We start from the raw sequence: 108084 nt of genomic DNA, 5'->3' as shown, positions 1-108084 counted from the left end.
TACCCAAGTTAACTATATTTTCACAAAGTGCAATACTTAATCTTTCACTGTAAGTAAGAAAATGGATTATTTTTATACTCTTGGCTAATCTTTCACAAGACCAGTGAGTGGGCTCGTCACCGTGTAGCTAACTCTCACCTGCCTACTCTCTTTGTGGGACCTCAATGTTCAGACCTCCCCCTAGAAATCAGGGCAGCCAGTTTTACTTTATCTGCTGTTGTACTGGAATCTTGGCATTGCTACTAACTGCCTTTCTATCCCTGGGCTGACATCTCTACAGCATGGACCACTGGCAATGGCTCCAAATTCTAATTGTCTTTTAAACTCACTGTCAGTTCAGTGATGACCCTCAGACTTGTGCAGTGCCTTTCTGCACTATGTCACCACAGCCGGCTCCGCTGCCCCTACCTCTCACTTCCCCCCCCCCACCTCTGTCCCCCACCACTCTCCCCCCTCTGCTCATGTCCCCCTCTGCTCTCCACATGTCCCACCCACCAGCTACCTGAGCTGTTACAGGACTACAACTCCCATGTCCTTTCAGTGAGGACATGCTGGGATTTGTAGTTTCAATGGCTGCTAGTTGCGGACGGGTGGCATAGACACTGGGTCGGCTGGCTCTCAGGGATATGAAGCTACAGTGTCATTTCATATTTCTCGGCCTGGGCTGTGATTGGCCACCCGCAACTACCAGCTATTGCAACTACAACTCCCAGCATGTCCTCACTGACAGGACATGCTGGGAGTTGTAGTCGCAACGCTTAGCGCGCTGGTGGTAGTTGCAGGCAGGTGGCTGAGGAGCGGGGACGGCCGGCCCCCAGGGATATGAAACTACACTGTAATTTCATATTTCCCGGCTGATATTTCCCGAGACCGACCAGTCAATCACAGCCCAGGCAGTGAAATATGAAATTACACTGTAGTTCCATATTTCTGGAAGCCACCGTTGCCCCGGCCGCTCATCTTCCCCTGCCACCGCTCATCTCTTCCCCGCCGCCACTCATCTCCCCCCGCGGTGGCAAATTTTTGTACTCCAGGACAGACCTCGAGCAGACCTTTTTTTTTTCCTAAGTGCGACTTTCACACATCATAAATACCTGACCTTTGCAAAGTGAAAACTTAAATTTGCTTAGGTAAGGCTGTTTGTAACTTTTTGCTTACCTACAAAAGTCCCACAAAAAAGTGCTTTGGCGCATGTGCGACTTTTGTAAGCAAAAAAATAAACGCTGTAAATACCTTGATAAATGTCCCCCAATATGAACTAAACAACACCTCCCTGTCGACATAAACTTAACCATACTCCTTCTGCTGTATTTCTGCAACCTAGGCTCTGCTTACACCTAAGTTGGAGTCTCATTCAAAGCGAACACTATAAACAAGACCAGTGTATGGAGGGTACAATCAACTTATTTACTTACTATATAGACCATGAACTTAGTGTGGTCCAAAAAAAATAAACGATATTTGCCATATACTAAAAACTACTTAAATAACTTCATTGAATGGATCGTACCCAGAGAGTGGTGGTCAATGATTCGTACTCCGATTGGTCCCCGGTTATTAGTGGTGTACCCCAAGGTTCAGTACTGGGCCCGCTGCTGTTTAATTTATTTATCAAAGATATAGAGGATGGTATTAACAGCTCTATTTCTATCTTTGCAGATGACACAAAGCTTTGTAGCACGGTACAGTCTATAGAGGATGTGCATAAGTTACAAGATGACTTGGATAGACTAAGTGTCTGGGCATCCACTTGGCAAATGAGGTTCAATGTGGATAAATGTAAAGTTATGCATCTGGGTACTAATAACCTGCATGCATCGTATGTCTTAGGGGGGATTAAACTGGCAGAGTCACTGGTAGAGAAGGATCTGGGTGTACTTGTAGATCACAGACTACAAAATAGCATGCAATGTCAGGCTGCTGCTTCCAAAGCCGGCAGGATATTGTCATGTATCAAAAGAGGCATGGACTCAAGGGACAGGGACATAATACTCCCCCTTTATAAAGCATTGGTACGGCCTCACCTGGAATATGCTGTTCAGTTTTGGGCACCTGTCCATAAAAGGGACACTGCAGAGTTGGAAAGGGTGCAGAGACGCGCGACTAAACTAATATGGGGCATGGAACATCTTAGCTATGAGGAGCGATTAAAGGAGTTACAATTGTTTAGTCTTGAGAAGAGACGTTTAAGGGGGGATATGATAAACGTATATAAGTATATAAATGGCCCATACAAAAAATATGGAGAAAAACTGTTCCAGGTTAAACCCCCCCAAAGGACGAGGGGGCACTCCCTCCGTCTGGAGAAGAAAAAGTTTAGTCTCAAGCCTTCTTTACCGTGAGGACTGTGAATTTATGGAACGGTCTACCTCAGGAACTGGTCACAGCAGGAACAATTAACAGCTTTAAAACAGGATTAGATACATTCATGGAACAAAATAACATAAATGCTTATGAAGAAATATAAAATCCCATCCCTTCCCCAATATCGCGCCACACCCCTACCCCTTAATTCCCTGGTTGAACTTGATGGACATATGTCTTTTTTCGACCGTACTAACTATGTAACTATGTAACTATGAATTCTACACAAAGGGTTAAAAATCTGCGCTGACACACTTTTTGATGTCAGCACAGATCTTTAACCCCTTGTGTGGAATTTAAGTCATTTTTAGTATATGGGTATTATAGGGTCTTTTTGAACCACATTAAAGTGGTGGTCTATAAGTCATGTAAAACTAACAGCACCTTGCAGAACCCCATGGACCTCAATGTAAACCAATGGGGTCCTTTGGGCTCAGCTGGTATCCTTCTTGCATAGGATATGATACATAGCTATGGCTTCTCATATAAGCAGAAGCTGCAACACTAATGAGAACAGATAGTCACCTAAAACAGCCAAATTATGCAGTATTGGTCTGCTTTTAAAATGTTATGGTTAGTCTCTAGATAAATTATTACCAAAAGTGATTCAAAGAAGAATAATTGATGATCCATAGGAAAAGGTTATGAATGTCATTGATATATGTGAGAAGAGAAGGCTAGCCGTGTGGTCAGATTCCATAGAACAGGTACTGAAGCACCAACTGCTGAAAAAAAGTATAGATGCTGGTTATGATGAGTATGGGAATGTCCCGCCACAGCCCTAGTCCACTGCTGAAAGTAACTATAATGTGCATTGTGTATATGTGAGCACATTATTCCTCAATTATGTTTAAACATTACTTAATACATTTTATGATACATTAAATTGTGCCATTGAAAATGAATACTTGTCCTCCAAAAAAAAAAAAAACAATCCTTCCGTATGGCAACAGAAAACAAAAAAGTTGTGGTTCCTGGAAGGCAAGTATGAAAAGATGAAAAAAAAATAATAATAAAACTGGCTGCAGCACCAAGGGGTTAAACAGAATGACCAAACTATAACTGTAGACAACACTATCAAGATAAGATGGACGTGAAGCAGAAAGCAGTAATGAACAGATGTGATCAAATTTGCTGATCAGGCTACATTTATTATCTGAAACTTCATCCATTATTAAAGCTACATGTTTTTCTTGCTCTTTCAATCGATCAGTTTCTGAAACCATGAAATATATAAATGCACCTTCCCAGCACTATGCAAAGAAATTCAAGGGCAGTATTTGATAACAATTTGAAGTGACTGGAGTTATTCATGTGAATAAAGGTTCATTAACTGTTTATTTATAATCATATCTTATTAAGAGGCATCTGTCAGCAGACAACCCTGTTATGTTAGGATATCCATTTTTATTATAGTTACTAGCTGAATACCCGGCGTTGCCCGGTTTTTCCTTTCTAATCCTTGTTGGGGAGGAAAATAAACAAAGGAGGAAGCTTTTGACTTCACATCCCATCCTCATATATTGTTGTTATATCCCAACCCCATATCCCGTCCTCATATCCCGACCTCCTATCCCGTCATCATATCTCGACCTCATATGCCATCCTTACATCCCGTCCTCATATCCCAACCTCCTATCCCCTCCTCCTATCCCGACCTCCTATCTCGACCTCCTATCCCGACCTCCTATCCCGTCCTCCTATCTCATCCTCCTATCTCGACCTCCTATCCCGACCTCCTATCCCGACCTCCTATCTCAACCTCCTATCCTGTCCTCCTATCTCGTCCTTCTTTCCCGTCATCATATCTCTACCTCCTATCTCAACCTCCTATCTCGACCTCCTATTCCGTCCTCCTATCCAGTCCATCTATCCCAACCTCCTATCCTGTCCTCCTATCCCCGTCCTCCTATCCCGACCCGTAATATGTGTACTAGGTTTTGAAATATCTCCAGCCGTACGGAAGTTATGTGGGAACATATATTTCCCATTGATTTGCATGGGACTTTAAACAAAAACCCCGACCCTCACAAATGGGGGTAGTTAGGGGTTAAATTAACTATTCTATATTTTAAGTGGACATAGAAGTAACATGTGACCAAGTATTATCGAAATATCTCCAGCCGTTTGGAAGTTATGCAGTAACATATATTTCCCATTGACTTGTATGGGACTTTAAACATAAACCCCGCCCCTGGCAAAAGGGGGTGAGTAAGGGTTAAATCACCTATCCTATGTTTGTTGTTGACATAAAAGTAACATGTGTGCCAAGTTTCATGTTAATATCTTTAGCCGTTTGGAGGTGATGCATACACACATACATACATATATACACACGTTGAGTTTTATATATATACTAGCTGAGTACCCGGCGTTGCCCGGTTTTTCCCTCCTAATCCTTTTTGAGGAGGAAAATAAACAAAGGAGGACCCTTTTGACTTCATATGCAGTCCTCATATATTGTTGTCATATCCCGACCTCCTATCTCGATCTCCTGTCCCGAACTCCTATACCGTCCTCCTATCCCGTCCTGCTATCCCGTCCTTGACCTCCTATCCCGTCCTCCTATCTCGACCTTCTATCCGAACCTCCTATCCCGTCCTCCAATCTCGAGCTCCTATCCCGACCTCCTATCCTGACCTCCTATCCGACCTCCTATCCCGTCCTCCTATCCCGACCTCCTTTCCCGTCCTCATATCTCGACCTCCTATCTTGCACTCCTATCCCGTCCTCCTATCTCGACCTCCTATCCCAACTTCCTATCCAGACCTCCTATCCCGTCCTCCTATCTTGTCCTCCTATCCCGACATCCTATCCCGACCTCCTATCTCGACCTCCTATCCTGACCTCCTTTCCCGTCCTCATATCTCGACCTCCTATCCCAACCTCCTATCCAGACTCCTATCCCGTCCTCATATCCCGTCCTCCTATCTTGTCATCCTATCCTGACCTCCTATCTCGTCCTCATATCCCATCCTCCTATCCCAACCTCCCATCCCGTCCTCATACCCTGACTCGTAATATGTGTACCAGGTAATGAAATAGCTCCAGCCTAACGGAAATTAGATGGGAACATGCATTTCCCATTGATTTGCATGGGACTTAGAAAAAAAAAACCCTGACCCTCACAAATGGGGGTAGTTAAGGGTTAAATTAACTATCCTATATTTTAAGTGGACATATAAGTAACATGTGACCAAGTATTATCGAAATATCTCCAGCCGTTTGGAAGTTATGCAGTAACATATATTTCCCATTGACTTGCATGGGACTTTAAACATAAGCCCCGCCCCTGGCAAATGAGGGTGAGTAAGGGTTAAATCACCTATCCTATGTTTGTTGTTGACATATAAGTAACATGTGTGCCAAGTTTCATGTTAATATCTTTAGCCGTTTGAAAGTTTTTGTGGAACATACACACATACATACATACACACACACACGTTGAGTTTTATATATATATATATATATATATATAGATATATTGTAAAATCAACCTTCGAAACAGTGTCTGGTGCAACCAGTAGGAGCCGCATGAGGTCTGTCTCAAAGTCTTGTCTACAAACGCCGCTGCTGTGCTTATTCCATCTAGCATCAGCTCGCCCCACCTGCCTATATCCCTGGTACCTGGCACCAGGGCGTTCTGGCCTGCTTGGTCAACTGACACTTAACTGCGACCACTCTTGTGGTAGCTACCTGGTGTTTCCCTGCAGTTAAGACCAGCTTCTGCATCCTGGAGTGGGATTAAGTCTGAAAACCAGGGGAACTGTAACGCTGAGCGCTCCGGGTCCCGCTGCTTCCCAGGAGCGCTTGCGGCGTCTTCTCTCTGACAGTGCTCCGGTCACTGCTTCTGACCGAGAGCGCTGTTTCCCTATCAGCGGCGAGGATGCGACCCGTGTGGCGGGACGTCCCCGCTCACGGACCGCATCCCAACTCACTTACCATCCTCCTGCTGCCCCTTCCTCCCGGCGCGTGCGGCCCCGCTCCTTAGGGCGCGCGCGCGCCAACTTACTCAGATTTAAAGGGCCAATGCACCATTAATTGGTGCCTGGTCCAATCAGTGCTAATGTATAAAAACCCACTTCCCCGTCCTGTCCTTGCCGGATCTTGTTGCCCTAGTGCCCTGAGAAAGCGTTCTATGTGTATCCGAAGCCTGTGTATCCAGACCCTTGCCGTTGCCCCTGACTACGAACCTTTGCCCCTGCCTTGACCTCTTGCTACGTCCGACCTTGCCTTCGCCTTGTGTACTTCGCTTATCTCAGCTGTTAGTGAGGTCGAGTCGCTATAGGGGGATATGACCTGGGAGTTACCGCCGCAGCAAGTCCATCCTGCCTTGCGGCGGGCTCTGGTGAAAACCAGTAACTTCTTAGAACCGGTCCCCTGGTACGGTCCATGCCATCGCCTCACTAACACAGAGGATCCACTACCCGCTACCAGTTCGGTTCCTGACAGGAACACTTAGATTCCGCTCCCAAGTGTGGTGTCCCAGTACCGCATTTCACATGGTACTTAGTTATCTGTGGGTCCCCATAGCCAGAGTCCCTAGGACTTAGTAGTCTTTGTTAGTCAGTTCGCCCCTAGTCGCCTCCATGATAGTATATAGATTACTAATTTATCTATAAAATAATGTATATAGTGTTATTTCAGTATGTAAATGGTTAATTACTTGTTTCTACGGCATTGCAGGGCCTTCGGGTCATGTAATGCGTTCCAAGCCTCACTCTGGATCCAGGCCTCGTTCTGGTATCTGTAGCCTCGTTCTGGTTCTACAGTGTACATAGAGCCTGTGACATAAGCAATCCCATCTCACCATGTAAAGTGAGTGGCAGACGTTCGGACCAATCAAAATCGCCACGCCCCCTGCCCATATAAGGGAGCGGCGGCCATCTTATCGCTCTCTTGTTCCTGGGATAGCAAGCAAGCAAGACCTGTGTTGCAGTAATCGCAGTGAGTTAGGCCTGAGCCTTGCGGCAACGGCCGAACGATATAAATTATAGAGTGTGTCATCCCCTAGCACTCTGCAGCATCACCGGACTCAATATTTCCCCCAAATCCAGACTGATCTGCACATCATTCCCTAAATTCAGAGACTATAAGTCTTATGCAAGGTCCGCAACTTCTACCAGTCGCTAAGCAACCAAAGAACTATATTGAGAGACTGTTATTACGTATTGGATATTGCAAGCACTGCAGTAAAGTTATTGAAGTTCAAGTTAAATCTGCTTGTGGACCTTCAGTCATTTCATTGCACCTATCGCTTCAGGGAAGGGCGGCGATAGGCCGGAACATAGATTAAGCATACCAGCCCTCACCCTGGCGTCACGAGTGACTGGGTTAATATTAAACCCTCATATACCAACATCCTACCATCCCTACCATACACCCCCCAAGGGCTACCACACAAGTTTGGCCCAAAGCCAAACCGGTAAGTGTCACAGTGGGCCTACACCCGTTGGGGCATTACAGGTAGCAATGTTTTGTAGGAATCTTTACACAATATCAACTGAATGGGTCTAATCTGCAACGAAATGTGCAAGATTGAAGCTCAAAATATGTGGCAGAAACCTGAGGGTGCACTTTTGATTTCTTTGACATGGCCTTAAAGTAAGGATTCATAATTTGGATTTTTTTTAAATGTGATGTACAACCAGTGGAGGGAATGACAGAGGGGACACATTAAAGTAAAGGGAGGAGATAAAGATAGTTCATTCATAAAAGTTTGGGATAGATCCAATAAGGAGTTAGGGTCACATCTCGTCTCGTCGCCTCATATCGGTATATTTCCTAATAGGATTTCTTTTACAGTGTCTTTGCTGTAATGTTTTTGTTGGTCTAAATGTAGCTGCTTCCTATTTATTTTGCTGCTTTGTCGAGTTTATTCAAGGTACTGCTTGTAGCTAGTAGAGTATTCTCTACGCATACCACTGTATATAATAGTCATACAGCGGCACAATGTAAATAAAATTATATTATGTGGTATGCTCGGTTTTTGGCGGTCCACCCTATAAGAATGAGTAGTCTTCTGCATTTATCTATAGGTACTCTCAATATTAATGACATCAGATGAATGTAGGTTTCTAAATTCCTAACTACGAAACAAACTGAGAACGAGTATTGTTTTAAATTTGCTGGCTCTGCATGTAAATAAAAATGCTGATAAGGATATGAATTCTCCAACTAAATGTCCTCATAATATGTTCTAGCTACGGACATGTATCTCAGCAAAATATGCAGGTGACTTGTTCTAATTATAACAGAAAACAAAAGGTCTGTATAGATGCAGCACAAACCTCACACAGCTATATCATTAGCTTTAGTAAGAGGTTTGTATATTATTAAACTTATTAGAATTTACATTTTGATTTAAATGAGCCAGAGAGGTTAATCAGAACTGATTTATCATCTAACTTCTTAGGGCTTCATCATTAATTCCATGACCCAAGTGGAGCGCATCCGCACCATATTTCACGCCGCCAAAAGAGCCAGCTCCCTACTGCGGACGGGTAGCTTTATGTGTCCGCTTGTAGCGGCAAATTTCCCGCTGCACATCTGCTACGAGCAGGTGCTGTGGGAAATCCGCCACTACGAGCGGACACACAGATCTACCCCTCCGCAGCAGGGAGTTTGCTACTGTGACTGGCGTTGGTGCATCCGCAGCATGAAATACACTGCGGATGTGCTCCATGTGACCCTACCCTTAAAGAGACTAGCATTATCAACTGTAGTGTGCTGTACAACCAATGACTGTGCTGCAAAAAGTACACTTTTTCCAAAGTGGTATTTGCAGGTGCGTCTTTTGCAGGAGGACACAAGTGCTTTATGTGTTTTACCTGTAGAAGCCCTCTAGCTTCTACAACACATCAATGCCATTTCATGTGAGACTGCATCCTAAATGTATGCAATATTGTTTTTGCTACTAGATGGCTTTTTTTTTTTTTTTAACCCCCTTACTGACACTTTATAGACAATCAATGTCTGGTTGTTCAGCAAGTAACTCTGCATGGCCATTCTAAAATGTATGGCAGCGTCACAGAAATCGTGAGAGATGGCTGTCAATGACAGTAGAGTTTATTACTGTCCCTGCCTTCCAGGTCACTTTATACACAAAGGTCTAAGAAAGCTATAAAAAAAAAAGCAATAAAACAGTAAGATATTCATTTTGATTGTCAGTTTGTGCATTCCTGAAGACTTTACCATCCTTGTTCACATGGGAGTGCTTCAAAGTCAAAACCAGGAATAGGAAAGAAAAAGAAGAAAGGCTGGCAATTAAACACTCTTGCACACCACTAAACTATTCAAAGTCAATTAAACTTTATTGGTCACACTGAATGCACAGACTTTTAAAACCACTTAAAACCATAAACACATCATTCCTATGGGAATGCATAATAGCAACCGAAGGCCCCAAATCTCAAATATAACTAGTAAACTCCCACAATGCAAAAAAAACAAACAAATATACACCAAAATATCTATATTATGTGTGTATGGAAGTAAAATACTGAATCCTATAATTACAATAAAGTGCAACAAAACAATAAAGTGCCATTACATTGACAAAAAGTCAGTATACATGTAAGGCCAGAATTAATTAGCACTGTTGAGCAGTGCTAGTTAACTATATAGATGGTTGTATAATGTATATAGTGAAGAGTTCTACTTACCTCTTCTTGTGTAGCACCCATCTATCGATTATGTCTCTAGGCGCGGAGCTACACAATAAGAAGCTCACAGTTTATTGTTTTAAGCCTCTGTGCATCCTTCGTGACCAAAAAAGTTTGACTTTGAATAATTTGGTAGTCTGCAATGTTATATATATATATATATATATATATATATATATATATATATATATATATATATATTAATGCATTTTCAGGCAGTTCGTGACCCCAACTGTCAAAAGCAGTATTGGAACACAGAATAACTATTACAGAAAGATTTGAACCTTTTTCATCTGGGTTTTGGACTTTCATGGTTATGGATAATAAATTCTGATGCAAAGTGATAACCAAAATGCTGCCAAAAAGTAGCCTTGGGCTGTAAAACAAGAAGGTATTTGCTAAATGTAACTGCCTGGGCTTGAGTTTTTTTTTTTTTTTATATTATATATATAATGGAGATCCAGGCACCTGGCAAGAAGCCTATCACATGCCATTTGCTATAAACCTTTCTTCAGTTTTGGCAACAATAAGTTCCCAAACCTCTGTATGTTTCCAAGATTTATGAATGCTAAAAAAAACAAAAAAAAAAAACACCATCGATCCAAGTGGCAACTAAACCTTCAATACAAATATCTTTTGTACTCCAAACATAACTTAGTTTTGTTTTAAAAAGTTAGAGGGGCTGTCTCAAGAGGGACAATCCATCAGATTGGAGCATCTTTGCTGCTTGTATTCCCAACAAAATCTGCAGCTGCAGGAAGACATGGATTGTCCACTGCAGGGGTATTGGTGACCATTTAGATCAGCTGCAATTAATCTATTCAGGCTCACAGATGGGGTGACATAACAGAAGGGCCCCCACTCTAACCGTGCACAGATAGGTGTGGCCTTCATGAGAATCTCTTTAAAGGGTTATTCCCATCTTTAAAGGGTTATTCCCATCATCGACAGTTATGGCATTTTTCCTGTATTTGTTAGTAGAATATGGCACTCTTGATCAACGTAGGTGCACAAGTAGGATCCCACTCCTTAAATTCATAGAACAATTAGACTTGGCACTCAAATATTGCAATTAAGATGATTTATTTCATATGCAATCCATAAGGTAAATAGATAATGTTTCGGTCAAACACTGACCTTCATCAGAGCTAGAATCATACAACATAGATGTCATTAATTATACATATGTCCAGAATCGTATATAGTACAGATGTCATATAGTAACAATAAGTAGACAAATAAACAGTGCCAGGTTATGCATTGAGGGAAATCGAGTAATGGCATATGAAGCAATGTGACCAACGGTAACATCTGAAATAAGTTGTCAAGGAAAAATTATGGACATTCTGCCTGTAATTAGTTTTCATAAAAGAACTATTGCAAGACAATGTATCAAATCTGTGATGTATATATTATGGAAAAATAGCACATGGGAAGCAACCAGCAAAATTGCTGGGGACTTATAACAGTTGTGTCTTATTATAGTCTGAGTGCAGAATAATAGCATGTTAAATAATGCATTCAGTGAGATATATGTATCCAGGTAAGTAGTAATGCATCTAGTGAGATATATGTATCCAGGTAAGTAATGCATATAGGACATAGGATATACAAGTAACATATTATACAGTATTAATGTACCTAAGGTAATGAAATAATCAACAAACTGATGACAAAAATGATGAACAGAATAATGAACAGAATCATGAACGTCAAGGCTCACCCAGGATTGCTGCAGAGAATGGAGACATCGGCCTGTAGCCGTGAGGTTGGATGCGACAGCCGTCGCTGTACAGGTTGTGGCGGCATGTGTGGCGTGCGGCGTGAACCTGTGATACAGAAGACTACCTGAAGAACAAGGTATACAGATGGCAGGATACTTACTATAACCCAGTAAACTACTTCCCAACTCACACAGCATCACAAGACTCAGCTTCATCAAGCTCGGATGGTAGCCGCTACAATCAACACCGTGGCCGTTTCTCAGGCAGGCAAAGGAATCGGCGAAGACGAGGAGGTGGAGGAGGGGGGGGCAATGGCGCAGACTCCAGAAGGACAGCCACGACTACACGCTCCCAGGTAGGGCCACATCACTCTCTTGACTCTATCACCCCCTCTTCCCCATCCCCCACACCCCTAGTAATGAACATATCCTCTAAGAACCTTAGTCCTGCCCAGATAGGCATACTACAAAAAGGACTATCCTTTTGTCCATCTAATAGATACAACCTCTTTGAACTCGATCTGGATCTCCAGAGGTTCTTCCGTAATGTAAGACTCAAAGCCTTCTTTGATTCACATTCCTTTCCCAATACCTCTGATACATCTACACCTATCAACCTGAAAGACCTTGTTCTTCAGGTTCCCAGCAGATTCAGTCCCCCCAAAGGATCTCCACCTTTGGAAACGTTTATCAAATTGGTCGAAGATGACATAGTCAGACTAAGGTCTGACATTGAGAAGGGTCAGTTACATTTCCCACGGAACCTCAGTGGTTTTGAATTTCAAACCATTCAATCCCTACGCAATGACAAAGAGATTACTATTAAACCCGCCGACAAAGGGGGTGCAATAGTAATCCAGGATACAAAAGATTATATCACAGAGATTAAAAACCAACTCAGAGACCAGTCAGTCTATAGACAACTTCCTGGTGATCCCAGTGCTTCTATTAAACAGAAAATATCTGAGACTGTAGAGAGATTTCAACTTGCAGGTACCATCGATAGTAAGACCAGTGATTTTCTCATTAAAAACAATCCTGTTACACCCGTCATATACACACTGCCAAAGATCCACAAGAACCTTACAAAGCCTCCAGGCAGACCTATTGTAGCATCCACGGATTCCATCATATCACCACTATCTATATGCTTAGAAAAGATCCTCACTCCCTTGATTCGTAACACTACCTCCTTCCTTTTGGACACTAGCACATTTTTAGATCTCATCAAGAGTTTGGGTAGGATCCAACCTGGTACCCTATTGGTCACATTTGACGTGAACAGTCTTTACACTTCTATTAAACACGATAAGGGTATATCAGCTACAATACGTTTACTACATAAATCAAATGCACAACCGGAATACATTGATTTCTGTACCTCACTACTCGAACTGGTCCTACATAATAATTTCTTCTTGTTTCAGGATACATATTTCCTTCAAGTACAAGGCACAGCAATGGGATCCAAGGTGGCACCCCCTTACGCAAATGCATACATGGCGGACTTCGAGGATCGATTTGTGTACCCCAATGAAAATTTCAGCAGACATGCCACCATATGGAAACGCTACATAGATGATGTATTTTGCGTTTGGGAGGGTCCATTGGATTCCTTGCTCGAGTTCCACAACTACCTTAATAGCATATGTCCGGAACTCCAATTTACAATTCATCATAGTACACACTCCATCAGTTTTTTAGACACCACGGTCACAGTCCAGGAGGATGGCAAACTGGTCACGGATTTATACACCAAACCCACTGACAGGAACAATTTGTTACATTTTACTAGCTTTCACCCAAGAGCTACTATTAAATCACTTCCGATATCCCAATTCAATAGAGTACGACGCATAGTCTCTGACCAAACCCAACAACAACGACGTCTCAACGAGATGTCTGACAGATTTAAACACAGAGGTTACCCCACACAGATCCTTGCTGAGTGTCAGAATCCTACCAAGCATCAAATCCAACAACCAGAACAGGATTCCTTTTGTACACACATCATCCCTTTGCGTACAAAGTACATGGGATCATCAGGAAACATTGGCCCCTTCTCCAGCGGGCGCACCCAAATGTGAAAGAATTCAAAGAACCATTTTTACCCTGTTTTAAAAGGCCGAGGAATCTCAGGGACAATTTAGTTAGAGCAGACATTGGGTCCCTCAAACGTACACAACAAAGATTACTAACAACACCTAGAAAAGGCACCTTCCCATGTTTACACTGCATTCAATGCAACAGTATTATAAAAGGAGACAAATGCCACCACCCCCTCACCGGCAAATCTTATCCCATCAAGAACTTCTTTACATGTGATTCCTCCTATGTAGTCTACCTCATCAAATGTCCGTGTGGACTTGGGTATGTAGGCGAAACTACACAACACATCAGAGACCAAATATCTCAGCACAAATCCACTATATGAAGACTGAATACACTACTACCAATTCCCTTTCATTTCTCCCAAGCAAACCACAACATATCCCAATTACGGTTCCAGGTACTCGAACAAGTACCTGTACTTAGGAGGGGTGGCGATAGACGTAAATTACTTAAAAGAAGGGAGACCTATTGGATACACACGTTACAAACACTTGAACCACGTGGCCTAAACAGGGAATATGAAATCGCTCAGTTTTCATGACTTCTACAGTTGTACTGTATAACTAGATAATTTGAACATGATTTCCATCTAATATATACGTCTTTTCCTCTTTTTCAGGCCCTATGAGTTGCTGCGGAGAGACAATTTGACTTTTGTATTCCATTTGGATGTATCCTTTATTTGATTTTTACCCATCAGGCGGTTTCTGGTACTGTGGTTCTCCTGTAATTTCTTATTATTCCCCTCCTCCTTTGCTTCACCACCATTATCACCCATCCCATTTATTTCCCGGGTTTTATCATACATATTCACCACCTGCTTTCTACCTATTATCTACCATTTCCTATTCATACTCTCATAGTTTACCCTTCCTATTCCAGTTTGTTTACCATTTTTCCCCCCCTTTCTCCCCCCCCCCGTTTTTTATTCCATATCTCAAAATGTGTTAGTATACCATTATCTTATCTTGCATACATACATGACTCACTTCTCAGTGTCTTAATATACATATTTGCTCTACTATTCTCAGTATTTATTTTATGTCCAACTTTGTTTCCCACTTCTCTTTTCTGTATCTCCATTTTTCTTCCCTTTTTCTCCCCCTTTCTCTCTTCTGTTTTCAGATTTTATCTACATTTCCTCAATATTCACCATTCATTCATCTAATTGGCTAACGCTGTGCTCCACGTGACGTCATGGTGGAACGCAGCGTCCTCAATGCATTCACAGACCGATATTTCTTCCCTATATTCCATACTATTCCATTTGTACAGTTCACATATCCTAACACATCCCTTTGATAGTTTGTTCTCACCCATTATATGTCTTTTCTAAACTTTATGTACGGACCTACACAAGAAGTGACGACGCAGGACCTGCGTCGGGACTTCCAGTGACTCCGTATTTCACGCCCCACATGCCGCCACAACCTGTACAGCGACGGCTGTCGCATCCAACCTCACAGCTACAGGCCGATGTCTCCATTCTCCGCAGCAATCCTGGGTGAGCCTTGATGTTCATGATTCTGTTCATTATTCTGTTCATCATTTTTGTCATCAGTTTGTTGATTATTTCATTACCTTAGGTACATTAAGACTGTATAATATGTTACTTGTATATCCTATGTCCTATATGCATTACTTTCCTGGATACATATATCTCACTAGATGCATTACTACTTACCTGGATACATATATCTCACTGGATGCATTATTTAACATGCTATTATTCTGCACTCAGACTATAATAAGACACAACTGTTATAAGTCCCCAGCAATTTTGCTGGTTGCTTCCCATGTGCTATTTTTCCATAATATATACATCACAGATTTGATACATTGTCTTGCAATAGTTCTGTTATAAAACTAATTACAGACAGAATGTCCATAATTTTTCCTTGACAACTTATTTCAGATGTTACCGTTGGTCACATTGCTTCATATGCCATTACTCGATTTCCCTCAATGCATAACCTGGCACTGTTTATTTGTCTACTTATTACTATATGACATCTGTACTATATACGATTCTGGACATATGTATAATTAATGACATCTATGTTGTATGATTCTAGATCTGATGAAGGTCAGTGTTTGACCGAAACGTTATCTATTTACCTTATGGATTGCATATGAAATAAATCATCTTAATTGCAATATTTGAGTGCCAAGTCTCATTGTTCTATGTATTTTTCCTGTATTTGACAGAAAGTATTATCTTTCTACATTCTGACTCTCTTTTCACTATTATATCTTACAATTCTATTTAGACATAAGCCAGTATGGATAATGGAAATGTCAAAAATTACTACAATATACTTCATACAAGATTTTCTCCACTTTTTTATTTTCCCATTCAAGTTAGAAAAATAAAACAAAGCAAAATGTGACTTTAAAAAAAAAATACTAAACATTTGCATAGCATTTGTAATATCAATACCTCAGAATTGGTCAGTGTCAACTACAATTAGCTATACTTAAAATATACTACATTCATAAATATAATTTCTTGTCCTATTGAGAAAGATAAAATGAATATGCAAATGCTCAAATTATAGATTACCTAGTTATCTTCAAATTCATGTTCAAGGTAAAAACAAGAATTAACAGAAAAGAACACTGCCACCCAGTGGTATTACGGAGCAAAACATTCCAAACAAAAATTACAAAATCAGTGTGCGCAAAGGTCAACTTTTTTGACAACAACCTAAATGTTTAACAACACATTGTCCAAAGTATTATTTATCTATTCAAATTGAATTCATTGACTTCAGAATATGATCTGTAATTTATTCTCAGAGTTTTATTTAGTTAGAGGGGTTGTCTCAAGAGGGAAAATACATCAGATTGGAGCATCTTTGCTACTTGTATTCCCAACAAAATTCGAAGCTGTAGGAAGACATGGATTGTCCACTGCAGGGGTATAGGTGACCATTTAGATCAGCTACAATGATATACACTCTGGACTGGACTGAATAACTTAATATATAAATATTTTTATGTGATCACTAGCACACCTATAGGATAAGTGGAGGGAGTGGAATTATGTATATCCCAAATGTCAGGAAAAAGTGCCTATATTGCCGCCTGGTATCTTATGGGTCCTTGCTGCCCATACACTAATAGAACAATCTAAAAAATATATATATAATAAATACTGGCAAAAATTGATAGGACTTACTGTCTAGCACTTTTAATAAATAATAAAAGCAGTAAGTCCTATCAATTTTGTGCCAGTATATTATATATAAGTTAACCCTTTTAAGGACGCAGGGTTTTTCCATTTTTGCACTTTAATTTTTTCCTCATCACGTTCTAAAAATCATAACACTTTCAATTTTGCACCTACAGACTCATAGTGCTTTTTTCAGTTAAAATGAAACCATATATTTATTCTGTAGGTCCATACAGTTACAATGATACCCAATTTATATAGGTTTTCTTTATTTTACTACTTTAAAAAATTATAACTACATGCTCCAAAATTTGTATGTTTAAAATTGTCATCTTCTGACCTCTATTACTTTTTTATTTTTCGGTATACAGGGTGGTATGAGGGCTAATTTTTGCACCGTGATCTGCAAGTTTTTATCGGTACCATGATTGTTTTGATCAGACTTTTTGATCACTTTTTATAAATTTTTTTAGGGTATACAAAGTGACCAAAAATATGCAATTTTGGACTTTGGAATTTTTTACACCATTAAACATGCGGTTTAATTAACCTTATATTTTATAGTTATGTTTATATATTTTTATATGGAATTTGGGAAAGGGGAGTGATTTGAATGTTTAATAAGGAAGGGGTTAATGTGTGTTTTTATACATTTTTTAACTTTTATTTTTATTTTTTTACACTTTTAGACCCCTCAGGGGATTTTTAGGAGGAATCATTAGATTCCTCATACAGATCAATGTTGTTCCATAAAACCACATTGATCTGTGTGCTTTGCGCTCAATTGATAAAGGCTTTATCATTGTCAGAGCCGCAGCCAGCACAGGGCATGAGGTAAGCCTTCGAACTACCTCAGCAGTGGATCGCCAACCCGCGATCATGCTGCTGGGGGGGGGGGACCACCAGGGAGCAGTTAAAGGTACCTTTAGATGCCGCGGTCAGCTTTGAAAGGGTTAATAGCCGGCCGTGGCAATCGCCGCATGTTGGCTATTAACGCCGGCCCTCAGCTACAAGAATTAGCTGTGGGCTCGAGCCCGCGCCATAACTGCTTAACGGCACATGGACGTGTATACACGTCTATGGTTGTTAAAGGGTTAATGAATAAATCATTTAGGTCAGTAACTTTTGTTATCTTTACTAAGATCTAGAAGTGGTGCTACATATTTCCAAGCAACCAGTGATTTCCAAGCAACATGACTGGATTAAAGCATACATGCAGCACTTCTCAAATGTGACCTGTTAAGGCATAATTTGTTATAGTTGCCCATCTTTTCCACACATATACTATACTTAATTTTGAATATAAAAAGGGGCTAGTGTTAACTATGTTAAAGCTAAAGGCAATGGACATCTTTGAAATAAAATGTTCCTCCTTTGTATTTATAGTGCACAAGTTCTTTATTGATCTTTATATAAAAAAAAAATGCTTACTTTTGCTTTTACAGTGAGAGTTCTATTTTATACTATACCTGTACACAGCTTATATAATTCTCTCCTGCAGGCTGCCTTGTACCTGCTCCAGCATGTGTGAGCTATCCTCCAAGATAACTCTCTCCACTGTTCTGCAACCAATGTCTTTTTACATGAAAACTGTATATAATACACCTCCAAACCTCATTGTGCACACAAATGTGTTTGCTCATAGAAGAATACGTAGCGTACGTCCTGCTGCGCAGCGTATCTTGCGCAGCATGAAATATGCTGTGTATACAATGTGTAACCCTAACCTAAGGGTGTATTTCGACAACAGAATCTACTGATTTGAAGAAGGTGTGTCTGGTGGTCACATTGGTGGGTATTCAGCAGACTTCCATAAAAGTCTTAAGGCTGTGTTCACATGTTGCAGCTAATTAGCGGCACCACGACTAATTATGGCATACGTTTGTGGCATCTTACCACAAATGACTGAAACCACAGTAAAAATTATTTGTTTTATCATGATTGGCATCATTGCAGTAAGAAGTATCATTTTCACCACAATTTCAGACATTTGTGACAAAAACACATGCAGTAATTGATTGTGGTACCGCTAATTAGCTGCTACCTGTGAACACAGCCTAAAGGAGTAAGCTGCATTACATTACTGAAGTTAACTGCCATCCTATTGAAATCATGGAACCATTTTTCTTTTTTAAATGGGTTAAAGAGTCTTCCACTTTTAAAAATAAAATTATCCCACCAGACTACTCTTTTAAAAAGGTATGTATATCTTTGTGCTGTTTATTATACTTTATAAAGGTAAGGGGATTAGATTTTACTCAGCTTTAATGGAAGAAAAGTAATCCAAAAAATAAAAATAAAAATTTATTTTAAGAAAAATACAAGGAACTCTATAAAAAAAATAGACTTGGTTCTTATCAACATTACTATTCTAATTCATGATATATCTTGTTATATAGCTCAGTGCAGGCTAAATATAGTTTGCTTATTCCACGACTAGCCCATTCCAAACTAGAGAGATACAAAACCACTGGAACGTTATCAGAGCTTTAAAAATTTTTCACATTGCAGCCTTGTGCTAAAATGAAAAATAACCAGTTTTTCCATATCATTATGCACTCAATACCAAGTATCAAGTATTCAGATCCTTTACTATGGCACTTGAAATTTAGCTCTGGGGGCCTTCCATTTCTCTTTAGGCTATATTTAGACAGTGGAACTTTCGAGCAGAATTTCACAGTAATATTCTGCTTGGAAATTCTGCTGCTGCAGAGTCACATTAAATTCAATGGGATTCTGCTACACCCTGCACAGAAACATCTGCTGTGGAAATCCCCATTCCGATGAGACATTTATTGCCATCTGAGTGGTTCTAGTGTCTCTGAATCAGGAAAATGTGTAGAATGTCTGTGCGTATTTTCAGCTGTGTGAACATAGCCTTACTATCTTTGAGATGTTTCTACACCTTAAAGGGGTTATTCAGGAATAGAAAAACACAGCTAATTTTATTTAAAAAACAGCTCAACGTCTGTCTCCATGATGGGTGTGGTTTTACAACTTGGCCCCATTCACTTCAATGGAACTGAACTGCAGAACCACACCCAACCTGGAGACAGACAGGGAACTGTTTTTGAAAGAAAGTAGCTCTGTTTTTCTATTCCTGGATAACCCCTTTAATCAGAGTCACCTGTGGTAAATTCAGACAATTGGACATTATTTGGAAAGACAAAGCCCTGTCTATATAAATCTCACAGCCGGCAATGTATATCAGAGCAAAAGTTCCCAAGAGCACAGGGGCCTCCATAATTCTTAAATGGAAGAGGGTTGAAACAATCAGGACGCGTCCTAGTAATGTACGCCCCACCAAACTAAGAGATGACCAAGAACCCCACATTCACTCTCGCTGAGCTCCAAAGATGCTGTGTTCAGATAGGAAAACTTCAAGAAGGTCAACATCACTGCAGCACTCTACCAATCTGGGCTTTATGGCAGAGTCACCAGAAAGAAGCCTCTCCTCAGTAAAAGACACAAAAAGCCCACCTGGTGTTTGTAAATAAGCACTTAAATGATTCTGAAACTGTGAGACACAAGAATTTCAGGTCTGATGAAACCAAAATCGGGCCACTTCACAATGAAAATTTCTGCTTGAAACTCCAGGCAGAATCCACTTTACAGCAGCCTCCCATAGCGGTCAATGAATTTTTTCAGTGGAATTGTGCTGTGCATTATTCCTCTGCATAATTTAGTGTACACTGCATTGCAGTCAATAGAGAAAGTGAAGGTCTGAATGGTCTGTACTGGTGGCGCCTACTGCACTGAGGATCTCTTCCTGGAATTAGTCCTGCTGAAAATTCTCAGTGTGAATGTACCTGAAGTGTCATCTCCAGAGGAAACCAGTCACTGCTCATCACCTGCCCAATACCATCCCTACAGTGAAGTATTGTAGCGGCATCATGCGATGGGGGTGTTTTTCAAGGGCTGGGACAGAGATTGGTCAGGGTTGAGGTAAAGCTGAATAGAGCAGAGTACAGAGATATTATTCATGAAAACATTATCCATAGAAACATAGAATGTGTCGGCAGATAATAATCATTCAGCCCATCTAGTCTGCCCAATATCCTGAATACAATGAATAGTACCTGGCCCTATCTTATATTTAGTATAGTCTTATGCCTATCCCATGAATTCTCTGCACCTCATACTGGGCCAAATGTTTACATTCCAACAAGACAATGACCCTAAGCACACAGCCAAGACAACACAGAAGTGGCTTAGGGACAACTCTGTGAATGTCCTTGAGTGGCCCTGCCAGAACCCTAACTTAACCCGAATCAAACATCTCTGGAAAGACATGAAAATTACTTCCACCGATGGTCCCCATCCAACCTGACCTCAGGATCTGCAGACAACAATGGCAGAAACTCCCTAAATCCAGGTGTGCAAGCTTTGTAAAGGCTCTAAATGGTGTATTGAGGGCAGAATAATTGGAGGGTCTGAAAACTTTCCAAAGGCACTATATGGGTAAGATCTCCTTTTTTACTGGAAGCCTGTTGAAGGCTGGTGTTTTGTTAAAGCTTTTCATATAATTTGCATACATTTTTAATATGTTGTCCAGACATGTCAAAAGGTTAGACTTAGTTAGGTCCCAGTTCTAAGACCCACTGCGATCATGAGCAGGTGAAGTACACGTGCTTTACTCCCTGGCTTGCCAAACCCACTGATGCACTTTAATGTGCTGTCATGCGATACACCCAGTTATAACTTATGATCACAGCAGACCTCTGCACTGAGACCCAGTGCGATCTAAACTTTTGACATGTCTGGACACATTCAAATGAGAGTGAGGCTCTAAATTAAGTTTATATTGTCATACATGTGTTAATGTCTATTTGACATTTCATTTTCAGTGAGAATAAACTTTAAAATAATTTACTTAAGCAACTGTAGGAAAAATGGACCCAAGTACAAGCTCCCTCAAAGGGCTTTACTTACTGTGGTTCCCCAGAATATAATCATAGTTATGGGCAAAATTAGTTTCAAATAAAAACACAAAACTTTTGCTTTAGAACAGCCCATTCCACATAAACAAGAGACAAGTTACAGTCTAAGCTTCAATGGCCTATAATTTGGATCCCTGCTAAAATCAATCTAATATTTAGGGAAACCATAGAAAATAATAAAGGGTTATTCTGGGCATATTATTTATTTTTTATTTTTTACTTTATATTGAGTTTCAAAATTAAAAAAAGAAACCTGCCCTAATTCAGCTCTTGGTTACTGCTGCTGACTGCTTCCTGTAGGAAAAGCCTGCTGCACTTTTACAGCCACTGATTGGCTGAGCACGCACTTTCTTCGGGACACATCAGAGGAAGTAGGGAGCAGAATTGTCAAAATGGTAGCTGTGGGAAATTGGGGCAGGCTAGTATGGTTTATTTTCCATTTTGAAAGCACCCCAAGCCCAAAATAATTTTTTTGATATGTTTGGAACAATCCTTCAAATTACAAAAAGACCCACATTTATCAATCTGCTGAAACAAAAACGGTCTGTTTTTCCCATAGCAACCAATTACAGCTCAGCTTTCATTTTACCAGAGCTTATTAAAGGGGTACTCTGCCCCTAGACATCTTATCTTATATAGGGGATGTCTGATCACGGAGGGGGGGGGGGTGTTCATTTCGAACAACTGGAGTGGGCGGCAGGGGTGGTGAAGTTACAGCCACGCCCCTCGTGCCATCACGCCATGCCCCCTTAATGCAAGCCTATGAGAGGGGGCGTGGCCGTGATCTCACGACCCCTGCCGCCCACTTCAAGCGTTCAGCACAAAATATTCCGAACGCTGGGGCAGCGGAGTAATCCATATGAAAGCTGAGCTATGGTTGCTATGGCCAAAGCGAGCAACTGACATGATACAATTATATTACTGAATTGTAAATGAAAGAATATCTTTGACCACAAATCTCAGCCATCACCCTACACATAAAGTCACCACCTCTACTGATTTGGGTAGGGGTAAGGTCTCAGGCTCACAACACTCAGAGCAACGGACACAGTCCATAGACTGCAACAATGTCCATAGACTGTAAGAGGTCATCTGTGTTCAGTTGTCTAAGGGGTGTGATCCTAATGATTCTCCTTGTTGATAATGATTAGTGGCAAGCGCCCAGTTAAATGTCTAAAAAAAAAGGTAATAAAAAGCACCTGAATAATGGCTGACAATTTAGGTTGAGGCCACAGATTCTATTTATGAAGTTTCAAATATGTGTTTTCTTCACAGGGATAAGCTATACATTTGTTCTATATACTGACCTGGCTTAAAATACGCAATTCAAGGACACACGAGCATTTATAATATTTTAGTTAACACAGCTTTATAAAATAAACATATCTATTATTATACAGTACAGATTTATAAAAATGGAAATGTGTAAAATAACTTTGAAATAAGCTAATTTTTTTTTTAATTTATAAAAAAATAAACCCGTTTTCCAGCAAACAGTGTTATAGTGTTTTGGAAGTTTATTAATATAGATGTCCAACAGTATTTCACGTCATTGTTCTCCTTGTCATTCTTTTCGTCCTCGAATTAGAATCAGTGGTTGAAGCTTTGTGCCTACTCCTCAGATAGTTTATGGTGCTATGTACAAGACCCTCAGAGACTTTTCTACGGCTTCTTCTAACAATTTTGTCTTGGTATTTTATCTGAGTATTCTTTTTTGACACCGCTTTAGATATGTTTGCCTTTTTTTTTTCAGGCTTTTGTGGAACAAACTGTGATTTTACAAGAACTTTTTCATGTTTCCCAGCAGACTGCTGACTACTCCGGTCTCTAAGTTTCTTACTGGTCTCAAAAGTCTGAACAATTCCCCTGTTTGATTTTGCAACTTCTACAGAAGATTTTTTACGTGGCTGCTTATTGCTTGTAGCTTTTCCTTGTGCTAGTTTTTTAACCATTCTGTGGGGATTATCCTTGGCTTTTCTGACCACTCTCGGTTCTATTCTTGCCCTGGTTATCCTTGTTGAGGATTTAGAAGACTCTCTTAGTATAACCTTCTTTGGTTTTAATGATTTTGCAATAGATTTTGTAATCATGGAACTATGCTGAATATCCTCCGTCGCTTGAGAGAAACTGGTATTGAAGGGGGAAAGAGAAAAATTTGCATATGGCTTATCAGATTTCACACCAGCTGTACCAATAAGTTCTGTGCTGACTGATGATCCACAACCCTTAATGCTTGAATTTATACCTTTTCCTTTGCTTGATTCAAGTTGTAAAGAGCCAACAGAACAACTACTTAAAGACTTTTTAGAAATACTGGATTCTTTCTGCTCAAAATCTTGCTTATCAACATTCACATCACTACTTAGTGTACGAAACAGCTTGCGAACACAAGATTTCTTAATACCCATTCCTCGCATTAAGTTTCTTGGTGGTGTTTTAAGGATGCGATTAGTTAAAGGATCATAATACTTCAGAGTGGATTGCTTATATGTGTACAATACAGAGTCCCTACTATCAGTAGAGCATTTATTACGACCTCTACTATAGACAGAAGCTGCTTTACCAGTACTTGGTTTTACATCTGGGTGAGAAAGGACATAGACCATAGTCTTAGGTTGTAAAGGAGTTAATATTTTGGTGTAAGATTTTGGAAGTTTTAAAGCACACATTCGAGTTTTCATGTCCGGTGTCTTCTCTTCCACAAAATCAAAAACTCCTTGTTGTTCATTTTTCAGGACTTTCTTTTTCACTACAGGAAAATTTACCAAACTTGTCTGAGTGGCATGGCTCACTTTAACAACCTGGCATCTTGAAGCTTGTCTCCATGTTCGTTTACAGGGTGTAGGGAGCTTGGGTTGCAGTGGTTTTTCTGACTTAATACTGTCAATATCAGAATGATGATCTAATAATGGTAGCACATCAAAGCTTTCAGATTCCTTTAAGTCTTCAATCTTTAATTCACATTTGTTTTCTGTTTCTCTATTCTTACGATGCCTCTTGCAACCAGAATTTTTAAAAGGGGCATCTTCAAAGTAACAATGGAACTTTCCTTTTCTAAACTGCTTTACAAGAGCTTCTATCTTTAAATCATCTTCATGCATAACTTGTGACCAGGTTTTACCAACAAAAGATGGAGGCACATGAGGCAGTGCTAGAAGAATTTCTTCCTCAGGGTCAGACTTTATAACATTTTCTGTAAGTGGGCTTGTTCTTAGGACAGATTTTAATTTTGACTTGTAGTCTTCATCCACATTTACACTGGACTCCTTGAGAACATCTAAATCAATCTTTGAATGTTCTTCTTCAAATTTAAGTGGTAAATCAAAACTTAGACTCGATGCATCTGTGTAATTAATAATTGACTGAACATTTAAAGATAAAATACTTTCTTTATCTCCTTCTTGTAACATCCCTGATGAGGATTCATGGCAGTATTTCCATATGACTTGATCAATTATGTCATCCACGGTTGTTTTATTACCTCTTACTAAATTAATCTCTTTGTCTTTAAGGGATTTAAATCTACCACATTTACCAGTAGCATCTCTTTGCTTTTTGTCCACCAGATAATCCCTGAGAATATTGTCTTTCTCCTCCTGAGATGTGTTTTTGACTCCACATAATGTTCCTGAGGTCATGTCATAACAGCTGCCTTGGGAATGAAGTTGTTTGTTTTGTAAACCAGTTGTAGAACATGCGGTTACATTAAGCCCAGAATACCTCTTTCCCTTTCTATAATTTGTCTCTTTATTTTTACTTGATTCTCCACATAATAAAGAATGAGGTGTTACAAAATTATTGTTTTTTACAATCTCATGGCTAGCGGAATCCAAAGGTATAGTGTTAAATTGACAGAGGTGCGTCCCAACATATACTGCTTTACCTTCTGATTGTGAGCAACTAGTTAATTTACTGTTAAAATTTAGAATGCTTTGATGAGGTGCAGCACTTCTAGAACTGTGCCCCTGTTCAGGATTTCTGTCATGCGACTGTGTGAATGCCATTTTCCCGTAATTGTACTTTAGACCATCTCCACACGCATTGTTCATGCCCAGGCTTTGACTTAGTACCATGGAAGAAGGAGGTTCACTTGTTTGTGTTTGAAAAGATGCACTACAAAGCTGGTCTTCTTTAGTACAAGAAAGTAGTTTTGTTTCTGGTATATCATCATATGTTGGTCTGAAAAATAAGAGCGAAAAGAGTATTTTTAAAGGTGGTTATCTCATACAACGGGAAAAAGAAAATAAAGCCATGGAGTAATAGACACTACTATTCTAATATTATCCATCCATAAGGGCTGCTCTCAGTTTAATTCTCACTCTTTTTAGCCTCTTTCCTCTCCTTTTCGCAGCTCTTGCCCTTTGGTATCTCCACCACCCTAGTTACCAGAGCACATTTCTCCTGTCTTGCTTCACTGACCTATATAGGAAATAGTTCCTTTACACACTGCTCCAGAGTTCTTACTAATAAATAGTGCTATAAGATCTGATTTCCCAGAATTTTCTTTTCTGCTGACCTAACCATTTTATCCACCTTGATATACTTTCTCTATGTTATACTATATGTAAACCCATTCTCTCTTTCTTAACCCCTTAAGGACCCAGGACGTACTAGAACGTCCTGGCACCCTGGGCTTTAAGGACCCAGGACGTACTAGTACGTCCTGGTGTTTCTCCGGTGTCTGCCGTGCCCCGGGCAGAGATCGGAAGCGGATGCCTGCTGAAATGCTTCAGCAGGCATCCAGGGCAAACGCCGAGGGGGGCCATGTAGGCCCCCCATGTCGGCGATCGCCGCAAATCGCAAGGGAAATCGCCCTTGCGATCTGCGGCGATACCGGGCTGATCGGGTCTCTGGGACCCGACCGCCCGGTAATTTCGCATGATCCCGGCTGTCACAGACAGCCAGGATCATGCTGAAGACTATGAGCGAGGTGGCAAGCCTGCAACCTCCTCCGATCCCCTGCGATTCTTCGGTTAGTTAACCGACCAATCGCAGGGGGGGGGGGGGGGGGGGTTACTTCCTCCCGTCCTGCCCGGCCCCTGGAAGTCCGGAGAGGACGGGAGGAAGACCGGAGGATGCGGCGGGGGACAGGGGGAGTGCTGGGGACTGGCCCCGGTACTTACCTCGTCCCTGAAGACCCGGATCCCGGCGGCAGAGACGGCGGCGGCGACAGGTGAGTTCCTCTTCAGCCACGGTCGGGCCCTTTACAGCAATGCATGTTGCCGTAAAGCGACATGCATTGCTGAAATGGGACCCTGTAAACTACAACTCCCAGCATGCCCAGACAGCCCTTGGCGTCTGGGCATGCTGGGAGTTGTAGTTTTGCAACATCTGGAGGTCCACAGTTTGGAGACCACTGTGCCCTTCCAGATGTTGCAAAACTACACATCCTCAGCATGCCCTTACTGTCCAGGCATGCTGGGAGTTGTAGTTCTGTAACATCTGGCCCTTCAGATGTTGCAGAACTACAACTCCCAGCATGCCTGGACAGTTTTGGCATACTGGGAGTTGTAGTTTTGCAACATCTGGAGGGCTGCAGCTTGGACACCACTACACAGTGGTCCCCAAACTGTTCTCCTCCAGCTGTTACGTAACCTCTACTCCCAATATGCCCTTCGGCTGCCTGGGCATGCTGGGGGTTGTGGTTTTGCAACAACTGGAGGCACACGGGTTGGGAAACATTGTCTGTTTCCTAACTCAGTGTTTCCCAACCCGTGTGCCTCCAGCTGTTGCAAAACTATAACTGCCAGCATGCACTGATAGACTGTGCATGCTGGGAGTTGTAGTTTTGTAACAGCTGGAGGTCCCCCCCCTGTGAATGTACAGGGTACATTCACATGGGCAGGGGGCTTACAGTGAGTATCAGGCTGCAAGTTTGCGATGCAGCATATTTTGCACGGCAGCTCAAACTCGCAGCGGGAAACTCACTGTAATCCCCCACCCATGTGACTGTACCCTAAAAACACTACACTACACTAACACAAAATAAAATAAAAAGTAAAAAACACTACATATACACAGCCCCGCCCCTCCCCAATAAAAATCAAAAACCTCTGGTACGCCACTGTTTCCAAAATGGAGCCTCCAGCTGTTGCAAAACAACAACTCCCAGTACTGCCGGACAGCCGTTGACTGTCCAAGCATGCTGGGAGTTTTGCAACAGCTGGAGGCACCCTGTTTGGGAATCGCTGGCGTAGAATACCCCTATGTCCACCCCTATGCAAATCCCTAATTCAGGCCTCTAATGCACATGGCGCACTCACTTCGGAGCCCTGTCGTATTTCAAGGCAACAGTTTAGGGTCACATATGGGGTATCGCCGTACTCGGGAGAAATTGCCTAACAAATTTTGGGGGGCTTTTTCTCCTTTCACCCCTTATGAAAAGGGGAAGTTGGGGTCTACACCAGCATGTTGGTGTAAAAAAAAAAAATTTTTACACTAACATGCTGGTGTTGCCCTATACTTTTCATTTTGACAAGAGGTAAAAGGGAAAAAATCCCCCCAAAATTTGTAATGCAGTTTCTCCTGACTACGGAGATACCCCATATGTGGGCGCAAAGTGCTCTGGGGGCGCACAACAAGGCCCAGAAGGGAGTGTGCACCATGTACATTTGAGGTGATTTGCACAGGGGTGGCTGATTGTTACAGTGGTTTTGACAAACGCAAAAAAAACAAAACCCCACATGTGACCCCATTTCGGAAACTACACCCCTCACGGAATGTAATGAGGGGTGCAGTGAGAATTTACCCCCCCCCCCCCTGGTGTCTGACAGATGTTTGGAACAATGGGCTGTGCAAATAAAAAAAATTTGTACAGCCCACAGTTCCAAAGATCTGACAGACACCAGTGGGGGGGAAATGCTAAAATGGTATGCCATGTGTTTTTTTTTTGCTGTCCTGGCACCATAGGGGCTTCCTAAATGCGACATGCCCCCGAGCAAAATTTGCTCTCAAAAAGCCAAATATGACTCCTTCTCTTCTGAGCATTGTAGTTCGCCCATAGTGCACTTCAGGTCAACTTATGGGGTACCTCCATACTCAGAAGAGATGGGGTTACAAATTTTGGGGGGTATTTTCTGCTATTAACCCTTGCAAAAATTTGAAATTTGGGGGGAAACACACATTTTAGTGAAATTTTTATTTTTTTTTACATATGCAAAAGTCGTGAAACACCTGTGGGGTATTAAGGCTCACTTAATTCCTTGTTACGTTCCTCAAGGGGTCTAGTTTTCAAAATGGTATGGCATGTGTTTTTTTTTTTTTTGCTGTTCTGGCACCATAGGGGCTTCCTAAATGCAACATGCCCCCCAAAAACCATTTCTGAAAAACGTACTCTCCAAAATCCCCTTGTCGCTCCTTTGCTTCTGAGCCCTCTACTGCGCCCACCGAACACTTTACATAGACATATGAGGTATGTTCTTACTCGAGAGAAATTGGGCTACAAAAACAAGTATAAATTTTCTCCTTTTACCCCTTGTAAAAATAAAAAAATTGGGTCTACAAGAACATGCGAGTGTAAAAAATGAAGATTGTGAATTTTCTCCTTCACTTTGCTGCTATTCCTGTGAAAAGGGTTAAAACGCTGACTGAATGTCATTTTGAATACTTTGGGGGGTGCAGTTTTTATAATGGGGTAATTTGTGGGGTATTTCTAATATGAAGACCCTTCAAATCCACTTCAAACCTGAACTGGTCCCTGAAAAATAGTGAGTTTGAAAATTTTGTGAAAAATTGGAAAATTGCTGCTGAACTTTGAAGCCCTCTGGTGTCTTCCAAAAGCAAAAACTCGTCAGTTTTATGATGCAAACATAAAGTAGATATATTGTATATGTGAATAAAATAAAATAAATATTTGGAATATCCATTTTCCTTACAAGCAGAAAGCTTCAAAGTTAGAAAAATGCTAAATTTTCAAATTTTTCATCAAATGTTGGGATTTTTCACCAAGAAAGGATGCAAGATACCACAAAATTTTACCACTGTGTTAAAGTAGAATATGTCACGAAAAAACAATCTCGGAATCAGAATGATAACTAAAAGCATCCCAGAGTTATTAATGTTTAAAGTGACAGTGGTCAGATGTTCAAAAAATGGCCGGGTCCTAAGGTGTAAAATGGCTGGGTCCTTAAGGGGTTAAAGAGATTTCTATGACTTTCTGTGTAGTACTAGTCCTCTATCTTTCTCAATATATACTGGCTTATGGATGCAAATAAAGGAAGTATATGAGGAAAGAAAGCTGGTAAGCTGGTACAGAAAAGAAAAACAGGCGGAAATAGTTGTTTTTTATATATATATGTTTTTTTTATTAATTTTGAATTAACTTTTTAACAACATACAAGTAATAGTTCCGGCAGACCCTCCCAACCGCACCAAAACAACAATCATGCCACAGGACCAGTCATATAAAGAGTCAAAGGGGTAGTCCGTAGTCTAGACTCATATACTTCTACAAGTACTAGAGCGAAGGGTATCCCTACCTGGAACAACAACACATTAAAACCACACTACAGACAAACCATACAGACACAGTACAAAACCCATCCTGGGAGCTCCCCGGTTATCATCATAACCACCCTAAGTCAATTTTTTTCTGGCATTTCCTACTTACATACAAGGCATGATATTAGGGAACATTTTTGTTCACTAATGCTATCCACTGAGACAAAGGGGAGGATGGGACACATCCTTCCAGGCCATCACTATAACCTTGCGCATACAAAACAAGAGGAAACAGATCAGTATGTGCCTGTAAGAGCCCATCTCTAGCCCATTAATAACACCCAACAAACACACCTCTGGCATCAAAACAAAGGGGAATTCTAAATGATCCAACAAGAATGTCATCACCTCTCTCCAGAAGGGTACAACACAAGAGCAAATCCACACCGCATGCAGAAAGGAGCCTCTCTCCTGCCCACACCTAAAACAGACATTAGGTGCAGTATAGTTCCCCCACATTATGTGCAGTATAGTTTCCCCACATTAGGTGCAGTATATTCCCTCACATTAGGTGCAGTATAGTCCCCCACATTAGGTGCAGTATAGTTCCCAACATTAGGTGCAGTATAGTTTCCCCACATTGGGTGCAGTATAGTTCCCCCACATTAGGTGCAGTAGGGTTCCCCCACATTAGGTGCAGTATAGTTCCCCACATTAGCTGAAGTCACCGAGGACAAGCAGGGCTTTGTACAGTGAGGAAAAGCAGGGCTCTGTACACTGAGGACAATCAGGGCTCTGTGCAGTGAGGACAAGCAGGGCTCTGTGCAGTGAGGACAAGCAGGGCTCTGTGCAGTGAGGACAAGCAGGGCTCTGTGCAGTGAGGACAAGCAGGGCTCTGTGCAGTGAGGACAAGCAGGGCTCTGTGCAGTGAGGACAAGCAGGGCTCTGCACACTGAGGACAAGCAGGGCTCTGCACACTGAGGACAAGCAGGGCTCTGCACACTGAGGACAAGCAGGGCTCTGCACACTGAGGACAAGCAGGGCTCTGCACACTGAGGACAAGCAGGGCTCTGCACACTGAGGACAAGCAGGGCTCTGTACACTGAGGACAAGCAGGGCTCTGTACACTGAGGACAAGCAGGGCTCTGTACACTGAGGACAAGCAGGGCTCTGTACACTGAGGACAAGCAGGGCTCTGTACACTGAGGACAAGCAGGGCTCTTTACACTGAGGACAAGCAGGGCTCTGTACCTGAAGACAAGCAGGGCTATGTACACTGAGGACAAGCAGGGTTCTGTACCTGAGGACAAGCAGAGAGAGAGAGAGAGAGCAAGGCGGCGGGCGCACTGATCGGTAGCACAGTGAACTCGTACATGGCGCCGCTGCGCGTAGACGTGAGGTCACGTCACCCCCACGGTGACGTGACCTCGCGTCTAATCACAGCAGCGCGACATAACGGAGTTCAAAGTGCCTCTCCCAGGCAGCCACACTGACCACCCAGGGCCGCAAGTAAGAAGCAGGGCCGATCTGGGACAGTGCAGGGCCGGCCCTCTTTTTCTGTTAAGATATTTATCGTGGGTGCCGGGCGGCCTATGCGGGCCGCCTTTGCAGGCCGCTGGGCTTATTTTCATGTAGGGGCCTGGAGCCCCTACATTAATCCGGCCCTGCAAAGCGGCCCGGGGGCCGGCGGCCCACCGGGAAAATTCCCGGTATACCAGTAGGCCATCCGGGACTGTGTACAGATATCTACACAAGTATCAATGTGAACTGCCTGAAGAGAAGGACAGCAGGGAATTCTACAACTGATATCAATGTTAAATATCTAATAACAGAAACCATTTTTTTTTTTATCAATGGGACCAAATACTTTTTTTTTTTTTTTTTTTTTTTTACAAAAGCATACAATATTTCTTGTAGGATAACCCCTTGTAGGGTACATTCACACAAAGGATCTCCTACATATTTTTGCTGCAAATTTTCTGCAGCTTATTTTGATACCCATTAAAGTTAATAGGTAGCAAAATCAGCTGAACAAAATATGCAGCAAAAACATGCAGCAGATCCTGTACGTGTGAGCATACCCTTAAAGCGTACATGTCATTTTAGGTTACTTTTCAGGATAAGCTGCCGGAGTGCACATGAGGAGCAGCACAATTTCTGGTAATTATATAACTTGTATACGGTATTTTTCAGCAGATTTCTGCTCTGCAGGCTACATCTTCAACTCCCCACTCTCCCCTCTAGAGACTTGCTTCTCTTGCAGACATTGGACAAAGCGGAGCTGATTTTTTTCAGTCTTATAAGACGAAGGGGACACGTAAAATGACACGTCTAATAAGATATATTACCATGTTTCTTATATTTACTTGTGCTATTGATTTATGCAAATAATGTTCAAATGTGCATTTTAGTGTGTGTTCACACTGAGGAATTCAAGAGGAATTAATGAGGAATAATTTTGATCAGGAAATTGTTGCCTTCTGTCATTTTATCCATGAAGCGTAATTCAAGCGGAATTTCCATGCGGAAATGAAGAGGAATGAAGGAGGAGGCTATTTATTATACTTTTCTGAATTCCTCATGAAAACGATGTCGGGCAGAATTTTTTTTTACCCTTTCTTCTATTGGATTCTGCTCGCGGATTCCGCTTGAAGAATGAACATGTTTTTTCTTCAAGCAGAAAGGAATTCAGCGTCGGAATTCCACTAGCAGAATTTCCGCAGTGTGAACAGGGCAGCGGAAAAAACATTAATTTGGAGCTGAGAACTCAAGGGGAATTACTTGTTTAAATTCCTCTTGAATTACTCAGTGTGAACAGGCCCTTAAGCTGAAAAGACTAAAGAATATGATGTAGAAAATAAAAGCATGAAAAATCACATATACTCACAATGTTTACACTTTTCAACTTTAAAAACGCCTAGTTAATTCAGGGACAGAAACCATGAAGCACTGACCAAATTATCATAGAGTGTAAAAAATCCTTCCTGAAGTGCCATAGACACTCAACAGGTCTACATTCATTCCACCTCAATACCAGTGCCACGTTGTTCAAGAAGTATGAGTAACATTTGCACAGTTTCAACCATTACTATTGGCAGCATATTGCATAACAGTTTTTATTATTGAAATACTTCTGAATATTGAGATTAAATAAAAACTTCCCTGAACTGAAAGCATGCATTCTTTGAATGCTATTTGCTTTTAAAGGGGCTATATCTCTAGGGTAATTACATTTATATTTGACAAGTTTTCTAGTGACAACTTGTCAGCATATTGTAAATTGTAGATTGTGGGCAGTTTTGATCTCCTAAAAAGAATACATTTTTACAAGCAAGCCCCTAGGCAACTGGCGCATGCACAGTGAACAAGTGAAGAAGAGGCCAACACATTATTTCCCTCTGCATGCACCAGATGGCGCTGTGGCTTGCTTATAATGATGTATCCCATCAATGTGAGATGCCGATTAAGTCAGCACTCTCCTCTTGACCTCTTTGTCACCAATTCAGTTATTTATTTTTTTATTATGGTCTTTTGGTGAATGCTATCCAACAACATTTTGTGTTTGTTCAGCCCCACACCTTGGTGTTGACATATGTTATATGCCTTTATTTGTTTTGATAAATAATTTTATTGAAATATTTATACATAGAAATAACACATACGTCTTTCAGCATTACTAGATAATAAACTTCATGCCTTTCAGAAGATATGGAGGCTTTGGGAGGAGTATGATGATTCTCTGAATAACCACTGATGTGCCATGGCCATGCGAGATTCTCTATTTTATATTCTTTCTTTTATTTATTTTAATTTATTTCATCACTATTTCTTTTTTAATTTTACTTTCTTTCCCTTTCTCTCCTCCTACTTCATCTCTACAGTGTTTCTCCTTTATATACCGGTATATAAAGTTGCAAAATTTGCTTTATATATTGCAAAGTACTCATGCTCACTGTACACATGTTGTATTTTTCTTCTGTATTAAAATACAAAATTCTTTAAATAAACAGTTATACAAAAAAAAGAAATAACACATAAATACTAGTGCTGCAAATAAACCACTGAAATCACTTTCTGTCATCTTCCATAGCATGCCACAGGTACATATATATAATGCACAGATTTTACCTTGTATCATGATAATTCTGAGGGTGATACTGGTGTACATCCTGCAGGAAACGCTCCATTAACATGTTGGTTCCCAAACGGTTCCTGTTGCATATAGATAGCTGTCTGTGATTGTCACTTGCAAGATGCTAGGAAAACATGTAAATATTTACAATGAATGCATTTTTAAAATGACATCATCTGATTTTCTTTGACAAGAAAATGAAAAGGCAAAAATCAGTTAAATGTACTATCATGCCATTCTTTACTTGTTAACTGACATCCTAAAGGGATAGTCCAGGGAAATGATCTTTTTAGACACTTATTTCCTATCCAGGAGTTGGGGGATAAGTGTCTTATAAAAGGAAGGTCCCAGCGGTCAGACCCCCAGAGATCAGACAATAATCCTTTATCTCCTGCCCTGGATACATAAGCCTCCTTGGCACACTTCGGCCCCCCCATTTCGGAATCACTGGCTAAGGTGAGACATCGCTGTGGCCAGTGATTGGCTGAGCAGGCTGTCAATTGCATTCATCCAGAAAGGTGGGGGCCGCTCTGCTCCAGGAAGTAGCCGGGCCTGTACAAGAGATTGCGGGGGTGACCCAGAGGTTGGTCCCCCTGCAATCAGACACTAATCCCCTATCCTGTGGTTAGTGAATAAGTGTCTAAAAAGTTCAGTTCCCTGGCCTACCGCTGACCTGACACACTTTTGCTAATAAAGATAATTTTAGATAGACCAAATAAATCTAAACAGCAAAAGTGCACATCACCATTAATACAACACAACTAGAATAAGTGTGCTTCTAATAAGGAAGGCATCATTTATTAGGAAACCGGTGTAAAACCTGCAATGAACTTGTATCAAAATTGTATGAGCTTAAAGGCCTGAACAACGGCTTTACTGAAAAGCAACTCCAAATTTGGATTTCCAGCCTTTATAATCTCCAGAGAAAGATGCCATGTAAGCACACTAAGTACAAAGCTAAGGCAATTTTGTATGGTATAAATGTGTAGCAAACTACTTGGAACCAATGTGACTATAGTAAGTAAATATAGTTCAGCCAATTACTTACGGTAAATGTTACTTTACGAATGCATAGTATACGTATAATTTGGCTAAAATCTTGACATCCAATAACTTACAATCTGGAAAAGTTCACTAAAACAAGGTGGTCCTGTTTTGGCAGATATAGGTAATCAATTGATCCCAAGAAAAAGGTCACAACAGGTTTCATTGCACCTTGGGGGCTACTGTATAGGATGAATAGCTGCAGGTATTGTAGATGTGTGATGGCAGATGGTGTAAAAATCCATCTGCTTTAGGTAAGCCAACCTAAAGCATCTTATAACAAACAACAATAAATCACAGTAGCATGGACCATGTCTTAAAAACAGCAGACTTTATAATCTATAACAAAAGTTCAAGATATAGCTTTATTCTGCCTTCATTATAAATTGAAAATGTTGGAAAAAATGTTGGAATATCTTACCTCTACTAGGTTAATATAATGTACTTGGCAGCAACTGCAATATCCCTGTCTGTAGTGCCCAGGAGGTATACTGTTTCCCGACTGCTCTGCATTCTGAGCATTTTCACTTAAAAAATAAAATTGCACAAGTTGTATAAACGAAAGTAGATACAGTCACTTTTACATTCTTACCCCTATACTATTAATTGATTTGTCACATCTCTTTATTTTATTTATTGTATTACTGTAGTTAAAAAATTCTATATTTTTGGGTAAAAAAATCCTTGTGTGTCCTTGCAACTATTGCCTGTGTGTCTCTGTGCAGAGACAAAATACAGGAAGTGTGGGCAGACATGCGGGACTCTGTTCACTGAGACTCTGTGACATGCTCCTGACAAACCAGAAGCCTGAACAGAGCCCTGCTTGTCCCGTCCACACTTTCTGTATTTTATCTCTGCACAGAGACACAGAGGCAGGGACACACCAGGATTTTTTCACCCAAAAATACAGAATTTTTTTTAACCAAAATATATTACAAATACACATAAAATATTACTATCTACATTATATAAAAAGTATATATGTGTGTGTGTGTGTCTGTGTACCTTAAGAGGACCCAGTTACACTATGTTGTTGTCTCTGTATTACGGTATTTAAAATATCTGTTGTTAGGCATTACTTGTGCTTTTGGACCTGCAAGTTCAGAGTTAAGCTGGGTTGAAATATTAATGTAAACTGTGTTCAGTCTATATGCCAGTGTATTGACGTATATTGTTATTTTTCAGGACTGAACACTACAGGAGGCTATGTAATAAAAGTATATTTTTCGGAAATGGACAGATTCAAATCAAGTGTAGACTATGTTTGGTCCACTGAAGTCAATAGGTCTGGCATGGGTACACCAAGGTATGTGTAAGTATACTTTTCTGCCAGTAAGCTGCAGTATACCCTGAAATGAATTGTACCCACTGGAAAAGCTTCCCACCATATAGGCTGAATGTACTCATAGGGTCCCGCAGACTCGCTATATGACAAATGTGTCCTTCTAGCTTACACAAGGGTGGTACACATATGCACACTTTTTTTACTGTATGGAATAGTTGGTGATACTAATTTATACAGATGCATCCATCCAAAAAAAACAATATATGGTTTAGTGGACCCTATGGGCAATTATTTTCACCACTGTATAAACTAGCATGATGTGAAAGAGTCTAAGTTGAGGTAATTTAATCAAGTATCAAACTATCATTAGAGATTTTGTAAATTATTACACATAATTACCATACTCCAATCATAAGAACAGAAAAAAAACTTTAAAAACAACAACATTCTAACAAAAGGTAAACACAGAAAAAGCATACTCTCCTTTATAGGGATTGTAAACACCATAACTGATTTTAGTATCATATCATGCACCTTCTGTATACACAACTCAATGCTCGAGTGCAAAAATTACTGATTGACTCCTGAATTTGAAACAATTTCTTTAGGACAGTTAATGCACTAACTACAGTTAACTTGATTTATGTCATTTTTATTCCTCTAACAGGCATGATACTTCATCATTACATCTCCATATTGTAGAAAAGAATGCCAGGTGAGCAATCATTGAAAGTAGGATGAAAAGGGATTTCATAAAACATCTGGAAACCAACTTGTGTAGATAGTCTTCTAGTAAAAAGATATATATATATATATATATATATATATATATATATATATATTATCCGATGTAAAGAAGGATTGTCTATTATGAAGATATATTAAACCTTAAAACGGCTGATCAACATTTTATCAAATTGAATTACCATTAGCAATTTTTATTGAAGAAGTTAAAATTCAATTAAATTCAAAATGTAAAGGAAACACTTTAATATGGTAAGAAAGAACAGCTGTGAAATATGCCAGTTCTGGGTTTGAACAAGACGTCATAAAACCAAAATCAAAGCCTTCTTTCTATGAAAGTCTTGACTTGCAATCCTGTAAAAAATGAGAACAAAACTGGGCCATACTCAGCCAATGAGCTGGAAACATTTAGTGTAAGCTTATAGGAAAGACCTGAGAAAGTCTTAGAGGTGGAAGGTGGAGAGAGAGAGAAAGAACAGAAAAAAGGCTTGTAAGAGATTGAAAAGATATATGTGGGTGGATATAGTGAATAATACCTTGATTTCAAAGAAACAGGTCTCTTTATCATTACTATACTATTTAAATATAGTTGTATTTTTTGTTGTCTTTCATACTTTATCCATAATAAAAGTCATGATCATGAAATAGTGAAGACAAAAACTGAAATGGTAGCTGGCAGGAGAATGCTGCTTTTACAGTTGAACAATATGAATAGCAGAGCAAGCCAGGACTGAACAGAACTGTATCTGACAGGTCACAATGGCAAAACAAAATAAGAAAATATAAAATAAAACTGATCTAGTGACTGTGACTGTGCTTTTAGCAGCTATATCTGTTTCAGTTGTTATAGACTATTATGAATTCAATAGAGCAGATCACCATGCCACTTCCAAGTGTGTTAGTTAACTGTTATTTACCACTTCCATTGTGTTCATTACCTGCTATTTAGTTACCACTTCCAGTGTGTTAGTTACCTGCTATTTAGTTACCACTTCCAGTGTGTTAGTTACCTGCTATTTAGTTACCACTTCCAGTGTGTTAGTTACCTGTTATTTACCACTTCCAATGTGTTAGTTACCTGCTATTTACCACTTCCATTGTGTTCGTTACCTGCTATTTAGTTACCTCTTCCAGTGTGTTAGTTACCTGCTATTTAGTTACCACTTCCAGTGTGTTAGTTACCTGCTATTTAGTTACCACTTCCAGTGTGTTCATTACCTGCTATTTAGTTACCTCTTCCAGTGTGTTAGTTACCTGCTATTTAGTTACCACTTCCAGTGTGTTAGTTACCTGCTATTTAGTTACCACTTCCATTGTGTTCATTACCTGCTATTTAGTTACCACTTCCAGAGTGTTCATTACCTGCTATTTAGTTACCACTTCCAGTGTGTTCGTTACCTGCTATTTACCACTTCCAGTGTGTTCATTACCTGCTATTTAGTTACCACTTCCAGTGTGTTAGTTACCTGCTATTTACCACTTCCAGTGTGTTAGTTACCTGCTATTTACAACTTCCAGTGTGTTCATTACCTGCTATTTAGTTACCACTTCCAGTGTGTTCATTACCTGCTATTTAGTTACCACTTCCAGTGTGTTCGTTACCTGCTATTTACCACTTCCAGTGTGTTAGTTATCTGTTATTTACCACTTCCAGTGTATTAGTTACCTGTTATTTACCACTTCCAGTGTGTTAGTTATCTGTTATTTACCACTTCCAGTGTATTAGTTACCTGTTATTTACCACTTCCAGTGTGTTAGTTACCTGCTATTTACAACTTCCAGTGTGTTAGTTACCTGCTATTTACAACTTCCAGTGTGTTAGTTGCCTGCTATTTAGTTACCACTTCCAGTGTGTTCATTACCTGCTATTTAGTTACCACTTCCAGTGTGTTCATTACCTGCTATTTACCACTTCAAGTGTGTTAGTTACCTGCTATTTAGTTACCACTTCCAGTGTGTTAGTTGCCTGCTATTTAATTACCACTTCCAGTGTGTTAGTTACCTGCTATTTCATTACCACTTCCAGTGTGTTAGTTACCTGCTATTTACCACTTCAAGTGTGTTAGTTACCTGTTATTTACCACTTCCAGTCAGTGTGTTCGTTACCTGCTAGTTAGTTACCACTTCCAGTGTGGTAGTTACCTGCTATTTACCACTTCCAGTGTGTTAGTTACCTGCTATTTACCACTTCCAGTGTGTTAGTTACCTGCTATTTACCACTTCCAGTGTGTTAGTTACCTGCTATTTACCACTTCCAGTGTGTTAGTTACCTGCTATTTACCACTTCCAGTGTGTTAGTTACCTGCTATTTACCACTTCCAGTGTGTTAGTTACCTGCTATTTACCACTTCCAGTGTGTTAGTTACCTGCTATTTACCACTTCCAGTGTGTTAGTTACCTGCTATTTACCACTTCCAGTGTGTTAGTTACCTGCTATTTACAACTTCCAGTGTGTTCATTACCTGCTATTTAGTTACCACTTCCAGTGTGTTAGTTACCTGCTATTTAGTTACCACTTCCAGTGTGTTAGTTACCTGCTATTTAGTTACCACTTCCAGTGTGTTCGTTACCTGCTATTTAGTTACCACTTCCAGTGTGTTAGTTACCTGCTATTTAGTTACCACTTCCAGTGTGTTAGTTACCTGCTATTTAGTTACCACTTCCAGTGTGTTCATTACCTGCTATTTAGTTACCACTTCCAGTGTGTTAGTTACCTGCTATTTAGTTACCACTTCCAGTGTGTTAGTTACCTGCTATTTAGTTACCACTTCCAGTGTGTTAGTTACCTGCTATTTAGTTACCACTTCCAGTGTGTTCATTACCTGCTATTTAGTTACCACTTCCAGTGTGTTAGTTACCTGCTATTTCATTACCACTTCCAGTGTGTTAGTTACCTGCTATTTAGTTACCACTTCCAGTGTGTTAGTTACCTGCTATTTAGTTACCACTTCCAGTGTGTTCATTACCTGCTATTTAGTTACCACTTCCAGTGTGTTAGTTACCTGCTATTTCATTACCACTTCCAGTGTGTTAGTTACCTGCTATTTAGTTACCACTTCCAGTGTGTTAGTTACCTGCTATTTAGTTACCACTTCCAGTGTGTTCATTACCTGCTATTTAGTTACCACTTCCAGTGTGTTAGTTACCTGCTATTTAGTTACCACTTCCAGTGTGTTAGTTACCTGCTATTTAGTTACCACTTCCAGTGTGTTCATTACCTGCTATTTAGTTACCACTTCCAGTGTGTTAGTTACCTGCTATTTAGTTACCACTTCCAGTGTGTTAGTTACCTGCTATTTAGTTACCACTTCCAGTGTGTTAGTTACCTGCTATTTAGTTACCACTTCCAGTGTGTTCATTACCTGCTATTTAGTTACCACTTCCAGTGTGTTAGTTACCTGCTATTTCATTACCACTTCCAGTGTGTTAGTTACCTGCTATTTACCACTTCCAGTGTGTTAGTTACCTGCTATTTACAACTTCCAGTGTGTTCATTACCTGCTATTTAGTTACCACTTCCAGTGTGTTCATTACCTGCTATTTAGTTACCACTTCCAGTGTGTTAGTTACCTGCTATTTACCACTTCCAGTGTGTTAGTTACCTGCTATTTAGTTACCACTTCCAGTGTGTTCATTACCTGCTATTTAGTTACCACTTCCAGTGTGTTCATTACCTGCTATTTAGTTACCACTTCCAGTGTGTTAGTTACCTGCTATTTAGTTACCACTTCCAGTGTGTTAGTTACCTGTTATTTACCACTTCCAATGTGTTAGTTACCTGCTATTTACCACTTCCAGTGTGTTCATTACCTGCTATTTAGTTACCACTTCCAGTGTGTTAGTTACCTGCTATTTACCACTTCCAGTGTGTTAGTTACCTGCTATTTACCACTTCCAGTGTGTTAGTTACCTGCTATTTACAACTTCCAGTGTGTTAGTTGCCTGCTATTTAGTTACCACTTCCAGTGTGTTCATTACCTGCTATTTAGTTATCACTTCCAGTGTGTTCATTACCTGCTATTTAATTACCACTTCCAGTGTGTTAGTTACCTGCTATTTCATTACCACTTCCAGTGTGTTAGTTACCTGCTATTTACCACTTCCAGTGTGTTAGTTACCTGCTATTTACCACTTCCAGTGTGTTAGTTACCTGTTATTTACCACTTCCAGTGTGTTAGTTACCTGCTATTTAGTTACCACTTCCAGTGTGTTCATTACCTGCTATTTAGTTACCACTTCCAGTGTGTTAGTTACCTGCTATTTAGTTACCACTTCCAGTGTGTTAGTTACCTGCTATTTAGTTACCACTTCCAGTGTGTTAGTTACCTGTTATTTACCACTTTTTTTTTTTTGTCCAACGTCATTGAGTGAGTGTTTATTTTTTGCGTGGCAAGCTGTACTTTTTATTGGTATCATTTTTGCGATACATGCTACCTTTTTGATCTTTTTTATTCCGCTATTTGTACCAAAATTAGCAAATTTTGCGCTTTTTTGTTGTTTTTTTATGATAATACATGGCTTTTATTGGGAAAGGGGCATTTATTTTATTATTTTTACACTTCATACTTTTATTGAAGAACCTTTTTTATTTTTTTACACTTTTTACAGGTTATACTATGCTGCAATTAGAGATGAGCGAACTTACAGTAAATTTGATTTGTCATGAACTTCTCGGCTGTTGATGACTTATCCTGCATAAATTAGTTCAGCTTTCAGGTGCTCCCGTGGACTGGAAAAGGTGGATACAGTAATAAGAGACTCTTTCCTAGGACTGTATCCACCTTTTGCAGCCCACCGGAGCACCTGAAAGCTGAACTAATTTATGCAGGATAAGTCATCAACTGCCGAGCCGAGAAGTTCATGACGAATCGAATTTACTGTAAGTTCGCTCATCTCTAGCTGCAATACATTTGTACTGCAGCACAGTATAACCTGATGAGCTGCACAGACTACAGCCTGTGCAATCCAGCCTGTGGCTGGATGTCACAGGCTTTCCTAGCTGGCAGACAGGAGGCCTCCTGCTGCCATAGCAACCAATGGCGACCTGCGATCGTATCGCGCCGCCGCTGTTGGTGAACAGGGGGAGCACCCTCCCCCTGTCAACACCATAGATGCCGTGATCAGGATTGATCCCAGCATCCATTTGGTTAATGCTGCCCAGACCGGCGTGATCACGTCCCCAGAAACTGCGGCGGGACCCCGGCTGTGATTGACAGCCGGGTCCTGCCACCTATCTCCTGAGCTGCGCGCGGCAGAGCAGGAGATCAGCAGGACATATGCATACGTCCCAGTGCGCGAACATGTCGGCTGCTGGGACGTGTGTATACGTCCTATGGCGGGAGGGGGATAAAGGAGGTTTTTTTTTGGCTTCTGTATTGAGAAAACATAAAATAAAACTGATCTACTTTCAATGTGTTAGATATCTGATAGTTAGTTACCACTTCCAGTGTGTTAGTTTCCTGCTAGTTAGATACCATTTCCAGTGTATAATCAGATTTGAATTTCAGCGTAACAACCTGGGCCGCTATATAAAGGAGTTTATTTTTATTTTTGCCTTATGTATTGTATTCATATGAATTGTAACTTATGTATTGTGTAATAAAAACCTGACTTGGTCATGTGAATGGCAGGTGACATGGCTCTGATAAATGTACTATAACATGCCATGCAGCTATACAGTAACCACACAACCAGGACAAGTTTTCATTCTCTTGATGTAAACAAAGTAGTGTTAGTTGCGCAATTAACCTATAAAAACCATTAGGAATTAACACAATACATAAGATTTTAGAACAGACTTTAAAGGGGTATTCCAGGAATGTTTTTATTTGACTATTCTACATGGGCTGTAAAGTTAGAATAGTTAATAATATAGTGTCTCTACCTGTGTGTGACAGTTTTCTCCCAATTCTTATGTGATTTTCTTCCCAATATTTATTTTTAACAGCATACAAAATGACTGTTGTCAGATTTTTCCCAGGTTGCAATGTCCCCGAGACTTGACTCACTAGTCAGCTGATGACAGGGAGCCTGTCTACTTCAATGGGTGGAGGGATCGCTTGGTGGGAGAGAGATCAACCTGCAACTAATGCAACAGATGTAGGCACCCTGATTGAAAATCACAGGTCTTTTAAATGGATGCAGCTCATTTATGTTTCGATGGGTGGGGTGGCTAATATGTGGGAGGGAGAGAAATGGAATTCTGGGATTTGTAGGCAAAAGAAGAAAACTCAAACAGGAAATACCAGTTAAAAAAAAAGCTAGTCACAGTGTTATGGTAATCTCATGACATAGCCATTTAGCCCCAAGACAAGCGCAGATCCTTCCTCAGCATGTCTATTACTGTCTGCCAGGTACGTACTAAAATTACCTTATGGTTGATAACCCCTTTAATTAACTCCCAGCTAATTTTTTTGGAGCTCTTGTTTTTTCCTCCTCACATTCCTCCTAAGACCCATAACTTTTTTATTTTTTATTTAATAAACTTTTAATAGGGCTTCTTTTTTTATGGGGGTTGTACTTTTCATTGGCGCTCTTTATTTTATCATATAATGTAGCCAGAAAAAATATATATGTAAGGCAAAATAAAAAATAAAATATGGCATTGCGCAATTTTGAGTTCTCAATACTGTAAACATGACATGCTAACTTTATTCTATGGCTCAGTACAATTCCAATGACACTTGGATAATTGTGTTTTGTTTTTTGGTAATAAAAATAGAAAACTTTTACAGCAACATAAGCTGTAATTTTTAATGGTACTACTTTGGTATATATGTGATTTTTTGGTATGTCTTTCTAGGATGGGATGTGACCAAAAATCAGCAATTTTGGCACTTGGATTTTTTTTTCTTTGCGTTTACATCGTTCACCGTGCAAGATCAGGAATGTCATAATTTAATAGTTCGGACAATTATGGGGGATGACTTGAATTTTTATAGGGGGGGTGGGATTTTTTTTATATTTCTAAACCTTTTAAAAACATGGGGGGGGGGGTTTACTTTTTTTCTCTCTTCGTATTCTCAAAGCAATACCACTTTCAATTTTACACTTCACAGACCCATAGTTTTGCGCCATTAACTGTACTTTGTAATGACATAACTCCTTTTACCACCAAATGTACAGCGAAATGTAAAAAAGATATATTTGTGGGAAGAAATTGAAAAACAAAAAAAGAAATTAAGTAACTTTTGGGGGTTTCCGTTTCTATACAGTGCACTTTTTGCTACAAATGAGATGTTATGTCTATTCTGTAGGTAAATATAATTAGAATAATATCCAATTTATAAGTTTAGTTATATTTTACAACCTTTAAAAAAATATATATACATTTTTGTATATATACAAAAATAAAAAAAATTTGTATATATACAAAAATAAAGTTTTTGTATATATACAAAAATAAACATTTTTGTATAAAATTTGTATTTTTAAAATTGTCCTCTTCTGACCCCTATAACTTTTTTATTATTAAGTATAAGGGGACATTTGAGGGCTAATTTTTCTTGCCATGGTCTTAAGTTTTTATTTTTATTTTGATGGGACTTTTTGAACGCTTTTTATTCATTTTTTTATGGTATAAGAAGCAACCAAAAATATGCAATTCTTGATTTTGGTATTTTTTTTACATTTACACCATTGACGGTGCAGTTAAATTAACATTATCCTTTAATAATTTACGCACGCGTCGATACCACATATTTTTATATTTATTTCTGCTTACATAACTTTATTTAAAAAAAATGGGGAAAGGGGGGTAATTCAAACTTTTATTAGGGAAGGGGTTAATTCACATTTATAATTTTTTTTTACACTTCATTCAACATTTTTTAGTCCTCATAGAAGACATTTAAATGCATTCTTCAGATTGCATACACTGATCAATGCTGCCCCATAGGAGAGCATTGATCAGTGTTATCGGTGCTCGATTGCTACAGCCTGCAATGGCGGGCTGCAGCATAGGAGCACCCTCGGACAGCAGGAAAGCAGGTAAGAGACTTCCCTCTGTCCTTACAGCTGCCCAGGACATCGCAATTTCACCACAATGGTCCCCATCAGCTCCGCTGAGCTACTGGGAACAGATTTTTGCACTTTTAAACGCTGTGATCAACTTTGATCTCAGCTTCTAACGGGTTAATGCCCGACATCGGCCTGAACGGCGATGTTCAGCATTAGGCACAGGTCCTGGATGCTGATAGCAGCTGGGACCAAGCGGCTATGATGTGAGCTCAGCTCCTGAGCTTGCTTCATATCCCTGCCGTGCGACTGTACAGTTTAAAGATGGCAGTAAGGGATTAAAGACATTTATACTTTTTTATTTATTTATTTTTTTACACATTTTTTGGTCCCCCCCCCCTCCCCCAGGGGCCTATCATAAGCCATTGCTATGCATTATTGCTATTATATGCTATTGCATTGATCAATGTTATCTGCGCTCAATTGCTAAGGGCTGCCTAAGGCAGCCTAAGCAATCACAGCACTGCTGAAGACACAAAGGACCAGGTAAGGCCCCAGGGCTTTGCAAGCAACCCATCTGCACACTGCGATGGGGGCGATGGAGCCACTAGACACCAGGGATTACAGGCATTTAGAGTTCAAATGCTGTGATCGCTATTGATCATGGCATTTAACCATTTAGTGGATGGACATTGGAGCCAGCTCTGAGATCTGTCATTTCCAGATGTCAGCTGATGATAACGGGCACCTGTCTGTTATGACGTGGATCTGGCGCATGGGCCCACACCATATTCAGTCAGAGACACATAGACATGATTCACCCTGCAGCTAATGCCTCCCCCCCCCTTCCCTCTCCACAGACTTCTATAAACAGCATGTAACTGATCCCTTAGGGAGTTAATCGTGTTTCTCATGAAGAATTTTTAACAGTTTTTTAATGTGAATAATGGGTTTATGAAGAGGAGTCAGAATTAAAAGGTATTTTTTGATAAAATATTTTACAGAGTTTCCTATACAGTATTTGCTTGCACTATATCTTTTTATTGTGGTGATTAATTAAAGCATTAATATAACTTGGATCCATTGGCTCTCATCGACTGAGACTTGCCCGGAGACTCATGTGATCAAACAGATTCCAGGAAACTCCCATGTCGGAGGTCCCACAGACGAGAATCCATGTGATTATGCAAATCTCAGGCAACAAGACTGCTCATGAAGTTTAAATGTATCCAGCTGTTTGAGTAAAGTGATGGTAACGCTTTAGGGTTTTTCTTTTAAATACAAAAAGTGATGTGGAAAATCAGAAAGGACACCACTTAAATATTTTAATACTGTTGAAAGTAAACAGCTGTTTAAGAGTCTTACCTGCTGCTGCTCTCTACCTTAACATAACTTGTTTCACCTTTCCTATCGACAACTGCAATAAAACCCCAAAAAAGTAATCGTAAGATGTTTTAAAGTGTACAATACAAAAACAAAAAGTAAAATTAAACATTTGTCCTGATCTGGGCAATTTATAATTTTCTCACAAGGCAAAAGATTCTCAAAGATGACAATACAAGGTAAGAGGTACTAAATTAATCTTTGCCAGCTTGCTTGAGACCTGCTAACAGAACATTTAAAGAGGCATTCAAGTAAGAAGCATTCACCTATACTGTGGATAGGTAATGAATGCTAGATAGGGGGAATCCCGCTGCTGGCCCTGCGGCTAGTAAGAATTTGAATTTAGTGGCACTTGACTGTTTATATCAGTGCCTTAGACTTTGAAAGGAGCAGCAGGGTTCATGCATGACAGATGCTTCAGCCATATTTCTTTTTGCCACTATCTTGTAACTATAGGAAACAGGGGACATGGACCTGTTCTGGCAATTGATGGAGGTTCCAGCAGTCAGACTTTTACTGAGACTAGAATACTGAAGTTTTAACTTTGACAATGCCATATGTACTCCATATGCCACTGTATGATGTCTCTGTGAGGCACTGTATTCTCTCTGAGAAACAATTCTAGGGGAAAATACCTTCTAAATAAAATGTGATGGAACATACCAAAATAATTTTTCTCTTGGATTCCTTAGAAATAAAAAATATAAATAAAATGGAGATACATGGGATAATCATAGCAGACTATCTTATAAAGACATACAACACAGATTTTTTTTAAGTGAGTAGGTGTTAATGATGTAAACTATGCCAGTTATCGTACCTTGTATTGAAGCAGATGAATCCTCTTCTGATGGCCACTTCTTATCATACATCTGCATAATAAAGCAGTATTTAGGTTTCATATAAACTATATACATTTCCTCTAACAAAATAAACTGCTACTTTACGATAAACAATAAGGAATAGTTAAGTAGTACTTATCTACTATAACTTAAAGTTAGGTATGTAAGGACACCTTAAAACCTCCCTTAACCTAAATTTTAAAGGGGTATCCCGATTTAATTAAGAACTAAATTAAAGTCTGCTATGTGTATAAAATAACTAAATAGAGCACACCCACCTCACCCAGTCTACCATCAGCTCTCTAGTTTAATTCCCCTGATGACAAACTCTCCCTGCTCTGCTGATCACATTATGAACACAGAATGCCATTCAGTGGGTTCAGAGTATCACGAGCAGAGCAGGGACAGCGCTTCATGAGGGGAAGAAAACAGGGAGACAAGGGCATTCTACAGCTTGGGCACTGGGCTGGGTGATGTAAGTATGCTCTATTTTTATATGCTTCAGTTTGGATTTTGATTCAATTGGAATACCCCTTAGATTTTTTGTAGATGAAGATACCTATAGAATAGAGTTGATCATATTCATAATACATATCAGACTTGAAGAAGTTAAGTTTAGGCTGTGTTGTGGCTCCTATTTATATATAGCAGAGCCTACAACACAGTGGTGGATCTATCATACAACAGATACCACCAAAGTTGGACAGACCTTAATCGCTTACAAATGGAGTCTGGTCAGGTTCTGTCATGGTGTCAGTAGTTTTTTACATTCGGCAAATGTAAACAGACCTTTAAAATGTGTTTTCTGGCCTGTAATGATTATTGGTCTATCTTCAGGATAGGTAATCAGTTGCTGATCTGTTTGGGTCCGGAAGCTGTGTGCTATTCATTGTGTAGCGGTGGCACCAGGTAACTGCAGATCAGTTCCAACTGAAATGAATGGGGGCTGCCCTTCTATTACACAATGAACAGCCAAATAGCGATTGATGGCTTATGCTGAAGATTGGCCATCAATAATTTCACTCTAAAAAACACCTTTAATGAGATCAATAGTACAAGTATAGATTCATGTGAGTTACAATGGATCATAGACTGTTTACAACGCTTGCAAGAAAAAAATATATACAATTTTTTGTCCGCAAAAACCTAGATACAGAGGACCCACAAAAGGAAAGAGTTGACAAAAGCTACATTCTCCTGCCCAGATTAATGGTAAGTGACATTAAAACTAAGAGATCTTCCCTATTTGTTACAGAATATCTGTTATATGTTATCTAAGGCCAAAAGCTGTTGAAAGCCTTTCTCTCACAATGATCCATATGTGTGACTGCCTACTAAGTTACATCTATAGACACTGCACAGGATAATGTTGTATACAATATGCTATACAAATGTACAGCATGACAATTGCCACAAGACCATTTGGCAGGATTTAATGAACACATTTACGTTCTGACATTTTTGTGAGATGGTATGTTAGTTCTTTGTTAAGAGGTAATTCACAATCAGGTATATACACTGGGCAAACCTGAGAGGGTATAGGTTCCCACATATGTATTTTATGTCTGAGATTAAGGAAATGTCCAAGGATGTTGCACTTAAACTTTGTTCCTTAACTTAGTGAAGTCAAGACTTTCATTATAGTACTCTGTATAATATAAAAGGCAACTCATGTTTTAGACAGATTTACCAAAATAGAGCACCAATGCAATTACTGATTTCCCTCAATTTGATGTCAGTAAACTGAACTTTCTTCAAGTCTTTGTCTCACACTTCATTGTTACAGCAGATCCAAGCTACACATACCAATGTACAGTATTTACTACAGGTATCTCTGAAATAGGAATCGAAGATGTGGTTGAATAACATGTTTCAGAGTTGTGAGACCTTTATGACAGTACATGTATTTGACTAGTGCTTTATTAAAGGAGTGTGCTTTTGGGAGGTCTCATGTATTGTTTATGTTGAGCCTTTTATTTTTATCACTTTGATTTCTTTTTTTTGTTTTATCCTGTAGTGCCTTTTTAATATGTAAATGTGTTAATAAAACAAATTATTAATCTTTCTTTTTATTGTATTTTTAACAGAAATGGGCAATTTCCACATGGGACTTGAGAGCTGTGCCCATTATTTATTTCATTTATTGGATTACATATTTGGCATCGCTGTGTGCGCAATTGTCCAACTATTAAAATATAATGTTTATAATCCCGCATAATAAACGTGAAAAAATACTACACACCAAAAATACAGATTTTGTATATCAGAAAAAAATGTATAAAAAAGGGATCAAGTCTCATCAAAACAAAAATGGTACCGATAAAAACCACAGATCATGATGCAAAAACTGAGCCCTCATACAGCCACATATATGGAAAATAAAAAAGTTAAAAGGAGTTGGAAAAGGACAATTTTATGCATATCAATTTTGTAAAAAATTTTTTTTAAAAAGTCAATAATAGTAGTAGTAGTAGTACAATAATAATAATAATAATAATAATAAAACTATATAAATTAGGTATGGTTTTAATTGCATTGACCTATAGAAGATAATGTATAATTTTTACCAAAAAGTGCACTGCGTAAAAAACAAAGCGCCCAAAAATTTTTTTAAATTGCAGTTTTTTGTAAATTTTCGCCCACAAATAATAGTTATTTGGTTTTGTGGTACATTTTATGGTAAAATTAAGGCTTTCATTAAAAAGTACAATTGTTTGCGAAAAAACAAGCCTTCATATAGGTCTGTAGGTGGAAAAATAAAAGATTTTAAAAGGAGTTTTTTAAAAATGGATTTTAAAAGGAGAGGAGGAAAAAAAAAAACGCAAAAATGAACATTGGATGTGTCCTTAATGCCTTAGGGACCAAGCCCTTTTTGACCTTAAAGGGGTATTTCAGGCCAAAACTTTTTTTTATATATCAACTGGCACCGGAAAGTTAAACTTTGTAAATTACTAAATTTGTAAATTACTTCTATTAAATCTTAATCCTTCTAATAGTTATTAGCTTCTGAAGTTGAGTTGTTGTTTTCTGTCTAACTGCTCTCTGATGACTCACGTCCCGGGAGCTGTGCAGTTCCTATGGGGATATTCTCCCATCATGCACAGCTCCCGGGACGTGACATCATCATTGAGCAGTTAGATAGAAAACTTCAGAAGCTAATAACTATTGGAAGGATTAAGATTTTTTTAATAGAAGTAATTTACAAATCTATATATATTTGCAGATGTGTAGAAAAAGTCGGCCACTCACCAGTCTTCTTGTTTCAGTAAATTTCTTTATTTAGAACATACTCACAACCGTGTTGCCCAGGGAGAAGACATAGATGGTAACGAGCAGGGGGGGCAACACAGTGGTGCATCCCCCCCCCCACCCTGCTCGTTACCATCTATGTCTTCTCCCTGGGCAACACGGTTGTGAGTATGTGCTAAATAAAGAAATTTGGAGAAACAAGAAGACTGGTGAGTGGCCGACTTTTTTCTACACATCTGCAAATATATATGGATTTACCTTCTTTATGGTCAGAGCACCACCTGCTTCTTATGTGCATGCCGCTACAGTGCTTGCTACCCAGGGATCACAAACTAAGCTGTGCCGAACTACTTCTCTTTACCTATTTCATTTACAAATCTGTTTAACTTTCCGGAGCCAGTTGATATATATATAAAAAAAAAAGGTTTTGCCTGGAATACCCCTTTAAGGACTCATTTTTGCACTTTTGTTTTTTTCCTACTCCCCTTCCAAAAATCATAAGGCTTGAAATTTTGCATCTACAGACCCATATAAGGGCTTGTTTTTCGAGTCACCACTTGTACTTTGTAATTAAATCAATCATTTCACAACAAAATCTATAGCGAAATCAGACAAAAATATATTTGTGGGGCTTCCGTCTAGGCAGTGCATTATTTTTATTCTGTAGGTCCATATGGTTACAAGGATACCCAATTCATGTAGGTTTTATTTTATTTTACTGCTTTAAAAAATAATTATAACTACATGCACCAAAATTTGTATGTTTAAAATTGTCATCTTCTGACCCCTATAACTTTTAGATTTTTCTGCATACAGGGCTATATAAGGGCTCATTTACAGATACGCCATTGGTCCTTAAGTACCAGGACGCAAGGGCATACCTGTACGCCCTTTGTCCCCAAGAGGTTAAGGCCAAAATGTCCTTAACCCCTTAAGGACCGGGGTTTTTTCCGTTTTTGCATTTTCGTTTTTTGCTCCTTGCCTTTAAAAAATCTTAACTCTTTCAATTTTGCACCTAAAAATCCATATGATGGCTTATTTTTTGCGCCACCAATTCTACTTTGTAATGACGTCAGTCATTTTGCCCAAAAATCTATGGTCAAACGGAAAAAAAAATCATTGTGCGACAAAATTGAAAAAAAAAACGCTGTTTTGTAACTTTTGGGGGCTTCCGTTTCTACGTAGTACATTTTTCGGTAAAAATGACACCTTATCTTTATTCTGTAGGTCCATACGATTAAAATGATACCCTACTTATATAGGTTTGATTTTGTCGGACTTCTGGAAAAAATCATAACTACATGCAGGAAAATTAATACGTTTCAAATTGTCATCTTCTGACCCCTATAACTTTTTTATTTTTCCGTGTATGGGGCGGTATGAGGGCTAATTTTTTGCGCCGTGATCTGAAGTTTTTAACGGTACCATTTTTGCATTGATAGGGCTTATTGATTAAATTATATAAAAAGTGACCAAAAATGCACTATTTTGGACTTTGGAATTTTTTTGCGCGCACGCCATTGACCGAGCGGTTTAATTAATTATATATTTTTATAAGTCGGACATTTCCGCATGCGGTGATACCACATATGTTTATTTTTATTTACAATGTGTTTTTTTTTTATTGGAAAAGGGGGGTGATTCAAACTTTTAATAGGGGAGGAGTTAAATGATCTTTATTCACTTTTTTTTTTCACAGTGTTATAGGTCCCATAGGGACCTATAACACTGCACACACTGATCTTTATCATTGATCACTGGTTTTTCATAAGAAACCAGTGATCGACGATTCTGCTGCATGACTGCTCATGCCTGGATCTCAGGCACTGAGCAGACATTCGGCGATCGGACAGCGAGGAGGCAGGTAGGGGCCCTCTCGCTGTCCTGTAAGCTGTTCGGGATGCCGCGATTAGCCGCGGCTATCCCGATCAGCCCGACTGAGCTAGCCGGCAACTTTCACTTTCACTTTTAGCCGCGCGGCTCAGCTCTGAGCGCGCGGCTAAAGGGTTAATAGCTAGCGGTGCCGCGATCGGCGCTGTGCGCTATTAGAGGCGGGTCCCGGCTTCACTATGACGCCGGGCCCGCCGTGATATGACGCGGGGTTACTGTGTAACCCCGCGTTATATCAGGAGAGCAGGACCAAGGACGTACCGGTACGTCCTTGGTCCTTAAGGGGTTAAAAGATCAATGTTGAAATCTCGATTGAGCTTGTATGATTGCTAGTGCTAACATAAAACAATTGTAATATTCAAGACAGTCCCAGTAGCATCAGAAAACAATATATTTCCTGAATGACACAGCCTGGAGGTGGGGAAAGCATAAGGAGCCCATATAGTGTTTCAATGGTACAGCGTGGAGTTGGCCGAAGCATAAGAAGACCATATAGTGGCTGAATGACACAGCCTTGAGTTGGCAGAAGGAGACAAAATAGCGGCTGAATGAAACAGCCTAGAGGTGGCAGCAACAGCATCGTTATATCAGGAGAGCAGGACCAAGGACGTACCGGTACGTCCTTGGTCCTTAAGGGGTTAAGGGGTTAAAGGGGTACTCCAGTGAAAAGCTTTTTTCTTTTAAATCAACTGGTGCCAAAAAGTTAAACATATTTGTAAATTACTTCTATTAAAAAATCTTAATCCTTCCAGTACTTATTAGCTGCTGAATGCTACAGAGGAAATTCCTTTCTTTTTGGAACACTGATGACATCACAAGCACAGTGCTCTCTGCTGACATCTCTGTCCATTTTAGCAACCGTGCATAGCAGATGTATGCTAAGGGCAGCATGGTGGCTTAGTGGTTAGCACTGCTGCCTTGCAGTGCTGGGACCTTGGGTTCAAATCCCACTAAGAACAACAATAATTAAATAAATACTTATTATTATTATAACGTCAGCAGAGTATTTTAGAAAGTCTACAAGTACTGTAAACCATATGAGTTAGGTGCAGCCTATAGCATTGAATTTCAAATACCGTATATCCCGGCGTATAAGATGACTTTTTAACCCCGAATTTTCTTCTGAAAAGTCGGGGGTCGTCTTATACGCCGGGTATTGGGGTCCGGCATAGGAATACTTACGATTATCGTGCCGGCTCCTGTGTGCGGCTGCAAGCTGGGGCCGGCCAGAGCATGTACAAACTAATAACTGTATACTTAAAAACCAGGGTGCCTCCAGCTGTTGTGAAACTACAACTTCCAGCATGCCAGGACCGGCAAAGGCTGTCCGGGCATGCTGGTAGTTGTAGTTTCACAACAGCTGGAGGCACCCTGGTTTTTAGTATTCATGAATTAGTTTTTACATGCTCTGGCCGGCCCCCGCCTGCAGCCGCACACAGGAGCCGGCAGGATAATCGTAAGTATTCCTATGCCGGACATCCCCGTGTCCTGAAAAATCTTTTCGGGACATAAGGATGTCCGCATGTCACTTACTATTCCCCGCCCGCCGCGCGTCCTCCTCCGGTCCTCCTGCGGTCTTCCTCCGGTCCTTCTGCGCATCTCCACCGCTCTATGGTTGTACGCACGGGACGTCAGTGACGTCCCGCGCGTATAACCATAGAGGCGCAGGAGGACCGGAGGAGGACGAGCGCGGCCGGGGCCTGGTGAGTGACCGGCGGCGCGTCATCTACAGTGTTCTGATCACCGCTCCTCCGGTCCCGGGACAGCTGCTATGGTCCATAGGCCATAGCAGTAGATTGTGACCCCGGGCCGGAGGAGTGTGGGGGGCAGTACGCAGACATACAGCCTCCAGCCATACACTCTATATGGCTGGAAGTTGTATGTCTGTGGGGGGAGCTGCCTACCATTGTGGGGGGGGGGGGGAGCTGCCAACCTAATGTGGGGGGGGGGGGAGCTGCCGACCTAATGTGGGGGGGGAAAGCTGCCAACCTAATGTGGGGGGGGGGAGCTGCCGACCTAATGTGGGGGAGCTGCCGACCTAATGTGGGGGAGCTGCCGACCTAATGTGGGGGAGCTGCCGACCTAATGTGGGGGAACATGCTGCATACCTAATGTGGGGGAACATGCTGCAGACCTAATGTGGGGGAACATGCTGCCGACCTAATGTGGGGGAACATGCTGCCGACCTAATGTGGGGGGGGGGGAGCTGCTTACCTAATGTGGGGGAACATGCTGCCGACCTAATGTGGGGGAACATGCTGCCGACCTAATGTGGGGGAACATGCTGCCGACCTAATGTGGGGGAACATGCTGCCGACCTAATGTGGGGGAACATGCTGCCGACCTAATGTTGGGGAACATGCTGCCGACCTAATGTGGGGGAACATGCTGCCGACCTAATGTGGGGGAACATGCTGCCGACCTAATGTGGGGGAACATGCTGCCGACCTAATGTGTGGGAACATGCTGCCGACCTAATGTGGGGGAACTATAAGGTACTGTACATAGCGGTAGGAGGGGTAGTCTTATACGGCAAGTATATCTCAAACTCTATATTTTAACTGTAAAAGTTGGGGGTCGTCTTATACGCCCAGTCGTCTTATACGCCGGCATATACGGTATGCTTCAATGTAATGAAACATAAGGAAGCAGGGGCATAACTAAAGGGGTGCAGTAGCTCCTGGGCCTAGGAGTCTTAGGCGGTGCACATTAGGTTTATCTTTCCTATACAATGAAATAAATACTTTTAAGAATCATGGTGGAGGCCCTGTTACAGATTTTGGGTCCCACCTCTTCAAGCTACGTCTGTGCAAGTGACATATAGTCTATTTAACACTTGTTATATGCATTTTAGGCAGGTCTACACAGCCCTGAGAGATATTGTAATATTGTAAGTATCTCACATGAGTTAGAACATCCCTCACATTTTTGTGAATATTTTTATCTTTTCATGTGATAACACTAAAGAGATAACACTCAGCTACAAAGTAAAGTAGTGAGGGCACAGCCTGTATAAAAGTGTTTAATGTTATGTCCCCTCAAGATGACTCAACACACGGATATTAATTGTCTAATGAGTACGCCCCTAAGTGCCAGACCCCTCCACACCTTGAGGATGCCCTACAGATGATCAATAGGGTTGAGGTCTGGAGACATTCTTGGCCAGTCCACTACCTTTACCCTCAGCTTCTTTAGCAAGGCAGTGGTCGTCTTGAAGTTGTTTGGGGTCATTATCATGATGGAATACTTCCCTGCAGAACAGTCTCTGAAGGGAGGGGATCATGCTCAGTATGTCACAGTAAATGTTCGCATTCATGGTTCCTTCAATGAACTGTAGATTTCCAGTGCCAGAAGACAATGACACACCCATCACTATGCTTGACTGTAGGTAAGACACACTTGTACTCCTCACCTGGTTGCCGCTCCACACTCTTGACACTATCTGAACCAAATAAGTTCATCTTGGTCTCATCAGAACAAAGGACATGTTTCCAGTAATCGATGTCCTTAGGCTCCTTTCACACTACCACTACTGTCCGTCAGTAGCTGCTCCATTGGAAGATAGCAGGAGAAAAATTAGTGCTTGCAACGTCTTTTTCTCCTGCTATATTCCGGCGGAATAACGGCTGCAATAACAGACTTCAAAGAATCCCATTCAAGTGAATAGGATTCTCTATGCCTGTTATGCCTCCAATTGGGGGCTCCTTCACACTAACGGCCATTAAAGGCAAAACTGTTTGCTTGTGCTTCATCTTTAGAAGAGGCTTTCTTCTGAGACTATGGGCATGCAATTTGATGCAATGGTGTATGGTTGTAGTGCGCGCACACACACACACACATTATATATATATATATATATATATATTAGCTGAATACCCGGCATTGCCCGGTTTTTCCTTCCTAATCCTTGTTGGGGAGGAAAATAAACAAAGGAGGAATCTTTTGACTTCATATCCTGTCCTCATATATTTTTGTCATATCCCAACCCCATATCCCGTCCTCCTATCCAGTCATCATCTCTCGACCTCATATCCCATCCTCACATCCCGTCCTCATATCCCGATCTCTTATCCCATCCTCCTATCTCGACCTCCTATCCCGACCTCCTATCCTGACCTCTTATCCCGTCCTCCTATTTCGACCTCCTATTCCGCTGTCCTCCTATCCCGACCTCCTATCCCAACCTCCTAGGAGGACAGGATCATTATCTTGTTGGAAGAGAAATCTCCGTCCCAGTCTCAGGTCTTTTGCAGACTCCATCAGGTTTTCTTTCAGAATGGTCCTGTATTTGGCTCCATCCATCTTCCCATCAATTTTAACCATCTTCCCTGTCCCTGCTGAAGAAAAGCAGGCCCAAACCATGATGCTGCCACCACCATGTTTGACAGTGGGGATGGTGTGTTCAGGGTGATGAGCTGTGTTCCTTTTACGCCAAACATAACGTTTTGCATTGTTGTCAAAAAGTTCGATTTTGGTTTCATCTGACCAGAGCACCTACTTCCACATGTTTGGTGTGTCTCCTAGGTGGCTTGTGGCAAACTTTAAACAACACTTTTTATGGATATCTTTAAGAAATGGCTTTCTTCTTGCCACTCTTCCATAAAGGCCAGATTTGTGCAGTATACGACAGATTGTTGTCCTATGGACAGAGTCTTCCACCTCAGCTGTAGATCTCTGCAGTTCATCCAGAGTGATCATGGGCCTCTTGGCTGCATCTCTGATCAGTCTTCTCCTTGTATGAGCTGAAAGTTTAGAGGGACGGCAAGGTCTTAGATTTGCAGTGGTCTGATACTCCTTCCATTTCAATATTATCGCTTGCACAGTGCTCTTTGAGATGTTTAAAGCTTTGGAAATCTTTTTGTATCCAAATCCGGCTTTAAACTTCTCCACAACAATATCTCGGACCTGCCTGGTGTGTTCCTTGTTCTTCATGATGCTCTCTGCACTTTAAACGGACCTCTGAGACTATCACAGTGCAGGTGCATTTATACGGAGACTTGATTACACACAAGTGGATTCTATTTATCATCATTATTCATTTAGGTCAACATTGGATCATTCAGAGATCCTCACTGAACTTCTGGAGAGAGTTTGCTGCACTGAAAGTAAAGGGGCTGAATAATTTTGTAAGCCTAATTTTTCAGTTTTTTATTTGTTAACAAAGTTTGAAATATCCAATAAATTTCGTTCCACTTCATGATTGTGTCCAACTTGTTGTTGAGTCTTCACCAAAAATTACAGTTTTATATCTTTATGTTTGAAGCCTGAAATGTGGCAAAAGTTCGAAAAGTTCAAGGGGGCCGAATACTTTCACTATGCACTGTATATATTAACATAGATAAAGGTACACAGGAAATTTCTCTCAGTATTTCTGGTGTCTGGCCAGAAATACAGTTTTCCCAGGATATTAGGAAAAATAACTGACAAGAAATATATGTTCCCATTTACTTACTGATAACTAAATTTGGGAAAGATTTGGTGAAATTCTGTGGTAAAAATCCACAGAATTAGCTGCTGCTTCCAGGACCTCACTGTAAGCAGTAATTGCATACATATTAATGCATTCTATTACTTTTCAGACAACATTTCGAGGCTGGTTGCCTACACCTATTAGCTGTTGCAAGGTGGCTGTCTGCTGAAGAGAAAACGTGATATGCCATTGTTTTGTGCGAAATCAATAACCCTTTCACACTGTATAAGGGAAAAAAAAGGACTTGCGGCTAGTGTTACTCTTTAAATTTATACTTAAAAAACATGTTGTGTTCACATATTCAGTAAAAAATAAAGCACATCTTTCACACTGGGCACATACCTTTTAATGGTCTTTTTTTTAAATCCCTTGCGGAAATGAATGACGGGCACATCAAACACATCAGCTACTCTCATCTCTGAAGGACATCTGTGACACAGAAAGAAGAGGTAATGAACTAAAGAGGATTGAACTTGGATGTGACCAACACAATGGTTATCTTGCACACTACAGTATAATCCAAATCAGAATTTAGATTTTACTAATAAGGTTCCATACAGGATATCTCGTCAACTGTACTAATCAATGTTAATGTGAACATGTGAACACAGCCCAGATTATCTTTTTTCTTAATAACATTGGAGATAAGAACCCAGAGAAAGAAGCAGGATATGGCTACACAGCCATAATGTGATTGTGAGACTACACTTTCCAAATTGAAAAGGTAACAGTCATTCAACAGCAAGTTGCAGACAAATCACACAACTATTTTGGTCACGTGACTAAGATAAGATCTGTTGTTGTATGACCAACATTGCTGTGAAGCCCTATCCATATAATCCAACCCACCAGCATTCCAATACTCAGATGTCAGGATCAAGGTTATGGGGCCATATAATCACTTTCAAGTCTTCTAGTTCTTCTAGTCTTAATGACATTGGCTATATGTGTGGCATTCTATATGTTTGGCATTGTTGTCCTATTGCAGAATACATTTGCAGCCATTCAGACGCCTATTTTCCTTTATTTCTCAACATTAAAGAGACACTCTTGCCTAGAGACACTCTCTACCCCTCAGCGAACAGCAAAATATTTAAAATTGTGGTTCATCAATCCAGAGCACCAGCTGCCAATTTTCTGAACCCCAGTTGCTATGTTTTCATGCATAACTTGAGTCTTGGCTTGGCTTTCTTTCCCTGCTAAAGGTATGTCTTTATGGCCCCTTCTGGACAGACTTTTCAGCAGTAGAAGGTTGTACCTGGGTCCCAATAGTTTTAGCCAGTTCTAAGTTAATAGCACTGCTGGACATCTTCCAATTTTGAAGACAAGTATGATTGTGTCCTCTTTCATAAGATGTCCCAAGTTTCCTTGGCTGACCACTGCACCTACAGTCCTCACCTTTGCCAGTTTCTTTGTGCTTCTCAAAAAGAGCTTGAACAACACATCTTGAAACCCCAGTCTGCCTTGAAATCTTTGCCTGGGAGAGACCTTACTAGAGACCTAACTATTTTTATGTGCATGTACTGTTGCTGTGCTAAGTCTTGCCATGGTATATGACCTGTGACATGACACCAACTTCCACAACCTCACCTTTGTAGCAGAGTTTGGCTGTTCCTCACCCATTTTTTTTCCCAGGCTTCCTGCACAGTCATTTCAGGTAATGACTGTGTCTTACCCTACATATGAAAATGATGATCATCACGATCGGTTTGGTAAAATTGTTAAATAATACACCTGATACTACAAAATCCCTGACTTCGTGCAAATGTACCTAGAAAGATTGATACAGTTTAAAAGGAAAAGGAGATTAACACAAAATAATGATTTGATCGTAGTGTGATCTTGGCCTAAAACTTTATGAAGTTTAATAAACAATAACTTCCTGGCCCCTCTGGTCCCATTTCAGCAACCGTAGATGGCCGGGAAGCCGTGAAGAGCCAAGACGGCTGATTTCTGTCATTTGCATTCCCACTGACATTAATGGAAGTTGCATAAATGGCATAGCCTCGAGTAATTTAAACAGTAACGGTCCTGGTGCAACACCATGTAACTCCCATTAATGTCAAGGGGAGTTATGCAAATTATGTAAGTTAGCTGTCTTAATTTGGTCTTTCTTTTGCTTCTCCACCATCTATAGATGCAGCAAACAGACCAGAGATGACTGAATTGCTATCTTTTAGGTTCATGGGCAGCCCCTTTAAATGGGCACTCATTAAAAAAAATTTTGCTATTGCACTTTTTATGGTTAATAAAAAATCTTTATAATATACTTTGTTTAAAAAAAATTAATTTTTCTATGTTTTATTTGTGTTTAAAAAAACTGCCACTAGGTGTCTCCCTACTTGTCCAAAGCACATTTCCCCCATTTTTTGCACAGACTTTGGACTCCTGCTGGCCTGGCAGAAGTCCAAACACAGGAAATGCAGTCTGGAGTGCTGAGGGGGGTGTGCGCAGCCTTATCCAATCCTAGCTCCTCTCACACTTAACTGCCGTTTGCTGTTGGTTGCAGAGAAAGGGAAGAAGTTCTACCCTGTATACCTTCAGATTAGAGCTGCTCGATATGGGGAAAATGTGCGATTGCGATTTTGGGCCTAAAAATTGCAATTTCGTTAAGCGATGCAATATAATAAAAAAAAAATTGTGAAATCCCTCCATTTCATGTCCTATCGCCCCCATTTCAAACCTACCTACTCATTTTATGCCCACCGCCTATTTCACATCTCCCCCTTGTCACATCCCCCCCCCCATGTCACATTCTTCCCCCGTCACATTCTCCTCCCCCTTGTCACATTCTTGTACTGCAGCAATACACTAGGTTTCCCGGGCGGTTTTCAAATCTTCTGCGGGAAACCTAGTGTGTTTGCTGACGAAAAAGACCTTTCCCCATCAGCCAATCACTGGCTTGACACGTGACACCACTGCGGCCAGTGAATGGCTGAAAAGGGAAAGGTCCTACTAGTTGAATGGTAAAGAGAGGACACCCCGGACCGCACGGAGGGGAACGGCATCTGCAGGGACCCGTAGTAGGTGAGCAGAAGTTTTTTTTTTTTCTCCCTGCGCCGTTTTACTTAGCTCAGTGTTTTTCTATCAGGGTGCCTCGTTGTGAAACTACTACTCCCAGCATGCCCGGACAGCCTTTACCGGTCCGGGCATGCTGAGAATTGCAGTTTTGCAACAACTGGAGGCTCCCAGGTTGGGAAACACTGACTTTTAGTACTGTATTTATCGGTGTATAACACACACTGGCGTATAACACACACATTTTAACAGGGAAATTTAAGTTAAAAAAAATAAATGTAATATAAATTACTTGGACTAAATGCCACATCATCCCCCCAACTTTGACTTCTTCTGCACGTCAGTTTGGTCCCGTCCCCTCCAGTGTCACATCACTGCTCCCCTTTTATCAGTCCCAGTGCCACATTTACCCCTCTCATCGCCTCCCCCCATGTCTTATAATCCCCCCTCATCATTTCCCCGTGTCATCATCCCCCCCATCATGTTCCTCCTATGCCATTCTTCCCATGCCTCATCATTCCCCTTTTCCCCTGCTTTTTATATATTTTTATTTTATTTTCCCTGCCTCCCCCCTCCCTCATCACTCCTCCCCCCTGCTTTATATATATATATATATATATATATATATATATATATTATTTTTTTCCTACCTCCCGCCTCCTTCATCACTCACCCCCCCCTCTGCTTTTTATTTTTTTTATATATATTTTTTTAATTTTCCCTACCTCATCACTTCCCCCCCCCCTGCTTTTTATATATTTTTTTTTATTTTCCCTACCTCCCCCCTCCCTCATCATTCCCCCTTTTCCCCTGCTTTTTATATTCATTGTTTTTATTTTCCCTACCTCCCTCATCATTCCCCCTTTTCCCCTGCATTTTATATATATTTTTTCCCTACCTCCTCCCTCCCTGATCACTTCCTCCTTTTCCCCTGCTTCTTATTTATTTTTTTACTTTCCTTACTTAGCTGCGTTTCGGCAGGCCAGGTCAGGCGGCGGGTCTTGTGGGCTGTGTGGTCAGTGAAACAGATGAGTGACGTCCTCTGCCGGCTTCTCTGCGCGGTATCAGTGATGTCACTTTTCATTTCCTGCAGTCGCCGCACTCCGAACTCTGAGGAGCCGGGAGAGGACGTAATTCATCTGCTTCATGACCACACAGCCCGCAAGACCCGCCGTCTGACCTGGTCTGCCGAAGCGCAGCCAGGTAAGGAAAATAAAAAAAAAACTATAAAAAGCAGGGGAAAAAGGGGAATGATGAGGGAGGGGGGAGGTAAGGAAAATTAAAAGCACAGCAGGGAGGAGCCGCCGCTGGTCTCTGATTTAAAGTGGTCGCTGACGGGCTACAAATACTTCACAAGCAGCCGCTACTCCGGCTGCTTTAAATCAGTGACCAGAAGATTAATCACCATATAACACGCAGGCAGGGGTGCGTATCATACGCCGACAAATACGGGTATTTACATGTGTTTTTACCTGCTCTGGCTGGCCCCGCCATGGGAGCTGGCCCGAGCAGATAATCGCATGTTTTCCCGGGGGGCCGTATCGCTATATCACAAAAAGCCTGATTCGATTGCTTTTGCGATATATCGTGCAGCCCTACTTCAGATGATGTCACACCTTGCTGGGTAATGCTCCTTCCCAGTCTGTGAACCTGAACCTGAGCAGAAAATACAGAGCAATATCAAGGTAGAAAAATAAAAAATAATAAAAATACAGGCAGGGGTGGTTTATCATGATGGGGGCAGTGAACTGGGAGGATTATAAAATGTATCTAGTTAATGAGAGGTACTCTTTAAAATGAGTGTTATGAATGTGTGAGCCTGTGAAGTTAGTTATTTCAAAATATTTATTTAGATTGCAAATGTGGCCTGCAGTAAACAATAAGCACAAAAAATATTGTTTGCAACTGGCAAAAAAAGGGATTGTCTTGTTTAGACAAAACCTAACCACATGTCTTTCTTGTGCACATGGGTGTAACCACCCAGGAGTTCTCCCTATACAACTGAGGCTACTTTTATACTGCCGTTATGACACTGTAGTGTGACAGCCGTCAGGGAACCCAGGGAGAATATCGGGAGAAAAAATACTGCAAGGCCGTCTTTTTCTCCCGCTACAAAACAACAGCCGCCCGACGGACCACAATGACTATAATGGGATCCATCGGGACCCTTTGTTGCCCATTGTGCCCTGGCCAAATATGGACCGTTAAAGGCAAAAAAAAAAGAAAAAAAAAAGAAAGAGAGCTTAACCCCTTAAGGACTCAGCCCATTTTGGCCTTAAAGGAGAACTCCAGAATATAAAAATTGTCCCCCATACTGCCGGCAGTAAAAAAATACAGATGTACATACCTGCCTCCACTGCGGTCTCCGCCGCGATTCTCTTCATGGTTGCCGGTGGTCGGCGAGTCATACTGCTGAGCAGCAGTGTGAGAACGCTTCAGGACACAAAATTCTTCACTACACCGGCACCTGTTGCCGGGGCCGAAAACGTCACACTGCCGCTCAGCCTATCGCCGGCCGAGTCGGGACTTCGCTGCGGCCGGTGATTGGCTGAGTGCAGTATGACTTGCCGACCACCAGCAACCAGGAAGAGGATTGCGGCGGAGACCAGAGCCGATTACCGGAGGCCCCGAGGGAGCAGAGGTATGTACCTGTTTATTTTTTTTTACTGCCGGCAGTATGGGGGACAATTTTTATATTCTGGAGTTTTCCTTTAAGGACAATTTTATTTTGACGTTTTTGTTTTTTCTTCCTCACCTTCAAAAAATCATAACTCTTTTATATTTTCATCCACAGACTAGTATGAGGGCTTGTTTTTTGCGGGACCAGTTGTCCGTTTTAATGCCCTCACTCACTTTACCATAAAATGTATTGCGCAATCAAAAAAATACTATTTGTGTGGGGAAATTAAAAAGAAAACCACAATTTTTGGAAGTTTTCACGCTGTACGCAGATGTCGGCCCTTACCGGCGGGTCCCTGGCTGCTATCAACAGCCGGGACCTGCTGCGCATGACCCCAGCATCGCTCTGATGCTCGTGGTCATGTATAGGACGTAAATGTACGTCCTGCATTCGTTAAGGGGTTAAAGGCCGTTCTGGAAAGGGCATAACGGCAGTGTAAAAATGTATGGAACAAAAATGTGACCTAGATCTGACCAAAATCAAGAAAGCTAAAGACTGCTAGGGACTGGGAGAAATAAGAGTATTTAACATTCTGCTGAATGTAAATCCGCATGTTAACTTATGGCAACAATAGGAAATCTGCAATGATGGATTGCCACCAGCATACTATTACATTGACCTACTGCTACCTGCTTGAGTTTTACAACAAATTTGAATACATCTATTATCATGAGCCCAGGAGTTTAACTGCCTGCCACAGCACATTTACATGTTCGAACCCAGTTTAGGTGAGTGTTATTCTGTTCTAGTATACTCATATTTACAAAGTGTATAAATTACCGGACATTATCGGTATCGGCAATTACCTTGCCAATATGCCCCGCTCCCAGCCAGAGACGACCGCCGCCACTGCCCCATTGCCTCCCCATCCCCTGGCCACATACCGCCGCCCCATTGCCTCCCCCCATCCTCTGCCCACATACCGCTGCCGCTGCCCCATTGCCTCCCCCATCCTCTGCCCACATACCACCACCACTGCCCCATTGCCTCCCCCCATCCTGTGGCCACATACTGCCGCCGCTGCCCCATCGCCTCCCCCCCATCCTTTGCCCACATACCACCGCCGCCTCATCGCCTCCCCCCCCATTCTCTGCCCACATACCGCTGCCGCCCCATCGCCTCCCCCCATCCCCGGTGTTATAATTACCTGTTCCCGGGGTCCTCAATACTTGTGGCTCCTACGCTGTTGCTGTGCACTGCACAATGACAAGTGATGTCCCCAACATGACATCACGGTCAGTGCGCACAGTGACCGCGCAGGACGCCGGAGCCAGAAGTAGCGAGGACCCCGGGAACAGGTAATTATAACACCGGGGATGGGTGGCGAGGCGATGGGGGGGCGGCGGCGGTTTGTGGGCAGAGGATGGGGGGAGGCGATGGGGCAGCTGTGGTGGTTAGACTCAGGACCCCAGGACAGGCAGGGGGGGGGGGGGGGGGGAGAAGCGGGCGGCGGTCTCTGGCCCGGCAAAAGCCACTGCAGTTCATTGATTTAAAGCGCCCGCTTTAAATCATTGATCTGCAACGGCTTATGTCCCGCCAGGGGGGGGGGGGGCGGTTTAGGGGATTGAAATAGCCGATAACTTATACCGGAATATCAGTATAAGTTATCAGCTATCGGCCTGAAAGGTGACAGATTATCGGTATCGCCCCCCAAAAAATCGATATCGGTCGATCCCTACCTGTTGTGAACAAAAATTTTATATAATGTAGATTATACCATTATATGTATATTTGTAATATACACTGGTTAAAAATTGTGTATATTTTTGGGTGAAAAAATGCTGTCCCTGCAGCTATTACCTGTGTGTCTCTATGACAAGTCCAAAAACAGGAAGTAAGGGCAGGACAAGCAGGGCTCTGTGCAGGCTCCTGGCTTGTCAATCATCCTGATGTATGAGCCCGGAGCATGTTATAGAGCCTCAGTGCACATGGCCCTGCTTTTTCTTAGTGCACAGAGCCCTGCTTTTAATACAAAGAGAGGGGAGCTCAACCTATATGTATACATACAAGGATGCTACTCTCAGCAAATAAAAACAATGAACTACACCAAGAAAAGTTATCACTGTATAAAGCGCACACCTATAGATCCAAAAGTCATATGTAATTCCTTTATTAATAACACTCACAAATACATAAGCAAAAGGGCATTAAAAACAACATGGGAGAGGGGACATGAACCCCCTGTCTCCACAGACCCTGTCCTCTGGTAGATAATATCTTGTTGCTGTTAATCCCAATTATTCACACCAATATTAAACAAATAAATGCACTATGGTATACCAATAAAGGGGGAGATTTATCAAAACCTCTGCAAAGGAAAAGTTGCCCAGTTGCCCATAGCAACCAATGAGATTGCTTCTTTCATTTTACTGAGGCCTTGTTAAAAATGAAAGAAGTGATCTGATTGGTTGCTATGGGCAACTGGGCCACTTTTCCTCTGGACAAGTTTTGATAAATCTCCCCCAAAGTGTCTAAATTGCCTTATATATACTGATCAATAAGTGACAATGATATAATAGCTAACAAAGCATTTAATACATCAAACAAGAAGGATCGAGAGGTATAGCAAACCACAAACAGAGGAACAGCAAGATGTTATGATGCATGAGGCAGGATCACAAAGAGAACCCCATGCGTTCCGTCACTGATGGTGACTTCATCAGGGGTGTTGACCATGTTGTGATTTGCTCTTTATGAGCATTTTTTATTGATTTTAATGCCCTTTTGCTTATGTACAGTGGTCCCTCAACATACGATGATAATTCGTTCCAAACGACCCATCGTTTGTCGAATCCATCGTATGTTGAGGGATTCGTGCAATGTAAAAAGTGCATTTAATACTCACCCTTCCCCGCCGCTCCGGACCGCGTCTTCACCACTCCCGATGCTGTCCCAGGGGCTCCCGATGCTGTCCCGCTGCTCCGACGTCTTCTTCGGGATCCTCTGTCTTCTTCTGCATCTTCTCCGGTGTCTGGGCCTCGCTTTCTGGTGACGTTATTACGTTGTGCGCCGGGACGGTGTGCGCAGCCACGTAATAACGACGCCGGAAAGCGAGGCCCAAACCCCGGAGAAGATGCAGAAGACACTGGAGGATCGCGAAGTCGACCCGGAGCAGCGGGGATAGGTAAGTGAACCTGTTCGGGATGCTTAAACTAATATCCGACAACAGCTTAAGCATTTTGCGCTGTCGGATGGCAGCTAATGTGATGGCCCCAACATATAAAAGCAACGTATGTCGATGCTGACATCGACATGCGATGGCCTCTGAGAGGCCATCGTATGTCGATTTGATCATATGTCGGGGGGTTACTGTATTTGTATTTATGTGAGTGTTATTAATAAAGGAATTACACATGACTTTTGGACTTATAGGTGTGCGCTTTATACAGTCAGATCCCTGCTTGTCCTGCCCTCACTTGCTGTATTTGGACTCCTCATAGAGACACACATGCTATAGCTGCAGGGACAAAAAGATACACATTTTTTAACCAATGTATATTACAAATATATATATATATATAATGGTATTATCTACATTATATATAAAGTTTTTGTTAACGACAGGTACACTTTAAGCCATTACTTTTTTTTTTTATATAGATGCCACACCCCTTTTTGTCGGATGCAGGGGGAGTGCCACAATTCAGGCCAGAATTCTGACATTCTGGCACATTAACAATAGTAAATCTGCCCCAGTATGTCTCAATGGTGACATAAAATCCCTGTATAGGCTAATCATATAGTCATATTTCCTTCCATTTGTCTTGTACTCTGTGCCAATATATATTTGGTAGGTTAGCAGGAATAACTAATAGAATAATAGAAGGGGACATTACTGCAGGATTAGCCTATAGGGGGTTTGTTTGTTGTCTGTTACCATACAGATATAGGTCTGTACAGGAACTGTAGAAACAAAATGGCTTTAAATTCATCATTTTCACACACATACCTCATCTCTTATTTTAGATGTAGTGAGAATCAAAAAAAGGTAGCACGAGCACATAGCCTTACATCTTATATAAATTAAATCATAAATTTGGTAAGGCCAGACATATCTTTTTACTTATTATACTTCCATGTTGGTTGTATGTGGTATTGTGTCAAGTTGAGTTATAGCTTTCTTTTTGGGATATACATAAGTATGTAATTTATAGTAATATCTATTATAGGGAATGCAGGATAAAATTCTATTTTTTTGTACACTGTTTCCCTATTAGTACAGTCAAAACTTTCCAACAGACCACCTTTTTGAGAAGACGCCCTGTGCAGACCAGACAGGCCTTTACAAAGAGGTTTACTGTATATGTCACTTATGTTAATGGGACCCTGTCACGTCCGTTATGCTGCCATCACAGACATGTCAAAAATTATTTATAATGTTTTAAGGCTGTACCGGTCTTCAAGCTAGAATGTTTCTGTTCACTGACAAAAAACAGGCATCTTGCCAACAGTGAGAAATGAAGACAGTGGGGGAGATTTATCACAACCTGTCCAGAGGAAAAGTTGCCCATAGCAACCAATCAGATCGCTTCTTTCATTTTTAACAAGGCCTCTGAAAAATCAAAGAAGCGATGCGATTGGTTGCTATGGGCCAACTGGGCAACTTTTCCTTTGCACAGGTTTTGAAAAATCTCACCCCCTACTTTTCAGGACACCTTTATTATATACTTACTTACATATATGGCTATGTTCATATCTAAAAATGACACTATGTTAGTAGCATATGTACTCATACTGGAAGAACGGTATACCAAGGGAAAACACAATGTAATCCGTTACACCAGATACACCGTGGGAGCCCTGGGGATTTTTTTTTTTTTTTTTATATATATCCCACATAGTGGCCATAAAAATAAAAACTCCCGCCAGAGTTCCCCTTTAGAGTACGTTCACACATACAGGATCCTGCGTAGATTTGATGAGCAGGATTTGTAACTGCAGATTAGAAGCCGTGATCAGTCATTTAGTTTACATTGATAATTCTGTGCATGAAATCTGCGTACGTGTGAATGTACCCTTAAAGTCAACAAACTGTCCTTGACGGTTTAGAAGGGGCTCTGTTATGGTCTGACACATCTACAGCCATTCATTTCATTTTCTTGATGTTATCAGGGAAGTATCACAGCTGGGGCAATAGTCTATATTCTACCACGCCATGCCGGCTTCTGCTCTGGTGCAGATGTTACAGTATACACCAGCGCTGTCTCCAAACATCTGCCCAGAAATCCCTCCTGTCCCTGGAGCTTTAATTGTATGAGCAGTTACTACTCCTGTTGGATCATGTGCCGCATTGTATAACTCCTGACTGTAAAATTTGACATTAGAGTCAAGAGATTCGGACAGCTGTCTCTACTTGGCAGACAGCATTGTGAAACCGGAGGACAAAATTCTTTATTTGGAAGAGAAAATTTAGAGAAAAAAAAACACACATTTGCTATAATATTTTATTTATTTTATTTTTTCATTATAAAGTAATATGTTATTGAAAAGAACCACTATTGATACAGGAGCATATAAATACCATACAATTATTAAAAATAACCATCATAGCCATGTGAAATCCCCATATATTGGCTATATGTTGTGACTATGAGCTGTGTATAGTAGACTTACACCACTCTCTGGGTACTGCCCTGCTCACTGCCTTATAAAAGCCCTAATAACAGATAGGTAGATGTCCTTCAGGAAGCTCAAGCATGGAAACACATGACAACAAGTTTTTTAGATGTATGTCACATCATAACCATTCCTTAGGGTATTTTCGCATGTGCAAAACCTGCATAGTTTTTAACAAGGGAACCATGCAGTTTTCCACATCAAAAACCATACGGCGTTACTTAAAATTCTGCTCCCATTGACCTCAGCAATGCAAAAAAGAAGTGACATGTAAAGTCCTTTCCAGGTGGTTATGCTTTAAAGGAGTATTCCAGGAAAAAAAAAATGTTTTATATCAACTGGCTCCAGAAAGTTAAACAGATTTGTAAATTACATCCACAATCAAGAGCAAAGAAACGGAGCAACTCACCACACCAGGCCAGCTATTCTATGCAAGTGGTACTCTGTTCATAAAGCTTCAACCAGGGACCGGTCTGATGAAGCGCTCCGGCGCAAACGGTCCCGTCACCGAGAGGATACCCCCGCGTCTCCTGTGCACTCTTTCCAGCTTGTCGTCTCTGGATGAAGCTTTATGAATAAAGTACCACTTGCATAGAATAGCTGGCCTGGTGTGGTGAGTTGCTCCGTTTCTTTGCTCTTGATTGTGGATGTATTGGATGGACTCAGTTTTGCACGTAGAGCACCGCCGAAGTCCCTCCAGCAGTTGCAAGGACTAGACACAGCACAGTTGCGCTATTGCCTATCCTGAGTGTGTATTAGGGTGGTGCCGAGTCCCTATCCAATTGGTTGCAGATTTGTAAATTACTTCTATTAACCCCTTAAGGACCGGGGGTTTTTCCGTTTTTGCATTTTCGTTTTTTGCTCCTTGCCTTTAAAAAATCATAACTCTTTCAATTTTGCACCTAAAAATCCATATGATTGCTTATTTTTTGCGCCACCAATTCTACTTTGTAATGACGTCATAAAAAATCATTGTGCGACAAAATTGAAACTTTTGGGGGGCTTCCGTTTCTACGTAGTAAATTTTTCGGTAAAAATGACACCTTATGTTTATTCTATAGGTCCATACGATTAAAATGATACCCTACTTATATAGGTTTGATTTTGTCGCACTTCTGGAAAAAAGCATAACTACATGCAGGAAAATTTATACCTTTAAAATTGTCATCTTCTGACCCCAATAACTTTTTTATTTTTCCGTGTATGGGGCGGTATGAGGGCTCATTTTTTGATCTGAAGTTTTTAACGGTACAATTTTTGCATCGATAGGACTTATCATTTTTAAATGATATAAAAAGTGACCAAAAATGCACTATTTTGGACTTTGGAATTTTTTTGCGCGTACGCCATTGACCGTGCGGTTTAATTAATGATATATTTTTATAATTCGGACATTTCCGCACGCGGTGATACCATATATGTTTATTTTTATTTACACTTTGTTTTTTTTTTTATGGGAAAAGGGGGGTGATTCAAACTTTTAATAGGGGAGGGGTTAAATGATATTCATTCACTTTTTTTTTTGCAGTGTTATAGGTCCCATAGGGACCTATAACACTGCACACACTGATCTTTTACATTGATCACTGGTTTCTCATAGGAAATCAGTGATCGATGATTCTGCCGCTTGACTGCTCATGCCTGGATCTCGGGCACTGAGCAGTCATTCGGCGATCGGACAGCGAGGAGGCAGGTAGGGGCCCTCCCGCTGTCCTGTAAGCTGTTCGGGATGCCGCGATTTCGCCGCGGCTATCCCTAACAGCCCACTGAGTTAACCAGCATGGTTTCACTTTCGCTTTTAGCCGCGCGGCTCAGCTCTGAGCGTGCGGCTAAAGGGTTAATAGCGCGTGGCGCCGCGATCGGCGCTGCGCGCTATTAGCGGCGGGTCCCGGCTTCACTCTGACGCCGGGCCCGCCGTGATATGATGCGGGGTTACCGTGTAACCCCGCGTTATATCACGGGAGCAGGACCAAGGACGTACCAGTACGTCCTTGGTCCTTAAGGGGTTAAAAAATCTTTATCCTTCCAATAATTATCAGCTGCTGAAGTTGAGTTGTTCTTTTCTGTCTGGCAACAGTGCTCTCCGCTGACATCTCTGCTTGTCTCAGGAACAAGAGGTTTGCTATAGGGATTTGCTTCTACTCTGGACAGGTCCCGAGACAGGTGTCATCAGAGAGCACTTAGACAGAAAAGAACAACTCAACTTCAGCAGCTCATAAGTACTGAAAAGATTAAGATTTTTTAATAGAAGTAATTTACAAATCTGTTTAACTTTCTGGAGCCAGTTGATAAATATGAAAAAGTTTTTTCCTGGATAACCCCTTTAAAGCTTCTACTGAAATCAATGGGACCTATAGGGCTTGACACCCGCACTGCATGCAGCTAAAGAAAGCCATGGCACAGAGCTGCACATGTACGGGGGTTTCTCCCTTCTGCTTATACCCTTCTATCTCTGCGCAAATCTCATTCATAGTTATAACCTCAAGGCTATCTTATCTTAAGGCCCAAAGCTAGACACACAAATGACAGATGTGTTTTTGGTGGTCACAGGACATCTATCCCCACAGGGTACTAGCAGGCAGGGAAAGGCACTATACATCAAGACAGCAGGATGGCTAGGATCAGAATCAGGCCCTGTTCACATACTGTTTACTGCCTGCCACCACTAAACGACAGACTGCCATTCAATGTACACCAAGTAAAGTAATATTTTGTCAACCTTACAAATACTGACACCAAGGCAAAAAATTATAATCCAAATTCTTTATTAAGCAATGACCCTAACAGAATGCAGCTAGAGGTATAACATATGCAAACCTAAACCTCGACAGGCCTGACGAAGTGTCAAAACGTGTGTCATGGTGGTGGTGGGGTGCACCGTGCACCCTCACTATGTCCCAATTAGGTATGGTGGAATATTCTTTTGATTGCTTTGGCACAGTAATATGTTTACATATGTTATACCTTTGGGCTGCATTCTGTTCATTGCTTGGTGTTCCCCACCCTTTTTCTCCTTGTGGGGTGTATGTGTTTTAAGGGTGGGTTGGTATTAAGTGGGAGGGCTGTTAATGTTTTGGATACTTAATAAAGATGGTCATTTTTGCCTTGGTGTCAATATTTGCAGGTTTATGACTGATTTTGGCACTGTAGCTAGTTTTGTAGGTTTTAAAAAGGTATTATTTCGCATTTCCATCTCATAAATTAAACTTCCAATGATGAATAAAAGACCAAAAGTAGTCTCAAGTACGCTACACTTTATGTTTCAATACATTTGAGAAGATTCCAACATATACCAGTGACAAACATTTAAATGACATATGAACGGGACAAACTGCTTTTACAATAGTGCGACATCACTAACATAACCAAGTACTGCCCAATCTCCATTTAAGAAATTCTCAGTTATGCTATTAGTTCTAGCTCTATAAGTCTGTGCCCACACTGTGTTTTCTGTACGTTTTAAAACATACAATAATACATATAAAAATAATTAGCTTTATGCTAAATTATAGTCTACCACACTTTTGCATACAGCGAAAAAAGTACATGTTGCAATGCTTTTTTATTTTTTTTATATATAATGTGAGTCAATGGAAAACACACTTTGCTGGATGGCATACAGCAGCATCCATTAACACACTTTTTTATCCTCATCAGGAATATAAGACATCTACATTAAATGGAAACAATGGCAGTGTGAATGCAGCCTTAGGGTACGTTCACATGAGCGGACCCACAGCGTATTTTACGCTGCAGATGCGCCGCTGAAGGACCGCTGCATGGTGGCTTCACATGTGCCTGCTCAGAGAGGCAATACTCCACTACAAGCAGACACACACTGCGATGTGCGAGTTGCCGTGCATGCGCAGTATACTCGCACATCATAGCAGCTCTAGGCCTAGCTCATGGAGCAGGAAGAGCATATGAGACGTGTGTGAGTACACCGAGCATGCGCGGCAACTTGCACATCGCAGTGTGTCTGCTCATAGCGGCGTATTGCCACTCCGAGCAGGCATATGTAAAGCCACCATGCAGGGGTCCTTCAGCGGCAGATCTGCAGTGTAAAATACACTATTGGTCAGCTCGTGTGAACGTACCCTAACACACTACATACACGCTACACCACACCGTCCTGTCACGATTCAATGAGAGCAGATCTCACAAGCTCACAGCACAATACATTGTGGTCTGGATTACCTATGACAGCCTATTGTTTTCAATGAGAATACACGCTGTCGTTCACAATATGGAACTTTTTCCTGGCATGGAATAGAGATTCATGATGAGTGACGTGATGTATTCCATACAGGAAATGCATCAGGTACCTAGGACACAGGAAAGCCCCATTGACAGCAACATAGAACAAAATGTTGCAGCAATCTCAGGGTATGACTTAACGGGGTACTCCGTCCACAGCCATCTTATCCCCTATCCAGCGGCGGGACACCCGCGATCTCTGTGCAGCACCCCTGCAGTCACGCCCCCTCCCATAGACATTAATGGAGGGGGCATGGGGTGACATCCTATCTCTGGCCTCAGAAACCCAGCGATAAACATACTGGGGGGGATTTATCAAAGGATTTAGACTGATTTTTCCATCTAAAATTGTCGCACAGAAAGTCGCAGTCTAAATATCTGCTACTTTTTCGAGACTTTTTCTTAAGAGGATTTTTAGTTCATGAAGCATTCTAGGCTATTTTAGATGGAAAAATGCATTGGTGCTGAATTTATCAATTGCGACTTTCCGGCAAAAATTTGCAATGGGCGAAAATACCATAGATCCCAAAGTCTGTGCGCAGAATTTATCAAGAGCAATGCGACTTTTGATAAATAAAGCGCACAATGGACCGGCCTAACACTCTGTAGTTTGGTCAATATTGATGCGGGAAATAGACAACTTTGAGAAATCCCCCCCACTGTTTAGAATGCTGGGTGCGGAGACAGGGATAGGGGGTTAAGATGTCTGTGGGCAGAGTTCCCCTTTAAAGCGTACCTTTCGCATCATAGAGATGCAGACCCTGACCAATCACGGCGACTGAACACTCATACCCTGACTGAGCCAAAACCTTTTATTTACTTGTTAAAGGAGTAGTCCAGTGGTGACTCAGTGGTGAACAACTTATCCCCTATCTTAAGGATAGGGGATAAGTTTGAGATCGCGGGGGGTCTGACCGCTGGGGCCCCCTGCGATCTCCTGTACGGAGCCCCGACAGCCCACGGAAGGGGGCTTGTCGACCTCCGCACGAAGCGGCGGCCGACACGCCCCCTCAATACAACTCTATGGCAGAGCCGAAGCGCTGCCTTCGGCAATCTCCGGCTCTGCCATAGAGATGCATTGAGGGGGCGTGTCGGCCGCCACTTCGTGCGGGGGTCGACACCCGCTATCTGGCCGGAGAGCCGGGGCCCTGTACAGAGAGATCGCAGGGGGCCCCAGTGGTTGGACCCCCTGCGATCTCAAACTTATCCCCTATCCTTAGGATAGGGGATAAGTTTTTCCCCACTGGACTACCCCTTTAAGTGACTGCACCTATTTAACGTTTGCTATATATTTTACACCACATTTTCCCAATAGAAAATTGCAGTGTGTGAACGCTCCATTATAAGTATGTGCACAAGGCTTTATATTACCAAACCCCAGGGCCGTGGCCCGGGGTATAAAACCCCTAATATGAAACCCCTAAAACTTAAAATTTTAGGCTGCTTTCACACTATAAAATGTATCCGTTTTAAAGATCCTTTTGAAGTTCCATTATAAAAAAAAACAGAAAATCGACCATTAAACGGCCGTTACAATATCCCATACGGCCGTTAGGTATTTTTACATCATCCGTTTTAACCCGTTATAGCCCGTTAGTAATAACGGACATTATTTTATGCAGCAATGAAAGAAGGTAAATGGCACTCACCAGTGTCGTAGTATAACAAACTTGTTTATTCCATAAAGTGCAGCATAATAACAGACAAGGCAAGGGAGGACTTGGACGCCGTCCACGTAGCGGTGATAGCTATTTCGTGTGCGAGGCACACTTCCTCAGACCACTCCCCTACTACCACCGGAACTCAGGTTAAATACCTGTGCTCCGGTGCAGGTGGGCGTATCTCTTAACTTACAACTGTGCAAAGGGACATAGAAAAAGAAACCCAAAGTGAAACACAGACAAGTTAAAAACAAATACACCTTTGCGGAGAACCAGAAGGGGATGCAGGTAAAACCTTTTAAATAAAAATTGCTAGGTCTACCTTATCATTCAACCCTAAAGTGCCTTGTGCCTTAGTGCGCAAAATCCATCTTGTTTCGCTCTGGAGTAATGTTTTTCTCCTATCACCGCCGTCTTTGGTGTTAACTCTTTCTATTCCGAAGAATTCCAATACTTTGGAATCTCCATTGTGTTCTTCTAATACATGATTAATTAATCTTGTAGAGCCCTTTAGCGTTTTTAAAGAATGGATGTGTTCTCGGAATCGTGTGTGCATGGGGCGCACGGTGCATCCAATGTAAAAACGCCCACAAGAGCACACGACTCCGTAAACTACATAATCTGTACGGCAGCAGATAAAATCCTTTACTGAAAAATCGCAGCCCCCTAGGGAAAAATTCCTCCCTTTTTTTAGGAAGCTACACCAATTACAACTTCCACAGCGGTGATTACCTACTAATGTGGATTTGTTTAACCAGTTGCGATTTTGTGATACAAATCTGCTGTGTGTTAACACATCTCCAATATTTTTTGCTTTTTTAAAAGTGACAAATGGTTTTTCAATTGTAACATCTGATAAAAGGGGATCTTTTTGAACCAGAGGCCAATAACGAAAAATAGCTTTTTTAATGATGTTAGCTAGAGGGCTATACTTGAATACAAATGAGAAACATGTAGATTTTTTTGTAACATTAGATGCTAATTTTTTTCCAGTTTTTTCTACTGCTTTCTTTAACAGGGTATCTCTTTTCTGTATTGATGCTCTTTTTAGAGCTTTTTCCAAAACTTCCGGCGGATAACCCCTTTGCTGCAACCTATCAGATAATTCTGAGGCTTGTTTCAGAAAAGATTCTTCTGTACTGTTGATGCGACGCAGTCTTAGGAATTTGCCGAAAAAGAGATGCGGCTCTTTTGGACCGTGCGGTCTTTAAAGTCATATGAAGAATGTAACAGAGTTCCAAGAGGTTTGAGAAATTTCAAAGAGCCCTCGCAGTTTTTGGATGACATGGTGTTTTTAAAAAAATGGGAAGAAGTACATCTGAATTACTCCCTTAACATGTTAAGACTAATACGGGAGCGGAATGAAACAGAATACGCACAAGTAACTGAAGCTTTGGGCAGAGCTAAAGTAGAGCTTGGAACCAGAATGCCAGAGGCACAAAGACTAATTTTCCAACAAAAATTAGAACAAAAATTATTAAAATTACAAAGTACCATAAAAGATCAAAAACGAGATAAATATCTTAGAGATAAGATTGACTTCGAAACGGGTAAAGCCTTTGTGGCTATTAACAGCAACCGGAGGAAGAACCCAGGAAAAAGGAACCCACGCAAAACTCAAAAAAATCAGAAACAAAACGTAACAAATGAGAATACTATTAAACGATCAACTGACTTCTGGACCACGGAGTCCGACTCCAGCGGCTCAGAAGAACAACATCATGCCATAATTCCTAACAAATCTACGACAGGAACATCAACTCAGGGGAATATCCCTTTAGGAGGAGATCAACTAGGAGGGGACATTCAAGAAAAAGGGAACAAAACGCAAGGAGGATGGAAAAGAAAGAAAGTGTCTTGGAGACAATAAAGGAGGAAGATAATTTACCTCCACCTGTGAAAGACAGGATGATTATCAATTTGACAGATATTGTACTGGACGATGCTATGAAAACTGTTCTTGCTAGAGGTTTAAACTTCTGTTTTCCGGAAAAATTTGATGAAGTTGAGTTTGAACTTGATTTGTTCAGATGCATACGTAATTTAAATGTTAAAAGATTTTTTGTACAGAATAAATATGTGTGTGACAGCAAGGTAGAAGGGGATAAGCCTGTATCTATAGGATCCCTGGGTTTCAGTACTTTTGATAGTGAGAATAGAGAAGACACAGAATGTTTAATTACTCTCACAGAATTATTAGGCGGAGACACTAGTTCTCTATATTCTGACACTGAATCAGAGTCAGTTTTCACTGGAGGAATAAAATCCTCCTTTTGCCCACCCCTGCTCCCAGGTAGCAGCTTGGACCTCTTCCAGCACGAAGTACTGAGAGAGGTAAAAGCTTTAAAATACCCAGAGGATCCCCCGAATTTAACAACAGAGGAAATCAATGCACTGAAAAAACTAAGATCTATGAAAAATATAGTTTTTAAAAAATCAGATAAGGGGGGCAACATTGTCCTCCTTACTGAAAAATACTATATAGAGGAAGCCACTCGTCAGTTGCATAATACATCTAATTATGAACGCCTTGCTACAAACCCGACACATAAATATCTGTCCAAACTCCAATCTCTGCTAAGAAATTATGTAGAGAAAGGGGTGTTATCTAAAAAAATTGCAAAAAGATTATTACCGGAACAGGCTAAGTTTCCTTGTTGGTATTTCCTGCCAAAGGTTCACAAGACCACAGATAACCCTCCCGGACGACCAATTGTCTCCGGGAGGGGGTCGGTCAGTGAGCCTTTGTCAAAATACATCGACTGGGTTCTGCATCCATTATTGAAGGAAATACCAACTCTAGTAAAAGATACTAATGAGTTCTTGCTCGACCTAAAGGGAATGACATGGGAGGATGGGTATATAATGGCCTCTATCGACATAGAGAGCTTGTATACTAACATCCCCCAGTCATTAAGTGTACAATGTATTAGAGATCTGTTAAGGAAGTCCAATAAAAGTCAAACCTTCATTGACTTTATCTGCGATTCTCTTCTGTTCATTTTGACCAATAATGCGTTTCAATTCAATGAGACGTGGTACAGACAGATTAGCGGGGTGGCCATGGGCACTCCAGTGGCGTGCACCCTCGCTAATCTGTTTGTAGCGATCTTCGAAAAAGAGTATATTTTTTCCACGTCCAATAAATTCATAAGCAAAATTAAAAGTTACAGTCGTTTTGTGGACGACGTGTTTCTTATATGGTCGGGAACAGAGGAAGAATTTGCAGATTTTGTCACTTTCCTTAATACTTCAAACAATATGAACTTAAAGTTCACGTCGAAAACCAGTAAAGAAAAACTTGAATTTCTTGATGTCCTTGTAATCCCTGAGGGCAGAATCCTCCTTACAGAGGGTTTCCGGAAGCCAACGGCGGGTAACTCCTTGCTGCATTATAAAAGTTATCATCCACAACATGTAAAAACCGCAGTACCTTACGGACAATTCCTAAGACTGCGTCGCATCAACAGTACAGAAGAATCTTTTCTGAAACAAGCCTCAGAATTATCTGATAGGTTGCAGCAAAGGGGTTATCCGCCGGAAGTTTTGGAAAAAGCTCTAAAAAGAGCATCAATACAGAAAAGAGATACCCTGTTAAAGAAAGCAGTAGAAAAAACTGGAAAAAAATTAGCATCTAATGTTACAAAAAAATCTACATGTTTCTCATTTGTATTCAAGTATAGCCCTCTAGCTAACATCATTAAAAAAGCTATTTTTCGTTATTGGCCTCTGGTTCAAAAAGATCCCCTTTTATCAGATGTTACAATTGAAAAACCATTTGTCACTTTTAAAAAAGCAAAAAATATTGGAGATGTGTTAACACACAGCAGATTTGTATCACAAAATCGCAACTGGTTAAACAAATCCACATTAGTAGGTAATCACCGCTGTGGAAGTTGTAATTGGTGTAGCTTCCTAAAAAAAGGGAGGAATTTTTCCCTAGGGGGCTGCGATTTTTCAGTAAAGGATTTTATCTGCTGCCGTACAGATTATGTAGTTTACGGAGTCGTGTGCTCTTGTGGGCGTTTTTACATTGGATGCACCGTGCGCCCCATGCACACACGATTCCGAGAACACATCCATTCTTTAAAAACGCTAAAGGGCTCTACAAGATTAATTAATCATGTATTAGAAGAACACAATGGAGATTCCAAAGTATTGGAATTCTTCGGAATAGAAAGAGTTAACACCAAAGACGGCGGTGATAGGAGAAAAACATTACTCCAGAGCGAAACAAGATGGATTTTGCGCACTAAGGCACAAGGCACTTTAGGGTTGAATGATAAGGTAGACCTAGCAATTTTTATTTAAAAGGTTTTACCTGCATCCCCTTCTGGTTCTCCGCAAAGGTGTATTTGTTTTTAACTTGTCTGTGTTTCACTTTGGGTTTCTTTTTCTATGTCCCTTTGCACAGTTGTAAGTTAAGAGATACGCCCACCTGCACCGGAGCACAGGTATTTAACCTGAGTTCCGGCGGTAGTAGGGGAGTGGTCTGAGGAAGTGTGCCTCGCACACGAAATAGCTATCACCGCTACGTGGACGGCGTCCAAGTCCTCCCTTGCCTTGTCTGTTATTATGCTGCACTTTATGGAATAAACAAGTTTGTTATACTACGACACTGGTGAGTGCCATTTACCTTCTTTCATTGCTGCATTCATATGGACTGTTTTCAAATAAATTGAGCACCCCAGGTCGGATTTACTGCAGTTGCTACCTTCAACACAGGTGCATATGAACTTGCCAAAAGCCACAATAAGCAGTGCTGTGCCGAACGCTATTTCTGCATTTACCGGACATTATTTTATGATGGAAGATAGTAACAGGAGAAATAGTGCATGCCGATTTTCAGGTTTTTTATAACGGAACTTCAAAAGGATCTTTAAAACGGATACATTTTATAGTGTGAAAGCAGCTTTACTGTATGAGATTAAAATGGTAAATCCCAACAAAACAGTGATTAAAACTGATAACCAGGTGATCTCATGGTAAGTGCAATAAATAAGAGAGGAAATGCTCTCCAAATAATTTGTTCTGCAGTGGCCGCTAGACAACCTGATCACTCTGGTACCGCTTAAAATATAACACTATTGCCGCCTCTACATGTTTCGCCGTATCACAACTGTACTTGTCAGGAACTCACCAATCCCATGGCTGACAGCTGCTTGCATCAGAGGATGTTGTACATACATCACCCGCTGTCATTTGCCTGCGCCGGTCTCATGCGTCTGTATCATCTATGTGCGCCGTGTATGTCAGTTCGGCAGCACAGGAAGAAACTTATTCTTCAAGTGTCAAAGCAGCCGCTATTGCGCACGCGCTGATACTTAGCCGAGAGTTGCATCGGCCGAGAGACTGCGCATGTGTTAGCACAGAATCAAACAGCATTAGCAACACTGCGTTGTAACTCTATATAGATCTTATGAAGGTGAGAAGTAAAGACAGTTATATAGGCTGAAACTAATAAATCACTAATGTTAAAAGTGAATGTTTCTTTGGCTCTGATGCTTAATGAATGTGTAATCCGCAATATAGATAAATATTGATATGGTTATTATCAGTGCTCAAAAAAGAGGACAATAATCAAGTGTATACCGGTCACAACTATAGTGCTGATTTGAAAATATTCATACCCTTGTTAGAATTGGGCAGAGGAGACTCCATTTTGTCTTCTGTCATTCTTGTTTTTCTACATAACTCCTGAATTTTTGGACTTGAGACAATTGGTGTTTTATCTTCAAGGCTACAGGACGCGGGATACAGAACTCATCTTTTGCTACCACAGATGTGTCCTTGAAACAATGGCTTGTTAGATTTCAGCTTAACTATGTATTTTTGCATTCAACTTTCTGCTGACTACGCAAATGATTTCTTGATACAATTTAAAGTTTACTGCGTATGCCCTATGTACGTGTATAAGAAAGCTTATTTTTAAGTAAAGGGTCAGTCTTGTTACTGCCCTCGGCTTAGTCACAGCAGTCACGTCTGTGTCTTGATTTGAGTGGCAGGTGGCGCTGGGGGAGGGTAGGGTGACTACAGCCCCTTACAAGCCTTCAGCGCACTAATTGGGAATCCACCAACAGAAGACGACTCGACCTTTGGGGTCGAACCTAACACCCTCATATACCTAAATAGAGAGATTAGGTATTAGCAGCAGATGTGACGCTTATCATGATTGGCTAGATAAGGTCCAAGGTTGATGTCACAAAGATGGGTTATAAATACCCCCATCCCCATTTTGGAGCAGCCATTGCCTCTTGAGAAAGTCTTTGATACGGCAAAACATGTATAGGCAGCAATAGTGTTAAATTTAAAGGGGTATTCCAGGCAAAAACTTTTTTTTATTCATCAACTGGCTCCAGAAAGTTAAACAGATTTGTAAATTACTTCTATTAAAAAAATCTTAATCCTTCCAATAGTTATTAGCTTCTGAAGTTGAGTTGCTATTTTCTGTCTAACTGCTCTCTGATGACTCACATCCCGGGAGCTGTGCAGTTCCTATGGGGATATTCTCCCATCATGCACAGCTCCCGGGACGTGACATCATCATTGAGCAGTTAGACAGAAAACTTCAGAAGCTAATAACTATTGGAAGGATTAAGATTTTTTAATAGAAGTAATTTACAAATCTGTTTAACTTTCCGGAGCCAGTTGATGAATAAAAAAAAGTTTTTGCCTGGAATACCCCTTTAAGCGGTACCAGAGTGATCAGGTTGTCTAGCGGCCACTGAAGGGCAGCAGAAAAAATTATTTTCACTATTATATGTGGCACTTACCATGAGATTAGTTTTAATCATTGTTTTGTTGGGATTCCCATTTTAATCTTATACAGGAAAGGTTACGTTTTAGGGGTTGCATATTAGTGGTTTTGTAATAAAGCTCAATTGGCCCCTTACTTCCCTTGGGTAGTTTGGATCTGTATTTTTTTGCAGCAGCGGCAATCATTGCGGTTTCCACATCATTGCGGTTTCCACATCATTGCGGTTTCCACATCATTGCGGTTTCCACATCATTGCGGTTTGCACATATGTAAAGTGTTTACAAAGTGAACGGATCTTTTATTACAAGCGTGGAATAAGTGTAAAGCATATACACAAGTCCCTCCCACATGTCGTGTAATGTCATCACTGTGGTGACAGTATCATACTATGAGCACCGACATGTGCAGACACGGAACCGCCAGTGGCCGCTGTGTATGTATTAGGACATAGTACACACAGAGCGGCAGGGGGCGTGTCACACGGCAGCGCGGTTAGTCAGTAACCCATGGGTTCCTGTCAGGCAGAGACGGACATTGCTTTGTCACAATTCTCACCCTCAGCGATGAACACCGCGCCGTTCCCGCCGTACCGACTGTCCGGGCCTCTCTTCTACTACTTTTCCCAGGTCTCCATTTCTTTCCGGGGTCGCACATTTCCACTTCCTGAGAACTACAGAAACCATAGAGTAGCAGCACTGGACAGAAGAGAATTACCTAGTCCTCCGGGGACACGGGAAGTAGTGCGCATGCTCTATCTTGTAGCGTTATGCTCTGGGCTGCTGCCTTATGTTCTACCAACTGTGCTGAAACTAGAACTCCCAGCTGTTAGCGCCTGTTAGGAGTTGTAGTTTCTGCAGATCTAGAGCAGTGTTTCCCAACCAAGGCGCTTCAGCTGTTGCAAAACGACTGTCTTAACATGGTGCAGGCTTCAGTTTTGTAACATTTTTAGGCACACTGGTTGTTAAACACTGGTTTAGAGAGTTACATGTTACAGCAGTGTTTCCCAACCACGGGGCCTCCAGCTGTTGCAAAACTACAACTCCCAGCATGCCCGGACAGCCAAAGGCTGTCCGAGCATGCTGGGAGTTGTAGTTTTGCAACAGCTGCAGGCAATCTGGTAGGAAAATACTGTGTTACAGTCTAATACCACAGGGATTTGTGTTTTTTTTTTGGAATGGAAGAAATTGGAAAATCTCAATATTTTACCCTGTGGCAGTTATTCACTGATGTGGGTCAGATGCAGGGTGCCAGGCCCACGGAGTGCATAGCATTACCACTTACCTCCACCTGCTGTATAGTATACAGCTGTGCATAGCACACTGCTGTATTCTATACAGGAGCCCGATTGCCAGCACTATGCCTGCTCCTAGCGGGGCTGAGCTGTGCCTGCTGCTATACTTGATTGGGTACAGCGCATGCTGGACAGGAGTTATATATTGTTTACCTTATAGCCAGCAAGATTATAAAGCATACCAGAGATCTGTGTAGCGCTATCCACCAGCTAAGGCTCGGTTCACATCAAGTTTTCAGCCATACGGGTCCGCATATGGCTGGGGGGAGCTAAAACCGGGTGCTCCCGTATCCCTACCGTATGCTGCCCGTATGTAATTCATTTCAATGAGCCGACCAGAGTGAAACGCTGACTCGGTCGGCTCATTTTTGCCCCGTTTTTAGATCCGGTGGGAAAACTGCATACGGGGCAAAAACGAGCCGACCGGAGTCATCGTTTCACTCCGGTCGGCTCATTGAAATGAATTACGTACGGGTGGCATACGGCAGGGATACGGGAGCACCCGGTCCGGTTTTAGCTCCCCTCAGCCGTATGCGGTCCCGTATGGCTGAAAACGTAATGTGAACCCAGCCTTAGCAGGGAAAAAGTTAAGTTACGCTTTTCACAACATACAGTAAACTAGCAATCTGGTTTATTGTAACCCCTTGCTGGGCTGAGTGCTATGTGTGGGCCTAGCAAGGACAGAGAGAACTAGCACTGCTGAGCACTCCTTGAGGGGGGTATACAGCCATCTGTCATAAGGAGTTTTGGATGAATGTGCTATTTTAATTGAAATAGACAGCACAGCACACCATACTTTTGAGTCTGCTTAAAAAAAGAGCATATGTTCTGAGCAGAGTCACTAGATGACACTGTTCGGCCACTAGAATGGATAACATCAACAGCCTTCTGGTACAGTATGTGTTGGCAGCCTGTTTTCGGCTGGATGATGATGGATACCTCTTATGAAAGGCGTAAACACAGAATACACCTAGTCTAAGGGTGCGTTCACACTGCAGAATATCTGCTCGCTGAATTCCACGAGCGTAGATTCCGCCTGGTTGCCGCCGCCGGAAATTCTTCAGCGCTAGGGCCGCAGTGCACTGAGCCGTCACCATTGACGGCTCTGCAGTGCTCGCGGAATCCGCGCAAAGAATGAACATGTTCTTTCTTTGCGCGGAACAATTTCAGCGGCGGAATTGTCCGCCGCAGAAATTCCGCAGTGTGAACGGGTCTTGCGGAGACCCATTCACACTAATGTTAAGTTCACACCGCGGAATTCCGCTCTCGGAGTTCCGCTCGTGGAATTCCGCGGGAATTCCGTAGTGTGAATGCACCCTAGGGCTCCAGAGTCACATACAGCAAGGAGTTTCAGCTTTACACAGCTATAGACAGCAATTCCCTAACATAGGTTGCAGGTGCTAGTCCTTTCACCAAGCGCTTCTTGCCTTGCTCTTCACACATAGGAAATGCTTGCTCCACCAGTCAGTAATGAGTCGACACTGCAGTCAATGAATTGCTATTTTTGTTTTGCTGATGCTCTTTCTGCAGAAATAATGCACATAGGTGATGCAGAAATTCAAGGCTAGCTCTGGGGGACACGTTTTGATCAAATTTTTTGACCAAGAGTGCTGCTGCAACCTTTTCTTTCTATATTCTCTGACACACAGCAGTGCACACCCTTGTATTACGTAGTTGTGCTGGCTTTATTTTATTTTTTTTGCTATTCAAGTTAGGGGGAGTGGCACTCTTTCACAGGAGGTTTTTTAAATTGATGGGGGTGTCACCCAGTCAGAGGCTCTATGCCCAGCAGAGGTGAGTGGAATGAGCGTTTTAGAGTCCCATCCAAAGTGAGGCAACCCCCACGTAGTTGATGGGGGACCCGTTTTGCATGTATTAGGTAGTTGTGCCTATATATATATATATACACACACACACACACACACTGGGGACTCTACCTACCTGGGGGCACAACCTACCAGCGGCCACACCCACCTGGGAGAGCATTATTTGGGGCACTGAGTGTAGGAAACAGGTGGGGAATGTGCTGAAAAAGTGTGGAGCCTAATTTGTTTGTTTTCTGGCAGATTTTGGGGGCATTACCTGCTACAGGGGGCACTACCTACTGGGGGCATAACCTACTACCTACCTACATCCCTCATACTATACAAGGCACCAAGGGGAGAATTATTTGGGGCACTGAGTGTAGGGAACAGGTGGGGAATGTGCTGAAAAAGTGGAGCCTAATATGTTTGTTGTCTGGCAGATTCTGGGGAGACAAGTCATGGTTAGTAGAAGATGGTCTGAGCAAGACGGAGAAGAAAAGGAAAGAGAGTGACTTCAAGAAGACGCCCACTGTAAGTTAGTAGCTGTAACTGCACTGTAATCACTTATACGGTCTGCAGTGTCTGTGTAGAGCCTGGGTCACCACTATATGCAGGGATGTGGAATTTGTATCGCCCGACGCCCGGGACATGCAGTTCCGGGCACCGGGCAGGTGAATTTTTAAGGCCCTTAGCCCTGCTTCGAACAAGCAGGGCCAGACCAGAAAGCCCCCGACAAGCACGGCAGCGCTCAGAGGAGAGTAGGGAGCGGGCTCCCAACTCCTGCCCGCTCCATACTCTGCAGCCCCCAGCTGTTTTCAGTAGCTGGGGGCCGCCGCTGATAGCCAGCATGAGACGATCCCGATCGCCGTGGCTGGCTATTAATCATTTAGATCACCATTGTCAAAGTTGACAGCGGCGTCTAAAGGGACATGTGAATGCTCCCTGGTGGGCTAATGTGGTGGATTGCGGCCCCCTGCGCAGCGCGATCCTGGGGGGGGGTGATCCACAATAGAGGCTTACCTCTGCTTCCCTGGTGTCCGTAGCTCTGTCATTGATAGAGCCTGGCAGGACTAGAGCACATAGATCAATGGAGTTCAATAGAACTCTTGATCTGTATGAGGAATCTAGTGATTCCTCCTAACAGTCCCCTAAGGGACTAAAAAAGTGTGAAAAAATGTTTAATAAAAGTATAAAAGATACACATTAACCCCTTCTATATTAAAAGTTCAAATCACACCCTTTTCCTATATTTGGTATTGCTGCGTGCATAATTGTATGAACTGTTAAAATCTAAATTATGTATCCCGTACAGTAAATTATGTAAAAAAATACCAAACCACAGAATTGCTATTTTTATAATATCCCAGAAAAAAAGTTAAAAGCGATTAAAAAGTCAGATCAACACCAAAATGGTACCAATACAAAAAACAGATTATGGTGCAAACATTTTGCCTTCATATAGCCTGGTATGTGAAAATGTTTTTATAAAAATAAAATTATTAAATTTCCACACCTCTGTATGTATGGGGGATATTGGTCTATGATCAGTGGTTTTAAAGGGGTACTCCAGCGCTAAGACATCTTATCCCCTAGGCAAAGGATAGGGGATAAGATAACTGATCGCGGGGGTCCCGCCGCTGAGGACCCCTGTGATCTTTCACACAGCACCCTGTTACCATCAGCCCCCAGAGCATGTTCGCTCCGGGTCTGATGACAATCACAGGGCCGGAGTATTGTGATTTCTCGGCTCCGCCCCTGTGTGACATCACGCTCCGCCCCCTCAATGCAAGCCTATGGGAGGGGGCGTGACAGCTGTTTTTTAGAATGTGAATAAGCCCCTCCCTCAATAATATAAAAATCACCCCCTTTTGCCATTTTACAGAAAAAGTATAAAAAAGATAAATTAATAAAGGTATTTGGTATCAACGCGTGTTTAAATATCAGAACTTTTAATAACGATAGTGTAAGTATAATGAGAGGCACTCACCATCTGTTGTGCTGACTGTAATCTTTATTCTTCATGCAGAAAAAATGATAGTCTACTACGACTCCGCTAGTGGCATCCTTGCTCAGCGGAGCTGCGTTTTTTTTTACTGCACAGCACGACAGTGCCTCTGATTATACTTACACACATCATTACTGTGTTGTACTTTTTAATGGAGATTGAGCACACCCTTCACCAGTGTTTCCCAAGCTCAGTCCTCAAGTACTCTCAACAGGTCATATTTTCAGGATTTCCTTTACAGTCATTTACAGGTGATACCTGATGCACTGACCATAATGATATCACCTGTGAAAGACTAAGGAAATTCTGAAAACATGACCTGTAGAGGGGAACTTGAAGGAAAACTGTCACATGTTCACTCCCGAACTAACCACAGGTACTGATTCATATGATCCCTACCTTGCCCGGATCCGTCCAGTCGTTCGGCCGCAATCTTAGTTTTTCTATATATGCAAATGTAGCTGAAACTGGCAGCGTCGCCGGCTTATGAATATTCATCCCTCCGGCTCTCCCCGACGCTCCTAACCGATCTTCACTGCGCATGTGCGCTCCCTGACATGTCCAGTGAAGACCAGTTGGGAGCGGCGGGGAGAGGGAGAGCTGGAGGAAGGGGGGATGAATATTCATAAGCGGGCGGCGCTGACGTCACAGTGCCACTAGGCTCCTGAAAACCCCGCCCGTGCCAGTTACAGCCACATTTGTATATATAGAAAAACTAAGATTGCGGACGCACAGCCGGACGGATCCGAGCAAGGTAGAGATCATATGAATCAGAGTCCCCCGCACTATTCGTCAGTACCTGTGGTTAGTGCGGGAGTGAACATGGGACCGTTTTCCTTTTAAGGACAAAGCTTGGGAAACACTGCCATACACCATAGCCAGATAGATTTAAAGGGGTACCCCTAGATGTTTGCTCACGGCACATAAGTAATCTGGTGCACGGAGCGAACTTCACTATGTGCTGAATGAAGGGCGACCACAACCGCCACTCCCCCTTCATTTATGTCTATGGAAGGGAACATGACGGAGTACCCCTTTAACGCACCAGGACGTACATTTATGTCCTGTACATGACCGTGAGCATCGGAGCGATGCTCGGGTCATGCGTGGCAGGTCCCGGCTACTGATAGCAGCCAGGGGCCCGCCGGTAATGGCCGTCATCCGCGATCGCCTGGATGTCCGCCATTAACCCCTCAGATGCCGTGATCAATACAGATCACGGCATCTGCGGTAGTGCGGTCACTATAATGGATGATCGCTGCCGCGGGGATCCAATCATCCATAATGGCGGACGAAGGTCCCCTCACCTGTTTCCGTCCGTCTTCCGGCGCCTTCTGCTCTGGTCTGAGATCGAGCCGGCCAGAGCAGAAGATAGCTGATAATACTGATCAGTGCTATGCCCTATGCATAGCCCTGAACAGTATTAGCAATCAAATGATTGCTATAAATAGTCCCCTATGGGAACTATTAAAGTGTGAAGATAAAAGTAAAAAAGGGGGGGAGAAAAGTACAATGGGGCAGGCAGGCAGAATGGGGCAAACTGACACTTCAGATAGCATCAGGCACAGAAGAGCAGAACAGGTGAGCTAGCCAGGATGGCTACAGGTGCAGGCAGGATCAGGAACACTGGTACAGCAGACAGACACGTTAGCAGTATAGACACACAACCTTGCTGAGGCCTAGAACAGCAGGTGTGGCAGAGCTCTATAACACTCAGCCAGTGCTCTCATGCAGCCCCTAGTGGACAGAGTGGAAACTGCAGCAAGAGACACACCAGCAGGGGCTTGGGTATTATGCTCTGGTCTCACATCAGGCAGAATGCAGCAGGAGTCTGAACAGGGCTCTGCATGAGTTCTTCACATGGACAGGCCACAGGAGTCTAAACAGGGTTCTGCATGCATTTCTCAAGCAGACTAGCAGTAAGAATCTGAACAGGGCCGTTATTTGTATATTCTGTTATGATCCATTATTGCTACTGAGCATGCTCAGTAAGCCTCTCAACCAGGAAGTCAAAAATGGGTTAAAATTAGCAGACAATAATGGATCAGAATGGATGGCCAATGTTCGTTAAAATAACAGACATTGGCCATCCGTTGTGATTAGTTATTTGATCCATTAATTTATAATCCATTTTGCTGAATAATGAGTGTCAAAAGGCCGGAACATGACGGCAGTGTGAAAGTAGCCTAAGGGTCTTGACTCTGCATTCCTCTAATCATTTATTCAATTCTGAATAGCACTATGTGTTATTATTTTACTAAAATACATTTTTTTATTTAAAAGTGAATGTATTGGATAAATATATATCTATCCTCAGGTTTAAAAACAAAATGTAAGAGGATGGATAAGGTGGACTTTTTCTGCCAACAATCTTATATGTTTTAATGTATCTACATACATGGCATCTTCGGCTACTTGGGCTATGTTAACCCATCAGCACCCCATGCATTTCCCATGGGGACCGAGGTTGGAGAAAGTGAGTTTATACAGGTAACCCCTCTGTAAAACTGCATAGGTCTTTATTGGCCATCAATCTAACCATCTGGAAACATGTCATTAGATAAAATGATTTCCTTTCATTGGTCTAAGGTCTGATTTATAAAACCAGAATGTTCAGCTACTAAGCACTCTATTTTGGATGTTGTGTATTTGCTATGAAGTTAAAAAAAAAAGCTGAGTGAACGTCCTTTTTTAAAGTGTTTTTACCAAGAGTTGTGGTATGGAGATTCACAGGAACAAACCGCTCACAGCGATGTATAATTATGGTGCAGGGTGGGAAGGAGTTAACTTGAAATATTTGTATAAAACTAAAGACATAATCTTAAGTCATAACCTGTAATTTAGGATATTAACTGTGGATAGAATAATTTTTCTTTCAGTTGCAAGTGGCAAATAAACAACTTTCATATGTTAGCTGTGTGAAGTGTATTGACAGTACAGTGAAAGGCTTCTCAGTAAATCTTAAAGTCCTGCGGGTTTCTGTATTTTGGTAAAATGAGTCAAACATTCCTTCAATATTCTTTCTGGCATAGGCGTATGCCCGCTGTAGCCAATAAACTTAAAGGACACTATGTTTTCTTTGACAGAGATTAAAGGGGTATTCCAGGAAAAAAACTTTTTTTTTAGATCAACTGGCTCCAGAAAGTTAAACAGATTTGTAAATTACTTCTACTAAAAAATCTTGATCCTTCCAATAATTATCAGCTGCTGAAGTTGAGTTGTTCTTTTCTGTCTAAGTGCTCTCTGATGACACGTGTCGCGGGAGATGTCCAGCATAGAAGTAAATTCTCATAGCAAATCTATTCTGCTCTGTGCAGTTCCTATCGGAATTTGCTTCTACTCTGGACAGCTCCCGAGACACATGTCATCAGAGAGCACTTAGACAGAAAAGAACAATTCAACTTCAGCAGCTCATAAGTACTGAAAGGATTGAGATTTTTTAATAGAAGTAATTTACAAATCTGTTTAACTTTCTGGAGCCAGTTGATATATAAAAAAAAGTTTTTCTTTAAGTCATGTTATCTGCTGTCTCCCAATATGACTTTTAGTCTCAGGCTCACAGCAAACTATAATAATAATACTATTGTTACCCTCTAAACCAATGTTTCACAGTACTGTAAAAAAAAAAAGTTAATTCCTTACTTGCTTATGAAACATAGAAACATAGAATGTGTCAGCAGATAAGAACCATTTGGCCCATCTAGTCTGCCCAATAATCTGAATCCTATCAATAGTCCCTGGCCCTATCTTATATGAAGGATAGCCTTATGCTTATCCCATGCATGCTTGAACACCTTCACGGTATTTGCAGCGACCACTTCTACAAGAAGGCTATTCCATGCATCCACTACTCTCTCCTATGTCCTCTTGTGGTAGTTTTTCTTCTTTTAAATATGAATTGCTTACCATTTTTATTGAAGTACATCTTACAAATTTGACAACAAACTGCAAAGTAAAATGATTAAGTGTCACTGGAGCAGGCTTGGATCTGTATGAAAACTTTCATTAACTTAACCCCTTAAAGGGGTATTCCAGGCAAAAACTTTTTTTATATACTAACTGGCCCCGGAAAGTTAAACAGAATTGTAAATCACTGCTATTAAAAAATCTTAATCCTTCCAATAGTTATTAGCTTCTGAAGTTTTCTGTCTAACTGCTCAATGATGATGTCACGTCCCGGGAGCTGTGAATGATGGGAGAATATCCCCATAGGAACTGCACAGCCGGGACGTGAGTCATCAGAGAGCAGTTAGACAGAAAACAACAACTCAACTTCAGAAGCTAATAACTATTGGAAGGATTAAGTTATTTTAATAGAAGTAATTTACAAATCTGTTTAACTTTCCGGAGCCAGTTGATATATAAAAAAAAGTTTTAGCCTGGAATACCCCTTTAACCCCTTAAGGACTCAGGGTTTTTCCGCTTTTGCACTTTCGTTTTTTCCTCCTTACCTTTTAAAAATCATAACCCTCTCAATTTTCCACCTAAAAATCCATATTATGGCTTATTTTTTGCGTCACCAATTCTACTTTCCAGTGACAAAATTCACAGCGAAACGGAAAAAAAAATCATTGTGCGACAAAATCGAAGAAAAAACGCCATTTTGTAAATTTTGAGTGCTTCCGTTTCTACGCAGTGCATATTTCGGTAAAAATGACACCTTATTATTATTCTGTAGGTCCATACGGTTAAAATGATACCCTACTTATATAGGTTTGATTGTGTCGTACTTCTGGAAAAAATCATAACTACATGCAGGAAAATGTATACGTTTAAAAATGTCATCATCTGACCCCTTTAACTTTTTTATTTTTCCACGCACAGGGCGGTATGAGGGCTCAGTATGATCTGCAGTTTTTAACGGTATGATTTTTGTTTTGATCTGACTTTTTGATCACTTTTTATTCATTTTTTAATGGTATAAAAAGTGACCAAAATACGCTTTTTTGGACTTTTTTACGTGTACGCCATTAACCGTGCGGTTTAATTAATTATATATTTTTATAGTTCGGACATTTACACACGCGGCGATACCACATATGTTTTATTTTTATTTTTATTTACACTGTTTTATTTTTTTTATGGGAAAGGGGGGGTAATTCAAACTTTTATTAGGGAAGGGGTTAAATGACCTTTAGTAACAATTTTTTTGAACTTTTTTTTTTGCAGTGTTATAGGTCCCATAGGGACCTATAACACTGCACACACTGATCTTCTATGCTGATCACTGGCGTGTATTAACACGCCTGTGATCAGTGTTATCGGCGCTTGACTGCTCCTGCCTGGATGTGTAAATTCATTTATTAATTTTTTTTCACTAAAATTATAGTTTGTTCCCAAATTTTACATTTTTACAAGGGGTAATAGGGGAAAATGCCCACCAAAATATGTAACCCCAATCTCTTCTGAGTATGGACATCAAGTGCACTGCGGGCGCACTACAATGCTCAGAAGAGAAGGAGCCACATTTGGCTTTTGGAAGGCAAATTTTGCTGAAATGGTTTGTGGAGGGCATGTCGCATTTAGGAAGCCCATATGGTGCCAGAAAAGCAAAAAAAACACATGGCACACTTTTGGAAACTACACCCCTCAAGGAACGTAACAAGGGGTTCAGTGAGCCTTAACACCCCACAGGTGTTTAACAACTTTTCGTTAAAGTCGAATGTGTAAATGAAATTTTTTTTTTCACTAAAATGCGTTTTTTCCCCATAAATTTTTCATTTTTACAAGGGGTAATAACAGAAAATGCCCCCCAAAATTTGTAACCCCATTTCTTCTGAGGAAGGAAATACCCCATATGTAAGCGTAAAGTGCTCTGGTGGCGTACTACAATGCTCAGAAGAGAAGGAGCCATATTTGGCTTTTGGAAAGCAAATTTTGCTGAAATTTTGGAAACTACACCCATCAAGGAACGTAACAAGGGGCACAGTGAGCCTTTACACCCAACAGTATATACAAAGAAAAAGGACCCCAACTGACACTTTGTGCCTATCTACATCATACTTTTATAATTGTGTCAAATATGATCCTGCATACTTGAATCGTGGGAACTCCATAAACACTGAATGTACCACAAAAAAACACAAAAAGAGTTAATTCAAGCCCCTGGTTAAAAATGTATCAATCTTTATTGAAACAAATAATATACTAACTCAAGACAGGGTGTGAAAATAGAGATGAACTCCGGACTGCCACAGAGATAATAGTAATTAAATAAATATATGATATTGCACTTCAATCATGGTATTGCACTGATACCTTCCACAAACATAAATATGCAGTAAAGTGTCAGAGCCACATATCATAGATACAAAATTTATCATAAATTGGAATGCATCCCAGTGGGTCACTCTGACTCCGGATATTGGATGCGCAAACTGCGCCTTAACATGCTTAGGTACATGCATAGATGGTACATCAAAAAGTGCAAATGTGCTAACCCCTGTTAGTGTTTTTCTCTGCATCCCACAGGTGCTTGACGAACTTTTGTTAAAGTGGGACATAAAAATTAAAAATTTCATTTTTTTCACTAAAATGCTGGTGTTAACCCAAATTTTTCATTTTCACAAAGGGTAATACCAGAAAAATCCCCCCCCCCCTTACTTCTACTAATAGTTTTTAGAATGGACGAGTTTCCATCCTCCTCCTCTGAAAAGAGGAATACCAACAGGCCAATAGCTGAGGGCCCGTAGAAATTGTTCTACAGAAGAATCCTTCAAAAAGGAGAGTGATTTATTATTACAGAGATTCACAGAGCGAGGATACCCGAAAAAACATTACATAGAGCTTTTGCCAGGGCCAGAGCGACAGATAGGACTGATTTTTTGAGTGATAGTAACACCAACATGACCCAGCGGGTAATAAGATGTATAGGGATCTTTGTTTCTAACAATAAGCAGGTTAAGAATATCTTGCGAAAATACTGGCCAATCCTTTTAGCCGACCCAGAAATTAGATAAGTGGTTCCAGAGTATCCCGCAATTACTTACCGGAGAGGAAGGAACCTGTGGGAACATCTGGTGAAAAGCCACTATTCTGAGGAAGTCCTTGGCACGTGGTTGACATCGTCGGTGGTTGGGTCCTTCCCATGTGGAAGATGTACATTTTGCAGATTTATACCTAAGAAAAAGACTTTTATTAATCCAGTGGACGGTCAAAAATACAAAATACGAGATTTTATCAACTGTCAGACATCTGGAATCATTTACATTGCAGAATGTAGTTGCCCGAAATTGTATGTGGGTAAATCCATTCAACAATTTCGAAGGCGAATATCCAAACATGTCAGTATGATCAGGAACAAGGGGAATAACCCCTTGGCGAGACACATGTGGGATATCCATAATGGGGAATTGTCCCAGTTGCATTTCTGGGGTTTCATAAAATGCCATTTAGGCCCCAGGAGAGGAGATCTGGACAATAAGTTGTTGCGTACTGAGGCAAAATGGATATGTAAACTACATAGCTTGAGCCCTCAAGGTTTGAATGAGGGATTTACATTTTTTGCCTTTTTATGACCTTCCACTCCTAATTACTGTTAATACTGAGATTATCATGGTAACTTAGATTTACATAACAATATACTAATAGAAATCACATAGCCGACCCTTAAGATAAACATTAAGTTGATTAATGTACAGTCCAATCCATTTGAATAATTTATACTTATAATACATGATTACTAATTCTAGTGAGTGCTGTCATAATTAAGTGTTGAAGACTCATAATAACTTTTGGTTGAGCCATCTAGAGTTCTATATCCTCATAGAGTACAATATAGCCTAAGTGTTTGCTCATCCCCTACTGCGCATAAGCTACCCTTGTAATGGGAAAACTACATCTCAAATAAACTAAGAACTTGCGCAGCCTTAAGGACTCAGGGTTTTTCCGTTTTTGCACTTTCGTTTTTTCCTCCTTACCTTTTAAAAATCATAACCCTTTCATTTTTCCACCTAAAAATCCATATTATGGCTTATTTTTTGCGTCGCCAATTCTACTTTGCAGTGACATTAGTCATTTTACCCAAAAATGCACGGCGAAACGAAAAAAAAAAATCACTGTGCGACAAAATTAAAAAAAAAACGCCATTTTGTAAATTTTGGGGGCTTCCGTTTCTACGCAGTGCATATTTCGGTAAAAATTACACCTTATCATTATTCTGTAGGTCTATACGGTTAAAATGATACCCTACTTATATAGGTTTGATTTTGTCGCACTTCTGGAAAAAATCATAACTACATGCAGGAAAATTTATACGTTTAAAAATGTCATCTTCTGACCCCTATAACTTTTTGATTTTTCCACGTACAGGGTGGTATGAGGACTCATTTTTTGCGTCGTGATCTGAAGATTTTATCGGTATGATTTTTGTTTTGATCGGACTTTTTGATCACTTTTTATTCATTTTTTTAATGGTATAAAAAGTGACCAAAATACGCTTTTTTGGACTTTGGAATTTTTTGCGCGTACGCCATTGACCATGCGGTTTAATTAATGATATATTTTTATAGTTCGGACATTTACGCACGCCGCGATACCACATATGTTTATTATTTTATTTTTTTACTCTGTTTTATTTTTTTTATGGGAAAAGGGGGGTGTTTCAAACTTTTATTAGGGAAGGGGTTAAATGACCTTTATTAACACTTTTTTTTTACATTTTTTTGCAGTGTTATAGGTCCCATAGGGACCTATAACACTGCACACACTGATCTCCTATGCTGATCACTGGCGTGTATTAACACGCCTGTGATCAGCATTATCGGCGCTTGACTGCTCCTGCCTGGATCTCAGGCACGGAGCAGTCATTCGTCGATCGGACACCGAGGAGGCAGGTAAGGGCCCTCCCGGTGTCCGATCAGCTGTTCGGGACGCCGCGCTTTCACCGCGGCGGTCCCGAACAGCCCGACTGAGCACCTGGGATACTTTCAGTTTCACTTTAGAAGCGGCGGTCAGCTTTGACCGCCGCTTCTAAAGGGTTAATACCGCACATCGCCGCGATTAGCCGCGGGTCCCGGCCGTTGATGAGCGCCGGGACCGAAGCGATATGATGCAGGATCGCGGCGCAATCCCGATTCATATGGCGGGAGCCGACACAGGACGTAAATATACGTCCTGCGTCGTTAAGGGGTTAAAGAAAAAAAATCGCCCTTGGGCGATGTGCGAAGATGGCTGCTGTTAGAAAACAGCAGTCATCTTCATCTTCTCCTAACACAGTGATCCAAAATAGACAGGGTACATACAGATACTATATTATGAACTACACTAACTTTACACCCCCTGTAGTATAGTCAAATAAAAATGGAATACCCCTTTAATTGATCCGCTGACACTATGACTTGGTATACATCCCTTTTTGATAAGATGCTGATGTATTCTTTGAATGTATTGTGAAATTGTGATGTATTAAGCGCCTTTTATGAGTCAAACATTATCTACCCTTCCTGTTTTCCGTTCTCTTTCTGGATAAAAGTAAAATTTTACCTTATTATTACACTACAAAAAGACTAAACCTACTAAGAAGAAGTGGACATGAATAAACTGATTATCAGTTTTAATCCCATGGTTTTCTAGAGAAATATGTTGATTTTTTTTTTTTCATCTGGTTTCAATGGCAGCTCAAATTAAGCCATGGAGTTATATCTTACTTGCATGTGTTAACCCCTTAATGACCACGGACGTAAATGTACGTCCTGGTGCGGAGGTACTTCCCGCACCAGGAAGTACATTGACGTCCGTGGTCATTAAGGGGTTAACACATGCAAGAAAGATTTGAAAGTGTTTCATCAGAATGGCTTTCTTTCTTCTTACCAGACCCCAGCTGCTGCAAAGGCGGCCCTGCTGGATATTCTACGGGAGGGAGCCAGCTCGTCACCCCTGCTCGTCTCTCTCAATCTTCGCGGGGCCGGGGTACTCCTTCATCGCACTCCTCACAACGCAGAAGCAGCCAGACGAGATCCCCTGGTGACTCCAGGAAACGTTGAAAGTCCGCTGGGAGGCATAGCAGGAGTAGGACCAGCAGATCCTCTTCTCCAGACTGAGTATTGTTGCGGGCAGCACTCTGGCCGGAATGAATGGCTGTGAGCATCCCCTCTCTCCTGTCTCCTGTGGCCCCGGGACTCGCATTACCACGGGTAACGCTCCAGCCTTTCTGACTGGCCGTGAGCATACCCCTGCTGTCTGTGTCGGTGGCTCCGGGATGCGATATGCGGGACACGCCCACATGCGAGCCCAAGGCATCTCCTCACCTCCTCCTGGTCCCAGCATGTCTCCTGCTCTTCTTTGCCGGCACGCGCGTCCCCTATCCTTAGGGCGCATGCGCCGGTGTTTATAAATTTAAAGGGCCAGTACGCTCATAATTTTTTCCTTGCTAAGCGGACCCTATATTTGTCCGGCACCTCCCAATTATGGTGCCGGATCTTTGTGCTTAGTGCCTTTGAGAAAGCGTCTTATTGTTTGTGCCTTGTTGTGTTCCTGACCTCCCGCTTGTGACCTGACCTTGCTTCTTTGCTGCCTGCCTCCTGACCAAGTGCCTGTGACCTGACTACGCTACTTTGCTGCCTTCTGACCGGGGTTTGTCTGACTATGCCTATCTTCTGTGCCAAGCTACAAGCCTTCCTGGACTCTGGTTCCGCAGGAAATTTTTTTGATGCCTCCCTGGTCCAAAAACATTGTTTACCTGTGTCTCAGCTGGTAAAGCCGTTGTATATTTCTTCTGTTAACTGAGAGCACCTGAAGAGTAAAGTCCTTTTCGCACTGAACCTCTCATGCAAATAGGAGTGTTGCACAAGGAGAAGATACAGTTATTTGTACTTCCACACTGTACTTCTGAACTTCTACTAGGACTTCCTTGGCTACATCGTCATTCCTCTCAATTTGATTGGAAGTTTCTCGTTTCTCGGAATTTCTTGTCAAGATCACTGTCTGGAGTCCTTTCAGCCTAAGACTGTTCCTTCACCTCTTATTAAGTCGAGCATGCCTTCTTCTTCTCGTGATATTGCTGATGTATTTAGCAAAAAAACAAGCAGAGACTCTTCCTCCACATTGTCCTTATGATTGGCCCATTGATCTTCTACCAGACACCACTCCTTCTCAGGGAAGAATTTATCCGCTGTCTGTACCTGAGACACAAGCTAAGGAAAAATCTATTCAAGAAAACCTTCAAAAGGGTTTTATCCGGAAATCCACCTCTCCTTCTTGGGCTGGATTTTTCTTTGTAGGGAAAAGGGATGGTTCTCTTCGTCCATGCATTGACTATCGGGGAGTTAATAACATCACAATCAAAAACCGCTACCCTTTGCCCTTGATCTCAAAACTCTTTGATCGTCTACATGGAGCCAGAATCTTCACTAAATTGGATCTGCGAGGAGCATACAACTTAACTTAATTTTCATCCGAGAAGGCGATGAATGGAAAACGGCATTTAACACCCGTGACGGCCATTTTGAGTATCTAAGTTATGCCATTTGGTCTCTTTAATGCTCCTGCAGTGTTTCAGGAATTTGTAAATTACATCTTTCGTGGCCTCTTGTATACCTGCGTGGTAATTTATCTGGACGATATCCTGATTTTCTCTCCCAATTTGACACTACATCGTATCCATGTCCTCCAAGTCCTGCAGCATCTCCGGGAGAATCGTCTATTTGCCAAGCTGGAGAAATGTCTCTTTGCTCATGTCCCTGCTGCCAGCAGGGCTGGAATTCACATCGCTGGACGCGCCTGCATGTGAATCCCAGCCTGTCACTCACCTCACTCATCTTCCACCTCTCCGTGTCCTCGCAGCCCCGGCGCACGTGCCCCCGCCTCCTAGGATGCGCGCGCCGGAGCTCTCACTCCTAAAGGGCCAGTGCTCATTTAATCAAGTGTCTACACCTGCACCCTGGTCTTTAAATATCAGCTCCTCCCTTGGTTCCCTGCCAGATCTTTGGTTGTCTGTTGCCATAGTGAAAGTCCTGTGTCTCTGTTACTGTGTACCTGTTCCTTGCTACCTTACCTTACCTGACCCTGCGCCTGTGCCACCTGCCCTAACCCTGTACCTGTGCCACCTGCCTACGGTCATCATGCCACATCCTACCAGTCTCCTTCTGTGACATGCCACCTCCCTGCTATCTGTGTGGATGAGTCGTGCCAGGGGTAGCTAACTGGGTGCCGCCTGCCACAGCAAGACCATCCCGCTTTGCTGTAGTCTCTGGTGAAGACCAGCGGCACCTTAGACTCCGCTCCCTGGCACGGCTCCCGTCATCATCCACTCAGGCCCAGAGGATCCACTACCTGCTGTGACCCGTTACAGTAAGATCTGGCCATGGATCCCGCTGGGGTTCCTTTGCCAGATGTCTAGGATCTTCCCACCATCGTGGCTCAACAGTCGCAGCAGTTAGCCCATCAGGCGCAACAACTGAATCAACTCTCAGCCATGGTGCAACAGCTTCTTGCCTCACAGCAGCAGCCACCTCTTCCTGAGCCTCCTCCTGCGTCTGCAGCTTCTCCTGGGACCAAGCTTCCTTTGTCCTTGCCTTCTAAGTATGACGGCAATCCCAAGCTGTGTAGAGGCTTTGTGACACAGTGTTCTATCCATCTAGAACTCATGGCGACAGAGCGTGCTAAAGTGGCGTTTGTGTTCACTCTACTGGCTGGAAAAGCTTTGGCCTGGGCTACTCCTCACTGGGATCGTAGAGATCTGGTCTCCTTGAACCTCTCAGCCTTCCTTGCAGAATTCTGCAATGCATTTGAAGAACCCGCGCAAGCCTCCTCTGCCAAGACGGCACTACTGAACCTCTGCCAAGGGAACTCCTCCGTTGGCGACTATGCGGTTCAGTGCCGCACTCCTGCCTCTGAAGTTTCTTGGAACAACGAGGCCTTGTATGCTACCTTTAAAAAGGACTTTCCTCTAGAATCAAGGATGCTCTCGCTGCACGAGATTCTCCCACTAACCTAAGCGAACTTTATCTATTTAGCCACTTGAATTGATGTGTGTTTTGCCGAGAGGCATGAGGAACTTCCTTTGGAAAAAGAACCTGCCCGAACACGGCATTTACCTCGTCTGGCACCCGTGTTCCAACATCCACCTCTACTGTCTTCTTTGCCTCCTGCCAAAAAGGCTATGGAAGTGGACAGTTTTCACTTAACGCAGCAGGAAAAATCCCATCTACTCAATGAGAATTTGTGCCTATATTGTGCCAGTCTGGAGCCCTTTCTCAAAGACTGTTCTATACTTCCTCTGCGTCCGGGAGAACGCTCTCAACTTGGACAAGTAGGCGTGGCTTCCCTAGATGTTATTATTACCTCTCCTTGCTAGACCACCCTGGTTCAAGTATTTTCCTCCGCCAAGACGTTTTTCAACGGTTCTGCTCTTTTGGACTCTGGTTCCGCTGGTAACTTCATTGGTTCACCCCAGGTCCATAAACACTGTCTTCTAGTCTTGCCAAGCCCTTCTACATCTCTTCTGTTAATGGACCAAATCTGAACTGTAAGGTGCAATTTCGTACGGAACCCCTCGACATGCATGTAGGAAATTTGCATGAGGAAAAAATTGAGTTCTGTGTGCTACCACATTGTACTTCGGAGCTTCTTCTTGGTCTTCCTTGGTTTCAACGTCAAACTCAAAAACAACAACAGTGCCTAGTTCACTGTCTTGTTCCCCTGTGATATCTTCTGTGCCTTTTAAACTCAGACGTAAAGTCTTGAATTGGGGACATTCTTCCTTGCCAGTTGGTCATCTGAGAAGACGGAAGACTCCTCGACAGAAGCCTGCAAGTTCCTTACAGCTTTTGCCCATTCCAAAAAAAACTCGTCTCATTTAGTGGGTAACTCTCTGAATTCCAAAGAAGAGGGGGGAGACCAAAGGGGGGGGGATGGTACTGTAACGCCTGCGCTCTGGCCGGACATGCCGGCTGTAAGCGCTCTTTACTCATGTCCCTGCTGCCGGCGGGGCTGGGATTCGCTTCGCGGGATGCGCCCGCATGCGAATCCCAGCCCGTCACTTACCTACCTCAACTTCCGCCTCGACGTGCGTGCGCTGTAGCTCTCACTCTTAAAGGGCCAGTGCTCATTTAATCAAGTGTCTACACCTGCACCCTGGTCCTTAAATATCAGCTCCTCCCTTGGTTCCCTGCCGGATCTTTAGTTGTCTATTGCCATAGTGAAAGTCCTGTGTCTCTGTTACTGTGTACCTGTTCCTTGCTACTTTACCTGACCCTGTACCTGTGCCACCTGCCCTGCACCTGTGCCACCTGCCCTGACCTACTGCCATCGTGCCACGTCCTGCCAGTCTCCTGTGCCACGCCACATCCCAGCTACCTGTGTGGATGAGTCGTGCCAGGGGTAGCTACCTTGGTGCTGCCTGCCACAGCAAGACCATCCCGCTTTGCGGTAGGCTCTGGTGAAGACCAGCGGCACCTTAGACTCCGCTCCCTGGCATGGCTCACGTCATCATTCACACAGGCCTAGAGGATCCACCACCTGCTGTGACCCATTACACTAGTCTTACTTTTCTGGGATAAATAATCTCCCATCAAGGACTACAGATGGATCACTCTTCTTCTCCCGATTCAACTTTGTCATTCATTTTTGTCCTGCAGAGAAAAATGTTAGAGCTGATACTCTTTCTCAATCCTCAAATGTTGTTGGTGAGGATACTACTCCTCGCCATATCATTCCTCTTGAATGCCTTTATTACTGCAGCTCCAGCTTCCCTTTTTCAAATCCCACCTGGAAAGACGTTTGTACCTCCTCGTCTCAGACGTTGTGTCCTCAGCTGGCGACACTCCTTGCTGTTAGCTGGTCAAGAAGTCTTGACAGTTAATATCTCGACACTATTGGTGGCCTCATCTTAAGCAGTATGTCACAGACTTCATCATCTCCTGTACCACCTGTGCTCGTGACAAAACTCCCCGGTTGAAACCTGCTGGACTCTTACAGCCTTTGCCTATTCCAGATACCCCTTGGACTCATATTGCAATGGATCTTCCTCCTTCCTCTAATAATACCGTCATCTGGGTGGTCGTTGACCGGTTTTCCAAGATGGCACACTTTATTCCTTTACCCGTACTTCCCTTGGCTCCTCAATTGGCTAAACATTTCCTCCAGCAAATTTTTTGTCTACATGGTCTTCCTACCCGCATTGTCTCAGATCGTGGGGTGCAATTTGTCTCCAAATTCTGGTGTGCCCTTTGTTCTCGTTTAAAAATTAATCTGGATTTTTCTTCCGCCTACCACCTTCAATCCAATGGGCAAGTGGAGAGATTTAATCAGGTCCTGGAAGGCTACTTGCGACATTTTGTTTCTGCTCAGCAAGACAATTGGGTTGATCTTCTGAGTTTTCTTACAATCATAGAGACTCGGAGTCCACGAGGTCTTCTCCCTGTTTTGTCATCTATGGTCTTCATCCTCGTCCACCTCTTCCCCTACCAGTTTCCTCTGGAGTGCCGGCCGTAGATACCCTAGTCAGAAATTTTGAGTCCATCTGGCAGGAGACTAGACGCTCGTTGCTGTCCACTTCCTCCCCAATGAAGTCTCAAGCGGACAAGAGAAGAAGACATCCTCCATCTATTTCTCATGGTGACAGGGTCTGGCTCTCCTACAAGTATATGCGCTTTAAAATTCCCTGTTACAAGTTGGGTCCTTGTTACCTAGGCCCTTTTGTGGTTCTTCAAAAAAATCTATCCTGTTTTTTACAAATTACGTCTGCCCTCCTCCCTTCGCATTCCTAATTATTTTTATGTCTCTTTGCTCAAGCCCCTGGTTATTATTCGCTTTTCTCAAAAAATTGTTGCTGCTGCCCCTGTCTCTGGTTCTTCAGATACTTTGAGGTGAAAGAGATCCTCGCCATGAAATCTGTGAGAGGAAAGTGTTATTTTCTTGTTGACTGGAAGGGCTTTGGTCCTGAAGAAAGGTCTTGGGAACCGGAGGAGAATATTGTTGATTGTAGCCTGGTTTGAGATTTTCTTAGACCAAAAAGAAGGGGAGACCCAAGGGGGGGGGACTGTTACGGGCGGCGCTCCAGCCAGAATGAATGGCTCTCTCCTGTCTCCCGTGGCCCCGGGACTCGCAGGTAATGCTCCGGCCATTCTGTCAGGCCATGAGCGTACCCCTGCTGTCTGTGTTGGTGGCTCTGGTACTCACTATGCGGGACGTGCCCACATGCGCGCCCCGGGCATCTCCTCGCCTCCTCCTGGTCCCGTCACATCTCCTGCTCTGCTTCACCGGCACCCACTTCCCCTTTCCATAGGGCGCGCGCCAGCATTGCTGAATTTAAAGGGCCAGTATGCCCTTAATTTGTTCCTTGCTAAGCGGATCCTATATTAGTCTGGTACCTCCCAATTATGGTGCCGGATCTTTGTGCTTAGTGCCTTTGAGAAAGTGTCTTATTGTGTGTGCCTTATTGTGTTCCTGACCTCCCACTTGTGACCTGACCTTGCTACTTTGCCGCCTGCCTCCTGACCTTGTGCCTGTGACCTGACTACGCTACCTTGCCACCTGCCTCCTGATCAAGTGCCTGTGACCTGACTACGCTACTTTGCTGCTTGCCTTCTGACCCGTGCTTCGTCTGACTATGCCTATCTTCTGTGCCAAGCTACATCTGGGCAACCTGTGAGGATGGATCGTGCCAGGGGTAGCGACCTGGGTGCCGCTTGCCGCAGCAAGTCCATCCCGCTTTGGGGCGGGCTCTGGTGAAAACCAGCGACACCTTAGACTCCGCTCCCTGGTACGGTTTAGTCATTGTCCACACAGGACAGCGGATCCACCTCTCAGCCGTTTACGGTAAGACCGTTACAAGTATCTTCTTACTTGACTGTTATTGTTTTTGTCCTCGGGGGGGGGGGGGTGGCTTCATCTCCGGGGTGATACAATCAGTTGTAATTGACCGGTAAGGTCACTGTTATGTTTGTACCTGGAGGCTAATAACCTGTATGCCCCCAGGGGTCTGTACCTTCCAATCTTGATGACTGGGAACTTTAGGTTCTCATTTTGTGTGGTGTGTTGTTTTTATCCCTGCCCTTGTTGCTGTGGCGATAGATGGTCTACTCTTCGGGGATCCCATGGCCCTTCGCCCTCATAGTCCTCTTCCAGGAAACGCATCTGACGGAACAGGACTTTCAGAGAATTTAGAAATTGTGGGTTGGTGTTGTGATGGGCAGTTCAGCAGTAGATGGCATATCTGGAGTGTTAACACTAATTCACAAGTCTTTCCCACATCACATTCTCTGCCATGAGCAGGATGCAGAGGTTTTTTTTTTATCTCATTTACAGCTGTTTCACAATGGTAATACATATTATATATATATATATATATATATATATATATATATATATATAAAATATAATATATATATATATATATATATATATATAATGTTTATGCGCCAAATGGTGATAACTATTCTTTTTTGCAATCTCTGGCAGACACTGTCAATGGCACCGATGGGCCGCTAACGATCCTGGGAGGGGACTTAAATTCGATGGTCGATCCCCTAGTGGACCGTAGACGATCTTCTCAGCAGTGTGTTGCCCTGCGTCATAGCGATAAGGTCCTCCCCCCCCCCCCTTTCCTGACACAAACAGGCCTACTAGACTCCTGGCGTCACCTGCCCCAGATGGCCGTAAGTACACAGACTTCTCACATGTCCATGGTTCCTGGCCTCGCATTGATTATTTCCTTGTTAGCCCTCTATTGTGCTCTTGTTTGGGCGCGGTGGACATCCAGGACTTGATCATTTTGAACATGCAACAGTTGCTCTGGAACTCCTTCCATCGTGTCCCAAGGGTACGGATTACTTATGGTGGTTTCTGTCTTATCTAGTGAAAGATGAATCTTCTCAGGGGTTGGTGGCTGGAATTCTCAGGGGTTGGTGGCTGGAATTACAGACTGATAATGCATCACATGTTGATAATCCCTCCCTCTACTGGAAAACAGCAAAGGCTGTGCTCCGGGGCAAGATTATGTCCTATAACAACACACTGAAGCATAAAACTCTGGATGGTCATGCAACAGCATGAGCAGCTTTAGTGGATGCCTATTTTCTCTTTCTGGACTCCCCCACTCCGGCTCATAGACTTAATGGGGTATTCCAGGAATTTATTTGACTATGCTACAGGGGCTGTGAAGTTAGTGTAGTTCATAATAAAGTGTCTGTACCTGTGTGTGACGGTTTTCTCACAATTCTTCTGTGATTTTCACTCCGCTATTTATTTTTACCAGCATACAAAATGACTGTTGTCTTGGATTTTTTCCAGCTTGCAATGTGGCCGAGACCTGACTCACTAGTCAGCTGATGACAGGGAGACTTATTGCTTTAATTAAGTGAAGCGATCAATCTGCAACTAATGCAACAGCTGTAGGCACCCTGATTGAAAACCATAGGTCTTTTGTTTCAATGGGTGGGGTGGCTGATGTGTGGTTGGGAGGAAAATGGCATTGTGGGACTTTGTAGTAAAAAAAAACATAAGTCAAACAGGAAATACAAGTTATGGTAATCTCATGACATAGCCATTTAGCCCCAAGACAAGCACAGATCCTTCCTAAGCATGTCCATTACTGTCTGCCAGGAACATACTAAAATCACCTTATGGTGGATAACCCCTTTAAATGTCAGGAAGCGAAGTTGTCCTATGAACTTTGGCTAGACAGAAAAGAAAGGATTTATAGGTGACATTTCAAAGCTGACTTGTTTAGACACAGTAATAAGGCGGGGCGCTTGTTGGCGCGGGTAGCGAAAGGGTCCTTTGTGCCTGCGAACGTTATAGCATTGCACGATTCAATGGGGCAAATAACGTATGAGCCGCGTTCTATTAATACTGCCTTGGGCTCCTATTATGCTGCTCTTTATTCTTCCTCCCCCAGCTCCGACTATTGAGTTGCAATAATTTCTGGAGGGTCTGCACCTACCGACACTGTTGAATGAGCAGCTTCAGGAGCTCAATGCATGTGACAGCAGAGGAGGTGGTGGCAGGTATCCGCTCCCTAACCAATGGAAAAGCGCCTGGACCAGATGGTTATCCTGGCGACTTTTACAAGCCCCTCTTAGACCAGGTGGTACCCCCTTTAACGACGTACTTTAATAAGGTTTTGCACACCGGAGCCCTCTTTCCTGCAGCGAAATTGGCTTACATTAGGTACTCTCTAAACCTGGCAAAGACCCCCTAGACCCTGGCTCCTATTGCCCATCTCCCTGATCAACCAGGATGTGAAACTACTATCAAAAATCTTAGCGGATCGTTTGGCTGTTTTTCCACCCTCCCTTGTTGGCGACCACCAGGTGGAGACCCGCTCAGCGGTCACGGATATCAGGAAGGTCTTGGCAGCAATGCATAGTACTCGGAGCCGGTCCCAGGCTGATTCTCACCCTACCTTGCTCTAGATGCTGAGAAAGCATTTGATAACATCCGTTGGGATTGGCTGGGACTAGTTCTGACCAAATTTGGGATAGCAGGTAAATTTGGCTCTTTCATTACGGGCCTTTATGATGGTCTTACGGCTAGGGTGCACACACCAGGTATCTTTTCCACCGCTCACACTTTAGCAAAAGGTACACGCCAGGGGTACCCCTTATCACCCTTATGCTTATTTCGCCATGTACTTGTTTGGCTTCATGGCTCCACTTATTTCTCCAACCTAGCGGTTGAAGCGGCACTTGCGGCGCCTTGGTCGCTGCTGTCGCTGCTCCCCACTCCAGCTGGGGTTAAGCACTCCACGCTGCTTCATGGTACGGTAGTCACTTGGAGGGAAGTGCGGAAGGTCTCCCGTTAATTGTCCAAATGGATGCCCTTGCTTGACCATACAGAATTCCCTCAGGGTAGATCCTCCTCCTGGCTGCGTTTATGGCTCAGTAGAGGGGTTACAACGGTGGGGAGACTAATACATGGTGCTGATTGTAGATGGCTTACACCGGGAGAGATGCTCCAAACATTCCATCTTCCCCTCTCCCACATGCTCTATGCCAACCAAGTTCATGCCTTTTGCTCCTCCAGATTAGGGGACCTCTCAAGGGAAGCACCGACGCATACTTTAGATGACATAATTGGTGATGGACCTTTATTTAGCTTTCCGCAACCACTTTTTAAAAATAGATCCAAAGAGAGTGTTCCGTATGTGAGAAAGGTGGACCGGGGACGAGACCATCACAGATATGATCTTGTCGGGCTGGCTGGCAGTACGGAAAAACATTATTAATGAGCACTGGAGGGAGACTTATTTTAAGGTAGCTCATGCAGCTTTATTAGGTTTTAATATGCTGCCCTCCCCATCCTTCCTGTACAGGATTACTAAATGCTCCAAATGTCAGGCACCGCTTACTAATGTGTATCATGGGGTCTGGGAGTGTTTTCACACTGCTGAGTATTGGCGGCTCATACAGACATACATCTGGGATGACTGGAGTGTACGTGTCCCTTTCATGCCCCAGTCCTTGTTATTTCACCAACCACACCCACCGGAGGGGGGGGGGAGAAGGGGAGCAGTGGACAGGTTGGATGCCGAGTGACATACTGACTCTAAAAAATGGAAATCTTTTATTGTGACTCATTTTGACTCTCAGGGGATCTTTGACATTGCATGGCCTTTCTGATATACCACTTAGCATTGTGTG

At 42.0% G+C, this 108084-nt stretch overlaps 1 protein-coding gene across 4 annotated transcripts; it reads right to left on the bottom strand.

The window, feature by feature from the left end:
* Positions 1-20149: 20149 nt before the first annotated feature.
* Positions 20150-83112, bottom strand: ZDBF2 (zinc finger DBF-type containing 2). Of its 4 annotated transcripts, none has more exons than XM_056533377.1 (7): positions 82957-83112; positions 58755-58841; positions 47782-47833; positions 46944-46995; positions 36015-36120; positions 34546-34673; positions 20150-26157 (listed from the first exon to the last, which is right to left on the bottom strand). In XM_056533377.1, the coding sequence occupies exons 3-7, from the start codon at positions 47831-47833 to the stop codon at positions 23523-23525; spliced, it is 2973 nt and encodes a 990-aa protein (XP_056389352.1). In that variant the 5' UTR covers positions 58755-58841; positions 82957-83112; the 3' UTR covers positions 20150-23522. The 4 variants fall into 4 exon arrangements, with proteins under 4 accessions (XP_056389352.1, XP_056389355.1, XP_056389353.1 ...); XM_056533380.1 differs by lacking the exon at positions 82957-83112 and adding an exon at positions 69126-69159; XM_056533378.1 differs by lacking the exon at positions 82957-83112 and adding an exon at positions 68504-68579.
* Positions 83113-108084: the final 24972 nt, after the last annotated feature.

The sequence above is a fragment of the Hyla sarda genome, chromosome 8 (genome assembly GCF_029499605.1).
Source record: "Hyla sarda isolate aHylSar1 chromosome 8, aHylSar1.hap1, whole genome shotgun sequence".
In the NCBI taxonomy this organism is placed as follows: Eukaryota; Metazoa; Chordata; class Amphibia; order Anura; family Hylidae; genus Hyla; species Hyla sarda.
Note: the sequence above shows the minus strand (reverse complement) of the source record. Positions and strands in the feature narration are given on the sequence as shown.

Bases quoted from the DNA above. Each gene is read 5' to 3' on its own strand.
- ZDBF2 (XM_056533377.1), bottom strand. From the start codon at position 47,833: ATGTATGATAAGAAGTGGCCATCAGAAGAGGATTCATCTGCTTCAATA. The intron at 36,121-46,943 runs GTAAGACTCTTA...TTATTTTTTAAG, and splicing joins AAGGTAGAGAGCAGCAGCAG to TGAAAATGCTCAGAATGCAG. The intron at 34,674-36,014 runs GTAAGATATTCC...ATGTTTTCCTAG, and splicing joins ATTATATTAACCTAGTAGAG to CATCTTGCAAGTGACAATCA.